General features: G+C 46.1%; 2 protein-coding genes, 1 long non-coding RNA gene and 1 pseudogene across 3 annotated transcripts; 2 read left to right on the top strand and 2 right to left on the bottom strand.

Annotated features, from left to right (window-relative positions):
* Window positions 1-4424: 4424 nt before the first annotated feature.
* On the bottom strand, window positions 4425-62777 carry LOC137349296 (zinc finger protein 850-like). The gene is made up of 3 exons (XM_068014840.1): window positions 62681-62777; window positions 60282-62078; window positions 4425-11189 (listed from the first exon to the last, which is right to left on the bottom strand). Exons 2-3 carry the CDS (start codon window positions 61680-61682, stop codon window positions 10083-10085), a joined length of 2508 nt encoding a protein of 835 aa, XP_067870941.1. The 5' UTR covers window positions 61683-62078; window positions 62681-62777; the 3' UTR covers window positions 4425-10082.
* Window positions 22678-28946, top strand: LOC137349276 (zinc finger protein 436-like). The gene is made up of 2 exons (XM_068014805.1): window positions 22678-22943; window positions 25058-28946. The coding sequence occupies exon 2, from the start codon at window positions 25504-25506 to the stop codon at window positions 26452-26454; it is 951 nt and encodes a 316-aa protein (XP_067870906.1). The 5' UTR covers window positions 22678-22943; window positions 25058-25503; the 3' UTR covers window positions 26455-28946.
* LOC137349317 (uncharacterized) lies at window positions 43609-50658 on the top strand. The gene is made up of 3 exons (XR_010969330.1): window positions 43609-43781; window positions 44335-44417; window positions 45411-50658. It is a non-coding gene; the product is annotated as an uncharacterized lncRNA (long non-coding RNA).
* Window positions 62778-88396: 25619 nt separating the features above from the next.
* On the bottom strand, window positions 88397-104897 carry LOC137349298 (zinc finger protein 850-like; annotated as a pseudogene).
* Window positions 104898-121896: the final 16999 nt, after the last annotated feature.

Genomic DNA, 121896 nt, shown 5'->3' with positions numbered 1-121896 from the left:
TTTCCAAAATTCCCCAGATTCTGGATCGGTGCCAGCAGATTGAAAATTATTCAAGAAAGGAGGAAGAGAGAAATCAGGGAACTACAGGCCAGTTAGCCTGACATCAGTCAACAGGAAAGTGCTGGAATCTATTATTAAGGAAGTCTTAACAAAGCACTTAGCAAAGCATAGTATGATTAGAACAAGTCAACATGGTTTTACGAAAGGAAAATCCTGTTTGACACATTGATTAAATTTTTTTTGAGGATGTAGCTAGTAGGGTAGATAAAGGGAACAGTAGATGTAGTGTACTGGATTTCCAAAAGGCATACAATAAGGTGACACAAAAAAGGTTAATATACAAGATAAGGGCTCATGGAGTTGGGGGTGATGTATTAGCATGGATAGAGGATTGGTTAATGGACAGGAAGCAGAGAGTTGGGATAAATGAGGAATGAGGAGTTGGCAGACTGTAACTAGTGGAGTGCCACAAGGATCAGTGCTGGAGCCTCAGCTATTTACAATCTATATTAATGACTTAGACGAACAGATAGAGAGTAATGTATCTAAGTTTGCTGCCGATACAAAGCGAGATGGAAATGCAAGCTGTGAGGAGGACACAGAGAGGCTGCAAAGAGACATGGACAGGTTAAATGAATGGGCAACAAGATGGTAGATGGAGTATAATGTGGGGAAGTGTGAGGTTATTCACTCTGGTCATAAGAATAGAAAAGCATAATATTTTTAAAAGGCATGAAACTTGAAACTATTGATGTTCAGAGAGACGAGGGTGTACTTGTATAAGGAACACAAAAAGTTCGCATGCAGTTCCCCTCCAAGCCCCACACCATCCTGACTTGGAACTATATCGCCGTTCCTTCACTGTCGCTGGGTCAAAATCCTGGAACTCCCTTCCTAACAGCACTTTGGGTATACCTACCCCAAATGGACTGCAGCGGTTCAAGAAGGCAGCTCACCACCACCTTCTCAAGGGCAATAAATGCTGGAATAGCCAGCGATGCCCAGAACCCATGAATGAATTGAAAAAAAAGGTACAGCAAGCAATTAGGAAAGCAAATGTCATGTTGGTCTTCATTGCAAAGGGATGGAGTACAAGAATAAAGAAGTCTTGCTACAACTGTATGGGGCTTTTGTGATACCACACCTGGAATACTGTGTGCAGTTTTGGTCTCCATATCTAAGGAAGGATATACTTGCTTTGGAGGCAGTACAGCGAAAGTTCACTAGATTGGTCCCTGGGATGAGAGGGTTGTCCTATGATGAGAGGTTGAGTAAATTGGGTCTATAGTCTGGAGTTTAGAAGAATGAAGGGTGATCTCATTGAAACATTCAAGATTCTGAAGGGGTTTGACAATGTAGATATTGAGACGTTGTTCCTCCTGACTGGGGAACCTAGAACACTGGAGTAATAAAAACAGAAAGTTCTGGAAATGCTCAGCAGGTCTGGCAGCATCTGTGGAGAGAGAAACAAAGTTAGTTTCAGGTCTGTGACCTTTCATCAGAATGTCGCCCCCTATAAAGATGGTGGCCATTAACCTGGGCCTGTCACTGGGAGAAGCTTCCTGCGACTGAGTCAATTTTGGATCCACCTGGCCACTTGCCCTTGGATCCCGTGGGCTCTTACTTTACTGACCAGTCTGCCATGTGGGAACTTGTAGATATGGAGAGAATATTTTCAGTTGTGGGACAATCCAAAACTAGGGACCATAAATACAAGGTAGTTACTCATAAATCCAACAGGGGAATAAGGAGCAATGTATTTACTCATTTTTTATTATTCGTTTATGGAATGTGGGTGTCACTGGCAAGACCAGCATTTATTGCCCATCCCGAATTGCCCTTGAACTGAGTGCCTTGCCAGGCCATTTCAGAGGGCATTTTAAGATTCAGCCACATTGCTGTGGGTCTGGAGTCACATGTCGGCCAGACCAGGTAAGGATGGCAGATTTCCTTCCTTAAAGGACAATAGTGAACCTCGCTACAGCAGCAAGTGCTTGTGGCAAAAAACTGAGATGCTTTCAAAAGGAAACTGGCTGAGTAGATGAGAGAAAAGGGAATAGAAAGATCTGCTGAAAGGGTGAGATGATGTAGATGGAATGGGAGTAGAAACACCAGCACAGACTAGTTAGGCTGAACGGCCTGTTTCTATGTTGTATATTCTGTGTAAGTTACTTTTACAGGGTATTGGGGGAGGATTAGCAGATGCGAAGCTCAAACCAAATACACCATCAAGATCTGACCATCACTCAATTCATCAGGACCTGAATATTATCGGACTTTGAATGTGGAAGGAGAAATGTTTGTCTGTTCTGTCTGTGGGAAAAGATTTCAAACATCACTGAGTGGAAAAGCAGCAAGACACACACACACCCGAGTGAGAGTGTTCCAGTGCACTGACTGGAAAGAGCTTTAACCAGTTACACAGCCTGAAAAAACATCACCATTCACAGTGGGGAGAAACCGTACACGTGTTGTGTGTGTGGACGAGGATTCAACTGATCATCCAACCTGGACAGACACAAGAACACCCGCAGCATGGAGAAACCATGGAAATGTGGGGACTGTGGGAATGGATTCAGTTACGCATCAAAGCTGGAAACTTATCGACGCAGTCACTCTGGGGAGAGGCCGTTCACTTGCTCTGACTGTGGGAAAGGATTCACAGTGTTATCCAGTCTCCTTAAGCACATGCAAGTTCACACCGGGGAGAGGCCTTTCCCATACTCCGTGTGCGGTAAGGAGTTCACTCATTCATCCACCCTGTTGACTCACCAGCGAGTTCACAAGTGACTGCAGGGGTTGGATTCTGCTGTTAAGGTAAGAGCAGCAGACTTCCTTTCCTAAAGGACATGAGTGAACTAAATGGGTTTTTACAACAATTGACAATGGTTTCATGGCCATCATTAGACCTAGCTTTTAATTCTAGATTTATTAATTGAATTCAAATTTCACCTTCTGCCGTGGTGAAATTCAAACCCATGTCCCCAGAGCAATATTGTTTACAGGGTTTTCAGACATGATTGGGAGGGGTAGTGGCAATTTTGGTCAAGGAAACTATTACAGCTGTGAGGAGGGATGATATGTTGGAACATTCATCAAATGAGGCCATATGAATTGAGCTAAGGAACAAAAAAGGGGCAATCACACTGCTGGAGTGTACCGTAGACCCCCAGTCAGAGGGAGATAGAAGAGCAGATATGTAGGCAAATCTCTGAAGTGCAAGAACAATAGGGCAGTAATAGGGGATTTTAACTACCCCAATAATAACTGGGATAGTTCTGGTGTGAAAGGAATTGAGGGAGCGGAATTCTTGAGGTGCATTCAGGAGAACTTTTTGCCCAGTATGTAGCAAGTCCAACAAGAGAGGGCGCAGTTTTAGACTTAGTTTTAGGAAATGAAGATGGGCAGGTGGAAGGGGAGGCAGTGGGAGAGCATTTTGGTGGTAGTGATCATAATTCAGTCAGTTTGATCATAATTATGGAAAAGGACGGAGGAAGAACAGGAGTTAGAGTTCCCAATTTGGGCAAGACCAATTTTACTAAACTGAGGAGTGTTCAGCGAAAGTGGACTGGAAATAGCTACTTGAAGGTAAATCAGAGTCAGACCAGTGGGAGGCGTTCAAAGGGGAGATTCAAGGGATTCAGAGTAAACAGGTTTCCCCAAAGAAAAAGGGAGAGACGGCCAAATCTAGAGCCCCATGGATGTCAAGGAGCCTACAGGGTAAGATAAGGCAGAAAAGGAAAGCTTATGTCTGATACCAAGAACTCAATACTACAGAAAGCCGAGACGACTACAGAAAGTGGAGGGGTGAAATCAAAAAGGAAATTAAGAAAGCATGGAGAGGGCATGACAGAAGATTGGCAAGCAAAATCAAGGTGAACCCAAAAATGTTTTATCAATACATTGAGAGTAAGAGGATAACTAAGGAGAGAGTGGGGCCCATAAAAGACCAAAAAGGTAACTTGTAGGGGCGGAAGATATTGGTATGGTTCTTAATGAATACTTTGTGCCTGTCTTCACAAAAGAGGGGGATGATACTGATGTTGTAGTTGAGGAGGAGTGTCAAGTATTGGATGTGATAAATATAGAGAAAGGACTATTCATGGGATTAGCACTCCTGAAAGTTGATAAATCACCAGGGCCAGATGAAATGTACCATAGGCTGTTATAAGAAGCAAGAGAGGAAATAGCAGAAGGTCTGACCATTATTTTCCCGTCCTCACTAGATAGAAGTGGATCCAAATGGAGAACTGCTAACATTGTACCTCTGTTTAAAAAGGGAGCAAAGGATAGACCGAATAATTACAGGGCCTCTTCCAGCTCCTATTTCTTATGCTCATTAAACCTCAGTCTGGTTCCTCTGAAGCAGTTGAGTGAGTGAATTAAATCTTTCTTGACAAATCACCAAGATACCAGACTACAAGTCATGCCCAAAACATCATTTATTGGTTACAAATCACAACTTAGTTAAATCTGGGCACACAGACACTTTATAGACATGTATAAACACATATAAATGTAATCAGAGTTATCCAGCAGTTCAGCATTAATAGGGAGAGTATAAACAAGTAACAAAGGGGTTAGGCGGTGGTGTAGTGGTATTATCACTGGACTAGTAACCCACAGACTCAGGGTATTTCTCTAGGGACATGGGTTCGAATCCCACCACAGCAGAAGGTGGAATTTGAATTTAATTAATAAATCTGGAATTAAAAGCTAGTCTCATGATGGTCATGAAACCATTGTCGATGGTTGTAAAAACCCATCTGGTTCACTTATGTCCTTTAGGGAAGGAAATCTGCTGTCCTTACCTGGTCTGGACTACATGTGACTCCAGACCCACAGCAATGTGGTTAACTCTTACATGTCCTCTGAAATGGCCTAGCAAGCCACTCAGTTGTACCTAACCGCTACGAAGTCAATAAAAAGGAATGAAACCGGACGGACCACCCGGCATCGACCGAAGCACCGGAAACGACAACGGCAAACCCAGCCCGGTCGATCCTGCAAAGTCCTCCTTACTAACATCTGGGGGCTTATGCCAAAGTTGGGAGAGCTGTCCCACAGACTAGTCAAGCAACAGCCTGACATAGTCATACTCACGGAATCATACCTTACAGACAAAGTCCCAGACACTGCCATCACCATCCCCGGGTATGTCCTGTCCCACCGGCAGGACAGTCCCACCAGAGGTGGCAGGACAGTGGTATACAGTGGGGAGGGAGTTGCCCTGGGAGTCGTCAACATCGACTCCGAACCCCATGAAGTCTCTTGGCATCAGGTCAAACATGGGCAAGGTAACCTCCTACTGATCACCACCTACCGCCCTCCCTCAGCTGATGACTCAGTACTCCTCTATGTTGAACAGCACTTGGAGGAAGCACTGAGGATGGCAAGGGCACAAAATGTACTCTGGGTGGGGTACTTCAATGTCCATCACCAAGAGTGGCTCGGTAGCACCACTACTGACCGAGTTGGCCGAGTCCTAAAGGACATAGCTGCTAGACTGGGTCTGCAGCAGGTGGTGGGGGAACCAACACGGGGGAAAAACATACTTGACCTCGTCCTCACCAATCTGCCTGCTGCAGATGCTTCTGTCCATGACAGTTTTGGTAGGAGTGACCACCGCACAGTCCTTGTGGAGACGAAGTCCCGCCTTCACATTGAGGATACCGTCCGTCGTGTTGTGTGGCACTATCACCGTGCTGACTGGGATAGATTTCAAACAGATCTAGCAATGCAAAACTGGGCATCCATGAGGTGCTGTGGGCCATCAGCAGCAGCAGAATTGTATTCAACCACAATCTGTAACCTCATGGCCCGGCATATCCCCCACTCCACCATTACCATCAAGCCAGGAGACCAACCCTGGTTCAATGAAGAATGCAGGAGGGCATGCCAGGAGCAGCACCAGGCATACCTCAAAATGAGGTGTCAACCTGGTGAAGCTACAACACAAGACTATCTGCATGCCAAACTGCGTAAGCAGCATGCGATAGACAGAGCTAAGCGATCCCATAACCAACGGATCAGATCGTAGCTCTGCAGTCCTGCCACATCCTGCCGTGAATTTTTTTTTTTAGATTAGAGATACAGCACTGAAACAGGCCCTTCGGCCCACCGAGTCTGTGCCGAACATCAACCACCCATTTATACTAATCCTACACTAATCCCATATTTCTACCAATGGCGGTGGACAATTGAACAACTAACTGGAGGAGGTGGCTCCACAAATATCCCCATCCTCAATGATGGGGGAGCCCAGCACATCAGTGCGAAAGATAAGGCTGAAGCATTTGCAACAATCTTCAGCCAGAAGTGCCGAGTTGATGATCCATCTTGGCCTCCTCCTGAAGTCCCCAGCATCACAGATGCCAGACTTCAGCCAATTCGATTCACTCCGCGTGATATCAAGAAACGACTGAAGGCACTGGATACTGCAAAAGCTATGGGCCCTGACAATATTCTGGCAATAATACTGAAGACCTGTGCTCCAGAAATTGCTGCGCCCCTAGCCAAGCTGTTCCAGTACAGCTACAACACTGGCATCTACCCTGCAATGTGGAAAATTGCCCAGGTATGTCCTGTACACAAAAAGCAGGACAAGTCCAAACCGGCCAATTATCGCCCCATCAGCCTACTCTCAATCAGTAAAGTGATGGAAGGTGTCATTAACAGCGCCATCAAGAGGCACTGGCTTAGCAATAACCTGCTCAGTGACGCTCAGTTTGGGTTCCACCAGGGCCACTCAGCTCCTGACCTCATTACAGCCTTGGTTCAAACATGGACAAAAGAGCTGAACTCAAGAGGTGAGGTGAGAGTGACTGCCCTTGACATCAAGGCAGCATTTGACCCAGTATGGCATCAAGGAGCCCTAGCAAAACTGAGGTCAATGGGAATCAGGGGGAAAACCCTCCACTGGCTGGAGTCATACCTAGCGCGAAGGAAGATGGTTGTGGTTGTTGGAGGTCAATCATCTGAGCTCCAGGACATCACTGCAGGAGTTCTTCAGGGTAGTGTCCTAGGCCCAACCATCTTCAGCTGCTTCATCAATGACCTTCCTTCAATCATAAGGTCAGAAGTGGGGATGTTCACTTATGATTGCACAATGTTCAGCACCATTCGTGACTCCTTAGATACTGAAGCAGTCTGTGTAGAAATGCAGCAAGACCTGGACAATATCCAGGCTTGGGCTGATAAGTGGCAAATAACATTTGCGCCACACAAGTGCCAGGCATTGACCATCTCCAACAAGAGAGAATCTAACCATCTCCCCTTGATATTCAACAGCATTACCATCGCTGAATCCCCCAATATCGACATCCTAGGGGCTACCATTGAACAGAAACTGAACTGGAATAGCCATATAAATACCATGGCTACTAGAGCACAATACTCTCCACTTGCCTGGATGGGTGCAGCTCCAACAACACTCAAGAAGCTCGACACCATCCAGGACAAAACGACCCGCTTGATTGGCACCCCATCTACAAACATTCACTCCCTCCACCACCGACGCACAGTGGCAGCAGTGTGTACCATCTACAAGATGCAATGCATCAGACAGCACCTTCCAAACCCGCGACCTCTACCAACTAGAAGGACAAGGGCAGCAAATACATGGGAACACCACCACCTGCAAGTTCCCCTCCAAGTCACACACCATCCTGACTTGGAACTATATCGCCGTTCCTTCACTGTCGCTGGGTCAAAATCCTGGAACTCCCTTCCTAACAGCACTGTGGGTATACCTACCCCACATGGACTGCAGCTGTTCAAGAAGGCAGCTCACCACCACCTTCTCAAGGGCAATTAGGGATGGGCAATAAATGCTGGCCTGGCCAGCGTCTCCCACATACCATGAATGAATAAAAAAATAATGCAGGGGTGAGAGTGGCCAAAGACTAAAAAGTCTGAAAATTAGAGGCCGAAGACTTAAAAAAAAAAGTATGTTTTTTTTTGACAAGGAATCATGTAATTATAGCACTGTTATTGAAGCAAACTGGCTTCTGCCTATTTATAGCTTGGTCATGTAAAAGGTGTTCTGTGAAGATGTGTCAACTTTAATGGAAAGCAATATATATAAACATACCAGATGGTACGTTCTGGTACCTTGGCAAGTGATGTGCACAAATCAGTAGATATATAAATTAATAAAAAGTAAACATTTATGAGACATTGACAATCCAGAAACTTGAACATAAGTGGGGTAATTGTTCTTATTTTGTGCTATGACATAATCACCTGAACGAAGCAGAAAGTAAAACCAGTTATACAGCCTGTCCAATTTACTGTCCATTAACTTAAATGGACAGGAATATCACATACATTCTGTTAGGAGCATGTGATACTCCTGATCCAAATTTCTTTCAGACAATTATTTACCTTCAAGTACAAAACAGTAAAATAATCTCATTAACTTTAGCAAATGTGGTGCCTCTATAGATAGAATGCTTGTTTTTAAATATCATGACTCATGGTAGATCTTATAATTTAAAATAATTAATCACATTATCAAGATTCTAAACTAAAATAATCTTGTTAGCAGTGCATATCTCATTATAATTTTAATGAAAACTAATTAAAGCTGTGGTTTTCCTCTTCAAAGGGTCCAAATATTATGCAACATAAAAATTGTATCAGATCTTGCTAGTGACAGTGGAAAAGTAATGAGACTAGTGTTGTACCTCTAGGAAACAAATCCTGCACTCCGGGTCCCACTACCTGGTGGGACATCCTGCCCCATGTGCCCAAAGATCTGCGGGTCGAGAATCAGCCTGTTCAGTGACCTGAAGACCCATGGCAGAAACCCGCGACCTTGAGTAGACATCATCCTCAAATCGAGCGACATCTGACGACAACCTCTACAGTAACAAGTTTGAGGTTCTGTTGCATCATCCCCAAATCAGGCTCCAAAGTTTGGTAATGGCCATGTGACTGCAGCAGGTCCAATGGACAGCTGTATATCCCAACAGTGATGAACACTTCTGGCTCCTGTTCTACTGCATCAATTGGTGCAGTGGCAGCTGCATTTAACAGCAAGGTGAGCTGAAAATCATAACTATTGTGTTGGTTTGGAGAAAGGCAGCACTCTATATACATATTCATACATGTACAGAGTATTGTGCCATCAGCCTCAGAAACCCAGTGACCATTTATAGTGACTGCAGAGAGCTCACAGGATAGTTGCACTGTAGCCAATACACAGCACTTGTGGTGCAGGACAGCCTTTTCCAGATAATCTTAAGCAATGTCAAACCACACATTGAAGAAAGATGGTCAGAGTTATACTCCTTGCCTTGCATCACTATGGTGCAAAAGACAGCTTCACACTGACTCAAGGTTTACAGTGTGACTGGGACAGTAGACAGTGAAAGTGGAGATGAACAATGAATGGAATTCAGCCATACACCTGAGCAAACCGATAAGTGGAAATTCCAGATCACTTCAGTTGCTGCAAAGCACAGGATATATTGAGTTTATACAGCTCATGCTCACTGCAGGATATTCACATTCAGTAACCAGTTTGTGCAGGGTTTTCAGAAATTATTTCAGACACACACTGCTGTGTAAATGGAAGCAAGTTTCAAATTCCTATTGACAGACCAATGTTTTTGCTGCAGACCAGTGACTTGCCAGCTACTGATCCTGCACCATTAATTTTAAGCCTTGTCAAATGAGCTGTGTCAGTTCTCAGGTGGTCTCTGCTAAGATATCCATTGAAGGCAAAAACAAACATTGGGAATTGGTCTGTGTTTACACACACCTCCTTTTTGGCCATTTACAGAAGACTGACACACTGAAGTTGTGAAGGAGTATGCAGTTCCACACACTTGCTTTCCTGGTTGAAGATCATTTTCGCCGAGGTGGAAGACTATAAAAACTAAACACAACTTAAAAGCAGGTAAAAACACCTCCGGGCAGCTTTTTAGTTAGCCGGTTTTAAATAAAAAATCTGACATGTCGGTGAACTATTTTTAAAGCCAGTCTTTTGGTTGAGTCGGAAAGGGAGAAGCCAATGGTGGAATTCCAAAACCGCAATGTCGGAATCTGCTTTTTGGCGGAACTTTTTCATCCCTGAGTTACTTGTGAACCCGCTGGTGTAGCAGAAGGTTGGATGACCGAGTGAATCCCTTCCCACACACAGTGCAGGTGAATGGCCTCTCCCCAGTGTGAACTCGCTGGTGTGTCAGCAGGTTGGATGACTGAGTGAATCCCTTCCCACACTCTGAGCAGGTGAACGGCCTATGCCCAGTGTGAACTCGCTGGTGTGTCAGCAGGTTGTATAACTGAGTGAAGGCCTTTCCACACTCAGAACAGGTGAACGGCCTCTCCCCAGTGTGAACTCGCTGGTGTCTCAGCAGGGTGGATGAACAGGTGAATCCCTTTCCACACTCTAAGCAGGTGAACAGCCTCTCCCCATTGTGAACTCGCTGGTGGGTCAGCAGGGCGGATGAAGTCGTGAATCCTTTCCCACAAACGGAGCAGGTGAACGGCCTCTCCCCAGTGTGAACCCGCTGGTGTGTCAGAAGCTGGGATGGAGTAGTGAATCCCATCCCACACTCTGAGCAGGTGAAAGGCCTCTCCCCATTGTGAACTCGCTGGTGTGTCAGCAGGTGGGATGAAGTAGTAAATCTCTTCCCACACTCAGAGCAGCTGAACGGCCTCTCCCCAGTGTGAAGTCGCTGGTGTGTCAGCAGGACAGATGACTGAGTGAATCCCTTCCCACACACAGAGCAGGTGAACGGCCTCTCCCCAGTGTGAACACGCTGGTGTGTCAGCAGGATGTATAACTGAGTGAATGCCTTTCCACACTCTGAGCAGGTGAACGGCCTCTCCCCAGTGTGAACTCGCCGGTGTCTCAGCAGGGCGGATGAAGTAGTGAATCCTTTCCCACACACGGAGCAGGTGAATGGCCTCTCCCCAGTGTGAACTCGCTGGTGTGTCAGCAGGATGGATGAAGTAGTGAATCCTTTCCCACACACAGAGCAGGTGAACGGCCTCTCCCCAGTGTGAACTCGCTGGTGTGTCAGCAGGTCGGCTGGAGTAGTGAACCCTTTCCCACACTCTGAGCAGGTGAACGGCCTCTCCCCAGTGTGAAGTCGCTGATGTGTCAGCAGGTGGGATGAAGTCGTGAATCCTTTCCCACACTCAGAGCAGGTGAATGGCCTCTCCCCAGTGTGAATGCGCTGGTGTACAGTGAGTTCAGATGATCGTTTGAACCCAGTCCCACAATATGAACATCTGAATGGTCTCACGTCAGTGTGAACACTTTGATGGGACATCAGTTCAGCAGAACCTTTATACCAATTCCGACAGTCTGAACATTTAAACGGTCTCTCGACAGTGTGAACTCGCTGATGTCTCAGCAGATCGGATGACTGAGTGAATCCCTTCCCACACTCAGAGCAGGTGAATGGCCTCTCCCCAGTGTTACTGCATGGATGAGTTTCCAGCTCAACTGGATAATTCAATCTCTTTCCACAGTCCCCATATTTCCATGGTTTCTTCCCAGTGTGACTGCAGTTGTGTTTTGACAGGCCGGATGATCGGCAGAAACCTCATCCACACACAGAATATGTGTACAGTTTCTCCACACTGTGATCGCTGCTTTTTCCTCTCACGTTCAAAATCCAGTGATATTCGGGTTATGATAAACTGGGCGACTCCTTCAGATCCTGATCTGACGTTTGTTTTTCATTTCACAGCTGCAATTCCTCCCCTTCTAAAACCCTGTGAAATTGATTTAAAACAGAAAAAAAAGAGTGTGAGAGAACCCACAAAAACACAAAGGCAGGTTGTGAAATGGAGCTGAATGAATCTGGTAATTTATGGGGCCAACACTAAGAAAAAGTGACCATGAAAGCTGCTGGATTGATGTACAACCCCAACTGGTTCATTAATGTCCTTCAGGGAAGGGAACCTGGCACCCAGTCTGGACATACACAAGACTCTGCCCTTTATGGGAGGAAAGAGAGAGAAAGAGGTGGAAGGGGCAGGGAGAGGAGAGGGATTTTATATATCTACAACTCAACCAGAACTTTGACAGAACCTCCCAAATCCTCAACTTCCATCATCTAGAAGGACCAGGGTAGCAGGTGTATGTGAACACCATCACATCCAAGTTCCCCTCCAGGTCACACCATCCTGACTTGTCTGACATCCAGTACTGAATAAACAGAAATTTCCTCCAATTAAATATTGGGAAGTCTGAAGCCATTGTCTTCAGTTCCTGTTACAAACTCCACTCCCTCGCCACCAACTCTATCTCTCTCTCTGGAAACTGTCTGAGGCGAAACCAGACCCCGAGATGAGCTTCCGAATGCATATCGGTGCCATCACACAGATCGCCTATTACTACCTCAGTAACATCGCCTGGCTTCACCACTGCCTCAGCTCATCTGCCTCTGAAACTTACATCCATGTATTTTTTACCTCTCAACTTGACTATTCTAACACACTCCTGGCCGGTCTCCCACATTCTACCCTCCATAAACTTGAGATCATCCAAAACTCTGTAGCCTGTGTCCTTACTTGAACCAAGTCCTGTTCACCCAACACCACTGTGCTCGCTGGCCTACACAGACCCCCAGTTAAGCATCTTAAAATCCTCATCCTTGCTTTCAAATCACTCCATGCCCTCGTCCCTCACTATCTCTATAATCTCCTCCAACCCTCCAAGAGATCAGGGCTCATCTAATTCTGGCACCCTAAGCATCCCTGATTTTTATTGCTCCACCACTGGTGGCCGTGCCTTCAGCTGCCAAGGCCATAATCGGACATCCCTCTCTAATCCCCTCCACCTCGCCTTCTGTGCTTCAGACACTTCTTAAAACCCACCTCTCTGATCAAGCTTTTGGTCAACTGCACTGATATCTCCTTTTGTGGCTCAGTGTCAAATGTCGCTTTATAAACACTCCTGCGAAATGCCTTGGAACATTTTATTACATTAAAGGCGCTACATAAATATAAGTTGATGTTAACTTGGACATATATCACCGTTCCTTCATCATCACTGGGTGAAAATCCTGTAACTCCTTCCCTAACACCATTGTGGGAGCACCTTCACCACACAGACTGCAGCGGTTCAAGAAGGTGGCCCACCATCACCTTCTCAATGGGCAACTAGGGATTGGCAATATCTGAGTTCCGAAGAAGGGTCACTGACCCGAAACGTTAACTCTGCTTCTCTTTCCACAGATGCTGCCAGACCTGCTGAGTGAATCCAGCATTTCTTGTTTTTGTTTCAGATTTCCAGCATCCGCAGTATTTTGCTTTTATATTAGATTGGCAATATCTGCTGGTCTGGCTAGTGACACCCGAATCCCAGGAATGAAGTAAAAAATAAATCTATCTGTAAAATGGATTACAGAAATACTTGTTACTAAAACAATACTCTTTAACATTGAGTGGTTGGTCTCCGTTTAGTAACCTCATCTCCCCTGGAATCTCCCTCCCTTGACAGTCTCACATTGGAAATTGCTGGGCCTGACTGGGCTCAAAAGTATTCTGGATTAAACCCAGCAGCTGCTCCTCCGTCTCCACTCCAGATCAAACTGATGCAACAACAAAGACCTAAACAGGAGGTCAGGGACCGACTTCCACATCAACACCCTCCCCGATACAAACCGGCTCTGAATTGCTCCGCCTGTGTTTCCCGACTCAGTTCTGCAGGAACCGCGCTCCCTGCCTCAGCCCCTGCTCACCGCGCATGCTCCGCTCACACCGCCGGATCGGCTGGCTGATTGACGACAGCTCAGGACCAATAGGGAGAGTGGGGCGGGGCTGGAGGACCTAGCCGGCTGTTGGTCCTCCAAGCAATCCGAGCGAGCAATGGGCGGGACTCCTGATGAGGAGTGAGAGTCGCCCCGCCCACTTGTCCCATCCTGTGTTGCTGTTGGTGCGCAGTTGCCATCAATCACCCGGCCATTGTGAGCTGTCAGGTGAGAGGTCGCAGAAGGAAGCGTCAGGTTCAAGTGCGCAGGCGCATTGTGAAACAGTGTTTGGAGCATGCGCCATGCGGGTGTAGTGGTTGAGCATCTGTTGCTGGTAGTGGAGGGAGTGATGGAGCCGAGTTTACAGCGAGCGGGGCGGCAGCTGCGGGGCTTCTCCCGGTGACAGGCCCGGGGTTAACGGCCGCCAGATTTCCAGCTCTTTTGGAGGAATTAAGGGTTAATAAACTGTAACATCAAAGGACAAAACTTTAAAGGAAACTGAGCTCAGTTATAAAGGGGCCTGGGGGAGGGGAGGCAGGAAGCAACCATTTGGGACACAGCACAAGGCAGGAGGTCCCCCCTCCCCCACTCCCTGGTTCCACAAAGACTCCCCTTGGACCTGGCCCCCTCCCTCTGGCCTCTTACCCACTCTTGATCTTTTTATTGAAAACTGTCGGCAAGACATCGGCCGTCTCAATTTCTCTGCCCCCCTCACTCACTCTAACCTATCTCCCTCCGAACCCGCTGCACTGCGTTCTCTCAGGTCTAACCCTGACATTGTCATCAAACCTGCAGACAAGGGTGGTGCTGTTCCTGTCTGGCGTACCGACCTCTACCTTGTAGAGGCTCAGCGTCAACTCTCAAGACACTTTTTACCCCCTCCCCGGCCATGACCCTACCATCGAATATCCAAACATTAAGCCACTGTTCACAGGACTGTCAGTGACCTCACAGAAACATAGAAAATAGGAGCAGGAGTAGGCCATTTGGCCCTTTCGGCCTGCTCCACCATTCAAAAAAGATCATGGTTGATCGTCTAATTCAGTCCCCTGTTCCCGCTTTTTCCCCATATCCCTTTGGCATTAGATATCCTTGTTGAATACATTTAATGACTTGGCCTCCACTGCCTTCTGCGGTAGAGAATTCCACAGGTTCACCACCCTCAGTGAAGAAAGTTCTCCTCATCTCGGTTCTAAATGGCATACCCCATCTCCTGAGACTGTGACCCCTGGTTCTGGATTCCCCAGCCACTGGGAACATCCTCCCTGCATCTAGCCTCTCTAACCCTGTTAGAAAGACCTCATCTCCTCTGGAGATCTTCCCACTACAGTTTCTAACCTCATAGGCCCGCAACCCCGGACAGCCCGCTTCTACCTCCTTCCTAAAATGCACAAAAAGGACTGTCCTGGCAAACCCATTGTTTCAGCCTGTTCCTGCCCCACTGAACTTATTTCTTCCTATCTTGACTCTATCTTTTCTCCCCTGGTCTAGTCTCTTCCCACCTACATCCGTGACTCTTCTGATGCCCTACATCATTTTGACAATTTCCAGTTTCCTGGTCCTAACCCCCTCGTCTTCACTATGGATGTCCAATCTCTCTACACCTCCATCTCCCAGCAGGACAGTTTGAGGGCTCTCCGCCTCTTCCTTGAACAGAGGCCCAGCCAGTCTCTATCCACTACCACCCTCCTCCGCCTGGTTGAACTTGTTCTCACACTGAACAACTTCTCCTTCAACTCCACTCACTTCCTTCAAGTAAAAGCTGTCGCTATGGGTACCCTCATAGGTTCTAGTTATGCCTGTCGTTTTGTGGTATATGTCGAACATTCCTTGTTCCAGTCCTACTCAGGCCCCCTCCCCCAACTCTTTTTCCAGTACATTGATGACTGTATCAGTGCTGTTTCCTGCTCCTGCCCCGAACTTGAAAACTTTTATCAACTTTGCTTCTAATTTCCACCCTTCTCTCACCTTCACATGGTCCATCTCCAAGTCTCTCTTACCTTCCTCAACTTCTCTGTCTCCATCTCTGGGGATAGGCTGTCTACTAATATTCATTATAAGCCCACCGATTCCCACAGCTACCTCGACTACGCTTCTTCACACCCTGCCTCCTGTAAGGACTCCATTCCATTCTCCCAGTTTCTCTGTCTTCGACGTTTCGACTCTGATGATGTAACCTTCCACGACAGCGCTTCTGATATATCTTCTTTTTTCCGCAACCGAGGATTCCCCCCCCCCCACCCCACCCCCCACACTGTGGTTGAAGGGCCCTCAACCGTGTCTGGTCGATTTCCTGCACCTCTACCCTCACCCCTTCCCCTCTCTCCCAGAACCTCGACACGGTTCCCTTTGTCCTCACTTTCCACCCCATCAGCCTCCATATCCAAAGGATCATCCTCTGCCATTACCACCACATCCAGCGTGATGCCACTACCAAACACAGCTTCCCCTCCCCTGTCAGCATTCCGCAGGGATCATTCCCTCCGCGACATCCTGGTCCTCTCCTCCATTACCCCCACCACCTCGTCCCCTTCCCACGGCACATTCCCATGCAATCACAGGAGGTGTAATACCTGTACTTTTACCTTCTCTCTCCTCACTATCCCAGGCTCCAAACGCTCCTTTCAGGTGAAGCAGTGCTTTACTTGTACTTTCAATTTAGTATACTGTATTCGCTGCTCACAATGTGGTCTTCTCTACACTGGGGAGACCAAACGCAGATTAGGTGACCGCTTTGTGGAACACCTCCGCTCAATCCGAAAGCATGATCCCGAGCTTCTGGTTGCTTGCCATTTCAACACTCCCCCCTGCTCACATGTCTGTCCTGGAATTACTGCAGTGTTCCAGTGAACATCAATGCAAGCTCGAGGAATAGCACCTCATTTATTGATTAGGCACACTACAGCCTGCCGGACTGAACATTGAGTTCAATAATTTCAGAGCATGACTGGTCCCCCTTTTTTATTTGTATTTATTTTTTATTTTTTCATTTTATTTTAGTTTGTTTCATCATTTTTTTAACCATGTTGCCTGCCCACTTTTTTATGTTATGCTTTGGGCCAGGGCTGTTCACTTTTCTGTCCATTAACACCCTCTCTGCACTAACGCTTTGTCTTTCAGCACACCATTAACATACCGTTTGCCTGTGCTCCATAACCTTCTGGTCAGTTATTCTCTGTGACCTTGTCCTATCAACACTTCAACACTTTCGTTATCTCTTGCTTCACCCCCATTTTATGTGCTTAAAACCTATTTCATTTTTAACCTTTGCCAGTTCTGATGAAAGATCACTGACCTGAAACATTAACTCTGCTTCTATCTCCACAGATGCTGCAAGACCTATTGAGTATTTCCAGCATTTCTTGTTTTTATCCTCTTAGACTGGGCCACACCTGGGCAGGGCTGGCTCAAGGTGCAGGAAGCTGCTAGGCTGAGCTGTGGACTGGGAGGAGTGGGGAGTTTGACTGACAGGCCTGGGGAGGGGGATATCAGGGCAGGTACACACACTGCTCCCCCTTTTCCTCCTGGGATCTTTTACTGGAGTCGTGTTGGTGAGAGTTTCTAAACTCTGTCTCCCTATCCCAGTAACGTCAGTGGATTGTAGGTTGCTGTGAGTGTTGGACTGTATTGCCTCTCCTAACTCTTCCTCCTTCTCCCACTCCAAGTTCCAGGCTGCAGGCTTCGGTGGCTCGATGCACCTGAAACATTAACTCTGTTTCTCTCTCCACAGATTCTGCCTGACCTGCTGAATATTTCCAGCATTTTCTCCTTTTATTTCAGATTTCCAGCATCTGCAGTATTTTGCTTTTGTTTTATTGCAGGCGTTGTTCGCAGAACTGAGTTGAGAAACACAGACGGATCAATTAAGAGCCAGTTGATATTGGGGTGGGTGTTGAATGTGGAAGTCGGTCCCTGACCTGTGTAGGTCCTTTCTGTTGCATCAGTAACTTAAAGGAAGTTGCACCAGTAATATGCTGAAACAAAAACTACAAAGGAAACTTAACTAAATTAACATAAAATGTAATTCCTTGTGGTGATATTACACTCCAGTCCCTCCAGTGCCCACCAGTCGCAGAAGGGCCCAAGCTTATCGGCAGACACCGCGTGCTCCCTCTCCAGGAACACACGGGTACAGATGTAGCCACAGAAGAGAGGCAGACCGTCTAGTTGGCCAATGCAGTAATATGTGGTAACAAAAACTCTAAAGTGGAACAATGGAGCCCAGGTTAACAGTCACCATCTTTCTAGGACGCAATGTGCAACAGGGCACATGCATGGCCATCCTGGGCCAGGAAGCGGCAGGAGAGATTTGTGAATTTCTATCCTGGACTGACAGTGATAGCTTTTGTAAATTCCTTTTACGGGTGCCTCAGAGAAGATTTGCAGACAAGAAACTCCAATGAAACATCACGTAAAGATCTGACATAGTCACTCGATTCATCAGCATCTGGACATCATCAGCCTCTGAACGTGGAAGGAAAAAGGTTTGTCTGTTCTGTCTGTGGGAAAAGATTTCAGGTATCAGTGTGACTGGAAAATCACTGAGATACACAAAGCCCTGGTTAAACCACAGCTGGAGTTCAGTTCTGGGCACCACACCTTAGGAAGGATACATGAATGGGCAGGAAGCAAAGAGATACAGACCCTTAGAAAATAGGCGACAGGTTTAGATAGAGGATCTGGATCGGCGCAGGCTTGGAGGGCTGAAGGTCCTGTGCTGTAATTTTCTTTGTTCTTTGTTCTATTGGCCTTGGAGGGACTGCAGCGTAGATTTACCTGAATGATACCTGGACTACAAGGGTTAAATTACGAGAAGAGGTTAAACAAATGAATCACAGAGTCATTACAGCATAGAAAGAGGCCATTTGGCCCTTTCAGTCCATGCCAGCTCTCTGTAGAGCAATCCAGTCAGTCCCATTCTCCGCTCTATCCTCGTAGTCCTACAGGTTTATTTCTCTCAAGTGCTCATCCAATTTCCTTTTGAAATCATTGATCATCACCACTTCCACCTCCCTCGTAGGCAGCGAGTTCCAAGTCATTAACACTGGTTGTGTCAAGAAAGTTCTTCCTCACATCCCCGTGTGTCACTTGCCCAAAACCTTAATCTGTGTTCCCTAGTCCTTGCACCATCAGCTAATGAGAACAGCTTTTCTTTGTCTATCTTATCTAAGCCTGTCATAGCCTCGTACACCTCTCTCAGACCGCCCCTCAATCCACTTTGTTCCAAGGAGAACAAACCCAACTTCTCCAACCTAACCTGGTAGCTAAATTCCCTCATTCGCAGAACCATTCTGGTAAATCTCCTCTGCACCCTCTCAAGCACCTCACATCTTCCCTAAAGTCTGGTGACCAGAACTGGACACAATTCTCTACCTTCAGCATAACTTCTTAAATTTTGTGACCTCAATTTGTGAAGCCCAAGATTTGTAGACCCAGTAAAAACACATAAGAACTTAGTTGAAACAAAGGGGTTAGTCACACAACAGTACACAGTGTGTTAAAATATTGGGAGGGGAGGGGGATGCCAGGGTGCTGGGTAGAAAGTAGCCACAGCACACAGATGGCCAAGAAATTGTAGACAGTGTAGAAAAACAGGAGATGTTTCTAGACACTGTCCTTGTACATACCAGATAAAGGAGTCACCATAGACATGAGATACGATTAGACTCACAGTAGACAATGGGAACCTGTAAAGAAATGACAAAGGGCTGACCAGGTTCTCACTGAACCAAATAAGGAATTATTATGTCATTATACCAGACCCCTATGAGTAAGAGGAGAGGGTCTTGGAAACAAGATTTGACCCCTGACTGAAACTGGGGAAGGCACAAGAACCCTGGGGAAGAACACTTGAGAAGATACCCTGAGCCAGGGGCTCAGAGAACAGAAGAGCAGCCGCAAGTCCTAGACTGATCACCTGGTGCCTTGACGGGTAGTATTCTGTGCAAGTAGTGAGAGCTTGTACTTTGATGATTCAAAGGGGTATAACGTGCGTTTGCAGATAGGGAGGATGATGACATTGATGACTTTAATCGGGCCAACTTGGCAGATAAGGCCAGTAAGTACCATGACAATGGTTACAGCCGTTGGGATGACCACCCCCCGAACCCCCAATCGAGCCTTCGGCCCCCACCCTGGCCTTACCTATGGCCCGTTAATAACTGGGGGCCAGAGGGCTCCATGACTAAGTTTATGGCAGAGTGACATAAAAAGACTATGCTTTAGTGAAATTTCAATTGAGTAAAACACGTTACTGTGTCATTTGAGTCAAATATGAGAATCTCGGCAGCTTCCACAAATGAAATGAATGTCCTTGGGATGTGCAGCTTGCGTTCTGTAGAACTGACAGTCATTAACTCTTTGTTGTCTGGCCTTACTGTTGAAAGCATGAGTCTGTTACTTGTTCTATTTTTACACGTGTATATTTTGTGGGAACCTTGAGTCATGTTTTAGTTGTGAACTGTTTAACCTGTGTGTGTTCCTCGGCATCGGGACAGGGAATTTGACACAGATTTTGGTACTTTGAATTCATAACCCATTACAGGAATCAATTTTCTAAGTTGTTTGGAATTGAGTAAGTGTGAAAAGTGATTGTTGAGTGTTTAGTTCAATTTAAGATTGTGCACCCAGAAGTGGGGTATAAAATTGAATTACGTTTCAAGTTAAAGTTTTATTTTTATTTTACAAATTGGTTTTGCAACTGTGAAAAGGCAATGAACAATTTTCTAAGAGATAAGCTTCAGCCTTGAAGGTCTGAAGATGTCTGGCAGAAATCCAATTTGAAGTTTAAAACACTGCTTTAATTGGAGTTCCAGTTTAAAATCTGTTCTCGTTTTATTTGGAGTTTAAATTAAAGACATGTTTTACTGACTGTTTTAAGTAGCAAATGTCAGGAATTGGATATTGGTTTAAGGGAGAGAAGGATAAACAAATGCAATATGGGAAAGATTCTGTCTGTTTAAAGTTTGTTCAAGAAGGTGTTAAATTTTTGTTATAATAATGTCAAACAACCTTTTCTTTAGTTTTTGGTTTTGTTACAATCATTTAAAAAGGCGCCTGAAGAAAAAACAAGAAAAATTACATAATGTACCTTTTCTTTCAAAGAGCCAGCACAAGCTCAAAGGGTTGAATGGCCTCCTTCAGTGCTGTAAGTTTCTATGACTCTAGGAGTTGGCCATTTAGCCCCTCGAGCCTGTTCCACCAGGCAATGAGATCATGGCTCTAACTCTATAAATCCGCCTTTGTCCCATATCCATTAATACCTTTGGTTAACAAAGATCTATCAATGTCAGATTTAACATTAACATTGACCTGACATCAACTGCTGTTTGTGGAAGAGAGTTCCAAACTGGGATTGCTGCAGTGTTCCAGTGAACATCAACACAAGCTCGAGGAACAGCATCTCATCTACCGATTAGGCACACTACAGCCTGCCGGACTGAACATTGAGTTCAATAATTTCAGAGCATGACAGCCCCCACTTTACTTTCATTTTTAATCATTTTTAGTTATTTTTTCTTCCTTTTTTTACATTCCTTTTTACATTTTTTACAATCTTTTTTTGCATTTATTTCATTTCATATTAGTTTGTTCAGTTTGCTTACCCACTGTTTTTTTCAGGTTGTTTTTCTTCAGGTTTGCACTTGCTGCTGTTCAATATTCAGTATATTCACACCTAATCTGTACTAATGCTTTGTCTTTCAACACAGCATTAACATATTGTTTGCCTTTGCTCCGTGACCTTTTGGTCAGCTATGTGGCCTGGTCCAATCTGCACCTTCTCCTTTGTTATCTCTTGCCCAACCCCCACCTCACTTGTTTATAATCTGTGACATTTCTAATATTTGTCAGTTCCGAAGAAGGGTCACTGACCCGAAACGTTAACTCTGCTTCTCTTTCCACAGATGCTGCCAGACCTGCTGAGTGAATCCACTAGGCACGCTACAGCCTGCCAGACTGAACATTGAGGTCAATAATTTCAGAGCATGATGGGCCCCCCATTTTATATATTTTTGGAGTTTATTTTATTTTAGTTTGTTTCTACTGTGCCTACCCACTGTTTTCTTCGTGTTTGTGCTTGTGGCCAGGCTGCTCAGTTTTCTGTCCATTAACAACCTCTCTGTACTAATGCTTTGTCTTTCAGCACACCATTTGTCTTTGGTCCATGACCTTCTGGTCAGTTATTCTCTGTGACCTTGACCGTGACCTGTTGTTATCCCTTGACCCACCCCCACTTTACTTGCTTAAAACCTTTTACATTTCTAATATCTGCCAGTTCTGATGAAAGATCACTGACCTGAAACATTAACTCTGCTTCTCTCTCCACAGATGCTGCCTGACCTGCTGAGTATTTCCAGCATTTCTTGTTTTTATTCCAGCATGTCTTGTTTGTGTGAACATATATTAAGGACGCGCGTTTGCTGGCAACATAACCACTAGGCGGTGCGTGACTAACACATGCAGCCTCATCGACTGAAATGTCTGTGACGTGTCAGGCAGCTGCCAGGAATAAAGATAGCGCTGCTCAATTTGACACAAAAAGACGAATTAAGCCCAAACCGCCTCAATGGCCGCATCCGCCTCTTGTATTGGAAGGTTCAATGGCGGGGCCATTATCGGCGCTAAAAAAAAATGAAATAGAAACAAGAAATACTGGAAATACTCAGCAGGTCTGCCAGCATCTGTGGAGAGAGAAGCAGAATTAACGCTTCAGGTCAGAGACCCTTCTTCTGCTTCTCGCTCCGCAGATGCTGCCAGACCTGCTTGAGTATTTCCAGCATTTCTTGTTTTTATTTCAGATTTCCAGCATCCGCAGTATTTTGCTTTTATTTTAGCTAAAAAAAAATCTCGATTCAAAGCGTGGGAGAATAATACGCAGGCGCAGCACGATAGTGTGCTTGGGGCATGCGCATCGCCGAACTGCCTTCCGCGCAAGCGCCGTGCCAAGCAGAGCTTGGAACATGCGCAGTGCGAATAATGGCGGTGGCCAGGAGTTTGTGAGTTACATCTGGGGCTATCAGGGCAGGTCCACACACTGCTCTCCCATCTCCTCCTGGGATCGTGTTTCTAAACTCTGTCTCCCTATCCCGGTAATGTCGGTGGATTGGAGGTTGCTGTGAGTGTTGGACTATATTGCCTCTCCTCATTCTTCCTTGCTCTCCCACTCTGAGTTCCAGGCGACGGCTGCTCGATGTGGCTGAAACATTAATTTTGTTTCTCTCTCCATAGGTATTTCCAGCATTTTTCTCCTTTTATTTCAAATTTACAGCATCCGCAGAATTTTGGTTTTATTTTAATGCAAGCATTGGTCACAGAACTGAGTCGAGAAACACAGACGGACCAGTTAAGAGCTGGTTTGTATCGGCGTAGTTGTTGGATGTGGAAGTCGATCCCTGACCTGTGTTGGTCTTTTTTTCTTGCACCAGTTTGATCTGGAGTGGAGATGGAGGAGCAACTGCTGGCTGTAATCCTCAGTGCTTTTGAGCCCAGTCAGGCCCAACAGTTTGAATTTGAGACTATCAAGGGAGGTAGATTCCAGGGGAGATGAGGTTGCAAAACAAACACCAACCACTCAGTGTAAAAGAGTATTGTTTTAGTAACAAGTATTTCTGTAGAGTTTTAATCCATTTCGCATAAACAGATAATAAAAGCAAAATACTGCGGATGCTGGAAATCTGAAATAAAAACCAAGTGCTGGATAAACTCAGCAGGTCTGGCAGCATCTATGGAGAGAGAAGCAGAGTTAACGTTTCAGGTCAATAACCCTTCTTCAGAACTGGCAAATATTGGCCAGTTAACCTGAAATGTTAACTCTGCTTCTCTCTCCACAGATGCTGAGTTTTTTCAGCACTTTGTTTTTATTTCACATAAACAGATGTTCTTTACTTCATTCTTGGGATATGGGCGTCACTAGCCAGACCAGCATATATTGTCAATCCCCAGTTGCCCATTGAGAAGGTGATGGTGGGTATTCTTCTTGAACCACTGCAGTCCGTGTGGTGAAGATGCTCCCACAATGGTGTTAGGGAAGGAGTTACAGGATTTTCACCCAGTGATGATGAAGGAACGGTGATATATGTCTAAGTTAACATCAACTTGTATTTACATAGCAGCTTTACTGTAATAAAATGTTCCAAGGCATTTCACTGGAGTGTTATAAAGTGACATTTGACACTGAGCCACATAAGGAGATATTGGGGCAGATGAGCAAAAGCTTGATTAAATTGTCTGAAGCATGGAAGGTGAGGTAGAGAGGCGGAGAGGATTAGAGAGGGATTTCCAAAGCTTATGGCCTTGGCTACTGAAGGCACGGCCACCAGTGATGGAGCAATGAAAATCAGGGATGCTCAAGATACCAGAATTAGATGCGCCCTGATCTCTGAGGGTTGTAGGACTGGAGGAGATTATAGAGATGGTGAGGGAATGCAGGGATTTGAAAACGGAAGAGGAAGCGGTGGCTGGGATGGGAGAGGTGCGACTGAACTGGGAGCCTGTGTAGGCCACTGAGCACAGTGGTGATGGGTGAACAGGAGTTGTTTTCAGTAAGGACACAACCAGCAGAGTTTTGGATGATCTCAAGTTTACGGAGTGTAGAATGTGGGAGGCCGGCCAGGAGTGTGTTAGAATAGTCAAGTTGAGAGGTAACAAATACATGGATGTAAGTTTCAGAGGCAGATGAACTGAGGCAGTGGTGAAGTCGGGCGATGTTACTGAGGTAAATATAGGCGGTTTGAGTGATGGCGCTGGTATGCAGTCAGAAGCTCATCTTGGGGTGAAATATGACACCAAGTTTATGAATGGTCTTGTTTAGCCTCAGACAGTTTCCAGAGAGAGTGATAGAGTTGGTGGCGAGGGAGTGGTGTTTGTAACAGGAACTGAAGACAATGGCTTCAGATTTCCCAATATTTAATTGGAGGAAACTTCTGTTCATTCTGGACAAGTCAGGATGATGTGTGACTTGGAAGGGAACTTGGAGGTGATGGTGTTCGCATACACCTGCTACCCTGGTCCTTCTAGATGATGGAAGTTGAGGGTTTGGGAGGTTCTGTCAAAGTTCTGGTCGGGTTGTACATAGATGAAATCTTCTCCCTGCCCTTCCCCTCTCTCCTCCCAGAGAGGGCAGAGTGTTGTGTAGGTCCAGACTGGGTGGCAGGTTCCCTTCCCTGAAGGACATTAGTGAACCAGTTGGGGTTGTACGTAAATCCAGCAGCTTTCACGGTCACTTTTACCCAGTGCCAGCCCCAGCCCCATAAATTACCAGATTTATTCAGCTCCATTTCACAACCTGTTTTTGTGGATTTTGTCACAAACTCTATTTTTCTGTTTTTAAATCAATTTCACAGGGTTTTAGAAGGGGAGGAATTGCAGCCGTGAAATGCAAAGCAAACGTCAGATCAGGATCTGAAGGAGTCGCCCAGTTTATCGTAACCCGAATATCACTGGGTTTGAACATGAAAGGAAAAAGCAGCGATCACAGTGAGGAGAATCTATAAACATGTTCTGTGTGTGGATGAGGTTTCAGCCGATCATCTGGCCTGTTGAATCACAAGCGCAGTCACACTGGGAATAAACCATGTAAATATGGGGATTTTGGAAAGGGATTGAATTATCCAGTTGAGCTGGAAACTCATTCATGCAGTTACGCCCTGGAGAGGCCATTCACCTACTCCAAGGGTGGGAAGGGATTCACTGAATCATCCGAGCTGCGAAGACTCAGTGAGTTCACGTTGATGAGAGACCTTTCAAATGTCCACATTGTGGGAATTGCTATAAAGTTTCGACTGAACTGATGTTCCATCAAAGTGTTCACACTGATGAGCGACCATTCAGGTGTTTTCATTGTGGGACTGGATTCAAGCAATCATCTGAACTCACTGTACACCAGCGCACTCACACTCGGGAGAGGCCATTCACCTGCTCAGTGTGTGGGAAAGGATTCACTCAGTCATCCGACCTGCTGAGACACCAGCGAGTTCACACTGGGGAGAGGCCTTTCACCTGCTCAGAGTGTGGGAAGGGATTCACTCAGTCATCCGACCTGCTGACACACCAGCGAGTTCACAGCAGTGAGAGGCCATTCACCTGCTCAGAGTGTGGGAAGGGATTCACTACTTCATCCTACCTGCTGAGACACCAGTTAATTCACAGCGGGGAGAGGCCATTCACCTGCTCGGAGTGTGGTAGGGGATTTACTACTCCATCCCAACTTCTGACACACCAGCGAATTCACACTGGGGAGAGGCCATTCACTTGTTCAGAGTGTCGGAAGGGATTTACTCAGTCATCCAGTCTTCTGAAACACCAGCGAGTTCACACTGGGGAGAGGCCATTCAACTGCTCTGAGTGTGGGAAGGAATTCACTCGGTCATCCAGCCTTCTGACACATCAGCGGGTACACACTGGTGAGAGGCCGTTCACCTGCTCAGAGTGTGGGAAGAGATTCACCAGGTCATCCGACCTGCTGACACACCAGCGCGTTCACACTGGTGAAAGGCCGTTCACCTGCTCAGAGTGTGGGAAGAGATTCATTCGGTCTTCTGACCTGCTGATACACCAGCGTGTTCACACTGGGGAGAGGCCATTCACCTGCTCTGTGTGTGGGAAGGGTTTCACTCAGTCATCCAACCTGCTGATACACCAGCGAGTTCACACTGGGGAGAGGCCATTCACCTGCTCTGAGTGTGGGAAGGGATTCACTCAGTTATCCAACCTTCTGACACACCAGCGAGTTCACAAATAACTTCAGGATGAGAAATGTCTGCTAAATAGCAGATTACCCACATTGGGGTTGCTGAAATCCACCATTGGCTTCTCCCTTTCTCACCTTGACCAAAAGGCTGGCTTAAAAAAAAAACTGGACCTGACAGTTCTAATTTTTTTTTTAAGGCTGGCCAACTGCAAAGCTGCCTGGAGTTCTTTTTTTAACCTGATTTTTTAAGTTGCCTTTATTTTTATAGTCTTCCAGCTTGGTGGAAATTAACTTCAACCAGGAAAGCAAGTGGGTGAAACTGCATACTCCTTCACAACTCCAGTTTGTCCGTCTTCAGTAAATGGCCGAAAAGGAGGTGTGTGTATACACAGTCCAATTCCCGATGTTTGTTTTTGCCTTCAATGGATATCTTAGCAGAGACCACCTGAGAACTGACACAGCTCATTTGACACTGCTTAAAATTAATGGTGCAGGATCAGTAGCTGGCAAGTCGCTGGTCTGCAGCAAAAATATTGGTCTGTCAATAGGAATTTGAAACTTGCTTCCATTTACACAGCAGTGTGTGTCTGAAATAATTTCTGAAAACCCTGCACAAACTGGTTACTGCATGTGAATATCCTGCAGTGAGCATGAACTGTATAAACTCAATATGTCCTGTGCTTTGCAGCAACTGAAGTGATCTGGAATTTCCACTTATCTGTATGCTCAGGTGTATGGCTGAATTCCATTCATTGTTCATCACTTTCACTGTCTACTGACCCAGTCACACTGTAAACCTTGAGTCAGTGTGAAGCTGTCTTTTGCACCATAGTGATGCAAGGCAAGGAATATAACTCTGGCCATCTTTCTTCAATGTGTGGTTTAACATTGCTTAAGAGTATCTGGAAAAGGCTGTCCTGCACCACAAGTGCTGTGTATTGGCTAGTGTAACTATCCTGTGAGCTCTCTGAAGTCACTATAAATGGTCACTGGGTTTCTGAGGCTGATGGCACAATACTCTGTACATGTATGAATATGTATATACAGAGTGCTGCCTTTCTCCAAGCCAACACAATAGTTATGATTTTCAGCTCACCTTGCTGTTAAATGCAGCTGCCACTGCACCAATTGATGCAGTAAAACAGGAGCCAGAAGTATTCATCACTGTTGGGATATACAGCTGTCCATTGGACCTGCTGCATTGTCACAGGGCCATTACCAAACTTTTGAGCCTGATTTGGGGATGATGCAACAGAACCTCAAACTTGTTACTGTAGAGGTTGTCGTCGGCTGTCCCTCGATTCGAGGATGAGGTCTAGTCAAAGTCATGAGTTTCTGCCATGGGTCTTCAGGTCACTGAACAGGCCGATTCTCGACCTGCAGATCTTTGGGCACATGGGGCAGGACGTCCCACCAGGTAGTGGGACCCAGAGTGCAGGATTTGTTTCCTCGAGATACAACACTGGTCTCATTTTCCACTGTCGCTAGCAAGATCTGGTACAATTTTTATGTTGCATAATATTTGGACCCTTTATAGAGGAAAACCACATTAATTAGTTTTCATTATTATAATAAGATCCGCAATGCAAACAAGATTATTTTAGTTTAGAATCTTTAAAATGTAACTTTTAAATTAGAAAATCTACCACTAGTTGCGATATTAACAAACAAGCATCATATCTATAGAGGCACCACATTTGCTAAAATTAATTAGGTTATTTGCCTCTTTTGTGCTTGGAGGTAAATAATAGTCCAGAACAAATTTGGGTCGGGAGTATCACATGCTCCTAACAGAATGTATGTGATATTCCTGTCCATTTAAGTTAATGGACAGCAAATTGGACAGGCTGCATAACTGGTATACAATCCTCCCTACCTGGTTTTACTTTCTGCTTCGTTCAGGTGATTATGTCACAGCACAAAATAAGAACAATTACCCCACTTTGTTTCAAGTTTCTGGATTGTCAATGTCTCATAAATGTTTACTTTTTATGAATTTATATATCTACTGATTTGTGCCATCACTTACCAAGGTACCAGAACGTGTCATCTGGTATGTTTATCGATGGTGCTTTCCATTAAAGTTGACACATCTTCACAGAACACCTTTTATATGAACAAGCTATAAATAGGCAGAAGCAGGACATTGAGAACATGAAGCTCTGCAAAAACCAATTATCAGCTGTCAGTTAAGTCTCATGAAATTGTATTCTGGGTACAGTGTAATTTTATTCATTACAGATGCAAAATTGTATGAAATTGCCATTACTGAACCAGTTTGCTTCAATAACAATGCTGTAATTACATGATTCCTTGCCAAAAAAAATTCAGACTCTTTTGTCTTTGGCCACTAATTTTTAGACCTTTCAGTCTTTGGCCACTCTCACTCCTGTATTTGTTACTTGTTTTGTGAAATACTCTCCCTATTAGTGCTGAACTGCTGGATAACTCTGATTACATTTATATGTGTTTATACATGTTTATAAAGTGTCTGTGTGCCCAGATTTAACTAAGTTGTGATTTGTAACCAATAAAATGATGTTTTGGGCATGACTTGTAATCTGGTATCTTCGTGATTTGTTCAGAAAGATTTAATTCACTCACTCAGCAGCTTGAGAGGAATCATACTGAGGTTTAATGAACATAGGAAATAGGAGCTGGAGGAGGCCATTTGAGCCTGTTCTGCTATTCACCAAGATCATGGCTGATCTTCTACCTCAACTCCATCTTCCTGCACTATCCCCATATCCCTTAATTCCCTCAGTACCCAAAAATCTATCAATCTCTGTTTTAAATATACTCAATGACTGAGTATCCACAGCTCCCTGGGGTAGACAATTCCAAAGATTCACAACCCTTTCAGTGAAGAAATTTCTCCTCATTTCAGTCCTAAATGTTCGACCCCTTATCCTGAGACTGAGACCCGGTGTTCTAGATTCCCCAGACAGGGGAAACATTTTCTCAGCATCTACCCTGCCAAGTCCCTTAAGAATATATGTTTCAGTTGGATCACGTTTCATTTTTCTAAACTCCAGGGAATATTGGCCGAGTCTACTCGATCTCTCGGTTATGTTACTGCACTAGTAATCCAGAGACATGAATTAAAATCCCACCATGGCAGTTTAGGGATTTAAACTCAATCAATTAAATAAATCTGGAATTTAATAAGAACTAGTATCAGTAATGGTGACCATGAAACTACTGAATTGTGCTAAAAACCCACCTGGTTCACGAATTTCCTTTAGGGAAGGAAATCTGCTGTCCTTACCCGATCTGGCTGATATGTGACTCCAGACCCACAGAAATGTGGTTGACGCTTAACCACCCTATGAATCGGCCGAGCAAGTCACTGTGATATTCAAGGAGGCGGCTCACCACCACCTCATCGAGGGCAATTAGGAATGGGCAATAAATACTGGCCTTTCCAGCAACATCCACACTCTGTGACTAAATAGAACAATCACCTCATTCCAGGACCCAGTCTAGTGAACCTTTGTTACATTCCCTCAAGCGCAAGTATGCCCCTCCTTGGGTAAGGAGACCAAAACTGCACACAGTTCTCCAGGTGGGGCCTCACCAATGTCCTGTATAATTGTAGTAAGACTTCATTACTCTTATACCCCAATACAGAGTCGGAATAAACGGGTCATTCGCGTGTTGGCAGGCTGTGACTAGTGGGGTACCATAAGGATCAGTACTTGGGCCCCAGCTGTTCACAATATATATCTGTAATTTGGATGTGGGAACCAAATGTAATATTTACAAGTTTGCAGATGACACAAAAATAGGTGGGAATGTGTGTTGTTAGGAAGAACTAGATGCAGGAAGGATGTTCCCAATGGCGGGGGAGCCCAGGACCAGGGGTCACAATCTAAGGGTAAGGGGTAAGCCATTTAGGACTGAGATGAGTGGTGAACCAATGGAATTCTCTACCACAGAAGGTAGTTGAGGCCAAATGATGAAACATATTCAAGAAAGAGTTAGATATAGTTCTTGGGCTAAAGGAATCAAGGGATATGGGGAGAAAGTGGGAACAGAGCACTGAGTTTGGACGATCAGCCATGATTGTATTGAATGGCGATGCAAGCTCGAAGGGCCGAATGGCCTACTCCTGCACTTATTTTTCTATGTTTCTAAGATGCAAAGCGGCTTCAAGGGGATTTGGACAGACTTAGTGAGTGGGCAAGATCATGGCAGAAGGAATATAATGTTGATAAATGTGAGGTTATCCACATTGGTAGGAGGAACAGAGGTGCAGACTATTTCTTAGATGGTAAGGGATCATAAAATGTAGGTGTAGAAAGGGACCTGGGTGTCCTAGTCAATAAGTCATTGAAAGCTAACATGCAGGTGCAGCAAGCAATTAGGAAGGTGAATGATATGTTAGCCTTTATTGCAAGAGGATTTGAGTACAGGGGTAGCAAAGACTTGCTTCTATTGTATATAACTTTGGGTTCAACTGCATCTGGAGTAGCGTGTGTAGATTTGGTCCTCTTACCTGAGAAAGGATATTATTGCCATAGAGGGAGTGCAACAAAAGCTCACCAGACTCGTTCCTGGGATGGTGGGAATGTCCTCTGAAGAGAGATTGGGGAAAGTGGGCCTGTATTAGTTTTTTTTTAGTTTTAGAGATACAGCACTGAAACAGGCCCTTCGGCCTACCGAGTCTGTGCCGACCATCAACCACCCATTTATACTAATCCTACACTAACTCCATATTCCTACCACATCCCCACCTGTCCCTATATTTCCCTACCACCTACCTATACTAGGGGCAATTTATAATGGCCAATTTACCTATCAACCTATTCTTGAGAGTTTCAAAGAATGACAGGTGATTTCATTGAAATCTACAAAATACTTAAAAAGGAAAAACAGGGTAGATGCAGCTAAGGTGTTTCCCCTGGTTAGGGAGTCTAGAACAAGGGACACAATTTCAAAGTAAGGGGGAAGCCACTTAGGACCATGATGTGGAGAAATGTCTTTAATCAGAGGGTTGTGAATCTTTGGAATTGTCTACACCAGAGGGCCCTGGAAGCTCAATCATTAAGTATGTTTAAAGCAGAGATTGACAGATTTCTAAATACTAGCGACATAAAGGGAGATGGGGATAGTGTGGGGGGAAAAGGAATTGAAGTGGATGATCAGCCATGGTCATATTGAATGGCGGAGCAGGCTCGATGGGCGGAATGGCCTACTCCTGCTCTGTTACAACCGAGGGTGGGAGGAGTGCACTGTTAATTCAGTCCCACTTCTCCACAGGTCACAGCATACCAATAAATTTTCCCACTTACCAAAACAGCCAATTAAATCCTCTATTTGTCCCCAAAATAAAGCACACCAACCAGGTTCCTTTCACAAACAACAAAAATTATCCATTATAAATCAAGTCTTAACCAATAATTAAGTAAATATATATGCAAATTGAGATATTAAAGCTCCTTTTTTTCCCCTAACCTGCATAGGCAAATCCATCCAAAAACCTGTCAACTGGGAAAAAAAAGATTTTGATTTGGAAGGAAGTCATTTGGTTTGGCGAGGTGTCCCAAAATTGAATAGTTAGATGCCACTTGAAGTCTTTCCAGGCAAGGTTAATAAACGGTCTCTGTTGGGTAAGCGTTCAAAGAAATTCAACTGCAGAAGCTGCTCAGGTCTTCCATCAAGTCTCTGTTCTCACCCACATTTGATGCAAAAGTTCTTTAAAGATGCAAGATTTCTGCAAATATTCAGGGTTTCTTCAAAAATGCAGGAGGCAACAGTGCCACTTAAAAACTTTCGCTTTTCACTAACAAGGATTCTTCAAAGATAGGTAACAGTTATGTTTTTTTTCTTCTGATCTCCTGGCAGGTCCATATGCAGATTCTAATTGCCTGGTTTTAGTCCAAAAATCAGAATCTTTTAACAATTCACAGTGAAACTAAATTTTTTTCCAAGCAAGTCCCATGGCAATCATAAATTCTCTCGTCACAACAAAGGGTAGCTCTTGGGTCAAAACTCCATGTGGTTTCCTTGAAATCACCTGGTTTCCAGTATTTACTGGTCAAAACCAGGAACCTCTTATTGACCTTTTTTTTTAAGCATCCATAAAGTTCAGCTATCTCCAGATGTTTCAATGTCCATGAGAATTTTTTTCAGTTTTTAAAAATATAGATTCAAGGTTTAACACAAAAATATAGAAATTCTGTGACACTCCTATGTAAACCCAAGAGCCCAGTGCATGCTGGATAATGGAGATCACCATTAAACCTTCACAGCATAGGCAGGTAGTGAGAGAACAAATACCAGGGAATAACCAACTTAACCTTATCCTCAATCAGCTCGCTGTCGCATGTGTGTGTCTGTTTATGACAGTATTGGTCGGAGTGACCACTGGATAGTCGTTGTGGAGACCAAAGACTGTTTACACACTGAGGACACCCACCATCATATTAGGTGGCACTACCACTGTGTTCAGTGAAATAGATAAAGAACAAGTCAAAACTGGGCATGCATGAGGTGCTGTGGGCCACTGGCAGCAGCTGAACTATATTCCATCAAAATCTGTAAACTTGTGGCCCTCATTCCTCCATCACCATCAAGGCAGATAGCTACCCTTGGTCAGAGAGGCAAGAAGATGATCTCATCTACCGATTAGGCACACTACAGCCTGCCGGACTGAACATTGAGTTCAATAATTTCAGAGCATGACAGCCCCCCACTTTACTTTCATTTTTAGTCATTTTTAGTTATTTTTTCTTCCTTTTTTTACATTCCTTTTTACATTTTTTACAATCTTTTTTTGCATTTATTTCATTTCATATTAGTTTGTTCAGTTTGCTTACCCACTGTTTTTTTCAGGTTGTTTTTCTTCAGGTTTGCACTTGCTGCTGTTCAATATTCAGTATATTCACACCTAATCTGTACTAATGCTTTGTCTTTCAACACAGCATTAACATATTGTTTGCCTTTGCTCCGTGACCTTTTGGTCAGCTATGTGGCCTGGTCCAATCTGCACCTTCTCCTTTGTTATCTCTTGCCCAACCCCCACCTCACTTGTTTATAATCTGTGACATTTCTAATATTTGTCAGTTCCGAAGAAGGGTCACTGACCCGAAACGTTAACTCTGCTTCTCTTTCCACAGATGCTGCCAGACCTGCTGAGTGAATCCAGCATTTCTTGTTTTTGTTTCAGATTTCCAGCATCCGCAGTATTTTGCTTTTATTTTAGTGTTTAATTCACTGCCACTTCTCTTCCAGGAATGCCTACCTTGAAGAAGTTCTGCTCTTCTCTCCGACGGGATTTTCGTTTGTCTCTTTTACCTTGTTCACCTTCATTGCTTTCTATTTCCCTCCTGGTGTTTGATAAGGTATCTACCAAAACTCGTTTTCACAGCCACATCTCCTTCCTCAGTGACTGTCTCCGGCTCCGACTGATTCCACGTGGATTCCAACTGCAGTTTCACCCATCATGCTTTGAAACCACCCAGGATCACAGGTATCTCCGAGAAATACAACGTTCCTCGGACTGCTACTCTCGCCGCATCCTGAGATCCACACTCAGTGCTATGCGCCGCCATATGCACACACTGGACCTCTCTCTCCAGCAACACCGCCTCACCTTATCTCAAATCTGTTCTACTCCGCAGTTTCATCTCATCTTACGTCTCATCCGACGCATTAACAAAAAACTTTTTTTCTTCCTTTCAGGTGTTAAGGAACGCAAGCTCCAGCAGCTGATGGGGACGAATGCCCCTCCAGATCCTCCTTCTGCTTCACTTCCCTCTGACCCCACCCCTTCTGATCTGACCCCTTGCCGTGTATTCACTATACCCTCTGACCTCCCCCTCTCTGATGCTGAGCGTTCTGTACTCAGCAAAGGTCTCAGTTTTATCCCCTTACGCCCCCACCTCAATGAATTTCGCGCTCGGCATGACGTTGAGCTCTTCTTCCGTCGCCTCCGCCTCCGGGCTCACTTCTTCGACCAGGAGTCCTCCCCCCGACCAGCAGACCCATTCACCCGCCTCCAGCATTCTCCCTCTACCTGGACCCCTCCCCCTGGCCTCTTACCCGCTCTTGATCTCTTCATTGAAAACTGTCGGCGAGACATTGGTCGTCTCAATTTCTCTGCCCCTCTCACTCACTCTAACCTGTCCCCCTCTGAACTTGAGGCACTCCGTTCTCTCAGGTCTAACCCCGACATGGTCATCAAACCTGCAGACAAGGGTGGTGCTGTTGTTGTATGGCGTACCGACCTCTACCTTGCAAAAGCTCAACGCCAACTCACAGGCACCTCTTCCTACCTCCCTCTGGACCATGACCCCACCACCGAACATCAAGCCACCGTCCAAAGGACTGTCACTGACCTCATCTCCTCTGGAGATCTTCCCTCTACAGCTTCCAACCTCATAGTCCCGCAACCCCGGACAGCACGCTTCTACCTCCTTCCCAAAATCCACAAACGGGACTGTCCCGGCAGACCCATTGTGTCAGCCTGCTCCTGCCCCACTGAACTTATTTCTTCCTATCTAGACTATCTTTTCTCCGCTGGTCCAGTCTCTTCCCACCTACATCCGTGACTCTTCTGACGCCCTACGTCATTTTGACAATTTCCAGTTTCCTGGTCCCAACCGCCTCCTCTTCACTATGGACGTCCAATCGCTCTACACCTCCATCCCCCACCAGGATGGTTTGAGGGCTCTCCGCTTCTTCCTGGAACAGAGGCCCAACCAGTCCCCATCCACCAACACCCTCCTCCGCCTGGCTGAACTTGTTCTCACATTGAACAACTTCTCCTTCAACTCCATGCATTTCCTTCAAGTAAAAGGTGTCGCTATGGGTACCCGCATGGGTCCCAGTTATGCCTGTCTTTTTGTGGGATATGTCGAGCATTCTTTGTTCCAGTCCTACTCAGGCCCCCTCCCCCAACTCTTTTTCCGGTACATTGATGACTGTATCGGTGCCGTTTCCTGCTCCCGCCCCGAACTAGAAAACGTTATCAACTTTGCTTCCAATTTCCACCCTTCTCTCACCTTTACATGGTCCATCTCTGACACTTCCCTTCCCTTCCTCGACTTCTCTGTCTCCATCTCTGGGGATAGGTTGTCTACCAATATCCATTATAAGCCCACTGACTCCCACAGCTACCTCGACTACACTTCTTCACACCCTACCTCCTGTAAGGACTCCATTCCATTCTCCCAGTTTCTCCGTCTCCGACGCATCTGCTCTGATGATGCTACCTTCCATGACGGTGCTTCTGATATGACCTCCTTTTTCCTCAACTGAGGATTTCCCCCCACTGTGGTTGACAGGGCCCTCAACTGTGTCCGACCCATTCCCCGCACCTCTACCCTCATCCCTTCCCCTCCCTCCCAGAACCGTGACAGGGTTCCCCTTGTCCTCACTTTTCATCCCACCAGCCTCCATATCCAAAGGATCATCCTCCGCCATTTTCGCCACCTCCAGCGTGATGCCACTACCAGTCGCATCTTCCCCTCCCTTCCCCTGTCAGCATTCCGAAGGGATCGTTCCCTCCGCGACACCCTGGTCCACTCCTCCATTACCCCCACCACCTCGTCCCCGTCCCAGGGCACCTTCCCTTGCAATCGCAGGAGGTGTAATACCTGTCCATTTACCTCCTCTCTCCTCACTATCCCAGGCCCCAAACACTCCTTTCAGGTGAAGCAGCGATTTACTTGTACTTCTTTCAATGTAGTATACTGTATTCGCTGCTCACAGTGTGGTCTCCTCTACATTGGGGAGACCAAGCGCAGACTGGGTGACCGCTTTGCGGAACATCTCCGCTCAGTCCGCAAGCAGGACCCTGAGCTTCCGGTTGCTTGCCATTTCAACACTACCCCCTGCTCTCATGCTCACATCTGTGTCCTGGGATTGCTGCAGTGTTCCAGTGAACATCAACGCAAGCTCGAGGAACAGCACCTCATCTACCGATTAGGCACACTACAGCCTGCCGGACTGAACATTGAGTTCAATAATTTCAGAGCATGACAGCCCCCACTTTACTTTCATTTTTAATCATTTTTAGTTATTTTTTCTTCCTTTTTTTACATTCCTTTTTACATTTTTTACAATCTTTTTTTGCATTTATTTCATTTCATATTAGTTTGTTCAGTTTGCTTACCCACTGTTTTTTTCAGGTTGTTTTTCTTCAGGTTTGCACTTGCTGCTGTTCAATATTCAGTATATTCATACCTAATCTGTACTAATGCTTTGTCTTTCAACACAGCATTAACATATTGTTTGCCTTTGCTCCGTGACCTTTTGGTCAGCTATGTGGCCTGGTCCAATCTGCACCTTCTCCTTTGTTATCTCTTGCCCAACCCCCACCTCACTTGTTTATAATCTGTGACTTTTCTAATATTTGTCAGTTCCGAAGAAGGGTCACTGACCCGAAACGTTAACTCTGCTTCTCTTTCCACAGATGCTGCCAGACCTGCTGAGTGAATCCAGCATTTCTTGTTTTTGTTTCAGATTTCCAGCATCCGCAGTATTTTGCTTTTATTAAAGAAGATGATCCAACTGGCCAATTACCATCTGACAACTGTTCTGATTCAGAAACAGTCATTAACAGTATTATCACGCAGCACTTAATAACCAGTGATGGGTGGAGGTGATGTTACAGCTGTATATTTTTATTTATCCTATTGTAACACACACAAAAAAACAGGGAATTCCTAGAAACACACTGCAGGTCCTTTATCTGGAGATCAAATGTCTGTGTATAATTGTACCAGCAGTTCACAGGCTCCTGTGAAATCCTCCTTCTGCTATTTTAATGCAGACTTTAATTTGTTTATTTTAAACATGTTTATTTAAATGGGTTAATGCCTATCTTAAATTCAATGACTCTCACAAGCACTTTGAATCTTCGGAGAATAATAAGTCATTTTCAGACTGGAAGTTTAAACCTGCCGTTTCACTCAGCCAGGAACAGATCACAGTTTTACACCAATCTCTGATTTGACAGCACGTTTCCAGCATTCACTGTTGTTCTTCCTGACTCTAAACGCAGTTGTAAAGGAGCCTTCTGTTCCATGCCCAGGAGCTCTGAACCATGGAAGAGAGCGGCTGGGACACATTTCTTACAGGCTTCAGGATGAACCCACACGGGGACTTTACTGTCAGTGAAAAGAGATGACAAAGACCAAAGTGCCGTTTGTCCCTCTCAGTGTAGCCCTGAAGGACTGTGTTCAGGCTGAAGTTCTGTACCTGCTGCACAATTTTAGGTGAAGACAATGGTGTAGTGGCATCACTCGTAATTCAGAGGCCTGGCCCAATGCCCTGGGGACAGGGTTCAAATCCTAGTGTGGCAGTTGGTGGAATTTAAATTCAATTAATAAAAATCTGGAATTAAAAGCTAGTCTTAGTGATGGTGCCATGAAACTATAATTGATTTTTGTAAAAATTCATCTGGTTCACTAATGGCCTAACAAGACACTCAGGTGTCAAGTGCATTTAGGGATGGGCAACAAATGCTGGCCTTACCACTGATGGCCACATCCCATGAAAAATTTTAAAAAAAAATCCTCCCTCCAGATTGTCCTTTTAGTTGCAGCTCGGAGATGCTGAACACTCAAGTGGGAAAGACAAAAATCGACAACAATATGTTTAAAACAAAGCTGATTTATTTCGAATCTATCCAGAATATTAACCTCCAGCCCAGTTATGGGGGTTATTAACATCAACAGAAACAAACCCCAACTACCAGAACAGAAACATGGAAAATTTATTGCAGAGGAGGCCATTCAGCCCATTGGATCATTGTGTTTAAAGCTGATCTATCTCACATTTCTCCAGAATATTAAATTCCAGCCCCATTACAGGGATTATTAATGACAGTAGAAAAAAATAACTCCCAACTGTCAGAATGAACACAGTTCAGTCCTGGATGTGATTAACAGCAGCAGAATCCAAGCCCTGCAGTCACTTGTGAACTTGGTGAGTCAGCAGGGTGGATGACGAAGTGAATCTCCTCCCACACATGGAGCACAGGAAAGGCTTCTCCCCAGTGTGAACTCACAAGTGCATATGGAGACTGGATAACACTGTGAATCCTTTCCCACAGTCAGAGCAAGTGAACGGTCTCTCCCCAGTGTGACTGTGCTGATGAGTTTCGAGCTTTGAAGGGTAATTGAATCCCTTCCCACAGTCCCCACATTTCCATGGTTTCTCCATGCTGTGGGTGTCCTTGTGTCTCTCCAGGTTGGATAATCAAGTGAAGCCTCGTCCACACACAGAACATGTGTACTATTTTAACCCCGCCATGAATGATGTTTTTTCAGGCTGTGTAACTGGTTAAAGCTCTTTCCACAGTCAGTGCACTGGAACACTCTCACTCGGGTGTGTGTGTGTGTCTCAGTGCTTTTCCAGTCACACTGATGTTTGAAATATTTTCCCACAGACAGAACAAACATTTCTCCTTCCACATTAAAAGTCTGACGATATTCAGGTCCTGATGAATTGAGTGATGGTCAGATCTTGATGGTGTATTTGGTTTGAGCTTCTCATCTGCAAATTCTCCCCTAATACTCTATAAAAGGAGCTTACACAGAATTTCAGCATAGAAACAGGCCGTTCAGCCCAACTAGGCTATGCTGGTGTTTCTACTCCCATTCCATCTACCTCATCTCACCCTTTCAGCAGATCTTTCTATTCCCTTTTTTCTCATGTACTCGGCTAGTTTCCTTTTGAAAGCATCTCAGCTTTTTCCCACAAGCACTTGCTGCTGTAGCGAGGTTCACTATTGTCCTTTAAGGAAGGAAATCTGCCATCCTTACCTGGTCTGGCCTACATGTGACTCCAGACCCACAGTAATGTAGCTGACTCTTAAAATGTCCTCTGAAATGGCCTGGCAAGGCACTCAGTTCAAGGGCAATTCGGAATGGGCAATAAATGCTGGTCTTGCCAGCTACGCCCACATCCCACAAACGAATAAAAAAACAGTGATTAAACACATTTCTCCTTATTCCCCTGTTGGGTTTATGAGTAACTATCTTGTGTTTATGGTCCCTAGTTTTGGATTGTCCCAAACTGGAAATATTCTCTCCATATCTACAAGTTCCCACATGGCAGACTGGTCAGAAAAGTAAGAGCCCACGGGATCCAAGGGCAAGTGGCCAGTTGGATCCAAAATTGGCTCAGTGCCAGGAAGCAAAGGCTAATGGTCGACGGGTATCTTGTGACAGGAAGGCTGTTTCCAGTGGGGTTTCGCAGGGCTCAGTACTAGGTCCCTTGCTTTTTATGGTATATATCAATGATTTAGACTTAAATATAGGGGGCATGATTAAGAAGTTTACAGATGACATAAAAATTGGCCGTGTGGTTGACAGTGAGGAAGAAAGCTGTAGACTGCAGGAAGATATCAATGGATTAGTCAGGTGGGCAGAAAGTGGCAAATGGAGTTCAATCCAGAAAAGTGTGAGGTAATGCATTTGGGGAGGGTGAAAAGGGCAAGCGAATACACAGTAAATGGTAGGATTCTGAAAAGTGTAGAGGAATAGAGGGACCTTGGAGTGCATGTCCACAGATCCCTGAAGGTAGCAGGACAGGTAGATAAGGTGGTTAAAAAGGCATATGGGATGCTTTCCTCTATTGGCCAAGGCACAGAATATAACAGCAGGGAGGTCATGCTAGAAGTGTACAAAGCACTAGTTAGACCGCAGATGGAGTAAGTACTGGTCACGTTACAGGAAGGATGTGATCGCTCTAGAGAGGAGATTTACAAAGATGCATCAGAAATAGAGAATTTCAGCTATGAGGAAAGATTGGATAGGCCGGGGTTGTTTTCTTTCGAACAGGGGAGGCTGAGAGGGAGTTTAATTGAGATGTATAGAATTATAAGGGCCCAGATAGAGTGGATAGGAAGGATGTATTTTTCCCGTAGCAGAGATGTCAATAGTCACAGGGCATTGATTTAAAGTAATTAGCAGAAGGATTAGACGGGAACTGGGGGAATTTATTGTTCACTCAGAGGGTGAAGGGGATCTGGAACTTGCTGCTTGAAAGGGTGGTAGAGGTAGAAACCCTCATCACATTGAAAAAAAATATCTGGAACTGCACTGAAAGTGCTGTAACCTACAGGGCAATGAGTTGGAAAGTGGGATTAGGATGCACAGTTCTTTCCAACTAGCATGGACATATACAGCATTTCCAGCACTTTGTTTTTTTATTTCAGATTCCCAGCATCTGCATTATTTTACTTTTATTCTAGAACACAGGGGCACTGTTTCAGGATAATGACTGATCATTTAGGGCTCAAATGAGAAGTTTCTTCACTCAAAGGGTTGCGAATATTTGGAATTCTCTACCCGAGAGTTGTGGATGATCCATCGCTGAATATATTTAAGGCTGAGACACAGATTTTTGGTCTCTCAGGGAATTAAGGGACATGGGGAGTGAGCAGGAAAGTGGAGTTGAAGCCCAAGATCAGCCATGATCATATTGAATGGTGGAGCAGGCTCGATGGGCCATACAGTCTACTCCTGCTCCTATTTCTAATGTTCTTAACAACAAATAAGAACCTACCAGTCCTGCATTTGCACCGAGTGGGCAGCAGCTCTGGGGCTTCTCCCAGTGACAGACCCGGGTTAACGGCCGCCGTCTTTATAGGGGCAATATTCTGATGAAAGGTCACAGACCTGAAACTCTAACTCTTTTTCTCTCTCCACAGATGCTGCCAGACCTGCTGAGTATTGCCAGAACTTTCTGTTTTTATTTCCCCCGTGTTCCAGGTTCCTCAGCCAGGGCAAACAACATCTCAGTATCTACACTGTCAAGCCCCTTCAGAATCTTGAATGTTTCAATGAGATCACCCCTCATTTCACAGAGTATAGACACAATTTACTCAGCCTCTCATCATAGGACAACCTTCTCATCCCAGGGACCAATCTAATGAACCTTCGTTGTATTGCAAGTATATCCTTCCTTAGATATGGAGACCAAAACTGCACAAAGTATTTCAGGTGTGGTATCACCAAAGCCCCATCCAATTGTAGCAAGACTTCCTTATTCATGCACTCCATCCCTTTGCAACAAAGACCAACAAGCCATTTGCTTTCCTAATTGCTTACTGTATCTTTTTTTAATTCGTTCATGGGATGTGGGCATCGCTGGCTATGCCAGCATTTATTGCCCATCCCTAATTGCCTTTGAGAAGGCGGTGGTGAAGGGACCTGCATACTAACTTTTGTGTTCCTTGCACAAGTACACCCTGGTCTCTCTGAACATCAATAGTTACAAGTTTCATGCCTTTTAAAAAAATTCTACCTTTCTTACGACCAAAGTGAATAACCTCACACTTCCCCACATTATACTCCCTGAACCACCTTGTTGCCCATTCACTTGACCAAACCTGAAGTACCGAGCCTCAGGGGTGTGACTGCCTCCTGAAACAAAGTGTCCAGGTGACTTTCCCCTTCCCTGATGTGTCTTAATAGTCTGAATCTCAGACTCTAGATCAACTCTGAGCTGAAGTTCCTTGAGCTGCATCCACCAGCTCCTACATGCTACAACTGCAACACATCACCAGCCCTGCCACCTCTATTGCATTTTATTTAACTAATTAGCTTTCAAGTTTAGAAACATAACTGATAACTAAATTACTTAATAAATGAAATACAAATTTAATACAATACCTATATCACCAGTTTAACTACTGGCCCCATTTACAAAGGGGATAAAACACTTAAAACTGATCAATCACCTACCTGCTCCCTAATTGATGTCTTCAGGCTTCAGCTCTCACTTTCTCGAGTCCCCTCTCTTGGATCACTGCTTGTTCTGTAAAACAGCACCTCCTCCTTCACTGCACCAAATTCCCAAGTTCAGCTCTCTGTCTTGCAGTCGAGCAGAACTTTGTGTGCTACTTACTTTGATTTGCGTTAGCAAATCCTCCTATATTTATATTAGCTAGAATTCCAGAGACCTGAGTCAGGCCCTGCTGACTAGAGAACCAGTTCTACCTAGCTACCTAAGGAACTAACTGTGCAGCTGACACTAGCAGGCAGCTTGTTTATCATTGACTAAGACTGAAAGGAATTACAGTTTAATGTTAAAGTCAAATTAAATGCGAAATGGAAACTTGAGATTTTAGAAAGAGATCAACCCTTGAAATTCCCACACTTACCAAATTCCCAAATTAAGCACTCAGTCGTGGTTCTATTACATTAATCCAGAGACCATGAGTTTAATTCCTACCATGGTAATTTGAGAATTGGAAGTCAAAATCTGGAAATAAAAAAGCTGGTTATCAGTAGAAGTGACCATGAAGCTGCTGGATAGCCTAAGAACGTGTATTTATATAGCACCTTTCCCGAGCCCAGGGCGTTCCAAAGTGCTTTATAGCCAATTAAACAAATTTAAAATGTGTATTCCCCCTTATAGGATAACATGGGCAACCCAAGCTCTGCACAGTAAGATCCCACAAACAGCAAAAGGATAAAGGACTGGATAGTCCACTTTTCACAATTGGCATAAAATTGGTTTGTTAATGCCCCCCGAGATGGAAACCTGCCGACCTTACCCGGTCTGGGTCTGTATATGTGACTGAAATCTGACACTAACATGGTTGAGTATTAACCGTCCCTGAAGTGGCCGAACGAGCCACTCAGTCGTATGAAACCGGTTCAAGGAGGCGGCCGCCCACCACCAGCACCTTCTCAAGGGGCGACGAGGGACAGGGTAATAAATACCAGCTTTACCAGCGATGCCCACATCCCAAGAATGAATTAGTAAAAACTTGCAGCCAGTCCTTTCCTCAAAGGGACTGGTGGAAAATCTGAAGCTCACCCACTGGAGACACCAAAACCCATCCAAGACCAGTCATTATCAACCAGGTTTTCTCACACCCATTGCCTCCCCCTCAGAGGCTGTGACATTAAAATCCCCGTGTTTCAGTGTTTTGGGAGGCCCCAGTCAGAGTGGTGACCTCCCCGGGAGAGAGGCCAGCCCGGCTCCCACTCCAGCCCCAGGCTCTCTCCGCGGCCTTGCTCCTGGCCGCTCACCTGCTGCTGCTCAGCTCCAGCTCGATGCTCCACCTGTGCAGGCGCACGCACCGTCACCAAGCTCCGCAGCCATGGCAACGCCGGCGACCGTTAACCGATTCCCGCCCAAACTTCCCAAGGCGGCAAAAAAAAAACATCCTCCGCGCGCCTCCGACAATCGCAACTCGCGCACGCGCACCAGCTGCGGTTGGGGGCGCAGCCATCTTTGTTAGAACTAGTTCTGAAGAAGGGTCAGTGACCCGAAACATTAACTCTGCTTCTCTCTCTACAGATGCTGCCAAACCTGCTGAGTATTTCCAGCATTTCTTATTTTTATTTGTTAGGACTTTGGTCATGTTGATCAGAGCCGTGCGAAGACTGGAGACACTTTTGCAGCGGGTGAGAATCGGTGGGGCGCAGGGGAGGAATAGAACCGTCGGGTGGGCGGAGAGGCTTCAGAAACACCTGTTGTAGGCCGTAAGCCCCCAATAAGAAGCTCCAGGTCCCGCGTTTGCAGCTCTGGGGCTGTTGCCCGGGAACAGGCGCTGGCTAACGGCCACCATCTTGTTTGAGCTGGGAGCAGAGCGCTTGCGCGGCCATGAGCTGGTAGCAGAACGCTTGCGCGGCCATCTTGGTGACGACACAGTGAGTGGGCGGGGCTTCGAGGTCACTGAACTGGAGAGAATATCATTGACTCATTGATTTGATTCTCATTCTGCTCACAGGGGCTGGAGAACTGAACCCAGCCAGAGTAGGGAGGGAGAAAACTGGCAGTGGAGGAAAGAAATGGTATCATGGGTTTGGATTTCAGTACAGGGAGGAGGAAGAGTGTGTGGGATGGGGATTTACAGCTTTGGGGAGACAAGAGAGGAAAAATGTTCCATAGAAACTAGAATTGTTTGTTCTGAATTTCTATCTTATACTTAGTGACTTTTGTAAACTCCTTTTACAGGGTATTAGAAGGGAAAATTTGGAGATAATTGTATTCTCACTCTGCACACAGGGACTTTCTCACCATCTATCCTGAAGGTGCTGGTAAGTGCCGAGGTCACTGTTTACATCCCGCTGAATTGTAACTGAAATTGTTGAGCCCAAAAGAATGAAGTGCCAAATTGAAAGATGAGTTGCTCTTCCTGGAGCTTCTGTTTACCTTCATCCGAACAGTATAGGAGGCCCAGGAACAGACAATTAAGAAGCCAGGCAACCAGACGTTCAGGGCTATGCTTGCAAACTGAATGGAGGTGTTCCACAAAGCAATCACCTAATCTGCATTTGGTCTCCCCAATGTTTAGGGAACTGCATCATGAAGATAGTATACTAAATTGAAAGAAGTACAAGTAAAATCGCTGTTGCATGTTGAGAGTGTGTTTGGGGCCTTGGACATTGAGAAGGGTGGAGTTAAAAGGGAAGGTGTTACATCTCTTGTGCTTACATGGGTAGAGAAATGGATGTTGGATGTGATAGAGGTTTGGACAAGGATGTTGTGCAGGAAGTGCCTTATCAGAATGCTGAAAGGGGAGGGGAAGATGTGTGGCATCACACTAGAGGTGGGGGAAATGATGGAGGATGGTGTGTTAGATGTGGAGGGTGAAAGGTGAGAACAAGATGAACCCTGTAGTGCTTCTGGGAGACAGGGAAGGGATGAGAACAAAACTACAGGAAATAGAATGGAACAGAAAGGAGGAGGCTGGTGGGAGTGGCTTTGTAAATTCTGGGGCAATGCAGGCTGCACCAAGTGCAGCCTCAGACCCCAATTTAAACCTGAGAACATTATCCGGCTTGCAAAAGCTTGGTGCAGGCCTCAAACCCAGAATAAGAAGCTTCCGGTCCCGCATTTGCACCCAAGTGGGGCAGCAGCGTGGGGCGTCTCCCGGTGACAGGCCCGGGGTTAGGGGCTGCTGGCTTTCTCGGGGGCAATGTGCAGCAAGGCACATGTGCGGCTATTTTGGGCCAGGAAGCAGGAGGAGAGAATGTTGTGAATTTCTATCCTGTACTGACAGTGATGGCTTTTGTAAACTCCTTTTACAGGGTCTTAGAAGGGGAGGATTTAAAGACGGGAAATGCAAACCAAGCAGCACATCGAGATCTGACAGTTACACGATTCATCAGGACCTGAATGTCAAATGTTTTTCTTTCTTTGGGAAAAGATTTCAAAAGTCTGTGTGACTGGAAAGTCACTGAGACACGCACACCCGAGTGAGAGTGTTCCAGTGACTGACTGTGGAAAGAGCTTTAACCAGTTACACAGCCTGAAAAAAACATTGCAGCATTCACAGCGGGGAGAAACTATACACCTGGATGAGGCTTCAACTGATCAACCAACCTGGAGAGACACAAGGGCACCTGCACCATAGTGTAACCGTGGAAATGTGGGGACTGTAAGAAGGGATTCAATTACCCATCCCAGCTGGAAACTGATCGATGCAGTCACACTGGGGAGAGGCCTTTTCCCTGCTCCATGTGGGCGAAGGGATTCACTCAGTCTTCCAACCTCACATCACCAACCTAAAACTGATAGACCTTTTAAATGTTGTGACTGTGAGAAGAGATTTAAAAGTAAAAACGAGCTGCTGCTACACCAACGTACTCTCACTGGGGAGAGGCCGTTCACCTGCTCCGTGAGTGGGAAAGAATTCACTCAGTCATCGGCTCTGCTGAAACACCAGCGAGTTCACTCTGGGGAGAGACTGTTCACCTGCTGTGCGTGTAGGAAGGGATTCACTCAGTCATCCAACCTGCTGACACACCAGCACATTCACACTGGGGAGAAGACTCCTCAGATACTGAAGCAGTCTGTGTAGAAATGTAGCAAGACCTGAACAATATCCAGGCTTGGGCTGATGCGTGGTCTGAATGTTACTTGCAACTTAAGTGCCAGTCAATGACCATCTCTAACAAGAGAGAATCTAACCATCTCCCCTTGACATTGAGTGGCATTATGATCACTGAATCCCCCACTATCAACATCCTGGGGTTTACCATTGACCAGAAACTGAACTGGAGTAGCCATATAAATACCATGGCTACAAGAGCAGGTCAGAGGCTAGGAATCCTGAGGCGAGTAACTCACCTCCTGATTCCCCAAAGCCTGTCCACCATCTACAAGGCACAAGTCAGGAGTGTGATGGAATGCTGTCCACTTGCCTGGATGGGTGCAGCTCCAACAACACTCCAGAAGCTTAGCACCATCCAGGACAAAGCAGCCGCTTAATTGGCACCCCATCCACAAATATTCACTCCCTCCACCACCGACGCACAGTGGCCGCAGTGTGTACCATCTATAAGATGCACTGCAGCAAAGCACCAAGGCTCCTCAGACTGCACCTTCCAAACCTGCGACCTCTACCACCTTGAAGGACAAGGGCAGCAAACACATGGGAACACCACCACCTGCAAGTTCCCCTCCAAGCCACACACCATTCTGACTTGGAACTATATCACCGTTCCTTCACTGTCACTGGATCACAATCTTGGAACTCCCTAACACTAACCGTGGATGTACCTACCACATACGAACTAAAAGCACTTCAAGAAGGCAGCTCACCACCACCTTCTCGTGGACAATTAGGGATGGGCAATAAATGCTGTTCTAGCCGGCGATGCCCACATTCCATGAATGAATAGACGTTCATCTACTTTGAGTGTGGGAAGGGATGCACTTTCATCCCACCTACTGATACACGGGCGAGTTCATTCTGGGGAGAGGCCATTCATGTGCTCTGACTGTGGGAAGAGATTCCTTCATCGCATCAGCAGAAACACACGCAAGTTCACGAGTGACTGCAGCAGTTGGATTCTGCTGTTTTAGCTGCTGTTAATCAGGTCCAGAACTGAACATGTTCATTCTGACAGCTGGTTTTTGTTTCTGCTGATGTTAATAACTCTATAACTGGACTGGAGTTAAAAATTCTGGAATTTAGCTGATTCTGTTTTCAATGCTGCAGTGTCCCTTTAAGAACTGCTGACTGATCTTTACTTAATTCAGGGACTCGCATCAGGAATAAGTATTGAACAAAATTATAAACCTTTACTTCAAAACTATATCTGTGTGACTGATATAAACGAGACAGGAGATTGGTGTCAGTGATTGTGGGGTTAGTTTATATCAGACAGGAGGAGATTGGTGTCAGTGACTGTGGGGTTGGTTTATATCAGACAGGAGGAGATTGGTGTCAGTGACTGTAGGGTTGGTTTATATCGGACAGGAGGAGATTGGTGTCAGTGACTGTGGGGTTGGTTTATATCAGACAGGAGGAGATTGGTGTCAGTGACTTTGGGGTTGGTTTATATCGGACAGGAGGAGATTGGTGTCAGTGACTGTGGGGTTGGTTTATATCAGACAGGAGGAGATTGGTGTCAGTGACTGTGGGGTTGGTTTATATCAGACAGGAGGAGATTGGTGTCAGTGTCTGTGGGGTTGGTTTATCTCAGACAGGAGGAGATTGGTGTCGGTGACTGTGGGGTTGGTTTATCTCAGACAGGAGGAGATTGGTGTCGGTGACTGTGGGGTTGGTTTATATCAGACAGGAGGAGATTGGTGTCAATGACTGTGGGGTTGGTTTATATCAGACAGGAGGAGATTGGTGTCAGTGACTGTGGGGTTGGTTTATATCAGACAGGAGGAGATTGGTGTCAGTGACTGTGGGGTTGGTTTATATCAGACAGGAGGAGATTGGTGTCAGTGACTGTGGGGTTGGTTTATATCAGACAGGAGGAGATTGGTGTCAATGACTGTGGGGTTGGTTTATATCAGACAGGAGGAGATTGGTGTCAATGACTGTGGGGTTGGTTTATATCAGACAGGAGGAGATTGGTGTCAGTGACTGTGGGGGTTGGTTTATATCAGACAGGAGGAGATTGGTGTCAGTGACTGTGGGGTTGGTTTATATCGGACAGGAGGAGATTGGTGTCAGTGACTGTGGGGTTGGTTTATATCAGACAGGAGGAGATTGGTGTCAGTGTCTGTGGGGTTGGTTTATATCAGACAGGAGGAGATTGGTGTCCATGACTGTGGGATTGGTTTATATCAGACAGTGGGAGATTGGTGTCAGTGACTGTGGGGTTGGTTTATATCAGACAGGAGGAGATTGGTGTCAATGACTGTGGGGTTGGTTTATATCAGACAGGAGGAGATTGGTGTCAGTGACTGTGGGGGTTGGTTTATATCAGACAGGAGGAGATTGGTGTCAGTGACTGTGGGGTTGGTTTATATCGGACAGGAGGAGATTGGTGTCAGTGACTGTGGGGTTGGTTTATATCAGACAGGAGGAGATTGGTGTCAGTGTCTGTGGGGTTGGTTTATATCAGACAGGAGGAGATTGGTGTCCATGACTGTGGGATTGGTTTATATCAGACAGTGGGAGATTGGTGTCAGTGACTGTGGGGTTGGTTTATATCAGACAGGAGGAGATTGGTGTCAGTGACTGTGGGGTTGGTTTATATCAGACAGGAGGAGATTGGTGTCAGTGACTGTGGGGTTGGTTTATATCAGACAGGAGGAGATTGGTGTCAGTGACTGTGAGGTTGGTTATATCAGACAGGAGGAGATTGGTGTCATTGACTGTGGGGTTGGTTTATATCAGACAGGAGGAGATTGGTGTCCATGACTGTGGGATTGGTTTATATCAGACAGTGGGAGATTGGTGTCAGTGACTGTGGTTTGGCCACATCCCATGCAATGAATAAAAAAAGGCCTATTCTTTCAAGCATGATTCTTAATTCATTATTTACAACTCAGTCAAGGTCCATTGCTTTGTAATCATTGTTTTTTGACGGGTTACTGCTTAATACATTAATTTGATTAATACAGTTGCTGATACAAGAAACAAAAATTACTTCTTTGGTCATGTGTTAGTATTAAGATGGCTTACTTGACCTTGTTAGTTATTACAGAGGATACAGTGTGAAAATTGTTCTAAGCTAAAATCTAGCTATCCCAACCTACTTACAACTCCCCAGTTTGAGGGTGAAATATATGATAATATATTGACCCCTCACTACTTTCCATTGACTATTACTTTCTTTTAGACATAAGAGCTGGGTTCCAGCTCAATTCAGTGCACTTCGGCAGTCTTGAGGTAAGATTTCTCAAGTAACAGAGGACGGCTATTATTACAGATGTGACCACTGTTTGTATATTGCACATGTTGGTACAATTTATGCCTGATTCCCATAATTACTATTGATTGTTTTGTCATTCCTCACCTACAGATCACCTCACTCAATAATGTTCTCAACTATTAGCACATAAATGCATATAATTCAAACAATCAATCATTCATGGATTTAAGAGATTCGCCAGCTGTCCTTTTATTTGTATCCAACTTGTGGATAATTGCTCCGAGATGCTGTACCTGGCCCTTAATTGGCTGAATCCAGATTCTATTATCCCTCTTTGTTAATTTTACTCCCTCTGACAGGTAACATTCTATCCTGATTAATGTCAGTTTCTCTATGGAATATGTGTCAATGCCTCGATGATGCAAAATGTTGTCTCACTCTACTGGCCACATTAACCATTTCATGCCACGCTGTTTGTCGAGTAGTTGCACATGTCTGAGACCCGTTCTTCAGTGCATTTCACCTTGAATTTCGCATGTTCGTTACTTCACGCAACAAGTCACATCTGCACTCTTACACTGGTATCCCAATATCATGCCACACGTTCTCGACTCTCAGGTGATCCTATCAAAATAACAACAACAAAAAAAGCAGGGGGAGGGGTTATCTGTCTGAGATCTTTGCTCATCTCCCTCTGCATGGTCCTGATGTCTCGGGGTAGTGGCCAGACCATCAAATGTAACTCTCTTTGAAAAAAACTCATAGGCAAGGATACAAATACCTCCAAGTGAAAGTTATCAAATTACCAGTCTTCTATACACTTTCCTGACTTTCACTGGAAAGGTCTAGACTTCTTGGAAATTCTACACTATATTAATTTCACAGTTTGAATTCTAATTTCATCATTGTTTGTCTCCAAAATTCCTTTATTAGCTCTTGCCTCAGCCAGATCTAATTGCCAATTCTCATTAATTATAATTCTATTTCATTTTGAGCCCTGGAGAAACTTTACAGTCCAATATTCACAATATCTTTAAAACAGAAATCAAATATTCCCATTTGATTCCAGGCATTACTATATTTCGTTTGTTTATTCTCTATCTTAGATGACATTTTTATTTCTTAAAAGCAACTTGCTAAATTACACTGGATTTTCAACACCTCAAATTATTCCAAATTCAAATAACAGTGTTGCTGGGGTAAATAAAAACAAGAAATGCTGGAAATACTCAGCAGACCTGGCAGCATCTGTGTAGAGAGAAGCAGAGTTAACATTTCAGGTCAGTGACCTTTCATCAGAACTGGCAAAGTTAGAAATGTAACAGGTTTTAAGCAAATAAAGTGGGGGCGGGCGGGTTTTGCTTAAAACCTATTACATTTCTGACCTTTGCCATTTCTGATGAAAGGTCACTGACCTGAAACATTAACTCTGCGTCCCTCTCCACAGATGCCTACAGATCTCCTGAGTATTTCCAGCATTTCTTGTTTTTATTTCAGATTTCCAGCATCTGCAGTATTTTGCTTTTATTTTAGTGTTGCTGGGCTGACAGGTTTTGTTGATGATCCATTTATCTCCAAAAGAGCCTTATTTCTCTACGTTCATAGAAATCACCTGGACTGTGTTCTTTTAGTTTTCTAAAAATTTGATTATCCCCTTAAATTTCAGGTAAATTTTCCCTTTTGAGTGCTTAAAACAGCTACTCATATCAATTTAATTTTGTTCATCCATTCCAATTTCTTGTGCCAGGCTTAGTGGTATTGCATGGTTTTTTTTACATTAAAGACAGAAGTGCTTGCAACTATCTCTCTTTCTCAAGCACATTGTCTTGGAAGATAAAAAAAAAATAACAAGTTTTTGAAAAGGCAAAGCCTTTAGTCCAAACTGTGACTATACTATGACAAATGCTGTCTGCAGATAAATTCTTAAATTCTGCTGGCATCAGTTCTCATGTGGCCCTGGGAAGTATCATCACCTATTTGAAAAAACCCACAAAAAATCCATTGTGGCTTTGCCCCAAAGCCCAACGGGTTAATTTATCCAATTTTATCTTGTCAATTTAGACATTTAAAATCTAACATCCAATGTATAAATTTTACTCTCAGCAATGCAAAACTTGTGTGATGGATTAAAGGAAAACACAACAGCTGCAGCAGGGTTAATATCTTTGCTCCAAGGGTGCGGAGCAAAACAGTATCAGATGCATCGCTTTACCGAACATTTTTGAAAAAAAAACATTCCAGATCGATAAAGAACTAAGCTCCATTTTAAACTTCCCAGCCCCCCAATTCATTTGGTACCCTTGGTGATTGAAAACCACAAAAATAATTAGTAACCTTATCAACTTCAAAAAGACATTCCTATCAGGGAAGACAGCATTTTAGATTAAACTCCAATTGTTTCCAAACTTTTAACATCTTTTGAAAGAGGTTTCTATTTCAAGGATTTTTATTTGCTATAACCAGGATGATTCCAAATTCCAGTTCACGGCAATAAACATTTAAAATTTGAAACTGCCAATGTTATATGAGTGAGCCTGATATCCGGAATTAAAGACTCCCTCAAACCATGACATGATTATTTGGAAGTTCATTGTGGGCCCAAATAAAATTCCAGTTTTCTCAACTTAACAGGTCAGTTAACCTTAATTCAGACTTATTAATTTATAATACTAACTACACACAGAACAGAATAGCCTTTTTAAGCAAAGGTAAATTACATAATTTTTCTCGTTCTTTCTTCAGGCGCCTTTTCAAAAGACTAATAAAACCAAAAACTAAAGAAAACGTTATTTCACATTCTTACAACAAAAGACTTAACACCAGCCTCTTAAACATAGAAAATAGGAGCAGGAGTAGGCCATTCGGCCCTTCGAGCCTGCTGTGCCATTCATTATGATCACGGCTGATCATCCAACTCCGTAACCTGTTCCCGCTTTCGCCCCATATCCTTTGATCCCTTTAAACCCAAGAGCTATATCTAACTCCTTCTTGAAAACATACAATGTTTTGGCCTCAACTGCTTTCTGTGGTCGCGAATTCCACAGGTTCACCACTCTCTGGGTGAAGAAATTTCTCCTCATCTCGGTCTTGAAAGGTTTACCCCATATCCTTAGACTATGACCCCTGGTTCTGGACTCCCCTACCATCGCAGAGATCCTTCCTGCATCTACCCCGTCAAGTCCTGTTAGGATTTTATAGGTTTATATTAGATCCCCCCTCACTCTTCTGAACTCCAGCGAATATAATCCTAACTGACTCAATCTCTCCTCATATGTCAGTCCTGCCATCCCAGGAATCAGTCTGGTAAACCTTCGCTGCGCTCCCTCTATAGCAAGAACATCCTTCCTCAGGTAAGGAGACCAAAACTGCACACAATATTCCAGGTGTGGCCTCACCAAGGCCCTGTATAATTGCAACAGGACATCCCTACTCCTGTTCTCGAACCCTCTTACTATGAAGGCCAACATACTATTTGCCTTTTTTACCACCTGTTGGACTTGTATGCTTAACTTCAGCGACTGGTGTACAAGAACACCAAGGTCTCATTGCATATTCCCCTCTCTCAGTTTATAGCCGTTCAGATAATCTGCCTTCTTCTTTGTGCTACCAAAGTGGATAACCTCACATTGATCCACATTATACTGCATCTGCCATGCATTTGCCCACTCACTCAACTTGTCCAAATCACCCTGAAGCCTCTCTGCATCCTCCTCACAACTCACCCTCCCACCCAGTTTTGTGTCATCTGCAAATTTGGAGATATTACATTTAGTTCCCTCATCTAAATCATTAATATATATTGTGAATAGCTGGGGTCCTAGCACTGATCCCTGTGGTACCCCACTAGTCACTGCCTGCCATTCGGAAAAAGACCCATTTATCCCTACTCTTTGTTTCCTGTCTGCCAACCAATTTTCTATCCATCGCAATACACTACCTCCAATCCCATGCACTTTAATTTTACATGCTACTCTCTTACGTGGGACTTTGTCGAAAGCCTTCTGAAAGTCCAACTACACCACATCCACTGGCTCCCCCTCATCAACTCTACTAGTTACATCCTTGCAGAATTCTAGTAGATTTGTCAAGCATGATTTCCCTTTCGTAAATACATGCTGTCTCTGCCTGATTCTACCACTGTTCTCCAAGTGCTCTGCTATAAAATCTTTAATAATGGACTCTAGAATTTTCCCCACTACCGATGTCAGGCTGACTGGTCTATAATTCCCTGCTTTCTCTCTACGTCCCTTTTTAACAAACTTTAAACGGACTGAATCCTTCCCATACGTCCTTTATCCCTTTTTCTCCCTTTAACTAAATTTCAATTATTGATGTTTGTGATTTAGCCTCATTTGAAAGAAACAGTCAGTCATCTGTGTCTTTGATTTGATTTTTCTCGCAGTGTTTTGAAAAGTTCAAGTGGATTTCTGCCAGGTTTCCTCTTCAAGGCTGAAGTTTTATCTCTTACAAGGCAAACCAATGCTTTAGCAAAAGTAACTCCTTAAAAGTCAACACTCCGATTTTAAATTAGATATGTTGGTGTAATTGTGTTTTAATATTTTGACTGATTCAACAATAAAATTCATTTTGTTTCCCACAAAGATATACGTGGGCATAGATACATAGAGGGGATCACCGGCAAACTTACGCTTTCAACATTAGAAACCAGACAACAAAGGGTTCAAGACTTTAAGTTTTGCAAACCAGAGCACAGGCATACACAAATATAAAAAGACTTTCTCACAGCAGCTCTCACATTTTGCCATGGGATTTTTAGCTTATTTCTTTTCCCTTTAGCCATTCTCCTTAATCCCAGGTGGTACTTTTGAAGGGTCCCTTGTTTCAATTAGTGGGGGGCCATTTTTCCACAGGAGCAGTATTTGATGATGCCATGGGGGATTCCCTCATTTTAACCAGTGGGGGATAAATCATTTCTACTGGCGATGATGGATTTGGCCAATCCCAGTCTGACACATGTGCCTCTGGGTCACTCTGTTGTACATCAGGTATGTCACCTCCCTGCGTAACGGCTGTGACCACAGTCTGCTGTCTGCCCAACCTTCCTTCCAGTTCAAAAAGTTACCGCTTGGGGTTCTCCTTGCGTTTTCCAAATCTAACTGGAGTTTTTTTCGTTGCGGGGGAGGGGGGGGGGGGCGTTATTCTGTGGACTTTGAAGATATGCACCCGGAGCTGGTGCATTAGGAATCGCTCGAGTTCTGATTAGGACACAATCTGGGTTTTTTGTGTTTGGGAAATCAAGCGGACCTTTCTCTTCACAGGGGATTTTTGGGACTTCCTCTTTGTTACTGCTAAGATAGGGTGGAGTACCTGATGTAGAAGGAGAGGATATACATTTTCACTAAAGTCATCAGATTCCGGGCCATAATCTGGGTGAGGTTTCCCCATGGTTACCGCAGCTATGACTGCATCTTGTTTTCCCAGCTGTTTTTTTTCACTGGTGAATGGTAGTGTGACAGTGTTGGTGATCTGCCTCTCTTTGGGGGGGCTGGAGAGATTCTCTTGAGGCTCCCTGTGAATCTTCCAATTGTCTAGTGAGTCTGTTATTTTCTTTGGTAAGGGTGTCTAACTGACACTTGACTTGCTCAAGATTCTGCAGTGTTAATCTTACCTGAACAGCATTAAACTCTAGTTGTTGCAAAAATGCTGCAGACGAGGCTTCCGGACTCTGCAGAAGCTCGTTCCGATGTTGTTGTTCTGACATCTGTTTTTTACTGCTCTGATATCTGTTCTTCTTGTTCTACCATTTTGTCATCCTTTGCTATGATGGCCTTGTTATCTCACCGCGCACAGTACGAGGTTGCAAACACAATCAAAGTCATCACTTTATCTAACTTCCATTTTTTAGCCTTACCCTGTTCTCCAATGAATTTGACTGTATTCTCAAGAGATGCTTTTGGGTTTTTAGCCAGACACCCCAATAATAGTGTCTGTACCTGTACCACACTTTTTTCCTAACCTTGCTTTATACTTTGTTCAAAGATCCTCTTCGGGCATCTTAGTGTCTCTTTAAGCACACCATCAGTTGTTTTTAAAAATAAGACACAAACCCTCATGTCTGCTGCCTTACACTCAACAATACCTTTTCAGGATTCAATTTGGGGCTTAGTTGATAAAACATTTTGCCAATAATTGAGATAAAAACCTGTGACGAGTTCTATTCATTACGGTTGTTATCTCCTTGGACAGTATGAATTTGTACAGATATTGATTCTCTTTTAGCAAAGTTAAGAATGTTATGAGGGTCACAATACTTTTTCTGCTGACTTTGCTTCACAGTGACTTACAGCACTACTGACACTGAACTTACTTACAAGATTAAGACTTAGTTATTAAACTTAATACTTTTAAAGCTCATTCTTTCCAGCATGATTCTTAATTCATTAATTACAAAGCAATGGACTTGATTGAGTTGTAATCATTGTTTCTTGATGGGTTACTACTTAATACATTAAGTTGCTGATACAAGACACAAAAATGACTTCTTTGGTCAAGTGTTAATATTAAGATGGCTTACATGACCTTGAGATGTTATTACAGAGGATGCAGTGTGAAAATGGTCAAGTTAAGCTAAAGTCCAGCTACCCAAACATACTTACACCACTATGCTACAGCACCCCCACTATGCTCCATCTCCTCCGATGAGGAGAGATTGAGTAGACTAGGCCTATATTCCCTGGAGTTTAGAAGAATGAGATGTGATCTCACTGAAACATAATAGATTTTTAAGGTACTTGTCAGGGTAGATGCTGAGAAAATGTTTCCCCTGTCTGGGGAATCTAGAACACCGGGTCACAGTCTCAGGATAAGGGGTCGGTCATTTAGGACTGAAATGAGGAGAAATTTCTTCACTGAAAGGGTTGTGAATCTTTGGAATTGTCTACCCCAGGGAGCTGTGGATGCTCAGTCATTGAGTATATTTAAGACAGAGATTGATAGATTTTTGGGTACTGAGGGAATTAAGGGATATGGGGATAGTGCGGGAAGGTGGAGTTGAGGTAGAAAATCAGCCATGATCTTGGTGAATGGCAGAACAGGCTCGAAGGGCCAAATGGCCTCCTCCAGCTCCTATTTCTTATGTTCATTAAACCTCAGTCTGGTTCCTCTCAAGCTGCTGAGTGAGTGAATTAAATCTTTCTTGACAAATCACCAAGATACCAGATTACAAGTCATGCCCGAAACATCATTTATTGGTTACAAATCACAACTTAGTTAAATCTGGGCACACAGACACTTTATAGACATGTATAAACAGATAGAAATGTAATCAGAGTTATCCAGCAGTTGACACTAATAGGGAGAGTATTTCACAAAACAAGTAACAAATGTAGGGGTGAGGGCTGTCCTGCTTCTCCCTATTTATAGCTTGCTCATGTAAAAAGGTGTTCTGTGAAGATGTGTCAACTTTAATGGAAAGCAATATATATAAACTTACCAGATGGCATGTTCTGGTGTCTTGGTAAGTGATGTGCACTGATCAGTAGGTATATAAATGAATAAAAAGTGAACATTTATGAAACATCAACAATCCAGAAACTTGAACAAAAGTGGGGTAATTGTTCTTATTTTGTGCTGTGACATAATCACCTGAACGAAGTAGAAAGTAAAACCATGTAGGGAGGATTGTCTGCCAGTTATGAGCCTGAAGATTGGCAGTCCATCAACTTAAATGGTCATGAATATCACATACATTCTGTTAGGAGCATGTGATACTCCTGACCCAATTTTCTTTTGGACAATTATTTACCTCCAAGCACAAAAGAGGCAAATAACTTTATTAACTTTAGCAAATGTGGTGCCTCTATAGATAGAATGCTTGTTTTTAAATGTCGTGACTCATGGTAGATTTTATAATTTAAAATAGTCACATTATAAAATTCTAAACTAAAATAATCTTGTTTGCAGTGCAGATCTCATTATAATCATAATGAAAAATAATTAAAGGTGTGGTTTTCCTCTTCAAAGGGTCCAAATATTATGCAACGTAAAGATTGTACCAGATCTTACGAGTGACAGTGGAAAAGTAATGAGACTAGTGTTGTGCCCCTAGGAAGCAAATCCTGCACTCCGGGTCCCACGACCTGGTGGGACGTCCTGCCCCATGTGCCCAAAGATCTGCGGGTCAAGAATCGGCCTGTTCAGTGACCTGAAGACCCATGGCAGAAACCCGCGACCTTGAGTCGACGTCATCCTCGAATCGAGCGACATCTGACGACAACCTCGACAGTAACAGGTTTGAGGTTCTGTTGCATCATCCCCAAATCAGGCTCCAAAGTTTGGTAATGGCCATGTGACAATGCAGCAGGTCCAATGGACAGCTGTATATCCCAACAGTGATGAACACTTCTGGATCCTGTTCTACTGCATCAATTGGTGCAGTGGCAGCTGCATTTAACAGCAAGGTGAGCTGAAAATCATAACTATTGTGTTAGCTTGGAGAAAGGCAGCACTCTGTATATACATATTCATACATGTACAGAGTATTGTGCCATCAGCCTCAGAAGCCCAGTGACCATTTATAGTGACTGCAGAGAGCTCACAGGAAAGTTGCACTGTAGCCAATACACAGCACTTGTGGTGCAGGACAGCCTTTTCCAGATAATCGTAAGCAATGCCAAACCACACATTGAAGAAAGATGACCAGAGTTATACTCCTTGTCTTGCATCACTATGGTGCAAAAGACAGCTTCACACTGACTCAAGGTTTACAGTAGTGTTGTCCAACCTTTTCGCATGGGGGTCCACATTCCAATTTTTGTCTTACATGGAGGGCAGATGAGCCAATTTCGGAAAGATAAAGGCATTAAAATTTATCTTCCTATTAATCAAAGGTGCATTTTTGTGAAGAAGCTTTAAAAGACTAATTTATTGACTTATGTTCTGGTCACTATGTTGGACACTGATTTAGTGAGATACCTGGCATTGTTTTGCCTGCACAAGTAGTCAATGTTTGCCCGCACGCTTCTTGTAGTGATGCCGATTATTCTGAATAGATGCCATTCTGTTAGGAGTGATTTTGATCACTCACTCTCTGCGTCCCCTATTTGCCCTCCTCCCTCTCTCTCTGCCCCCCTCCCTCTCTCTCGCCCCCTTGCTCCCCCGGCCCAGTCTCTCACCCCCCTCTCTCTCTCTCCCTCGCCCTCTCGTTCCCCTGTCGCTCTGTGCCCCCTCTCTCTCCCTCTGCTCCGCCTCCCTCTCTCTCTCTACCCTCTATTCTCTCTCTGCCCCCTCTCTCACTCTCTGCCCCTCTCTCTGCCTCCTTCTCTCTCTCTCAGCGCCCTTCTCTCTCTCTCAGCGCCCCCTATTTGCCCTCCTCCCTCTCTTTCTGCCCTCTCCCTGCCTCTCTTTGCCCCCTCTCTCTCTCTATCTGCCCACCTTTCTCTCTCTCTCTCTCTGCCCCAGAATTCCAAAGTTGCACAACCCTGTGAGAAAAAAAGATTCTCCTCATCTCTGTCCTAAAAGGGCGGCCCTTAATTTTAAAACAATGTCCCCTGGTTCTGGACTCACCCACAAGAGGAAACATCCTTTCCACATCCACCTTGTCAAGACCGTTCAGGATCTTGTATACTTCAATCAAATCTCCCCTTAGTCTTCTAAACTCCAGTGAAAACATGCCCAGTTTGTCAAACCTCTCCTCATAAGACAACCTGCTCATTCCAAGTATCAGTCTAGTAAACCTCCTCTGAACTGCCTCCAACGCATTTACATCCTTCCTTAAAGGAGGAGACCAAAACTGCACACAGTATTCGAGGTGTGATTTCACTAATGCCCTGTATAACTGAAGCATAACATCCTTACTTTTATTTTCAATTCCCCTCGTAATAAATGATAGCATTCAAATTAGCCTTCTTGATTACTTTTTGTGACTCATGCACTAGAATACTTAGATCCCTCTGCACTTCTGAGTTCTGCAGTCGTTCTCTGTTTAAGAAATACTCTGCTTTTTTATTCTTCCTGCCAAAGTGAACAACTTCACATTAACCCACATTGTATTCCAACAGCCAGATTTTGCCCACTCACTCAACCTATCTATTTCGGTCTGCAACCTCCTTATGTCCTCTTCACAACATACTTTTCTACCTATCTTTGTGCCATCTGCAAATTTAGCTACCATGCCATCGCTCCCCTCATCTAAGTCATTGATATAAATTGTAAAAAGTTCAGGCCCCAGCACAGACCCCTGCAGGACTTCACTGGTCACATCCTGTCAATCAGAAATGACACATTTATGCAGACTGTTTTCTGCCAGCCAGTCATTCTTCTATTCATGTTAATATGTTACCCACTACACCATGAGTTTCTACTTTGTGCAATAACCTTTTATGTGGCATCTTGTCAAATGCCTTCTGGAAATGCAAGTACAGTAGGTCAATGGGCTCCCCTTTATCCACCGCGCTTGTTACTCCTCAAAGAACTCCAATAAATTAGTTAAACATGATTTCCCTTTCACAAAACCATGCTGACTATTTCCGATTACCTTGAGTTTTCTTTGTGCCCAGCTATAGCCTCCTTAATGATCGATTCTAACACCTTCCCCATGACAGGTCTGTGTATACACACATCTCCTTTTCAGCCATCTACAGAAGACTGACACACTGAAGTTGTGAAGGAGTATGCAGTTCCACCCACTTACTTTCCTAGTTGAAGTTCATTTTCATCGAGATGCAAGAAAATAAAAAATAAAGATGACTTAAAAACAGCTTTGTGGTTGTCCGGAATGGAATAAAAAAGGAAAGGGAGAAGCCAATAGTGGATTTCCGAAACCACAATGTCGAAAATCCGCCATTTAGCGGAAACATCTAATCCAAGTTACTTGTGAACTCGCTGGTGTTTCAGCAGGTGGGATGACTGAGTGAATCCCTTCCCACACTCTGAGCAGGTGAACGGCCTCTCTCCAGTGTGAACTCGCTGGTGTGTCAGCAGCGTGGATAACTGAGTGAAGGCCTTCCCACAAGCTAGACAGGTGAACGGCCTCTTCCCAGTGTGAACTCGCTGGTGTGTCAGCAGGTGGGATGACCGAGTGAATCTCTTCCCACACTCTGAGCAGGTGAATGGCCTCTCCCCAGTGTGAACTCGCTGGTGTGTCAGCAGGGTGGACGACTGTGCGAATCCCTTCCCACATTCAGAGCACGTGAATGGCCTCTCCCCAGTGTGAACTCGCTGGTGTGTCAGCAGGTGGGATGCAGTCGTGAATCCTTTCCCACATTCAGAGCAGATGAACGGCCTCTCCCCGGTGTGAACTCGCTGGTGTTTCAACAGGGCGGGTAACCGAGTGAATCCCTTCCCACACTCTGAGCAGGTGAATGGCCTCTCCCCAGTGTGAACTCGCTGGTGTGTCAGCAGGTCGGCTGAAGTAGTGAATCCCTTCCCACACTCTGAGCAGGTGAATGGCCTCTCCCCCATGTGAATTCGCTGGTGTGTCAGAAGGTTTGATGAAGTAGTGAATCCCTTCCCACACTCTGAGCAGGTGAACGGCCTCTCCCCAGTGTGAACTCGCTGGTGTCTCAGCAGGGTGAATGAGTGAGTGAATCCCTTCCCACACTCTGAGCAGGTGAACGGCCTCTCCCCAGTGTGAATGCGCTGGTGTTTCAGGAGGTCGGAAGAAGTAGTGAATCCTTTCCCACACTCAGAGCAGGTGAATGGCCAGTCCCCAGTGTGAACTCGCTGGTGTGTCAGCAGGGCGGACGAAGTATTGAATCCCTTCGCACACTTGGAGCAGGTGAATGGCCAGTCCCCAGTGTGAATGAGCTGGTGTGTCAGTAGGTTGTATGACTGAGTGAATCCCTTCCCACACTCGGAGCAGGTGAATGGCCTCTCCCCAGTGTGAATGCGCTGGTGTCTCAGCAGGTTGGATGACTGAGCAAAACCCTTCCCACACTCTGAGCAGGTGAACGGCCTCTCCCCAGTGTGAACACGCTGGTGTATCAGCAGGGTGGATGAATCAACAAATCTGTTCTCACACACAGAGCAGGTGAATGGCCTCTCCCCAGTGTGAACACGCTGGTGTGCCAGCAAGTGAGATAACTGAGTGAATCTCTTCCCACACTCGGAGCAGGTGAAGGGCCTCTCCCCAGTGTGAATACGCTGGTGTACAGTGAGATCAGATGATTGCCTGAACCCAGTCCCGCAGTGAGAACACCTAAATGGTCTCTCATCAGTGCGAACACGTTGATGGGACATCGGTTCAGCAGAACATTTATGCAATTCCCACAGTTTGGACATTTAAAAGGTCTCTCCCCAGTGCAATGTCACTGGTGGGTCAGAAGGTAGGACGACTGAGTGAATCCCTTCTCACACTCGGAGCAAGTTAACAGCTTCTCCAAGGTGCGACTATGTGGATGAGTTTCCAGCTCAATTGGATAATTCAATCCCTTTCCACAGTCCCCATATTTACATGGTTTCTTCCCAGTGTGACTGCACTTGTGTTTCAACAGGCCCGATGATCGGCTGAAACCTCCTCCACACACAGAACATATGCAAAGTTTCTCCCCACTGTGATCGCTGCTTTTTCCTTTCACGTTCAAAATATTCGGGTTATGATAAATTGGGCGACTTCTTCAGATCCTGATCTGACGTTTGCTTTGCATTTCACGGTCGCAATTCCTCCCCTTTAAAATCCTGTGAAATTGATTTAAAACAGAAAAAAAGAGTGTGAGAGAACCCACAAAAACACAAAGGGTAGGTTGTGAAATGGAGCTGAAGGAATCTGGTAATTTATGGGGCCGGCACTGGGAAAAAGTGACCATGAAAGCTGCTGGATTGACGTACAACACCAACTGGTTCATTAATGTCCTTCAGGAAAGGGAACCTGCCACAGACACAAGAATCTGCCTCTATACGAGGAAAGAGAAAGAGGTGGGAGGGGCATCGAGAGGAGATATATTTTGTATATTTACTACTGGACCAGAACATTGACGAACCTCCAACCCCTCAACTTCCATCATCTAGAAGGACCAGGGTAGGAGGTGTATGTGAACACCATCACCTCCAAGTCACACACCAGCCTGACTTGTCTGTCATCCAGTTCTGAATAAACAGAAATTTCCTCCAATTAAATATTGGGAAAATTGCTGGGCCTGACTGGTCTCCAAAGTACTCGGGATTAAAGCCAGCAGTTGCTCCTTCATCTCCACTGCAGATCAAACTGATGCAACAAAAAAGACCTACACAAAAGGTCAGGGACCGACCGGGATAGGGAGACAGAGTTCAGAAACACTCACCAACGCGACTCCAGTAAAACATCCCAGGAGGTGATGGTGCAGCAGTGTGTGTACCTGCCCTAATATCCCCAGATGCAACTCACAAAGGCCTGGCCACGGCCTGTAGTAACACTGCGCATGCCCCAAACACTGCTCGGCAATGCGCATGCCCCACACCCGAAAACGCGCTACGCCTGCGCACTGGACTGCTGCGGAGTCAAAAGGGAACATTTTTTCGCGCCGAGAATGTTGGTTTGAATCCCCTCCATTACGAGCGGCGGGTGGGAGCGGCAAGTAGTCGGAAATAGCGAGCAGACGGGCGCGAGGGGGAGCGGGGAAGAGAAGCAGTGATTGAGCGGGAAACTGAATGTGGCGATCGCGACCACTAAGGCGGTTTGGGATTAATTCGTTTTTTTGTGTCAAATTGACCATTTTTATTCCTAGCAGTTCCCTGATATGTCGCAGTGACGTTTCAGTCGATGAGGCTGCATTTGCGCATGATGCCAGCAAACGCGTCCTTTGTGTATGTTCGCTTTTTTTCTATTTTATTTGTCTGAGTTGAAACATAAACATCCCGTTTATTCTGCGACATAGAAATGGCAGCATATACTCCCCAGAATGCCCCGCGCGGGGGACTACGGCCTATCTCCATCAAAAAGGCCACAACGCGCAGGCGTCGAAGGGCCCCGCAACTGGAGCTGTCCGCGGGGAGCATGCGCACTGCGGCTTCCGGAAGCGGGGCAGAGGCCTGGGCAACACCGAGTCTCAGCGGCTCTCAGGCACCGAATCAGAGGCGCCTGGTTCAGCGGACGTGCGGCGAGGGCCCCGGAGCCAGGGAGGTGGCACCATTAAAGTGATGGTGCAGCTCCTCCTCCATCCTAGCCGTCGCTTCCCGGTTTCTTCTCCCAGTTCCGAAGAAGGGTCACTGACCCGAAACGTTAACTCTGCTTCTCTTTCCACAGATGCTGCCAGACCTGCTGAGTGATTCCAGCATTTCTTGTTTTTGTTCCCGGTTTCTTCTCCCGTTTTCCACCGAGTCAGGAAGCCTGTGAGTTGATTGGCTGGTAAGTATTGTAACTTTGTTTCCCTTTCTCCAAAGTTGGGAAGTTATTCCAAGGAGCTGGAAATTAAACATTCCAGTTTTCTGCAGAATAAGGGGGAGCTTCCCTAGATTTAACTGACACCAACAGAAGGAAAGTGAGTAGCTGGTGAGTCTTTTTTGTTTTTAAATAGTCAGGTTTATCATTGATTAGAGAAATGGTAGGACTGCTCCAACCTCTAAAGTGCGAAGGGATAGTTCCCTCCATGACACCCTGATCCACTTCTCCATTACCCCCAACACCTCGTCCCCTTCCCACGACACCTTCCCCTGCAATCGCAGGAGGTGTCATACCTGCCCATTTATCTTCTCACTGTCCAAGGCCCCAAACACTCCTTTCAGGTGAAGCAGCAAGTTACTTGTACTTTCAATGTAGTATACTGTATTTGCTGCTCACACTGTGGTCTCCTCTACATTGGAGAGGCCAAACGCAGACTGGGTGACCGCTTTGCGGAACATCTCCGCTCAGTCCGAAAGCGCGACCCCGATCTTCCGATTGCTGGCCATTTCAATACTTCCCCCCCCTGCTCTCATGCCCACATCTCATTCCTGGGATTGCTGCAGTGAACATCAACGCAAGCTCGAGGAACAGCATCTCATTTACTGATTAGACACACTACAGCCTGCCGAACTGAACATTGAGTTCAATGATTTCAGAGCACGACAGGCTCCCCTTTTTATTTTTAGTTATTTTTTCTTTTTTATGTGTTTTATTTTAGTTTGTTTAGTTTGTTTCTACTGTGCTTACCCAATTTTCTTCATGTTTGTACTTTGGGGCCAGGCTGTTCAGTTTTCTGTCCATTAAGACCCTCTCTGTACTAATGCTTTGTCTTTCATCACACCATTAACATACCGTTTGCCATTGTTCCATGACCTTCTGGTCAGTTATTCTCTGTGACCTTGTCCTATCAACACCTTCTCTGATGTTATCTCTTGCCCCACCCCCGCTTTCCTTGCTTAAAACCTTTTACATTTCTAATATTTGCCAGTTCTGATGAAGGGTCACTGACCTGAGACGTTAACTCTGTTTCTCTCTCCACAGATGCTGCTGGACCTGCTATTTCCAGCATTTCTTGTTTTTATCTCTACAGTGCACATTTTGTGCTATAGAAAACATAGAAAATTTATGGCACAGAAGGAGACCATTCAGCCCATTGTGTCTGTACCAGCTGAAAAAGAGGTGTCCAGATTAATCCATTTTCTAGTTGTTATGACCTCAGAGAGATGCTCAACATGAAAAATATGAGATATGAACACCTATTTAATAAATTACACAAGATTTTACGTTTTTAAGTCTTATAACAACTAAACGAAATCCCCAATTAACTAAATAGAACTTTGTAAATAGCTGACACCCCAAATTACAATCAAAAGTATTTTTTTTACTTATTCAACACTTGAATATCTCTCACTATGCTGATCCGTTACGCAATCCTTTTTGATGACAAAATCGTTTGCAGTTAAAAGTCCAAATTTCTCGCTGTTGCAATGGTCTGGATCTCCCAGACTTTTAAAAAAAAACAATATTTTTATTTGCTCCCTTTTCCAAGCACCTCTGACCTGACCACCTGTGGATAATGTGATTTCCGATGATTCTGTGGGCCCTTTGCTCCTCCACACCTTTGACACTCAAAAAAAAAAGTTCAGGTTTCCACAACCTTCCACTGTATATCTTTGAGAGAGCAGGCATTCACTCTCTCCCCCACTCTCTCTCCTGCTGGCTGCCTTCTCTTACAGCTTCCCTTGAGGCCTCACCCCGATGGATTCTCTTCTTACAGCCTGCTTGAGGCATATCCTGTGCCATGTGGGAATTCCAGGACGCCTCCTGTGTCCTGGATAACCATTTGTGTAGGAACTGTTGTCAGTTGCAGCCGCTCGAGCTCTGGGTTTTGGAGCCTGAGCAGCAGCTGGCCTCACTGCGGCATGTCTGTGAGTTTGAGAGCTTTGTGGATAGCGCGTTTGTAGATGCGGTCACCCCGCAGCTGGAGAGTATGCAGGGAGAGAGGCAATGGGTGGCCAACAGGGAGTCTTGAAGAAACAGGCAGGTAGTGCAGGAGACCCCCGAGTGCAGCTCACTCTCCAACCAGTATTCAGCTCTGAATACTGATGAGAGTGATGGTTCATCTGGAGAGTGCAGCCAGAGCCAAATCCATGCACCACGGGTGGCTCAGCAGCACAGGGGGACACAGAGAAGACTGGAAGAGCAATAGTGATTGAAAATTCAATAGTTAGGGGAACAGACAAGTGTTTCTGCTGTTACAGATGTGAATCTAGGATGGTGTGCTTCCTCCCTAGTGCCAGGGTCAAGAATGTCACTGAAAGGTTGCAGAGCACCCTGAGTGAGGGATCTGGTCCGGCAGTCAGAATTTAGGGAGCTGGTCGGAAGTTGACAAGCAGGACCTCAAAAGTAGTAATGCTCCTGTGAAGAAGGCTTTTGAGAGGTCCCACATGGCAAACTGGTTTAAAAAAAAATAAAAACCCATGGGATGCATGGAAATGCAGCAAGATGGATACAAAATTGGCTCAGTGATAGGAAGGAAAGAGTAATTGTTGACGGGTGTTTTTGCGACTGGAGGGCTCAGTACTGGGTCCCCTGCTTTTTTGTGGTATATATTAACAATTTGGACGTAAATGTCGGGGGCATGATCAAGAAGTTTGCAGACGACACAAAGATTGGTCGTGTGGTAGATAGTGCATAGGATATCTGTAGGTTGCAGGAAGATATTGATGGTCTGGTCAGATGGGCAGAAAAATGGCAAATGGAATTCAACCCGGAGAAGTGTGAGGTGATGTATTTGGGGAGGTCAAACAAGGCAAAGGAATACACGATTAATGGGCAAATACTGAGAAGTGTAGAGGAAGTGAGGCACCTTGGAGTGAATGTCCACAAATCCCTGAAGGTAGCAGCACTGGTCGATAAGGTGGTTAAGAAGACATATGGAATCCTTTCCTTTATTAGCCAAGGTATAGAATACAAGAGCAGGGAGGTTATGTTGGAACTGTATAAAACATTGGTTAGACCATAACTTGAGTACTGTGTGCAGTTCTGGTCACCTCATTACAGAAAGAATGTAATTGCACTAGAGAGGGTACAGAGGAGATTTACGAGGATGTTGCCAGGACTGGAATAATGCAGATATGAGGAAAGATTGGATAGGCTGGGGTTATTCTCCTTGGAACAGAGAAGGCTGAGGGGAGATCAGATTGAAATGTACAATATTGTGAGGGACCTGGATAGAGTGGAGGTGAAGGGCCTATTCAGAAGGGTCAGTGACAAATGGGAATAGATTTAAATTGATTGGTAGAAAGATTAGATGGTAGTTGAGGAAACACTTTTTCACCCAGAGGGTGGTGAGGTTCTGGAACTCACTGCCTGCAAGGGAGTTGAGGCAGAAACCCTCCACTCATTCAAAAGGAATCTGGATATGCACCTCAAGTGCCGTAATCTGCAAGGTTATGGACCAAATGCTGGAAGGTGGGTTTAGAATAGATGGATCATTTCTCGTCCGGCACAGACACAATGGGCAAAGTGGCCTCTTTCTGTGCTGTAAACATTCTATGACTTTAAGAGTCTTGGGATGATTTTACTATGTTAAAGGTGCTATATAAATGCACATTGTTGTTGTTGACTGTGGGCAGGGATTCAGTTCCAGTCTGAGCTGGAAACTCCTGGGTGCAGTCACGTCGGGGAGAGGGTGTTCACCAGCTGAATGTGGAAATGGATTCACTCAGTCATCCCATTTACTGATAGACCATCACAGTCACACTGGAGAGAGACCGTTCAGATACTTCACCTGTGTGAAGGGATTTACTCAGTTTTCCCACCTGTTAACATCCCAGCTTTCAAAGTTCAAAGGATTTGATCCATAATCAGCACATTCTTACTGGAGAGAGACTGTTTAAATGTTGTGTGTGTGTGTGTGAAGAGATTCACTCATTCACCCCACATACTGACACACCACTGAGTTCACATGTGACTGGAGGGGTTGGATTCTGCTGTTATTGCTGCTGTTTTGGGGAATCTGGATTGGTCCCAGTTCCCATTCCCCTTCTTTCTGGTGGATCATGGGGAGTCCATGCACTTGGGTTTCTGTATAATTTATTTCCTAATTTTATATTGGTCTGGCCCATTTATCACCCCATTACAGCAAAAAAAATCACAGTTCACTTGGGGCTTCAATGACGGAGCTTTTACCCAACATTCCACATGGTGAGGAAGGTTCCCTATTCACACCACAGGAGACCACTGTGCAGACACGGTACAGAACAGTGTTTGGAGTGGGCATGGTGCAAGTCACATCTGCAGCTGGTAAACGGCGGTGGGTGGGCGGGGGAAGCTTCAGAAACACGCGGTGTGGGCCTCAACACCTCCGATAAGAAGCTCCCCGTCCTGCATTTGCACCGAGCGGGACGGTAGCTGCGGGTCTTCTTCGGTGACAAGCCCGGGGTTAACGGCCGGCAGATTTCCAGGGGACAATGTGCAGCAGGGCACGTGCGCAGTCATCCTGGACCAGGAAGCAGGAGGAGGGAATGTTGTGAATTTCTATCCTGGACTGACAGTGATGGCTTTTGTAAACTCCTTTTACAGGGGATTAGAAAGGGAGAATACACAGACGGGGAATCTCAAACCAAACATCACATCAAGATCTGACACAGTTACTCGATTCATCAGGACCTGAATATCATCGGCCTTTGAATGTGGAAGGAGAAAGGTTTGTCTGTTCTGTCTGTGGGAAAAGATTTCAGGTATCAGTGTGACTGGAAAAGCACTGAGATAAACAAAGCCCTGGTTAGACCACACCTGGAGTATTGTGTTCAGTTCTGGGCACCACACCTCAAAATTATGGGGGGCATTGATAGATTAGATAGGAAGAAACTTTTTCCCTTAGTGGAGGAGTCAGTGACCAGGGGGCATAGATTTAAGGTAAGGGGCAGGAGGTTTTGAGGGAAATTGAGGAAGAATGTTTTCACCCAGAGGGTGGTTGGAATCTGGAACACACTGCCTGAAGAGGTGGTAGAGGCAGAAACCCTCACAACATTTAAGAAGTATTTAGATGAGCACTTGAAATGCCATTGCATACAAGGCTACGGGCTAAGTGCTGGAAAATGGGATTAGAATAGATAGGTGCTTGATGGCTGGCACGGACACAATGGGCCGAAGTGCCTGTTTCTGTGCTGTATGACTTTAGGAAGGATATATTGGCCTTGGAGGGAGTGCAGCGTAGATTAACCTGAATGATACCTGGACTCCAAGGGTTAAATTACAAGGAGAGATTACACAAATGAATCACAGAGTCACTACAGCACAGAAGGAGGATATTCAGACCATCGAGTCCATGCTAGCTGTCTGTTGAGGAATCCAGTCAGTCCCATTCCCCTGCTCTATCCCCATAGTCCTGCAGGTTTATTTCCCTCAATTGCTGATCCAGTTTCCTTTTCAAATCTTTGATCGTCTCAGTTTCCACCACCCTCATAGGCAGCGAGTTCCAGGTTGTTGCCATTCGCTGTGTGAAAACGTTATTCCTCACATCACCCCTGTATCTCTTGTCCAAAAACTTAAATCCGTGTCCCCTAGTCCTTGTACCATCAGCGAATGGGAATAGCTTTTGTTTGGCTACCTTATCTAAACTTGTTGTTAAGGGTGGCACAGTGGTTAGCACCGCAGTCTCACAGCTCCAGCGACCCGGGTTCAATTCTGGGTACTGCCTGTGCGGAGTTTGCAAGCTCTCCCTGTGACCGCGTGGGTCTCCGCCGGGTGCTCCAGTTTCCTCCCACAGCCAAAGACTTGCAGGTTGATAGGTAAATTGGCCATTGTAAATTGACAGTGTCGGTAGGTGGTAGGAGAATGGTGGGGATGTGGTAGGGAATATGGGATTAATATAGGATTAGTATAAATGCGTGGTTGTTGGTCGGCACAGACTCGGTGGGCTGAAGGGCCTGTTTCAGTGCTGTATCTCGAAATAAAAATGAAATAAAAAATTTTGTACACCTCGATCAGATCTCCCCCTCCATCTGCTTTGTTGCAAGGAGAACAGTTTTTCCTTATCTAAGCCTGTCATAATCTTTTATACTTCTATTAAATCTCTACTCAATCTCCTTTTCTCCAAGGAGAACGATCCCAGCTTCTCCAGCCTAACCTTGTAGCTAAATTCCCTCATCCCTGGAACCATTCTGGTAAATCTCCTCTGCACCCTCTCAAGGACCTTCACATCCTTCTTAACCACCATCCAGGACAAAGCAGCCCACTTGATTGGCACCCAATCCACCACCTTCAACATTCACTCCCTCCAACACCGATGGACTGTGGCAGTAGTGTGTACCATCTACAAGGTGCACTGCAGCTACTCATCAGTATTCCTGCGACAGCTCCTTCCAAACCCGCGACCTCTACCATCCAGAAAGACAAGGGCAGAAGATGCGTGGGAACACCATCGCCCCTGGGCCCTGTAAACCCGAGCATCGATCCGCCCCTGGGCCCTGTAAACCCGAGCATCGATCCGCCCCTGGGCCCTGTAAACCCGAGCATCGATCCGCCCCTGCTGTACGTACACAGAATTGCAGCCTAGAAACTGGCTGTTCGGCCCCACTAGTCTGTGCTGGTGTTTATAATCCACATGAGCCTCCTACCAATCTAATTACCTTGTCCCACCCTGCCCCCATATCCCTCTATTCCCTTCTCCCTCATAAATGTATTGAACCTCCCCTTAAACACATTATTGCTATCTGCTTCAACCACTCCACCTGGCAGTGAGTTCCACATTCTCACCACTCTGAGTACAGAAATTCCTCCTAAGTTCTCTATTTGACCTGTTAATGTCTGTCTTATATTGCTGCCCCCTTGTTCTGACTGACTGATAATTTTAAAGACCTCTATCAGATCTCCTCCTAGTCTTCTCTTTTCCAGAGAAAGGAGCCCCAGCCTGCTCAATCTTGCTGGATAGTAACATCCTCTCTGGTGACATCTTTGTAAATCTATTCTGCACTTTCTTCAGTGTTTCAATATCCTTTTTTAATCTGGAGACCAGAACTGCTCACAGTCCTTCTAAGTGAGGTTCTCTATAAATTTAACATTCCCTCCCTGCTGTTACATTGTATTCCTCTAGAAAAGAACATCAGCTCTTTCTTTGCTCTCTTATCGACTTGTGTTGCTCCTTTTAGTGATTTATGTGACTCTGTTCCCAGATCTCTTTGCCCCTCTGCTCCATTTAATTTCTTACATTCTAACCAATAACTGGCCTCCTTATTCCTCCTCCCAAAATGAACCAGCTCACATTTCACTATGTTGAATTTCATTTCCCATTTATCTGTCCAGTCTGTCAGCCTGTTTGTCTTCCTGGATTTCAGTGCAGTCTCTACATTATTAGCTCTGCCACCCAATTTTGTGTCATCTGAAAATTTTGAGAACACCCCTCTAATTCCTGAGTCCCAATGTAGGTAATGTACAGAAATCCCATTGTATTTCACACCATAATTGATAGTTGAGGATCCGTTGTTGGTCAACAGCTCAACGAGCTGCTTACGGACCCCCCCGCCACTTTTCCAGCGAGTCGGAGAAAAGTGAGCCTAGGTCCAAATCTTCCAGGATCTGGATCCGCGAACTCACGTACGCACCTCAGGACCCTATGAGCTGCAGGTCCCTCAGCGTGCCCTTCTTAGTACGCCTGTCACAGGGCTGGGTCCATGATCGCCTGACCGAGACAGGACTCCAGGTTGAGCATGTCCCTCTCCAGGCGCCCGATCTTGGCTTCCCGCCTCTTGGTCGACCCCTTCGCATACTCCTGACATAAGACAAGGATGTGAATCTTGCCCACATCCCACCATAGCCTCAAGGAGGGGAAGACCCCCCACTTCCCTCTCCAGTTGGCCTAGAATCGACGGAACGAGTACCGGAATCACTCGTCCTCCAGCAGTTGTTGAAGTGACAGTACGCAGACCCTGCCCACGTGCGGAGTGAAGTGAATTCTGCCCACGCCAGGCGTTGGTCCGAGCACGGTACCAGCTGCATGGAGGCCACCGAGACGCGGGAGACGTACGCCTGCGAAATGTAGAGACGGTCGATTCCAGAACCCCCCTCCTCCAGACCTGCATGTGAAGGCGGGATGGAGATTCTGTCCACCAAGTCGAGGGAGCTGATCAGTTCCCTCAACTTCTGCACTGACACTTGGCCACACTGGGGACCACAGCGATTCCCTCACCTTGAGGGTACAGTTAAAATTCCCCCTGAGGATGATGCACTCGCCGCTGTTGATAGAGCTCTAGAGAGCGGGCACTTCTTCAAAGAAGCGCGCTTGCAACGCGCCGGGACTGGGCATGTACACGTTCACAAAGTGGTGCGACACGCTACCCAAATGAACGGCAAGGTGGAGCAAGCGGCCCGGCCTTAGCTCCTTGACCACCAAGATCTCCAGCTAAAAAGTCGGGGCCAACAAGGTAGCCACCCCACTAGAAATAGGGGTGAGGTGACTCATGTAGACCCCACCCTGCCACTCCAGGAGCCAGGTGCCTTCGTCTCCCAGAATGGTGTGGGTTCCCTGCATATCTCCCTTCCCTGAGGACTGAGAGATTGTGAAATCTGCGGTGAGACCCCCTGCTGCCGTTGATATTGAGACTGGCTATGGTTATCTTCATGTCAAAAGTACTTAGAAACGCGTCACCAACACCTCACTGTGAGGAGGGAGCGGAAGTGCGCCTGGCCTTCCACTCACCCAGCAACCCATTGACGGAACGCTTTAAACTGGCGCCTCTCAACCAGTTTCAACACCCGCGCCCTTCCTCGCTGCCTTGAGGGTGGCACGGACGGACTAGATGCTCAGCGCCAAACCCGACCACCGCCCAAGGGCCAGCTGAACTTTATTGCGGCAACCCCTGCATGCCGTGAGGAAGTCCCAGAGTTCCGCTGTGGGGATGAGAGGAGACTCTGTGGGAGGCTCGAGGGCGTGCACAGCCTCACTGGCGATGGATTCAAGGTCGTCCTCCTTGCCGCAAATCAAGTCCACATCCTCCTCCGGGTGGTCACCGCCAGTGGCTGACACGCACACTGCGGGGCGGACGTCTCGGCCATGCCAGCTGGTCCTGCCTCCGTCACGATCCCACCCCCAGGATCGATGGCGGAGGAGTCCTCTCTGGGTTCCTCTGTGGAACTGGAGCCGGAGGTGGAGAGAGGAGGCCATCTCCCGCCCCGCCAGCGCCCACACGCTTAGCAGACAGGGCAGCATTTTCACCCATAACCTGGTCGGGAGTGGATTTTGGCTGGGAGGGCCGACCCTTCAAGGCCTCGCCCTCCCCTCCGCTCAGGGCACCCAACCCAGTGGCAGATGGGAAGGCTTCTCCAGGAGCGTCCCCAGACTCCCCAACCACAAGCAGGGCTCCACATGCTCCCTCAGGAGGGGGCCACATGTACAGGAGTCTCCTCCTCCCCTCCATCCTGAGAGGTAGAGATCTCCTGCCCAGGCTTTACAGCCTTGAAGGTGATGGTGGCAGGGGGAACCTGGGGACTTCGGGGCCCTGTGTTACCTCTGTGGAGGGGCGTCTTCTCTTTTACCCAACTAGGACATGGAGGTCTCTGCCTTGGCACCTTCCTTTTGCTCCTGGGCCTGAGCCCAGCCCTGTGGCAGATGGGTTCCCTGGGATCTGGCCTTGGGCTGAGCTCAGGCTCAGGTTGTGCAACAGTGTCCAGCGGACGCACTTTCCAGTGTTTATTCTTCGCGTCTTCCACTCGGACGGGCACCCCCCGTGAAAACCACAGCCTCCAGAACCACCTGAGCAGTGACTGTTGGAGGTGCAGGGGGAGTGGGAGGAGGTGCAGTGGCGTTACCCTGGGCCACCGAGGTGGAGTTGGCGGCCGGGAGGTTGGGGCAGTTCTTACGAACATACTGCGCCCCACCCAAGGTCCAGTAGGCCGCCCCCTGGAACTCGACATTAAATGGGCCCTCCAAGACCTTCTCCCGCGCCAGCTGCATAAATAGCTGGTGGCGGAAGGGGTAGACCTGCTGGAGGCTGTTCTGCCGAAGCCCGTGTGGGACTTGGGTGATGGCCAACCTCACCTTCCCCCAGAGGGGAGAGGCGGGGGAGGAGGAGCTCATTGGAAATAAAGGGCGAGACGTTCGATAGAATCACATGCTGTGCAATGGCCTCCAGAGTGTCCACTGGCAGAAAAATCCCACCCACGGTGAGCCCCCTGCTCAGGGCCAGGGCCACCGCCCGCTCGGTCTTCAGGAAAACACTGCCTTCCCGTACATCTTTGAGGCTGCGACAATGGCCGAGGGGGCAGTAGCCTCGGACATTGCCTTAATGCAAGCTTCAATAGTCATAGTTGGGTGGGTGCAACTCTTCACCCCATGCTTTGATGTCAAGATTTTAAATGGTGACGGGGCCACAGGAGCGGCTGCTGCAGCATAGGAAGGCCCTGCCACCAGAGAGGACTGTGAAGCCATAGGGTAGAAGAGTCACACCCACCGTTTAATAAAATAGAGTTTGAAAGAAAGGGAAAAATAATAAATTATCCAACAAATACTCTGCTGGAGGTTATGGCGCGGGAGAGAGGCTGAAGGAGAGGAAGGTCAGGAGGAATCGGTCTCTTTGCAGATGTTACTGTAAGCTGCCCAAGAAAAGAGAAAAGTCTCTTCACCTGGGCAGCTCCAGCTATCCCAAGCCAGGTCGTTGGGGTCGGAAGGCAGCTCCTATTCAATGCTGTTAAACATCGGAGCTCCCTGTTGAAACAGAACATCCCCACCCAAGGTCTTTAGGTCTCTTCTTTTCCCCTCCCCACAACAATCAATGAAAGGGCTTCAAAAAGCCAAACTCACACGAGTTGTCAGTTCTTTTGGCCTCCTGTTTTCCTCTTTTGTAGACAAGGATAGATAGATGAAAAAACCTTCCTTTCAGTCTCAGTCTTCCTCTTGCAGCAGTCACACACCTTCCAGCACGCAGCCACAGTCAGCTGAACCTCGTTATCTGCTCAGCAGCTCCAATCAAGCAACAGACAACCCAGTTTTTTTTTAATGTCATTTATTTTCCAGGCCCCCTTTATATACATTTTATAAAAATAACTATTTAAAAAAAATAAATAAAACAAAACTCAAATTAAAATGCCATTCTCGGCATTGATTATGCACTCCAGTCCCTGCGGTGCCCACCGGTCGCGGAAGGTCTCGAGCGTACCGGCGGCACCGCATGGTCCTTCTCCGGGGACACCCGGGCACGAACGTAACCTCGGAAGAGGGGCAGGCAATCAGGGAGGACGGACCCCCCCCCCCCCGACGGCCCGCAGCCTGTATCTGTGAATTGCCACCTTGGCCAGGCCCAGGAGCAGACCTACAAGGAGATCCTCCTCATGGTCCACACCCCTCTGCACCGGGTGCACAAAGATTAGGAGCATAGGGCTGAAGTGCAACCAAAACTTGAGGAGCAGCTCCTTTAAATACTCAAACAGTCAAGGACCCATTAACTTTGACCAGACACTCTGCGGCGGCGTATAAAAGTCGAACCTGGGCCATAAAATGCGCCCAAGTCCGAAAGCGCACAGAGTCCCAAAAAGGTATTCGTGATCCACCCTATCGAACGCCTTTTCCTGATCGAGGGAGAGAAAGGCGACTGATTGACCAGTCCTCTGGGAAAGATGGATCAGGTCCCAGACCAGGTGGATGTTGTCCTGGATGGACTGGCCCGGGACCGTGTAGGACTGGTCGGGGTGGATCATGTGGGCCAGCACGGAGCCCAGGCGGGTAGACATAGCCCGGTCAAAGATCTTATAATCCGTGCTGAGGAGGGAGACCGGACAACAGTTTTTAAGCAGGCGGAGATCGCCCCTCTTCGGCAGCAGGATGAGGACCGCCCTGCGCCACGAAAGGGGCATCTCCCCGGACGCCAGGCTTTCCCCCAGGACCCGCGCGTAATCATCCCCCAGGATGTCCCAGAAAGCCCTGAGGAACTCCACGGTCAGCCAGTCTAGCCCCAGGGATCTGCCCCTTGAGAGCTGGTGGAGGGCGCCGGTCAGCTCCGCCAATGTGAGTGGAGCCTCCAATCCTTCGCCCTCCGGGTTGACCTGCAGCAGGTCCTCCCACAAAACTCTGTGCACTTCCGCGCTGGACGGATCCGGAGAGAACAATGCACTGTAATAAGTACGGACCAGAAGGCCCATTCCCTCCGGATCCGTGATAGAGGATCCATCGTCGGCCAGCAGCTCGACAAGCTGCTTACTGACCCCCCGCCATTTTTCCAGCGAGTAGAAGAAGGGTGAGGCGACCTCACGTATGTGCCTCGGGACCCGATGAGCTGCAGGTCGCTGTACGCGCCCTTCTTTGTATGCCTGTCACAGGGCCGGGCCTGCGACGACATGACCAAGGCGGGACTCCAAGTTGAGCACATCCCTCTCTAGGCGCCCAATCTCAGCTTCCCTCCCCTTGGTCAGCCCCTTCGTATACTCCTGACAGAAGACACGGATGTGAGTCTTGCCCACATCCCACCATAGCCTCAAGGAGGGGAAGCCCCCCTGTTTCCTTCTCCTGTCGGCCCAGAATCGATGGAACGAATCCCGGAATCGCTCGTCCTCCAGCAGCTGGTTGTTCAAGTGTAAGTATGCGGACCCCGCCCGTGTGCGGAGCGGAGTGAACTCCGCCCACACCAGATGGTGGTCCGAGCACAGCACCAGCCGCATGGAGGCCGCTGAGACGCGGGAGACGTACGCCTGTGAAATGTAGAGGTGGTCGATTCGAGACCTCCCTCCTCCAGACCTCTACGTGAAGGCGCTGGAGTCGGGATTGAGATTCCGCCAGACGTCCACCAAGTTAAGGGAGCTGATCAGTCCTCTCAACTTCTCCACTTATGCTTGGCCCCGCTGGGGACCGGAGCGATCCCCCACCTCGAGGGTACAGTTAAAATCCCCCCCTAGGATGATGCACTCGCCGCTAGCGATGGAGCTCAAGAGAGCGGACACTTCTTCAAAGAAGCGCGCTTGTAACGCGCCGGGCCTGGCCGTGTTCACAAAGTGGAGCGGCACGCAACCCAGGCAAATGGTGAGGTGGAGCAAGCGGCCTGGCACTAGCTCCTTGACCCCCAAGATCTCCAGCTGAAAGGCCGGGGCCAACAAGGTAGCCACCCCACTAGAAATAGGGTAAGGTGACTCACGTAGACCCCACCCTGCCACTCCAGGAGCCAGGTGGCTTCGTCTCCCGGAACAGTGTGGGTTTCCTGCAGAAAGCTCACCGTGTATCTCCCTTCCCTGAGGACTGAGAGATTGTGAAATCTGTGGTGAGAACCCCTGCTGCCGTTGATGTTGAGGTTGGCTATGGTTATCTTCATGTCAAAGGTACTTAAAAACCATCACCAACACCTCAGTGTGAGGAGGGAGTGGAAGTGTACCTGGCCCTCCGCTCCTCCAGCAACCCATTGAGGAACGCATTGAACCGGCGCGCCTCAACCAGTTTCACGCCCGCACCCTTACCCGCTTTCTTGAGGGCGGCACGGATGGACAGGATGATCAGCCCCTGTTTCGACCAACGGCCAGCTGAATTTTATTGCGGCAACCCCTGCATGCCGCAAGGAAATCCCGGAGTTCTGCCGTGAGGATGAGCGGAGACTCTGTGGAAGGCACGAGGGACTCCACCTCACTGGCGGTGGAATCAAGATCGTCCTCCAGCTCGTCACCACCAGCGGCCAGCACACCCACCACACACTGTGGGGCGGACGTCCCAGCCGCGCCAGCTGGTCCCACCCCAGGATCGATGGCGGAGGAGTCCTCTCTGGGTTCCAGAATGGAACTGCAGCTTGTGGGAGCCAGCGGTTCAGGAGCCCCCTCCACCTCCGTCCCCAGGCCAATGAGTGGTCCAGGGGAGATGGAAGTGCCTGACTCTGCAAATCCAGCCGGAGCCAGGACCGGAGGTGGAGAGAGGAGGCCATCTCCCGTCCCGTCAGCGCCCACGGGACCAGCAGACAGGGAATTACACAGGTTGGCCTCTGGGTCGGGTCCATCCCGGGTGGCAGCCTCAGGCTGTTGTGGGAGGGCAGCCCCTCACAGGTCTCGCCCTCGCCCAGGACACCCGACCCATCTGCCAAAGGAATGATTTCTCCTGTGGGGTCCACAGACCCCCCCCTACCAAGGGCGGGTCCCCCACCTCAGGAGTTGACAAGATTACAGGGGCATCTCCCCCATCTCCGTTCCAAGGGGTGGAGGGTTCCCACCCAGGTTTGAGGCCCTGATCGTGCTGGTGGCAGGGGGAGCCTAAGGACCCACGCCAGGAGATGGAGCCCGTGGTTCAGGGCCTTCTTCAAAGGAGGGACATCTCTTATTTCGGGAGGGGCGCAGAGACCTCCATGTCATCAGGGACCTCTGCCTCCGCACCCACCTTTTGCCTGTTTACCCTGAGCCTGAGCCCAGCCCTGAGGCAGATGGATTCCCCAGGAGCGGGCCTTGGGCTGAGCTCAGGCTCGGGTTGTGCCATGGTGTCCAGGGAACGTGCCTCTCGGTGTTTATCTTTCCTCCGCGCCTTCCTTCCACTTGGACGGGCACCCCCCTCTCCACCAGAGGCCGTGAAAACCACAGCCTCCGGCACTGACTGAACGGTATCTGGTGGAGGTGTGGGAGGAGGTGCAGTGGCACCACCCTGGGCTGCCCAGGTGGAGTTGGGAGCCGGGAGCCCTCCTTGCAGACGTGGCACCATGCCCCGTCCAAGGTCCAGAAGACCCGGTAGGCCGGCCCCTGGAACTCTACATTGAAATGGTGATCTGTGACCTCCTCCCACGCCAGCTGCATGAATAGCTGGCTGCGGAAGGAGTACACATACTGGAGGCTGTTCTCCCGAAGACCGAGCGGGACTGGGGTGAGCCCTGTCTTTACTTCCCCCAGATGGTGCAGGTGGGGTAGGAGGAGCTCACCAGCAATGAAGGGCAGGACATTTGACAAAATGGTTCATTGCGCAGTGGCCTCCAGGGGGTCCGCTGGCAGAAAGGCCCCGCCCACGGTGAGCCCCTTGCTCAGGGCCAGGGACATTGCCCGCTCGGTCTTCAGGAATAACACAGCCTTCCTGTCTATTTTAGAGGCAGCAACAATGACCAAAGGGCTGGCAACCTCGGCCATTGCTTTCACGCATGCCTCAATCGTCATGTTCGGGTGGACGTAGCTCTTGACCCCATGCTTAGATGTTATTAGTGCAAACGGTGATGGGGCAACAGGTGCAGCTGCGGCAGCATATGTACAGGAGGGCCCCGCCACCGGCAAAGGAGGGCTTGCCATGGGGTCTAAGAGCCAAGCCCACCCCTAAGAAACAAAGCAAATTTACACAGATGAAACAGAAAAAAACTTCAGACAAAGTGGTGTGGCCATTGAGGAGGATAGGGGTAGAAAGGTAAAGGAAAAGGGGAGGATAGGTGACTGAGTGGAGGAAGGGAGAGAAAGGCTGAAAAAGATGTTTGTTCCAACTGCTTTATAAACAATTAGTCAAAAACTATTTGTTGTCTTATAGTTGGGGGAGGCTTCTTCGCTCGGGACGGCTAGAGCCGTCCGGTACTCTCCTCTTCTGATTTTCACAAAAAGTCTTCACCCGGGCAACTCCAGCTGTACTGAGCAGGCAGTCGGGGTGGGGAGGGAGCTCCCTGTGTGCAAGCACCAATAGAAATACAGGGGCCCCCTACCAGTTTTGGCAGCCCCACCCCGGAATCTTCTGGCTTCTTCTCCCTCCCCCAAACAGTCCAAACAAAGTGTCTTTCAGGTGCTCTGACACCCACCTCTCAAGTAATTGCAGCCTTTCGAGATCGTTTCACTTGTTTGTCTCCCAACTTTGCAGTCTCCTCTCTCCAGTTACTCCAATCTCCTCTCTCCATTCTGCAGTCTCCTCTCTCCAGTTACTCCAATCTCCTCTCTCCAGTTACTCCAGTCTCCCCTCTCCACTCTGCAGTTGCAGCTGCTCCCCCTGATTGCAGGCAGGAAGTGCTCCACAAATTGCCCAGCCAATCCCGTGCTGTACCTGGCCCGGGAGTGTTTGATGGGACAGTGTAGAGGGAGCTTTACCTTGTATCTAACCCCTTTTTTTGTTTTAAATTTTCTTCTGTACTTTCCCTGGGACTGTTTGATTGGACAGTGTAGAGGGAACTTTACTCTGTACCTAACTCGCGCTACCTGCCCTGGGAGTGTTTGATGGGACAGTGTAAAGAGAGCATTACTCTGTATCTAACTCGTGCTGTACCTGCTTTGGGAGTATTTTTCCTCATTTACCTGATAAAATTTTAAACCCCTCCCTCAGGTCTCCAATGACCCTTTGTTCTAATGAAAAGAGCCCCAGTTTCTCTAATCTCTCCTGATAACTAAAGCCTCTCTTCCCTGGTATCATCTCAGTGAATCTCTTCTGCACCCTCTCCACGGGCCTTGACATCCTTCCTGGTGTAAGATCACAAAACTTGACCCAATATTCTAACTGCAGCCTAATCAATGATTTGTACAGGTTTACATGACCTCTGTACTTTTGTATTGTACATCCTGAATTATAAAAACCTAGCATCCCATGTGCTTTTTAACCACTTTATCAACTTGTCCTCCCACTTTTAAAGGTTTGTTTCTCTGAACCCCTTGTAAGATGTAGAGATATTAACATATCATGGCTAAAATGTATTGACATTAAATGTCTGATATAATGTGTATTTATGGGATAGAGAAGTTTAGTCTGAGTTAGAAACTCAAACAGACGCTTCACTGCAGACAGGTTGCCATGGCAACACTGATAAGGCATTCTATTCCACAGAATCAGCTCATTGGAAACTCTAATCAGATCAGGGAAAGGACAGAGGTTGTCTGTTATTAAACACAAGATAAACAGAAACCAGAGTGAGTAATAGAATAGATTAGATTATGATATGTGATGTTTATACCTATAATTGTGACACTATAAGAAATAACAGAATGAACAGTAGACAGGGTTGTTTAAGGAAAATGAGAAAATTACTGAAGAAAAGTAACTGCTGGGAACCAGGGAATGTGTCCTTGTAAATCACAGATTAGGGAAGTTCCAGCTGTCTTTTCCTCACTTCCTGACAAAACCCAGCAGAGAAGACAAAGAAGAGTCAGGTTCCAGAGCTGGATCACTACAGGGTATAAAACTGAGGGGATACTGATGCAAGGGGGCAGTCGAGACTGGAAACACCGGAGATCAAGCTCAGGATGCCCGAGGTTCCATCCAGAGGGCTGACCTCATGTAAGTGACTGTGGACAGGTGGGACTTGCATGTTTACTCTGGTTGATGGATCAATATAAGATACAGTAGAGGACAGAGAATCTACTCAGCTTATATTTCTTAGTAAGTATTAAAGTTGCTGACATGAGACTTCCAGACCTATGACTAATGTGGACATCACTTGCAAGGCAAGAATTTATTATCCATCCCTAACTGCCTTTGAGATGGTGATGGTGAGCTGCTTGGTTTATCCATTGCAGTACACCCACAGTGCTGTTCGGAAGGGATTTCAAGAATTTTGACAGGGACAGAACAGTGATACAGTTTCAAGTCAGGATGGTGTGTGGCTTGGAGGGGAACTTGCAGGTGGTGGTGTTCCCATGCACCTGCTTGCTCTTGTCATTTTAGGTGGCAGAGGTCGCAGGTTTGGAAGCTGCTGTGGAAGGAGCTTTGGAAAGTTGCTACAGTGCATCTTGTAGATGGCTCACACTGCCGCTACTGTGCACTGCTGGTGGAGGGAGTGCCAATCAAGCGGGCCGCCTTGTCCTGGATGGTGTCGAGCTTCCTGGGTGTATTTGGAGCTGCACTCACCAAGGCAAATGAATAAACACTCCTTTGCCAGCAAGTTCACAAGTGACTGCAGGGTTGGATTCTACTGTTGCTGCTGCTGTTAATCACATCCAGGACTGAACCATGTTCATTCTGATAGTCGGAGTTTAATGGTCCTGCTGATACCTCTATATCTGGACTGGAGTTTAATATTCTGATATCTGTCAAATGAATGAATGTTGTTTCAAATGCACACTTTATCAGGTCTTTAATTTCCCAGGAGAAGAGACCGATTGATGTCCTTTTACCAACTGTTCCATTTTTGTGTATTTTCCCCTTTCTCACTCTGGATTATTTCAGTTCTTATACCTTCAGTTACTCTCATGGAAAAGTCCAAGCTCCTTATCCCTTCCAGAAAGCCTCTTCTAACCTCGGTATCCAGGAAAGGTATCAGTAACACGCCCAGGATCAGTAAATAGAACCATAGAAAAATTACAGCACAGAAGGAGGCCACTCAGTCCATCATGTCAGCGCCAGTCAAAAAAACCCCGTCCTATCTAATCCCACCTTCCAGCACCTGGTCCGTAGCCTTGCAGGTTACAGCACTTCAGGTGCATGTCCAGGTACCTTTTAAAAGAGTTGAGGGTTTCTGCCTCCACCATCGCTCCGGGCAGTGAATTCCAGACACCCATCACCCTCTGGGTGAAAAAGGTTTTCCTCATGTCCATTCTGATCCTTCTACCAATCACCTTAAATCTGTGCCTCCTGGTAATTGACCTCTCCGCTAGGGGAAACAGGTCCTTCCTGTCTACTCTATCTAGGCCCCTCACAATTTTGTACATCTCAATTAAGTCACCCCTCAGCCTCTTGTGTTCTAAGGAAAACAACCCTAGCCTATCCAATCTTTCAAGTGTCAGTAGGAGAGCATTTAGGGTATAGTGGTCATTGTGTTGCAAGGTTTAGGCTGACTGTGGAAAAGGACAAAGAGAAATTCAGGGTAAGAATAAATAACTGGGGGAAGGCCAACTTCAATAGGGTAAGAAATGAGCTGTGGCGAATAAATTGGGAGTCAAAAGCTGGCAGAAAAAATGGTAGATGAACAGTGGGTTACCTTTAAAGAAGAAATAGTTCGGGCACAGTCGAGGTATGTTCCCTCGAAGGGGAAAAGTAGAGGAAACAAATCCAGAGCTCCCTGGATGACAAAATAGGTAGAGATTAAGATAAAGAAGAAAAAAGTGTGCTAATGATGGATGCCAGGTAGAAAATAATATCGAGAACCAGGATGAATATAGAAGGTCCTGAGGGGAAGTGAAAAAGCAAATAAGAGAAGCAAAGAGAGAGCATGAGAAGAGACTGGCAGTTAGCAGTAAAGGAAATCCCAAAGTTTTCTATAGGCATATAAATAGTAAACGGGTGGTAAAAGGAGGAGTGGGGCCGATTAGACACCAGAAAGGGGATTTACACATAGAGGCAGAGGGCATAGCTGAGGTATTAAATAAATACTTTGCATCTGTCTTTACCAAGGAAGAAGATGCAACCCAGGCAATGGTGAAAGAGGAGGTAAGTCAGACGCTAGAGAGGTTTAAAATTGATAAAGAGGAAGTATTAGATAGACTGTTTGAACTTAAAGTGGATAAAGCACCAGGGCCAGATGAGATGCATCCAAGGATACTGAGGGAAGTGAGAGTGGAAATCGCAGAGGCACTGGCCATAATTTTTCAGTCTTCCTTAGACTCGGGTGTGGTGCCAGAGGACTGGAGAATTGCAAACGTTACACCCTTGTTCAAAAAAGGGTGTAAAGATAAGCCCAGCAACGACAGGCCAGTCAGTTTAACCAGTGGTGGGGAAACGTCTAGAAAAAATAATTCAGAACAAAATCAATAGTCACATGGACAAATACGGGTTAATTGAGGAAAGCCAGCATGGATTTCTTAAGGGAAAATCATGTTTAACTAACTTGCTGGAATTTTCTGAAGAGGTAACAGAGTGGGTTGATGCTGCAATGCGGTATACATGGACTTTCCAAAGGCATTTGATACAGTGCCACACAACAAACTTGTGAGCAAACTTGTAGCTCATAGAATAAAAGGGACGGTAACAACATGGATATAAAATTGGCTGAGTGACAGGAAACAAAGACTAGTGGTTCATGGATGTTTTTCGGGCTGGAGGAAGGTTTGTAGTGGCGTTTCCCAGGGATCAGTGTTGGGACCCTTGCTTTCCTGATGTATATTAATGATCTTGATGTACAGGGCACAATTACAAAGTTTGCAGATGATAGGAAACTTGGAAGCAGTGAACTGTGAGGAGGATAGTGTAGAACTTCAAAAGGATATAGACAAGTTGGTGGAATGGGCAGCCAGGTGGCAGATGAAGTTCAATGCAGAGAAATGTGAAGTGATTCATTTTGGTAGGAAGAACATGGAGAGACATTATGAAGTAAAGGGTACAATTCTAAAGGGGGTGCAGGAGCAGAGGGATCTGGGTGTATATATGCATAAGTCATTGAAGGTGGCAGGACAGGTTGAGAGAGCAGTTAATAAAGCATACAGTATCCCGGGCTTTATCAATAGGGGCATAGAGTACAAGAGCAAGGAAGTTATGTTGAACTTTTATAAGACACTAGTTCAGCCTCAGCTGGAGTATTGCGTCCAATTCTGGGCACCACACTTGAGGAAAGATGTGAGGGTATTGAAGAGAGTACAGAAAAGATTCACGAGAATGGTTCCAGGGATGAGGAATTTCATTTATGAAGATAGATTGGAGAAGTTAGGACTGTTTTCCTTGGGGAAGAGAAGGCCGAGGGGTGATTTGATGGAGGTATTCAAAATCATGAGGGGTCTGGACAGAGTAGTTTAGAGATACAGCACTGAAACAGGCCCACCGAGTCTGTGCCGACCATCAACCACCCATTTATACTAATCCTACACTAATCCCTTATTCCTACCACATCCCCACCTGTCCCTATATTTCCCTACCACCTACCTATACTCGGGGCAATTTATAATGGCCAATTTACCTACTACCGAGCAAGTCTTTGGCATGTGGGAGGAAACCGGAGCACCCGGAGAAAACCCACGCAGACACAGGGAGAACTTGCAAACTCCACACAGGCAGTACCCAGAATTGAACCCGGGTCGCTGGAGCTGTGAGGCTGCGGTGCTAACCACTGCGCCGCCCTAGATAGATAGTAGATAGAGAGAAACTGTTCCCACTCGTGAAAGGATCGAGAACGAGAGGGCACAGATTTAAAGTAATTGGTAAGAGAAGCAAAAGTGACATGAGGAAAAACTTTTTTCACGCAGCGAGTGGTTAAGGTCTGGAACGCACTGACTGAGAAAGTGGTGGAGGCAGATTAGACTGTTATATGAAAAAGAAGAATATGCAGGGTTATGGGGAGAAGGCAGGGGAATGGGACTGAGGGAATTGCTCTTTCAGAGAGCCAGTGGACACGATGGGCCGAATGGCCTCCTTCTGTGCTGTAACAATTCTGTGATAGCTGCAACTTTCAAGCCCTGGCAAAACCCAGTCTGTTAATCACTTTCAGCTACTGGAATTAGTATGTTTCCCACAGCATTTCGCTCATCTTCCAGGTGAGAATAGAGGATCACGCCTGCAAACCTGGTTTAAAATGTTAATCCACTCAGGGAATGTATTTAACAGGAGCCTTTAGGTCGATGTGACTCGCTGAAGGTGACAACATTATAAACCCACAGTTAAACCTGTAGGAAATTAGCTGAAAGCATTTCATTCACATGTTTAAAATTAAATTGAGATTTATATTGTGGCAATTTTGTCCATTTCTAGATAAATCAGCATTTCTGCTGCACTCAAGTCAGCCTTTTCCTAATACAGTAAGGAGAGGGTGATATCAGACAAATGGAAGATCAGTGGGGCTTTAAGTCAGCAGCTGACTCACACCAGGATGAGTCTGATTTCCTTCCACTCTGGTTAATGTTGTTCTTATCCACTGTCAGCTTCACGGACCCTGATTGGAAATGACTGGGAACATTGGTCCAATTGTGTCCTGTATGAGGTCACAGTCCTGGGTTCATCTTGGGTGTTGTGTTGACCTTGGAGTGGCAGCTACTCTGTGTCTGAGGTGGAGAATCAATGTCAGCAGATTAGAAAATGAGACAGAGCAAGAGGGACAGAGAGAGCGACAGACAGACTGACAGTGAGAGACAGAGTGAATTTCAAACCACGAGATTGATTTCTATTTGTTGGGTACGATTATTAAGGGATATGGAACCTAACTGGGTAAATGTAGCTGAGATACAGATCAGTCATGATGTAACTGAATGGCAGAACAGGCTGAAGGGGCTGAATGGCCTCCTCCCACTCGTGTTCCTCTATTTTACAGGATTACTGAGACTGTTTCCCTGAGGCTCCTCTCACAATCTCAGGATCTTCAATTCCTGACAGTTATGGAGCAAGGGTATTCAGGGTGGTCGAGACAGGACAACAACCTCCCCTTCATCGACACATGATCCCGACTGTCAGGTCATGGTGAGTCTGGGAGAATGATGGGTGGACACAGTGTGTTGTCATTTTAATGATCATTTTAACCTCAGGAAATTAAAACCCCCCCAGGAGTGATATGAGGCCCTTCAATTAAACATGAAATTTAATTTGGAGCAAATCAGATCTGGGATTGTCTTTCTCACACATGGATGTCGAGATGGTCCATGTTATCGGGGCTGGTGAAACTGGACAGGGCCTGACCCAGCAGTGACAGGGCAGGACAGACCCACTGGGAGGTGAGAGAAAGCTGAATTAAACTCAAATGTATCATTTACATTATTTAATTAATTTTACAATGAGACTCAGTGGATATTTCCTGTCGGGTTACCTTTCAGCTGAAGGGAGGATAAAGGTTTTCACATCACCAATCACATCAATGTTCATTATATCGAACAGCCCTGGTAAACTTTCCTGCAAGTCCCTTTCACAGGACACTGATGAACTTTACATTCAGAAATGTAAATGTACAAGGAGATTAGAGTATAATTTATGTAGGGGGGGGGGGGGGTTCTGATTCCAAATTCATTTGAAAATGGGATCAACCAAAAATCTCTGAGAACCACTGCTGTCAATTCAATGTAACTCCATGTACTCGATGTAGTTCTATGTAAGTCTATGTTACTATGTCTCTGATTTCTGATATAGCTGGAAAAGCCACATTTTCCAAAGATCTCTCATCTTCTCTAATGGCTGCTTTTGACTCCCTCAATTGTGGGTGATATTTGTCCCTATTCTCCTGGAAACTGAAATCATCTTGTTCCAAACTGGGTTCAATGTAAGACAGTTCGGGGAGTCAGGCATCATTCACCCCTAGACCTACACTGGCAGGAAAAACCCCAGACAGTTCCTTAGTAAGGATTCCTCTGGTTCCTCACCATGTATCTGTCAGGATATTGAAACCCAGCTTTCTTACAGTCCACTCCTGGAGGCCCCACGCCCGGAGCCTACAACCTTCAGCAGAGTCAGTGGTGGAGTTCCACAGTGGGAGTGATCCCAGAGTAACTGTCAGGATTGCAACCCCAAGGATATTCCAAGTTGTGTATTTTTAGTTATCCTGGTGTCCAACACACGCACATCAATAAAACTGGGAATTCCTGGAAACACGTTGCAGGTCCTTCTTTATCTGGAGATCAAATGTCTGTTGTATAATTGTACCAGCAGTTAACAGGCTCCTGTGAACTCCTGTGTCTGGTTTTTTAATGCAGACTTTAACCGATGTATTTTGAACAGGTATATTTGAAATGAGTTAACACCTGCCTTACAATGGCAGACTCAGGACTGTCACACAAACACATTAACGTTTTGTAGAATAATTACCACAGTCATTTTCAGACTGGAAATTTAAACCTGCCGTTTACTTTCAGTCAGGAACAGACCCCAGTTTTACACCAATCTCTGATTTGACAGCACGTTTCCAGCATTCACCGTTGTTTTTCCTGACTCTAAACACAGTTGTAAAGGAGCCTTCTGTTCCGTGCCCAGGAGCTCTGAACCATGGAAGAGAGTGGCTGGGACACATTTCTTACAGGCCTCAGGATTAACCCACACGGGGACTTTGCTGTCAGTGAAGAGAGACGAGAAAGACCAAAGTGCCATTTGTCCCTCTCAGTGTGATCCTGAAGGACTGTGTTCAGGCTGAAGTTCTGTTCCTGCCGTACGATCCTCCCCCCAGATTGTCCTTTCTGAGCTCCAGCCAGATGATGCTAAACACTCAGATGGAAATAGAGCATGGCTATCCGATCCAAACCCAACAGGACCTGATGATATAGAGTCATCGAGAGATACAGCACTGAAGCAGGCCCTTCGGCCGACCGCGTCTGTGCCTACCAACAACCACTCATTTATACTAATCCTATATTCCCTATCACATCCCTTTCTCCTACCACCTACCGACACTAGGGGCAATTTACAATGGCCAATTTACCTATCAACCTGCAAGTCTTTGGCTGTGGGAGGAAACCGGAGCACCAGGAGGAAACCCACGCGGTCACAGGGAGAACTTGCGAACTCGGCACAGGCAGTACCCAGAATTGAACCCGGGTCCCTGGAGCTGTGAGGCTGCGGTGCTAACCACTGCGCCACTGTGCCGCCCATATGTGTCAGCTTCGGGTCGGGTCGCTCCTCCAGGTCCGACATTTGGGTCAGGTCGGACACACTCTATCACCACCTCCGGTACGTGGCTCCAATCATAATGTACTTTTTAAATAACCTTTAAGTTACAGTTGTTGTTGCTTGTCTGCACAAGCTTAAAAAGTGAAAAACAGAAGCTCGGTTAACTGAACTGGTCAGGTTGGATCGAGCACGGGAAAAATGAAAGGACTCTAAAGGCCGGCTCAGGTCTGCAAATGAAACCCGACTCGAGCCAGACCCGGCCTTTAGTGAGAAAGGCAAAAATCTACAACAGTGTTTAAAATAAAGCTGATTTATTTGACATTTATCCAGAATATTAAACTCCAGCCAAGTTATAGGGATTATTCACATCAGCAGAAACAAACCCCAACTGGCAGAATAGAAAGATAGAAAAGTTATAATACAGAAGGAGGCCATTCAGCCCATCATGTCCGGACTGGCCATTAATAGTTATCCAGTCTAATCCCACTTTGCAGCTCTTGGTCTGCAGCCTCATCGGTTACGGCTCCTCAATTGCATATCCAAGTACTTTTTAAATGTGATGAGGGTTGCTGCCTCGATCACCCTTTCAGACAGTGAGTTCCAGACATCAAACCCCCAACCCTCTGGGTGAAAAGATTCCTCAACTGTCTTCCAATCCTTCTGCCAATTACTGTAAATCTATGTCCCCTGGTTATTGACCTCTCTGATAATGGAAATATCTCCTTCCTATCCACTCTAACTCAGCTCCTCATAATTTTATACACCTCAGCCTCCTCTGTTCCAAAAAAAACCCCAGCCTAACCAATCCTTCCTGACAGCTAAAATTCTCCAATCCTGACAACATCCTTGTAAATCTCCTCTGTACCCTCTCTAATACAATCACATCCTTCCTGTAATGTGGTGACCAGAACTGCACACAGTACTCCAGCTGAGGCCTAACCAGTGTTTTATACAGTTCCAGTATAACATCCCAGCTCTGATATCCTGTGCCTCAGCCAATAAAAACAAACATCACGTCTGCCTTCTTAATCACTTTATCTACCTGTCCTGTCACTTTCAGGAATTTGTGGACATGCACTCCAAGGTCCCTCTGTTCCTCTACACTTCTCAGCATCCTACCATTTATTGTGTATTGCTTTGCCTTTATTGCCCTCCCCAAATGCATTACCTCACACTTCTCCAGACTGAATTCTATTTGGCATTTTCACAGAATTGTTACAATGCATTCAGCCCATCGTGTCTGCACCGGATCTCCGAAAGAGCAATTCACCTAATGCCTTTTCCCCAGCTTCTCCCCATAACCCTGCACATTCTTCCTTTCCATATAACAGTCTAACTCCCTTCTGAATGCTTCAATTGAACCTGCCTCCACCACACTCTCAGACAGCGCATTCCAGATCTTAACCACTCGCTGCGTGAAAGTTTTTCCCTCATGTTGCGTCTGCTTCTCTTACCCATTGCTTTAAATCTGTGCTCTCTTGTTCTCGATCCTTTCACGAGTGGGAACAGTTTCTCTCTATCTACTCTCTCCAGACCCCTCATGATTTTGAATACCTCAATCAAATCACCTCTCAGCCTTCTCTTCTCCAAGGATAACAGGTCTAACTTCTCCAATCTATCTTCATAACTAAAATTCCTCATCCCTGGAACCATTCTCGTGAATCTTTTCTGCACTCTCTCCAATGCCCTCACATCCTTCATAAAGTTCGGTGCCCAGAATTGGAAGCAATACTCCAGCTGTGTCTTCTACATGTTCAATACGTTCCTTGCTCTTGTACTCCATGCTCCTATTAATAAAGCTCAGGATATTGTATTCTTTATTAACTGTTCTCTCAAACTGTCCTGCCACCTTCAATGATTAATGCACACATGCACCCAGGTCCCTCTGTTCCTGTACCACCTTCAGAATTGTATCTTTTATTTTATATTATCTCTCCATGTTCTTCCTACCAAATGAATCACTTCACATTTCACTGCATTAGACTTTCATCTGCCACCTATCTACCCATTCCACCAACTTCTCTGTGTCCTTTAGGAGTTCTCACTATGCTCCTCACAGTTCACAATGCTTCCAAGTTTCGTATCATCTGCAAACTTTGAAATTGTGCCCTGTACACCAAGGTCTAGGTCATTAATATATATCAGGAAAAGCAAGGATCCCAACACTGACCCCTGGAGAACTCCAGTACAAACTTGGTCCAAGCCAAAAAACATCCATTAACCACTACTGTTTGTTTCCTGTCACTCAGCCAATTTCATATCTATGTTGCTACCGTCCCTTTTATTCCATGAGCTGCACGTTTGCTCACAAGTCAGTTGTGTGGCACTGTATCAAACGCCTTTTGAAAGCCCAAGTACACCACATCAATTGCATTACCCTCATCAACCCTCTCTTACCTCCTCAAAAAACTCCAGCAAGTTAGTTCAACATGATTGTCCCTGAAGAAATCCACGCTGGCTTAAAGTAACAATGGCTGCCTACCTGACCAATCCACAGATATCTTCCTGCAGTTTACAGCTTTCTTCCTCACTGTCAACCACACTATCACTTTTTGTCTCATCTGTAAACTTCTTAATCACACTCCCTATATTTAAGTCTAAATCATTGATATATACCACAAAAAGCAAGGGACCTGGTACTGAGCACTGTGGAACCACACTGGACACTGGGTTCCAGTCATGATTCAGTTCTGGATGTGATTAACAGCAGAATCTAACCCCTGCAGTTATACGTGAAGTCGCTGGTGTCTCAGTAGATTGGATGACTGATTGAATCCCTTTCCACACTCGGAGCAGGTGAACGGCTTCTCCCCAGTGTGAATGCGTTGGTGCGTCTGTAGAACACTTTTTGTTTTAAAGCTCTTCTTACAGTCAGAACATTTAAACGGCCTTTCCCCAGTGTGAACTCGCTGGTGTGTCAGCAAGTGGGATGACTGAGTGAATCCCTTCCCGCACTCTGAGCAGGTGAATGGCCTCTCCCCGGTGTGAGTGCGTTGGTGTGTCAGCAGATCACTTCTCGTTTTAAAGCCCTTCTCACAGTCAGAACATTTAAACGACCTCTCCCCAGTGTGAATTCGCTGGTGTGTCAGCAGGTGGGATGACTGAATGAATCCCTTCCCACACTCAGAGCAGGTGAACAGTCTCTCCCCAGTGTGAGTACGTTGGTGCGTCTGTAGATTACTTGTGCTTTTAAAGCTCTTCTCACAGTCAGAACATTTAAATGGCCTCACCCCAGTGTGAACCCGCTGATGTGACAGCAGGTGGCATGACTGAGTGAATCCCTTCCCACACTCAGAGCAGGTGAACGGCCTCTCCCTAGTGTGAACTCGCTGGTGTGTCAGCAGACTGGTTAACTGAGTATATCCCTTCCCACATATGGAGCAGGTGAACGGCCTCTCCCCAGTGTGACTGCGTCGATGAGTTTCCAGCAGGGATGGCCGATTGAATCCCTTCCCACAGTCCCCACATTTCCATGGTTTCTCCTTGTGTCTCGCCAGGTTGGATGACCAGTTGAAGCCTCGTCTACACACAGAACACCTCAATGGTTTGTCCCCGTTGTGAATGGTGCAATGTATTTTCAGGCTGTCTAACTAGTTAAAGCTCTTTCCACAGTCAATGCACTGGAACACTCTCACTCTGGTGTGTGTGTCTCAGTTTGTTTCCAATCACACTGATGTTTGAAATTATTTCCCACAGTCAGAATAGACAAACATGACTCCTTCCACATTCAAAGTCCAATGATATTCAAGTCCTGATGAATTGACATGATTTTTGGTTTGACATTCCCGTCTGTAAATCCTCCCATTCCGATACCCTGTAAAAGGAGTTTACAAAAGCCATCACTGTCAGTCAGCACAGAAATTTGCACTATTCTCTCCTGCTTCTTCTTGGCGCAGGAAAGTCGTACATCTGCCCTGCTGCACATTCCCCTCCAATCTACCTTCATTGAAATATCCCAGGAGGAAAAGGGGGATCAGTGTGTGTACCTGCCCTGATATCCCCCTCCCCAGGCCTGTCAGTCAAACCCCCCACTCCTCCCAGTCCACAGCCAGCCCTGCCCAGGTGTGGCCCAGTCCAAGGGGAGTCTTTGTGGAACCAGGGAGTGGGGGGATGGGGGACCTCCTGCCCTGTGCTGTGTCCCAAATGGTTCCTCCCCCAGGCCCCTTTATAACTGAGCTCAGTTTCCTTTAAAGTTTTGTCCTTTGATCTTACAGTTTATTAATCTTTAATTCCTTCAAAAGAGCTGGAAATATATTAACCCGCCTCCCTCTCACCTGCGGGAACCGCGCTCTCTGCCTCAGCCACTAACCCCGCGCATGCTCAGCTCACACCGCCCGCCTGCTGACTGCAGATTCCTGCCGTTAACCCCGGGAAACCCCGCAGCTGCCGCCCCGCTTGGTGCAAACGCGGAACCGGGTGTTTCTGAAGCCTCCCCCACCCACCTACCACCTCCATGGCTCCCGCCGCCAGAGGCAGATCCGACTAATACTGCGCATGCACACTCGGTACTTGACCGTCCCGCCAGCGACCTCTCACCTGACAGCTCACAATGTCCGGGTGATTGACGCAGCTCGGGACCAATAGTAAGAGAGGCCGGGAATGGAGGACCCGCCCCTCACTTGTTCCGATTGGCTGGAGGATCCACCGCCCGCTCAGTCCTCCAGTCCCGCCCCCGCTCTTCCTATTGGTCGGGAGTGGCTGAGCCAGAGAGCGCGGTTCCCGCAGGTGAGAGGGAGGCGGGTTAATAAAGCCCGGGGCTCGCAGGCTGCAGACACACCGAGTGTGGAGTCAGGAGACAATCTAAACAGCGAGATCAAAGCAAAATACTGCAGATGCTGGAAATCTGAAATAAAAACAGAAATGCTGGAAATAGTCAGCAAGCATCTGTGGAGAGAGAAGCAGAGTTAACATATCAGGTCTGTCACCTTTCATCAGAACAACCCCCAGCCACAGCTTCCACCACTTCCCTTCAGCCCGAATGTCAAGAGCTGAGAGCAGAGACTGTCCCAAAATGGAGGAGGGGCAGGCGGCGTCTGTACATGGAATAGAAATGTGGACTGGTCAGGGAGCACCTCTAAATGCAGGAGAAATGGAGATGGGGAAGGGAGCGTCTGTAAATGGAGACTGGTCAGGGAGCCTCTGTAAATGGAGGAGAAGTGGGGACTGGGTGGGTGGGGAAGCTTCAGAAATGCATCGTTTAGGCTGTAATCTCGCTTAATAACCTCCCGGTACCACATTTGCAACTGTGGGGTTTTCTCTCAGTCACAGGCTCATGTTAATGGCCACCAGCGTTCCACTTCTTTTGGAGGAACTAAGGATGAATAAACTGTAATATTAAAGCCAAAAAGTTTAAAGGAAATTTTGCTCAGTTATAAAGGGGCCTGGGGGAGGGGAGGGAGGAACCATCTGGGACACAGCACAGGGCAGGAGGTTCCCCCTCCCCCACTCCCTGGTTCCACAAAGATTCCCCTTGGACTGGGCCACACCTGGGCAGGGCTGGCTCAAGGTGCAGGAAGCTGCAAGCTGCTAGGCTGAGCTGTGGACTGGGAGGAGTGGGGGGTTTGACTGACAGGCCTGGGGAGGGGGATATCAGCGCAGGTACACACACTGCTCCCCCTTTTCCTCCTGGGATGTTTTACTGGAGTCATGTTGGTGAGTGTTTCTAAACTCTGTCTCCCCATCCCGGTCATGTTGGTGGATTGTAGGTTGCTGTGAGTGTTGGACTATATTTCCTCTCCTCAGGACAATGTGCAGCAGGGCGCATGTGCGACCATCTTGCGCCAGGGAGCAGGAGAGAATGTTGTGAATTTCTATCCTGAACTGACAGTTATTGCTTTTGTAAACTCCTTTACAGACGTTTAGAAGGGGAGGATTTACACAAAGCAAACTCAAACTAAGTGAAACCTTATTCTCTTCTGAATTTCTAATCTGGACTGACAGTGAAGGCTTTTATAAACTCCTTTTGCAGCATGTAAGAAGTTGGGGAAGGGGGCATTTGCAGATGGGAAACTGAAAGCAAACATCACATCAAGATCTCACAGAGTCATTGGATTCATCAGGACCTGAATATCACCAGGCTTTGAATGTGGAAGGAGAAATGTTTGCCTGTTCTGTCTGTGGGAAAAGATTTCAAACATCAGTGTGACTGAAAACACACCGAGACACACACACCTGAGTGAGATTGTTCCAGTGACTGACTGTGGAAAGAGCTTTAACCAGTTACACAGCCTGAAAAAACATCGCCCCATTCACAGCAGGCAGAAACAGTACACATGTGTGTTGTTGACGAGGTTTCAATTGATCTTCCAACCTGGAGAGACACAAGGATACCCTCACCACTAGCTCACACTAATAGGAGATCGGTTACATGTTCTGACTGTGAAAAGTGTCATGCAGGCCCCCACCTGCCAAGAATGAGGAATATTAATTTTGCCACATGAACATTAATTTTAAACTGTTACTGGAGTGAAGAAAGAACTGATTTAAAAAACCCACAATGGATCCTTGGCTGGAGAGACATTGTGGCGTATTAACAGACAGCACTTGGAAAAGACAGAGGAGCCACTCCCTGCTCCAATTTAATCCACAATGGACTTTTGATTACCAGACGTTGAGGGTGGAGGAGCTCGCATTCCAGGTTAACTGTTAAGATGGCCGAATACACAAACGGATGTTGCCACACCAGCTAGTCACATGGCTAACCTCCTGGGCCAACTGAGTTTTTTTTAAATTTGAACTTGCCACAAAGTTTTGAACTGGCAGAAAGCTGTTTGCTGCTGGACTGAAGAGACCTCTCCTGGCTGGCTCACCACACCCTTTCCTGTCTGCTTCCATCTCTTTCTCATGGAACTGAAACTCACTGAAGATACATGAACCCCAAGAGAGAAAAAGTCTCCTATAGTGAACAAGGTTTAAGAAGAATACTGGGCCCCAATGAAAAGCAAGATCAATCTACAAAAGGACACTACAGCGAGCTCGAAGCACAGTAACAAAAAAACCCTCCTCAGAGATTGCCTCAAACTGTTCCACTTTATATTTTATTCTGCTCTTTTCTGTCTCTATTTGTATGTGCGTATCGCATACGCATGCTAGCGTGGAACACAGTGTGTATCCGTAGTCGTTAACCGAGTTAGAGTTTTTAGTTTAAGTTTAATAAAAATCACTTTTCTTTTTTAAACCTAAGAAAGCCTGTTTGTGCTAATTTCTTTGCCTTATAGTTGGAAAATGATGAACAAGGATTCACCAAGGGGGAGTTCAAAACACGGTGTGCTTAAAATTAAACCCTGTTAATGTAAGACCAGGTGAAGGCTGAAAGGGACCCTTAGACACCTTTCTATCTGCTCATATCAAAAGATTTAAAAGTAAAAGGATTTGCTGACACACCAGCGAGTTCACACTGGGGAGAGGCTGTTCACCTGCTCTGTGCGTGGGAAGGGATTCACTCAGTCATCCCACCTGCTGACACACCAGCAATTTCACATATAACTGCAGCGGTTGGATTCTGCTGTTATTGCTGCTGTTAATCACATCCAGAACTGAACCATGACTGGAAGCCTGTTTCCAGTGGGATTCCACAGGGCTCAGTACCAGGTCCCTTGCTTTTTGTGGTACAGTAAAAGCTTTGTTATCCGGTGTGCACTGGACCTGAGAGTCATAGAGTTATTCAGCACAGAAACAGGCCCTTCGGTCCATCGTGTCTGTGCCAGCCATCAAGCCTATTTATTCTAATCCTATTTTCCAGCACTTGGCCTGTAGCCTTGAATGCTATGGTGTTTTAAGTGCTCATCTAAATACTTCTTAAATGTTGTGAGGGTTCCTGCCTCTACCATCCATTCAGGCAGTGTGTTCCAAATTCCAACCACCCTCTGAGTGAAAAGATTTTTCCTCAAATCCCCTCTAAACCTCCTGCCCCTTACCTTAAATCTATGTCCCCTGGTTATTGACACCTCTGCTAAGGGAAAAAGTTTCCTCCTATCTACCCTATCTGTACCCCTCATAATTTTGTATACCTCAATCAAGTCACCCCTCAGCCTTCTCTGCTCTAAGGAAACATCCCTAGCCTATCCAGTCTCTCTTCATAGCTGAAATACTCCGGCCCAGGTAACATCCTGGTGAATCTCCTCTACACCCTCTCCATTGCAATCACATCCTTCCTATAGTGTGGTGACCAGAACTGTACACAGTACTCTAGTTGTGGCCTAACTAGCGTTTTATACAGCTCCATCATAACCTCCCTGCTCTTATATTCTATGCCTCGGCTAATAAAGGCAAGGTGCCGGGCAATCAAATTCCGGTTAATCAAGAGTCATGCAACACAAGGCAATACATTGCAGTTTTGATTTTAAGAGAAATGATTACATGCAAAACAAGAGCATGTACAATACAGAAATCCTGAGGCAGTAATGATGCATAGAATTCTTGAGGAACAGTAAACTTAATGTATAAATTACACTAAAACACTAGATATAGAAGGTGATGGGACAGAATCTGTACTGAGCCTATGGCAAGCCCTGGAAGCTTTCCTGAGAAGATTTCAGATATCAGTTTGCCGACTTGCCTCATATCTTTTTTGCTTGAAAGTGGAGCAAAATATGTAGCTGCAGAAACTCTTGTGCAGAATAACAAATCTGCCTTTCAGCAAATTTGATTCGTGTATCAAATACTGAAGTAGCATTCCCCCAAGTTATTTTCTGTTCCTCACTAAAATCTTCTCCTGCAGAGTCTTCTTCAGTTTCCTTAGACTTCTCAGCATTCAGGTCACTCTCTATTATTTCCACATCACTAACAACATGTGTGACTTCAACCTCATCAGCTTCAACCCAATCTTCGACATCATTTTCACTAAGCTGCTTGATTGGGTTTGTAGAAGGAACATCCCTCAGCATGTCAAGAATTTGTGATTTTTAAAAAATATATATGGTGAACCTTAAAACCTTCAAATTCCTCTTCATCAGAAGACACTTCTGCAAACATAACACTGGACCACAGTTTTCTCCAAGCCTTCCTTAATGTTTCACCTTTAACTGAATTCCATGCACAAACCACATTGAAAATTATATCTTGAATATTATTATTTGATTGAAAGTTTTGGATTGTGCCTTCATGATTAATTTTGATTAACTTTCTTTGGAAATCTTTCCTGTAAAAACATTTCATATTCTGGAAGACGTCCTGGACCATTGGTTGTATCAATGAGGTAACATTGGCAGAGAGGAAGATGGTAAAAATATTACCGACACTAACTTCGATTCATGAGGGTAAGTTTGACAATTGTGGAATAAAAGGATAGCTTTGCTATCTTCAGGCTTTCTTATTTTTCGAAACTATTCTTTCGCTGCAGGTATAAAAACATAGTGAAACAAATCATAAAAAAATGTCTGTCCCTCCATGCATTACTTCATGCTTTTTGATCAACAGGTAAATGTTTTACACCTTTAAATGCACTTGGACAATTATATTTGCCATTGCCAAAAGCTTCAATCAGTGCGTTCCTGCAGCATTAGCACTGGCAAGCACAGTTGTTTTGTCTTTATTTGGCTTAAAACCTGCAGCACTAGATTCACTCACACCAGCTAGGGTAGAATTAGGCAAACAGCGCCAAAATAGGCCTGTTTAATGTGTGTAATAAATTTGTTCTGGGATAGATCTTTGTTCACCAATTAATTTGCTGAAGAAATCACAATATTTTTGTGCAGCCTCATGGTCAGCTGATTTTTGTTCACCGGTTACATCTAGCCTTCTCATGCCATGTCACTGTTTAAAGCAAAAAAGCCATCAGCCGGAATTTTATGGTGGATGCACGGGAGACGGACTCCGAAGTGAAAGTCGGTGGCGAACCCGCTTCTGCCTATCCTGGGGATCCGTCCCGTATTTTATGAGTCCCTGGGCTTTAATTGACCCGAAGCGGGACTTCCACCCACTTGAGGGAGGAGGTCCCGCCTCAGTGAGCTGCCAGCCAATCAGTGGCCGGCAGCTCTTAGTCCCAGCAGCGCCACCGTGAACGGTGGCCACTGCTGGGACTGCAGCCAAGCCGACGCCATGGATTGAGGAGGGAAGGTAAGTAGGGGCATGCCTCACCAGGGGGATCGGTCCTTCCCTGGTGAGGCTGGAGTCGTCCTTTGGGGGGAGGGTGTTGTCTTGCGTCCCGGGGGCGTGTTGGGAGGCGGGGGCAGATCTCAATCGGGCACCCTGTACCTGACCGCCATGCCCCCTCCCCCTACCTAAGTGGCCACTTTAGAGTCTTGGTTGGCCTCGAGCGGGCCGTTCCCACCCCCGGCCATCTGTCTGACCTCCATAAACTTGTCCGGAGGCAGAATCGGGGCGGGTAGGCCTCCCGGAGCCTACCGCTCAATTTTACACCACTCCCACGCCACCATCCGACCCGCTGGGGTGGTGTGAAATTCCGGCCATCCATCGGAAAACGCACATGGTTCAGTCAATTCCATTTGCTTCTGAAAGTCTTTTGCCTTTGCAATGAGCATTGGCCCTAAGACTGGGGCACCCTCGGAGTGTTTTAATGAAAATCATTGGTACAATACGCTGTCTAGCTGCTCTAATTTAGGTTGATGTAGAGGACGGTGTTGTTCAACAGCTTTATTAGTCTCAGAACCAGTAAAGAATTTCAACAACTGGTCTTTTTGACTCTTGATGTCATTTATGGTTGATGAACCAACATTACATTCATTCATTAACACATTACGATTTTCACCTTTTTCAAGATGCCTGCAAATGTCTACCTTCTGGTGTAAAATCAACACAACCATTTTCTGCTTTCCCCCTTTTCCTGTCAATGCTTTATTAGATGGCATAATGGGTGGATGGGGAGATAAATCGCGATACTGCATAAGCACAGTGACACAACAACATGGACTGTCATCAGTGCCACTAAGATGACTATCAGCAGCATCACTAACTACAGTACAGTAATGCCCAGAACAATCGGCTACACTCGGGAAAACTCAGCATTGGGAGACAAGCCCTCAGACGTTTTTGGAAATTATGGATAATACAGCATTCCAGTTGCTAAAGTGCCAGATAACAAAGCTTTTACTGTGTATATCAATGCTTTAGACTTAAATGTATGGGGATGTGATTAAGAAGTTTGCAGATGAGACAAAAAGTGGCCATGCAGTTGACAGTGAGGAAGAAAGCTGTAGACTACAGGAAGATATCAATGGACTGGTCAGGTGGGCAGAAAATGGTAAATAGAATTCAATCCGGAGAAGTGTGAAGTGATGCATTTGGGGAGGGCAAAAAAGGCCAGTGAATACACAATAAATGGTAGGATACTGAGAAGTGCAGATCAACAGAGGGACCTTGGAGTGCGTGTTCTCAAATTCCTGACGGTGGCTGGACAGGTAGATAAGGTGGTTAAGAAAGCACATGTGATACTAGTTTTTATTGGCCAAGGCACAGGATATAAGAGCTGGGATGTTATACTGGAACTGTATAAAACACTGGTTAGGCCACAGCTGGAATAGTGTGTGCAGTTCTGGTCACCACATTATAGGAAGAAATAATTGTTTGGTAGTATGGAACTTGAGAATTACTGAAAATAGACATGTTGTTGAAGCCTTTCATCTTGCACTCATCAGGACAACACACAAGAATCACCAATGTAAGGGAAAACAACAACTTATACTGCATGAGAAGAGAGTGCAGATTGGTTGGCAAGTGAACTCTGATTGGCAGAGGCGTTGCCATGGAGAATGCACCAGTTTACGGTGACTGACAGTTAACTGCAAAGCTTTGTTTGAAATTTAAACCAGGCAGCTTGACTCTGATTGGTCAAGGCATTGCCCTAAGGAATGAACCAGTGAATGGCTGTCACTTATTTTGTTCAGCTGAAACAGGCACAACGTGTGTACACGTTCTTTCCGTCTGCAAAGAACAGAGCCCTGTGTATTGATATATGTAGCTTCCAGTACACGCAAATGCGCCTCACTGCGAGCCCTTCTGACAAGCTTAAATTGGTTGTCAGCGTAATTCTTAGTACACTGTGGATGAATGTGATTGCACGACAGAAGATACAAAGGAGATTTACAAGGATGTTGCCAGGATTGGAGAATTTTAGCTGTGAATAGAGATTGGTTAAGCCAGGGTTGCTTCTTTGGAACAGAGGTGGCTGAGGTGCATAAAATTATAAGGGGCTGAGATAGAGTGGGTAGGAAAGAGCTATTTCCATTATCAGAGAGGTCAATAACCAGGGAGCATAGATTTCAAGTAATTGGCAGAAGGATCGGAAGATAATTGAGAAATCTTTTCACCCAGAGGGTTGGGGGGTTGGTGTCTGGAACTCACTGCCTGAAAGGGTGATCGAGGCAGCAAACCTCATCACATTTAAAAAGTACTTGGATATGCAATTGAGGAGCCGTAACCTACGATGGTACAGACCAAGAGCTGGGAAGTGGGATTAGGCTGGATAACTCTTAACGGTCAGTGCAGACATGATGGGCTGAATGGCCTCCTTCTGTGACATAACTTTTCTATGTTTCTATTTGAACATTTGGGGTTTGTTTCCGTTGATGTGAAGAATTAAATAATAATGTTATTAATATCGGCAGAAACAAACCCCAACTCGGAATCGAAACAGAAAAGTTGTGGCACAGAAAGAGTCCATTCAGCCCATTGTATGTGTGCCAGCTGAAACATCCCACTTTCCTGGTTGTTACGACGGCAGAGAGATCGTTAACGTGATAAATACAAGATATGAACCCCCAGACCAATGTAACAAACTACACAAGATTTCACATTTTAAGTCTTTTATTGTTAACTAAACAAAAAATCCCCAATTAACTAAATACACTTTGTTAATAGCTGACACCCCAAATTTACAATCAAAGGTATTTTCTTTACTTATTCAACACTTGAATATCTCACATCACACTGATACATTACACAGTCCTTTTTGATGATTAAATCCTTTGCGGTTAAAAGTCCCAAATTCCTCCCAGTTCAATGGGTTAGATCTCCCAGACTTTAAAAAACAATATTTTCCTTTGCTCACTTCTCCAAGCATTTCTGACCTGGATATCCATGGATAATGTGATTTCCGGTGATCCTGTGGGGCCCTTTACTCCTCCACAAACTTCAACTCTCAAAAAAACAGGTTCAGGTTTCCACAGCCTTTCACTGTATATCTTCAGGGAGCAGGTGTTCACTCTCTCTCTCTCCAGCTGCCCCTGCTGGGTGCTTTCTCTTACAGCTTCCCTTGAGGCCTCACCCTGATGGGTTCTCTTCTTACAGCCACAACATGATGGTTCATTCCTTACAGCCTGTTTTTCTCCAGAAAGTCGGTTAAATTTATCTGGTCCTAGAATTCAATAGTTGATTGTTCTTCTCCAAAATACAAAGACCAGAAGTCTAGTTTCACAAAGCTACTCGGCCTTTCCATTGCCCCCAGGTGTTACCACCTGCCCGTTCATTTACATGTTCTCAATGGCTGACTCCTTGTTTTACAATCCAAAAGTATGGGAGGGTGAAACCCATTGTTCTTCAGGTGTTAGTGCTGTAGTCTCTGTTCTTCAGAAAACAGTCTTTGATCTGTTCCCTCTGTTGTCCTGGTAACCTTTTACAGAGTGGAGGTGAGGTCAGCTGACCTCCTGGATTCCATCTTGCACTTTAAAAAAAAAATCACAATCTATAAGATATAATCATGTTAGAAGGTCCAGTGATCCTAACACCAGTTCACATCAACAGAAATGAACCCTGACTGTGGCTCAGTCGGTATCATTGTCACCTCTGAGTCAGAAGGTTGTGGGTTTAAGTCCCACTCCAGAGAGTTTGCTGTGTTTCCTACATTACAACATGACTGCACTTCAATCGTACTTCATTGGCTGTAAAGCACTTTCTGAGGCAGTGGAACGTGCTGTATACGTGCAGATCTTTCTTTAATCATCAGAATGATCAGTTTTGGATGTGATTAACAGCAGCAAGAACAGCAGAATCCAACCCCTGCAGTCACTTGTGAACTCGATGGTGTCTCAGCAGGTGGGATAACTGAGTGAATCCCTTCCCACACACAGAGCAGGTGAATGGCCTCTCCCCGGTGTGAATGCGCTGGTGTTTCTGCAGGTTCGATGAATGAGTGAAGCCCTTCCCACACTCAGTGCAGGTGAACGGCCTCTCCCCAGTGTGAACTCTCTGGTGTGCCAGCAGGTGTGCTAACTGAACAAATCCCTTCCCACACTCAGTGCAGGTGAATGGCCTCTCCCCAGTGTGAACTCGCTGGTGTGTCACGAGGTCAGATGACTGAGTGAATCCCTTCCCACACACAGAGCAGGTGAATGGCCTCTCCCCAGTATGAACTCTCTTGTGTGTCTGCAGGGTGGATAAATGAGTGAATCTGCTCCCACACACAGAGCAGGTGAATGGCCTCTCCCCAGTGTGAATTCTCTGGTGTATCTGCAGGTCGGATGACTGACTGAACCCCTTCCCACACACAGAGCAGGTGAATGGCCTCTCCCCAGTGTGAACTCTCTGGTGTGCCAGTAGGTGTGCTAACTGAGCAAATCCCTTCTCACACTCGGTGCAGGTGAATGGCCTCTCTCCAGTGTGAACTCGCTGGTGTGTCAGCAGGACGGATGACTGAGCGAATCCCTTTCCACACACAGAGCAGGTGAATGGCCTCTCCCCAGTGTGAACTCGCTGGTGTTCCTGCAGGTTGGAAGAATGAGCAAAGCCCTTCCCACACACGGAGCAGGTGAACGGCCTCTCCCCAGTGTGAACACGCTGGTGTCTGATCATATCATTTCTGCTTTTAAAGCTCTTCTCACAGTCAGAACATTTAAAAGGTCTCTCATCAGTGTGAAAAAGTTGGTGTTCAGTGAGGTGGGATAATCGAGTGAATCCCTTCTCACACGTGGAGCAGATGAACGGCCTCTCCCCGGTGTGACTACGTCGATGAGTTTCCAGCAGGGATGGAAATCTGAATCCCTTCCCACAGTCCACACATTTCCACAATTTCTCCATGGTGTCCTTATGTCTCTCCAGGTTGGATGATCAGTTGAAAACTCGTCCACACACACAACACGTATGTGGTTTCTCCCTGCTGTGAATGGTGTGATGTTTTTTCAGACTGTGTAACTGGTTAAAACTCTTTCCGCAGTCAGTCACTGGAACACTCTCACTCGGGTGTGTGTGTGTCTCGGTGCTTTTCCAGTCACACTGATGTTTGAAATCTTTTCCCACAGCCAGAAAAGACAAACATTTCTCCTTCCACATTCAAAGGCCGATGATATTCAGGTCCTGATGAATTGAGTCAGATCTTCATGTGATGTTTGGTTTGCGTCTCCCATCTGTAAATCCTCCCCTTCTAATATCCTGTAAAAGGAGTTTTCAAAAACCATCACTGTCAGTACAGGATAGAAATTCAGAACAGACAATTCTAGTTTCTATGGAACATTCTTTCCTCAAACATGTGGTCCATTCAAACTAAAAGAAGCCAAACTAAGCAACAAATCGCAACAAAGGCACAAGGAATAAAAGCAAAATTCTGCAGATGCTGGAAATCTGAAATAAAAGCAGAAATTGCTGGTAATGCTGAGCAGGTCTGGCAGCATCTCTGGAGAGAGAAACAGTTAACGTTTCAGGTTGATGCCCTTTCGTCAGAACTGGAATAATTGAGAAATGTAAAGGCTTTGATCAAGTGGGGAGTGGAGGAACAACAAAAGGGAAGGTTTGTGATGGGGTAAAGGGAAGGAGAGATTAAATGTCATGGAGCAAAGGGAGTGGGAATAGTTGTCGTAAAAAAACAACTCATTTGTTCAGAGAGTGTGTTAATGACAGAATAATGAACAGCCCTGGGAAAAGCAAAAACATGAAAAACAAGTTTCAGAGCGGCACATGGTAAAAAAGATCAAAATGGGGTTTATGATCTTAAATTGTTGAACTCAATGTTGCGTGCAGAAGGCTGTAAAGTGCCTAAAGCGAAGGGAACCTTCCCAACGAAACCAGAATGTTGTTACCAGTGTCTGTGAGACACTCTGTAGCCTGAGGTGCTCACCGGACGCAGAGGTATCAAGCGTGTTCCTTCTCCAGGGCCACCCAGCAACAGACAAGACCAACGAAGAGAGACCGACAGCCAGAGAGGCACCCCCACCCCGAACACGGTCCCTGCACATCCTGGATCTCCACTTTGCTGTGTTAATCAGGCCCAAGGGCAGATCTGGGAGAAGATCCTCTGACTTACACAGACCCCTCCACACTGAGTGACCAGAAACTAGGAGCGTGGAGCTAAAGTGTAACCAGAAGGTGAGTTATCCCTTCAAGTTACTCTACAGGGACTGTAACCACTCGTACTAGCCCATGGACCCCTGGACAACAGAAACCCTGAAGCTCCGCCCACTCCATGCCCTCACCAAGATGGTCGCACACGCACCCTGACCCGCTCAAGATGGCGCCCAGTACCCCCCACCCACACCCCACCGGCGACTGTCACCGTGGGGTAAACACGGGGCCTGTGGCCTCAGGCCGACCCCAGGTGTTTAGAAAGCTTCCCAGCCCACCCACGGCTCCAATTCCTCCCCTGCGCCCACAATCTCCCCCCGCCTCAGTCAGTCTGCTCGGTGCAAACGCGGGACCTGGAGCTTCTTATTGGAGGCTTGCGACCTAAGCCGGTTGTTTCTGAAGCCTCCGTTCCCCGCTGCAAAAAGTGTCTCCAGCAATCACACGGCCCTGATCACCGTGACACCGCGCATGCTCCAGAAACAGGCTGCGCCTGTGCGCTGAGCTCTGGTCGGGAGGTTGGGAACGGGATCCTGGAGCCCCCGCCGCTCACTCATTCCTCCGAGGCCCAGGACGGATGCGCATGCGCCCCGCGACAAATTGCCCCCCATAAAGATGGCGGCCGTTAACGGGGGCCTGTCACCGGCAGAAGTCCCGCAGCTGCCGCCCCGCTGGACATACACGTGACCACAGATGGACCAATCGTTTCCTCTCCCGGGCGTCGGGAGCAGTTGGGATCAGGGACCTGAAGCTCCGCTTATTCAGTAATCCTGCTCCAAGCTGGCGGCCGTTTACCTGGGCCTGTGACCGGGAGAAGTCCCGCTCGGTGCAAACCCGGGAGCTGCAGCTGATTAATCGGGGCTTGCGGCCTGCACCGGGTGTTTACGAAGCCTCCCCGCACTCCCACCGGCTCCATCGTTCCCTCCGCCGCTTACCAACTGCAGATGCGACTCACAAGCTCCTCCCCGTCGCCAAAGGAATATATTAATGATAATTGTTTACATTTGATTTGTAACAATTCAGTTTATAAAATTAAATCCTGTTTCTCTCATTGTTTTTCCCAGCTCAGATTCACCGCCTCACTTCTTTTCTTCCTCTGAGTCCCTGAACTCCCTCTGGACAGGGTCATGTTACCGAGAGCTGAGTGATTGTCCTGGGAAACAACAGAAAGAAGCTCCGAGGCCGGAGGACCGAGGCAGCAGCGGCTTCTGGAAGCAATCGCAGGGTTTGAGGGGCTGCAACCTGAGGCTGCCAGTCAGGTGAGTCAGTGTGAACCCCCTGGTAAACTATTTATCCTTTCAAAGTGAAATCAATGTTTCTTTTATCAACAAAACACTTCAACATTTGTCAGTGTTTTGTTTTCCTGGAATTCCTATTGAGTTTCAGACATTTCAGTGTCAAGTGAACCAGCTGTTTACATAGAACATAGAACATAGAACATACAGCACAGAACAGGCCCTTCGGCCCACAATGTTGTGCCGATCCTTTGTCCTCTGTCAAGGACAATTTAATCTATACCCCATCATTCTCCTTTATCCATATACCTATCCAAAAGCCTTTTGAAAGTCCCTAAAGTTTCTGACTCAACAACTTCCCCGGGCAAGGCATTCCATGCCTCGACCACTCTCTGGGTAAAGAACCTTCCCCTGACATCCCCCTTATATCTCCCACCCTTCACCTTAAATTTATGACCCCTTGTAACGCTTTGCTCCACCCGGGGAAAAAGTTTCTGACTGTCTACCCTATCTATTCCCCTGATCATCTTATAAACCTCTATCATGTCACCCCTCATCCTTCTCCTTTCTAATGAGAAGAGGCCTAGAATGTTCAGCCTTTCCTCGTAAGACTTATTCTCCATTCCAGGCAACATCCTGGTAAATCTCCTCTGCACCCTCTCCAAGGCTTCCACATCCTTCCTAAAATGAGGCGACCAGAACTGCACACAGTACTCCAAATGAGGCCTTACCAAGGTCCTGTACAGCTGCATCATCACCTCACGGCTCTTAAATTCAATCCCTCTGCTAATGAACGCTAACACCCCATATGCCTTCTTCACAGCCCTATCCACTTGAGTTGCAACTTTCAATGATCTATGCACATAGACCCCAAGGTCTCTCTGCTCCTCCACATGCCCAAGAACCCTACCGTTAACCCAGTATTTTGCATTCATGTTTGTCCTTCCAAAATGGACGACCTCACACTTTTCAGGGTTAAACTCCATCTGCCACTTTTCAGCCCAGCACTGCAACCTATCCAAGTCCCTTTGCAGACGACAATAGCCCTCCTCGGTATCCACAACTCCACCAACCTTTGTATCATCTGCAAATTTACTGACCCACCCTTCGACTTCCTCATCCAAGTCGTTAATAAAAATCACAAACAGGAGAGGACCCAGAACTGATCCCTGCGGCACGCCACTGGTAACTGGGCTCCAGGCTGAGTATTTACCATCTAAGACCACTCTCTGCCTTCTATCAGTTAGCCAATTCTTAATCCAATTGGCCACATTCCCCACTATCCCATGCCTCCTGACTTTCTCCATAAGTCTACCATGGGGGACCTTATCAAATGCCTTACTAAAATCCATGTACACCACATCCACTGGTTTACCCTCATCCACTTGCTTGGTCACCTGCTCAAAGAATTCAATCAGGCTTGTGAGGCAAGACCTACCCCTCACAAAACCGTGCTGACTGTCCCGAATCAAGCAGTGTCTTTCCAGATGCTCAGAAATCCTATCCCTCAGCACCTTTTCCATCAACTTGCCTACCACTGAAGTAAGACTAACTGGCCTGTAATTCCCAGGGTTGTTCCTATTCCCTTTCTTGAACAGGGGCACAACATTTGCCACCCTCCAATCACCTGGTACCACCCCCGTCAGCAGAGAAGATGAAAAGATCATTGCCAGCGGCTCTGCAATTTCATCCCTTGCTTCCCATAACATCCTTGGATATACCCCGTCAGGCCAGTTATAGAAAGTTTAACAGTTATAGAAAGTTTATAGCACAGAAAGAGGCCACTTGGCCCATCGTGTCAGCACTGGTTGAGAAACGATCCACCTATTCTAATCCCACCTTCCAGTATTTGGTCCGTAGCCCTGCAGGTTACAGCACATGAGGTGCATATCCAGACTCCTTTCAAATGAGTTGAGGCTTTCTGCCTCTACTACCCTTTCAGGCAGTGAGTTCCAGACCCCCCACCACCCTCTGGGTGAAAACAATTTTCCTTCTCTCTAGTAGGGTGACGGTGGCATCATGGTAATCCAGAGGCCCAGGCTAGTGCTCTGGGGACATGTGTTTGAAACCCACCATGGCAGATGGTGAAATTTAAATTCAATTAACAAGTCTGGGATTAAAAGCTAGTCTAATGGTGACCATGTAACTATTGTCGATTGTTGTAAAAACCCATCTGGTACAGTAGAGAAGGAAATCTGTCCTTACCTGGTCTGGCCTACATGTGACTCATAAAATGCCCTCTGAAATGACCTAGCAAGCCACTCGGGTCAAGGGCAATTAGGGATGGGCAATAAATGATGGCCCAGCCAGCAACACCCACATTCCAATAACGAATAAAAAAATCTTTCTACCAATCACTTTAAATCTATGCACCCGAGTCACTGACCTCTCTGTTGAGGTAAATAAGCCTTTCACCTCCACTCTATCCCGACCCCTCACAACCTTGTACATTTCAATCAAATCTCCCCTCAGCCTTCTCTGTTCCAAAGAGAACAACCACAGCCTATTCAGTCATTCCTCATAGCTGCATTTTTCCAGTCCTGACAACATCCCTGTAAATCTCCTCTGTACCTTTCTCTAGTGCAATTACATCCTTTCTGTAATCTTAGGGGTCTAGACAGAGTAGATGGAGAGAAACTGTTCCCACTCATGAATGGATTGAGAATGAGAGTGCACAGATTTAAAGTATTTAGTAAGAAAAGCAAAAGTGACGATGAGGAAAAACGTTTTCACGCAGCGAGTGGTTAAGGTCTGGAATGTGCTACCTGAGAACGTGGTGAGGCAGGTTCAATTGAAGTATTCAAAAGGGAATTAGGCAGTTATATGAAAAGGAAGAATGTGCAGGGTTATGGGGAGAAGGCTGAGGGGAGTGGAACTGAGGGAATGGCCTCCTTTTGTACGTGTAACAATCCTGTAATGAGGTGACCAGAACTGCACACAGTACTCAAGTTGTAGCCAAGCCAATGAGTTATCCAGTTCCAGCATAACCTCCCTGCTCTTGTATTCTATACCTCAGCTGATAAAGGAAAGGATTCCATATGCCTTCTTAATCACCTTATCAACCTGTCCTCCTGCCTTCAGGGATCTGTGGACATTCACTCCAGGGTCCCTCACTTCCCCTACACTTCTCCCCTTAATTGTGTATTCCTTTGCCTTGTTTGACCTCCCGAAATGCATCACCTCACACTTCTCCGTGTTGAATTCCATTTGCCATTTTTCTGCCCATCTGACCAGACCATCAATATCTTCCTGCAGCCTACAGCTATCCTCCTCACTCTCAATCACATGGCCAATTTTTGTGTCGTCTGCAAACGTCTTGATTATGCCCCCTACATTTACATCCAAATTGTTAATATATACTACAAGAAGCAGGGGATCCAGTACTGAGCCCTGTGGAACGTCACTGGAAACAGCCCTCCAGTCGCAAAAACGCCCGTCGGCAATTACCCTTTGTTTCCTGCCTCTGAGCCAATTTTGTATCCAGCTTGTTAAATTTCCCTGGATCCCATGGGGTTTTGTTTTAACCAGTCTTCCATGTGGGACCTTGTCAAAAGCCTTGCTAAAATCCATGTAGACCACATCAACTGCACTACCTTCATCAATTTTCCTTGTTACTACTTCAAAAAATTTGATCAAGTTAGTCAGACAAGGTCTTGATTGTGGAGTTTGCAAGTTCTCCCTGTGTCTGCGTGGGTTTTCTCCGGGTGCTCCGGTTTCCTCCCACAAGCCAAAAGACTTGCAGGTTGATAGGTAAATTGGCCATTATAAATTGTCACTAGTATAGGTAGGTGGTAGGGAAATATAGGGACAGGTGGGGATGTTTGGTGGGAATATGGGATTAGTATAAATGGGTGGTTGGTGGTCGGCACAGACTCGGTGGGCCGAAGGGCCTGTTTCAGTGCTGTATCTCTAATCTAATCTAGTTCCTCCATAAGAGCTGGAAATCTGGCGGTCGTTAACGTGGACCTGTCACCGGGAGAAGCCCCGCTCTGTGCAAACACGGGACCGGGAGCTTCTTATTGAGGGTGTTGAGGCTACACCGGGTGTTTCTGAAACCTCCCCAGCGCCGCGGACCGGCTGCATGTTCCAGCCATGGTTCGTTTTGCGCCTGTTCTCCAGAGCGGAGCATGCGCGGTGCGTTTCCCGGAAGCTGAGTGGGGGCGAGCGCAGCCTCAGCAACACCGAGTCTCAGCGGCTCTCAGACCCCAAATTAGAGCCGGCAGACGTGCAGCGAGGACCAAGGTGGGAGGGAGGGGGCACCATTAAAAGCGAAGGTGCAGCGTCTTCCCCCATCCTAGCCGCCGCTTCCCGGTTTCTTCTCCCGTTTGCACTGAGTCAGGAAGCCTGTGAGTTGATTGGCTGGTAAGTATTGTAGCTTTGTTTCCCTTTCTTCAAAGTTAGGAAGTTAGTCCAAGGAGCTGGAAATTAAACATTCCAGTTTTCATCAGAATAAGGGGGAGCTTACCGAGATTTAAGTGACGCCTGGAGGTGAGATGCTGTCAACAATAAGGAAAGCAGAAGAGGGTGGAGTCAGTCAGCTAGTGCTGCTTCAGATATTGTGTTGCCAGGATCTTGTAACCTGATGATATTTAAATAAATAGCTGATTGCATTAGAGATTCTTTGATGCAGGATGTGTGAACTTTATCACATGAAGTAAGGTGATATCACCTAAAGTTTGGAAAACACTGCAATGTGTTGTTGGATACGAGGGTAGGAGCATCTCGTGTGGTTATGGAATTCCTCCCTCTGCTGCTTTGATCGCGGCATTGAACTGTTCAAATAACAGGAAGAAATGTCTTTGGGATACTTTAAGCATTCCTACTGCTACATCCCGCAGTGAGAATTAAAGGTACACACATTTAATGAAGGAAATAAACTTACAAGGCGAAGGGAAATCGACGGGGAGAGGAGGACTGATTGGATAGCTCTGTGGAGAGTTGGCATAGACGCGATGGGCCAAATGGCCTCATTCTGTGCCATAAATGACTCTTGTGACTCCATGACAGAAGGGAAGTGAGTAGCTGGTGAGTCTTTTATTTTTAAGTGGGAAGGTTTATTAGTATTAGCAATGTTTATTATTGAAAGAGGAATGGCAGGGCTGCTCCAACCTCTGGAGTGCACATCCTGTGCTATGTGGGAACTCCAGGATTTATGCAGGAAGTGTCATCAGTTGCAGCAGCTCGAGCTCCAGGTTTCGGAGCATGAGCAGCAGCTGGCGTCACTGCGGCGCATCCGTGAGGTTGAGAGCTTTGTGGATAGGATATTTATAGATGTGGCCACCCCGCAGCTTCAGGATATGCAGGGAGAGAGGGAATGATTGGCCGATAGACAGTCTGGAATAAACAGCCAAGTAGTCCAGTCGATCCCTGAGTGCATCTCACTCTCCAACCAGTATTCAGTTCTGAATTGATGAATGTGATGGTTCATCTGGGGATTGCAGCCAGAGCCAACCCCCTAGCACCGCGGGTGGCTCAGATGTACGGGGGGAGGGGGGGGGGTCACAAAGAAGAGTGGAAGAGCAATAGTGATAGGAGAATAGACAGATATTTCTGCAGCTACTACAGATGTGAATCCAGGATGGTGTGTTGCCTCCCTCAGGCCAATGTGCAGCAGGGCGCATGCGTGGTCATCCTGGGCCAAGAAGCAGGAGGAGAGAATGTTGTGAATTTCTATCCTGGACTGACAGTGATGACTTTTATAAACTCCTTTTTACAGGGGCTTAGAAGGGGAGGATTTGCAGACGGGAAACTCAAACCAAACATCACATCCAGATCTCACCAGAGTCACTCGATTCATCAGGACCTGAATATCATCGGCCTTTGAATGTGGAAGGAGAAATGTTTGTCTGTTCTGTCTGTGGGAAAAGATTTCAAACATCAGTGTGACTGGAAAAGCACTGAGACACACACACACCCGAGTGAGAGTGTTCCAGTGCACTGACTGTGGAAAGAGCTTTAATCAGTTACACAGCCTGAAAAAACATCACACCATTCACAGCGGGGAGAAACCATAGACCCATAGACGCATTCTGTGTTTGGATGAGGCTTCAACTGATCATCCAACCGGGAGAGACACAAGGACACCTGCACCATGGAGAAACCGTGGAAATGTGGGGACTGTGGGAAGGGATTCAATTACCCATCAGAACTGGATGTTCATCGATGTAGGCACACTAGGGAGAGGCCATTCACGTGCTCAGTGTGGGAAGGGATTCACTCAGTCATCCCACCTCACTGAACACCAACTTGTTCACATTGACGAGACCTTTTAAATGTTTTGACTGTGAGAAGAGTTGTAAAAGCAGAAATGATCTGAGGAGACATCAACAGACTCACACTGGGGAGAGGCCATTCACCCGCTCAGTGTGGGAAGGGATTCACTCACTCATCTGCCCTGCTGAAACACCAACGAGTTCACAAGTGACTGCAGGGATTGGATTCTGCTGTTATTGCGGTTGTTAATCACATCCAGGACTTGGACCATGTTGGGATTTATTTTAGTTTCTAATCCCTGTACCTGGACTGGAGTTTAATATTCTGGATATATATCAAATTGATCAGCTTTGCATCAAACAGAGTGTTAGAGTCCTTGATTCTCTAAGATTAGAGGAGACTGATACTGACTGTCCCATTTTTGGGCCTTTTCTCCTCTGTTTATGGAAGACTTGTATTTGTATAGCGCCTTTCATGACATCAGGATGTCCCAGAGTGTTTTATAGCCAATGAAGTTCTTTTGATGTTTACTCAGTGCTGTTGTCAGCTGTGACTCAGTGGGTAACACTTTCACCTCTGAGTCAGAAGGTTGTGATTCAAGTTTTCACCAGGACCTGAGCACAATAGTCAAGGCTGACACTCCAGTACAGTACTGAGGGAGTGCCGCATGGTCGGAGGTGCTGTCTTTCAGATGAAATGTTAAACTGAGGCAGCATCTTCCTCGTCAGGTGAATGTATAAGATCCTGTGGCACTATTTCAAAGAAGAGCAGGTGAGTTATCCCCGGTGTCCAGGTCAATATTTATCCCTTCGTCAACATCAGTAAAAAAGATGATCTGGTCATTATGACATTGCTGTTTGTGGGATCTTGCTGTGTGCAAATTGGCTGCTGTGTTTCTGACATTACAACAATGACAACACTTGAAAAGTACTTATTTGGCTGTAAGATGCTTTAGAACATCCCAAGGTCATGAAAGGCGCTATAAAAATGCAAATCCTTCTTGTAATATCGGAAATATGGCAAGACAATTGTACACCGAAAAGTCCCACAAACAGAAAGGATGCTATGACCACATCATCTTTTTTGAGTCTGTCACACGAGAAGTGCAATGATGAAAAGTTATGGATATAACTGAAGTTATAAAAACAGACTTTGTCTTTTTAAAAAAAAATTGATCTTTCGTTTGAAAAGTGAATAATATTCCAAAATGGCTGCTGAACGAAAAGGACTTGGACTTTGTCTGTCGAACAGTTTGAATATACAAAGAGAAATCTTCGAAGCTAAGAGGTGTCAATTGCGCCCATCCTGGAATATTCCAGAATTGAATGGGTTCTTCTGAAACAAAGAAGGTGAAGTAGCCACGTCCTGGGCCATTGTGCGATCACCACTGGGGAGAGACCAAAGCGTCTCCTACCCGGAGGTGAGAAGTAATGCAGCTTTATCTTAAAGCAGCCGAGAGAGAGAGACCCGAGAAAATAGAAGGCAGAATCCAGAAGCTTGTTTCCATCAAACAAGAAAGCACATGCCCTGCTGCAGAATTCTGTATCTACTCTATACAGCAGTGAACTAGAAGTGATCCACTGACTTCAACTGAACTTTCAACCAGGAGAGAAATCTAAAAACACCTCAGGCCTACAACCAACGAGAAGTGGATTTCCAAGAGAATTCAACAGGTTTACCATGAACTCCTCGAAATCTAACCCCCTCACTGTTAATTGGCTTTCCCTTTTTCCCTTTCTATCTGTCTCTTGATTCTGTGTATGTGTATGTGAGTGGATGTGGTTGTGACCATTTTGGGATATGGCGTATTGATCTATAAACAATTGATTTTCTGTTTTAAAACCTAGAAGAAAGCCTGCCACTGTCTGTTTATTTGACAAATAAAACACTGAGGGGCTAAACCCTTATAACAAAACACACTTGCTGTGGTCAGGTGGGAATTGAACAGTGGGAACCAACCAAATGTCACCACGTGGCTGTAACATTAGTGATGTGGTTTGAAGGATAAATATTAACAGCACACTGGGGAGAACACCTCTGCTCTTCAAAATAACTTAATGGGATCATTTGTGTCCATCAGAGAGGACAGATGGGGTTTTGGTTGAAGGTGTCATGTGAAAGACGGGACCTCTGACAGTGCAGTGTTCCCTCGGTGCTGCATTGGAATATCAGCCTAGATTTTGTGCTCAATACTCTGGATGTGGATTTGAACCCACAACCTACTGACTCACAGATGAGAATGTAAACACTGAGCCATGACTAACACCTCATCATCATTACTCTTGATTATTTCAGTTCTCAGATCTTCAGTTATTCTCATGGTCAGGTCCCAGCTCCCTGTATATTCCAGAGTGTACAGTATTGGTCTCCTTATTTTAAGGAAGGATGTAAATGAGTTGGAAGCAGTTCAGTGAAGGTTTACTAGACTCATACTAGGAATGGGCAGGCTATCTTATGAGGAAAGATTGGACAGGCTAGGCTTGGATCCTCTGGAACTTAGAAGAACAAGAGGTGACTTGATTGAAACATATAAGATCCTGAGGGGTCTTGACAGGGTGGATGTGGAAAGTATGTTTCCCCTTGTGGGAGGATCTAGAACTAGGGATCACTGTTTTAAAAATAAGGGGTTGCCCATTTAAGACGGAGATGAGGAGAAATTTTTTCTCTGAGGGTTGTGAGTCTTTGGAACTTTCTTCCTCAAAAGGCAGTGGAAGCAGAGTCCTTGAATATTTTTAGGGCTGAGGTAGATTCTTAATAAACAAGGGGGTAAAAGTTTATCGGGGTAGGCGGGAATGTGGAGTTATCAATTCAGCCATGAACTTTTGAATGGTGGAGCAGGCTCGAGGGGCCGAGTGGCCTGCTCTTGCTCTTGATTCGTATGCTCGTATCGTGAGTTTACTGCTTTTTGAGGTCCTGCTTTTAATCTTCCTAGCTCCCTAAAATCTGCTTTCAGGACCCCATTCCCCCTTCATACCTTTGTCATTGGTGCCAATGTGGACCACGACCTCTGGCTGTTTACCCTCCCTGAGAAGAATGCCCTGCAGCCTCTCCGTGACATCCTTGACCCTGGCAGCAGGAAGGCAACACACCATCCTGGAGTCATGTTTACTGTGGCAGAAATGCCTGTCTGTTCCTCGAATTAATGAATCCCCTATTACTACTACTCTTCCACTCTTCTTCCTCCCCTCCTGTGCAGCTGAGCCACCTGTAGTGCACAAACTTGGCTCTGACTGCACTCCTCTGAGGAACCATCACCCTCACCAGTATCCAAAGTGGAAAACCGATTAGCAAGTGCGATCCTATCAGGGGACTCCTGCACTACCTGCCTGGTTCTCTTAGACTGCCTGATGGTCACCTATTCCCTATCAACCTGCGGTGTGACCACCATACTAAATGTGCTATCCGCCTCACGGATGCACTACAGTGACGCTAGCCACCGCACGAGGTCTGAATCCCGGAGCGCAAGGTTCTGCAGCCAGTGACACTTCCTGCAGATGTGTTTGTCGAGGATACATGGTGCATCCAAGACTTCCCACATGCCACAGGCTGTACATTCCAGTTGGCAGAGCTGCCCTGCCATACCTTTAACTTTACAGACTATTTATTGTAAGTAGAATAGCTTGCTGGTTACTCAGCAGCAAGAACCAAATACTGGAGGGTTGAAAAAGTAAAAGATAAAAAAAGCACCTCCTTCCTCCCTCCCCCCACCCCCCCCACCCCCCACCCCCCACCATCACCGAACTCTGCACTCCCCAAACTGGAATCTCCACACTCGGCTTGCAATCTGCACACTGTTTGCAGGCTTCGCCAGATCTCTGTATTTATACCTTTTGAAGCTGAAACTACAGCAACCAGATTTGACTGGTTAGCTAATTAACTAATCAACAACATTGCAGTAGAGCCTGTTAATCCCTGCTTAAGACTAAAAGAAACTTGCTTTACTTCACCCTACTTTACTTTCTAAACCCCTAACTTAACTAGAGGGTAAATCCCAGGAAAATACTAACGGCAGACCATACTTTTATAAAGATAACAACACTTAAAATCCTCTCTCACCAGCTTGCAGTCTGAGTATTGGAGTATATTGCCTCTCATCATTCCTCTTCCTGCTCGAGCTGCAGGCTCTGGCAACTCTCTGCACCTGAAGAGTTAATGCTTTCAGTCCCCACAGATGCTGCCTGACCGGAGTATTTCCAGCATTTCTCCTTTTATTTGATTTCTGGCATCCACGCCATTTTGCTGTTGTATTATTGCAGGGGTTGTTCACTGAACTGAGTTGAGAAACACAGAAGAATTAAGAACTGGTGGATTGTCAGTTGCTGTGACTATTAGGCTATTTTATCATCTTTATCACAGAATCATATTCACCGTTTGATATTGACTCTGGAAGGATGATCACGTTCACTCAACTTGTAGAATTGCACAGCACAGGAGGATGCTATTCGGCCCATCATGTCTATTGCATTCCCTTCAGGAGCAATTTACCTGGTGTCACAAGTTCTCCCCATAGTCCTGCACATTATTCCCTTTCAGATAGTAATCCAATTCCCTCTTGAATGCCTCGAATTGAACCTGCCTGCACTAAACTTCTGTAATCTCTGGGGAAAAGCCAGCTTTGCACGCACACAGTGTAGCCTCAGCCCCCAATATAAAACAGGAAAAATTCTCCATTTTATCATCACCGTGTGGGCCTCAAACCCTGAATGAGAAGCTCCCCATCTCACATTTGCACTGATCGGGGCGGCAGCTGCGGGGCTTCTCCTGGTGGCAGAGCTGGGTCAGCGGCTGCTAGATTTGTAATGGGCCTGTACAGCAGGGTGCCTACACGGCCCTCCTGGGCCAGGAAGCAGGAGGAGGGAATATGGTGAATTTCTATCCTGAACTGACAGTGATAGCTTTTGTAAACTCCTTTTCCAGAAGCTCAGACACCTGAGTGATGACAGCCTATATTCAGTGAAAAAAGTACGAAGTTACAAAACAACAGGTCAGTGGTTGCGGTGTATTTCTATTTCCTTATTTCTGTTCATGAGGGCATTGGATTCAGCTATGAACTTCAGTTCATTGGCTGCTATGTTTTTACATTTGGCAAGTTTTAAATTATGTATGATTATGATGTACAATCTTTCGATTTAGGCACTCTGCAGCCTTGCGGACTGAACATTACATTCAGTAACTTCAGAGCGTGACTGGCATTTCTTTTAATATTTTATTTTTTAACCACGTGCCTGCTTTTTGTGTAGTCAGAGCTGCTCATTATTCTGCTGTTAACACTCTCTCTGGACTAATGCCTTGTCTTTCACCGCAAGCATTCATACTCTCTTTTTCCTTTGTCCCAGGACAGCTTTGTTATTTAATCTTTCCTGCCCTATCAAACACCTTCCCCACCCACTCCCCTTCACTTGCATAAACCCTAATTCTTTAAGCTTTGTCAGTTCTGATGCAAGGTCACAGAACTAAAATGTTACCTTTTTGTTTCTCTCTCCACAGGTGCGTCCAGACCTGCTGAGTATTTCCAGCACCTTTTTTGTTTTTATTTCAGATTTCCAGCATCTGCAGTATTTTGATTTTATTTAAATTATGTATGTTTAAGTAGGTTTATGTCTAAGTGTTGGATATTATTGAAAATAACCTCCCTAGAAAATAAAGTGATGTAAGCAGAATGGAAGCAGTTAGTCTAATGAATAGAGTTATGGCAGGGCACCTCAGTCCCGTCAGATGCACATTCTGTTCCATGTGGGAACTCCAGGATACTTCTCGTGTCCTGGACAACTGCACGTGTAGAATGTATTGTCAGCTGAAGCAGCTTGAGCTCTGCATGTTGGATCTTGAGTAGCAACTGGTGACACTGTGGCTCTCCTGTGAGGCTGAGAGTTACGTTGGTAGTACGTTTCTGGATGTGGTCACCCCACAGCTAAAGAGGAAGCAGGACCAGGCATGTAGTGCGGGGGTCCCCTGAGTGCAACTCCCTTTTTCCAATGCCAAGATGAGGAAAACCATTTTTATGCAGTGAGTGTTTAGGATCTGGATGTCATTGTATGAGAGTGTGGTGGAGGCAGACTCCATATTGGCTTTCAAAAGGCATTTAGGTAATTATCTGAAGAGAAGAGATTTGCAGGCCTGTTGGAAAAATGCAGGGAAGTGGGACTAGCTGAGTATTTCTTGGAGATCTGGCACACAAGTGATGGGCCGAATGGTCTCCTTCTGTGCTGTAACCATTCTATGAATTTAGGTGATGGTGAGTTTCTTTCTCCATGTGATGAATGTGTCCCACAATGGTGTTAGGGAAGGAGTTACAGGATTGTCACCCAGTGATGATGAAGGAACGGTGATATATGTCCAAGTTAACATCAACTTGTATTTACATAGCACCTTTAATGTAATAAAATGTTCCAAGGTGTTTCACAGGAGAGGTATAAAGCAACATTTGACACTGAGCCACATAAGGAGAAATTAGGGCAGATGAACAAAAGCTTGACAAAGAGGTAGATTTTAAGGAGTCTCTTAAATGAGGAAAGTGAGATAGAGAGGCAGAGAGCTTTAGGGAGGAATTTCCAAAGATTATGTCCTTGGCAGCTGAAGGCACGGCCACCAGTGGTGGAGCAATGAAAATCAGGGATGCTCAAGGTGCCAGAATTAGATGAACCCTGATCTCTCGGAGGGTTGTAGGGCTGGAGGAGATTATCGAGATAGTGAGGGGCGAGGGAATGGAGGGATTTGAAAACAAGGATGAGGATTTTCAAATTGAGGTGCTGTTTAACTGGGAGCCAGTCTGGTCTTGGTGATGGTGTGAATGTGTGGTCAGAGCTCAACTTGGGGTGAAATATAACACCCAAGTTATGAATGGTCTGGTTTAGCCTCAGATAGTTGCCAGGGAGAGGGATAGAGTTGGTGGTGAGGGAGTGGAGTTTGTAGCAGGAATTGAAGACAATGGCTTCAGACATCAAAATATTTAATTGGAGGAAATTTCTGTTCATCCAGTACTGGATGTCAGACAAGTCAGGATGGTGTGTGACCTGGAGGGGAACTTGGAGGTGATGGTGTTCACATACACCTGCTACCCTGGTCCTTCTAGGTGGTGGAAGTTGCGGGGTTTGGGAGGTTCTGTCAAAGTTCTGGCTGAGTGTAGATAAAAAAAATCCCTCTCCTCTTTCCCCCTGATGCTCCCTCTTCTCTGTCTGTCTGTCTCTCCTTCCATAGAGGGCAGAGTCTTGTGTAGGTCCAGCTTGGGTGCCAGGTTCCCTTCCCTGAAGGACATTAATGAACCAGTTGGTGTTGTACGTCAATCCAGCAGCTTTCATGGTCACTTTTCCCTAGTGTCGGCCCCATAAATTACCAGATTCATTCAGCTCCATTTCACAACCTGCCTTTGTGTTTTTGTGGGCTCTCCCACACTTTTTTCTGTTTTAAATCAATTTCACAGGGTTTTAGAAGGGGGAAGATTTGCAGTTGGAAACTCAGACCAACACCAGATCAGGGTCTAAAGTAGTTGCCCAATTTATTGTAATCTGAATATCACCGAATTTTGAACATGAAATAAAAAAGCAGCGATCACAGTGGGGGAGAAACTGTACACGTGTTCTGAGAGTGGATGAGGTTTCAGCCGATCATCTGGCCTGTCGATTCACAAACACAGTCACGCCAGGAAGAAACAAAGTAAATGTAGGGACTGTGGCAACGGATACAATTACCCATCCCAGCTAGAAACTCATCAGTGCACTCACACTGGGGCAAGGCCATTCACCTGCTCAGTGTGTGGCATGAGATTAGCTCATTCATCCAGCGGGTTCACACTGGGGAGAGGCTGTTCCCCTGCTCAGAGTGCGGGAAGGGATTCACTCAGTCATTCATCTTGCTGAGACACCAGCGAGTTCGCAAGGAACTGCAACGGTTGGATTCTCCTGTTAATCACATCCAGGGCTGAACTATGTTCATTGGGGTCTGTTTCTGCTGATAATAAACTCCAGCCCAGTTATAGGGGTTAATATTCTGGATTAAAAGTGAAATAAATCAGTTTTGTGTTAAACGTACGGTGTGTTGAGTCTCATATCTCAAGCATGAGTGAGTTCCTTTTGAAGTGCTCTCCCTCTCCCTTGTCTCCTCCATTCTCACCTCCAACAAGTGCGAAGAGCACATGCACTTTGTCACTCAGATTGAGACGATCAAATCAGCTGCCTTTGCTGCTTCCCTCCCTTCCACTAGCCCACCAGGTCAAACTGTCTCTAATGATCCCCCTGTCCAAGCCCTGAACCCACATCTTTCTCTAGTTTCTCTCCTATCTCCCTTCAGGCCCTCTCCAAGCTCATCTTGTCCATGAGACCCACCTCCTGCTCCCTCGACCCTATTCCCACTAAACTGCTGACCAGCCAACTTACCCATATTGACTGATACTGTTAATGGTTCTCTCCAGGTACTGTTCCTCTCTCCTTTAAATCTGCCATCATCACCCGCTGTTCAAACAAAACAACACTTGACCTCACCGTCCTTGCGAACTACCACCATCTGCAACCTCCCTTTCCTCTCCAAAATCCTTGAACATGTCATCATGCGATAAAGGAACATCTGAAATTATGGGTGAGTTTAATCTACATATAGATTGGGCGAATCAAATTAGTCGCAATACTGTAGAGCAGGAATTTTTGGAGTGTATATGGGATGGTTTTCTGGACCAATACATTGAAGAACCAACAAGAGAACAGGCCATCCTAGACTGGGTATTTGTGTAATGCGAGAGGAATAACTGACAATCTAGTGGTGCGAGACCCCTTGGGGATGAGCGACCATAATATGATAGAATTCTTCATCAAGATGGAGAGTGACGTAGTTGATTCTGAGACGAGGGTCCTGAATCTTAGTAAAGGAAACTACGAAGATATGAGGTGTGAGTTGGCCATGACGGATTGGGAAACATTACTTTAAAGGAATGATGGTGGATAGGCAATGGCAAACATTTAAAGAGCACGTGGATGAACTGCAACAATTGTTTATCCATGTCTGGCACAAAAGTAAAACGGGAAAGGTAGCCAAACCATGGCTTACAAGGGAAATTAGCGATCGCATTAGATCCAAGGAAGAGGCATATAAATTTGCCAGGAAAAACAACAGACCTGAGGATTGGGAGCAGTTTAGAATTCAGCAAAGGAGGACCAAGGGATTGATTAAGAAGGGGAAAATAGAGTATGAGAGCAAGCTTGTGGGGAACATAAAAGCTGACTGTAAAAGTTTCTATAGGTATGTGAAGACAAATGTAGGTCCCTTACAGTCAGAAACAGGGGAATTTATTATGGGGAATAAAGAAATGGCTGACCAACTAAATGTATACTTTGGTTCTGTCTTCACGAAGGAGGACACAAATATCATACCAGAAATGTTGGGCAACACAGGGCTTGGTGAGAGAGAGGAACTGAAGGAAATCAGTATTAGTAGAGAAATGGTGTTGGGGAAATTGATGGGATTGAAGGCCGATAAATCCCCAGGGCCTGAAGGTATGCATCCCAGAGTACTGAAGGAAGTGGCCCTAGAAATAGAGGAAGCATTGGTGGTCATCTTCCAAGATTCTATAGACTCTGGAACAGTTCCTACAGATTGGAGGATAGCTAATGTAACCCCACTATTTAAAAAGGGACATAGAGAGAAAGCAGTGAATTATAGACCAGTCAGCCTGACGTCTGTAGTGGGGAAAATTCTAGAGTCCATTATCAAAGATTTTATAGCAGAGTATTTGGAGAACAGTGGTAGAATCGGGCAGAGTCAGCATGGATTTACAAAAGGGAAATCATGCTTGACAAATCTACTAGAATTCTTTGAGGATGTAACTAGTAGAGTTGATGAGGGGGAGCCAGTGGATGTGGTTTATTTGGACTTTCAGAGGGCTTTTGACAAAGTCCCACATAAGAGATTAGCATGTAAAATTAAAGCGCATGGGATTGGAGGTAGTGTATTGCGATGGATAGAAAATTGGTTGGCGGACAGGAAACAAAGAGTAGGGATAAATGGGTCTTTTACCGAATGGCAGGGAGTGACTAGTGGGGTACCGCAGGGATCGGTGCTTGGGCCCCAGCTATTCACAATATACATTTAGTTCCCTCATCTAAATCATGAATGTAATATCTCCAAATTTGCAGA

Source organism: Heterodontus francisci, chromosome 34 (assembly GCF_036365525.1).
Source record: "Heterodontus francisci isolate sHetFra1 chromosome 34, sHetFra1.hap1, whole genome shotgun sequence".
In the NCBI taxonomy this organism is placed as follows: Eukaryota; Metazoa; Chordata; class Chondrichthyes; order Heterodontiformes; family Heterodontidae; genus Heterodontus; species Heterodontus francisci.
The sequence above is the reverse complement of the archived record's forward strand: the minus strand, read 5'-3'. Positions and strand labels throughout refer to the sequence as shown.

What these genes read in the sequence shown, in the direction of transcription:
- LOC137349296 (XM_068014840.1), bottom strand. Translation starts at nt 61,682, where the DNA reads ATGTCCAAACTGTGGGAATTGCATAAATGTTCTGCTGAACCGATGTCC. An exon ending in ACCTGCTGAAACACCAGCGA is followed by an intron (nt 11,190 to 60,281) that starts GTTCACAAGTAA and finishes ACTGTACACCAG; the next exon opens with CGCATTCACACTGGGGAGAG.
- LOC137349276 (XM_068014805.1), top strand. Translation starts at nt 25,504, where the DNA reads ATGTTCCATCAAAGTGTTCACACTGATGAGCGACCATTCAGGTGTTTT.